At 38.6% G+C, this 144,179-nt stretch overlaps 1 protein-coding gene across 1 annotated transcript; it reads right to left on the bottom strand.

Moving 5' to 3' along the window:
- Positions 1 to 23,341: 23,341 nt before the first annotated feature.
- On the bottom strand, positions 23,342 to 135,816 carry COMMD10 (COMM domain containing 10). The gene is made up of 7 exons (XM_050912980.1): positions 135,785 to 135,816; positions 135,513 to 135,603; positions 133,025 to 133,135; positions 131,076 to 131,231; positions 110,678 to 110,788; positions 24,502 to 24,561; positions 23,342 to 23,862 (listed from the first exon to the last, which is right to left on the bottom strand). The coding sequence occupies exons 1-7, from the start codon at positions 135,814 to 135,816 to the stop codon at positions 23,824 to 23,826; spliced, it is 600 nt and encodes a 199-aa protein (XP_050768937.1). The 3' UTR covers positions 23,342 to 23,823.
- Positions 135,817 to 144,179: the final 8,363 nt, after the last annotated feature.

The following is a 144,179-nucleotide window of genomic DNA, read 5'->3' as shown; positions in this document are numbered from 1 at the left end:
GCACTGTCCAGGTGGGACCTGTCAGCGCAGCCGCACCATTTAGACCAAGGGAATGAGTCCAGCTTTGTTTCAACTTGTGATTCAGGCCGATCACAGCTGCTCTTCCCCAAAACAGACCCCTTCCACTCTTCTGGGCTGCCCCAAATTCATAAGGACAGTCCTGGATTTTCCCTCTTTGAACAACTGAGAAGATTTGCCATGCAAGCAAATTCATATTTGAGACAAAGCATGCAAGGAAGATGCAGGGTGTTCTTCCCGATCAGGGACATGCAGAGATGGGTCATGATGGGGAAGACGTTTGCAGTGTTCTGGTGACATCTGACTTACAGCCTTCAGAGAATGCTTATACTAGAGACAATGTCTGCCCAGTGCAGACTGCCCGGCCATGCCTAGGGACTGAGTTCCAGTTTGGGAGGGTTAGCATGCGGTAAATGGTCTTTACCTAAAAACCACCAGAGACTAGCAGTCAGGTCTTTGGCAGTTATCTCCCCTGCGTCTGGACCGCTGTTACTCCTGGGGGAGAAAATGCATGCCTTTCCTCCAAACAGTCATCTGTTCCTGGGGGTGAGAAATTACAGTGAAGTTCTGCATTGAAAATTGACTGCAAACGCAGCACCTTCTCACGTAGCCACCCTGCTTGCTCTGTGAATTGTCACATCTGCTGACTTCAGGTGACTGAAATAGATTCTTACTACCTTCTGCTTGTCAGTTGCATAAAACCAACACCATTGAGAGAGAGAAAAAGGTGGACTGTTTTCCCTATTTCATCAGCTTTCACAACATTTTCTTTACCAGGCACAGTGCAGGACAATGAGAAGCCACAGCTTCACATACAGATCCCAAGTAATTATGAAACACAATAAATACAGACTTTTACAATACAATTTTTCCAAGGTTATTTTTCAGAGCAGAGCCATACTGTAATGTTTTATGAAATTACTTTCCGAAGACTGCATTTTTGCAGCAGCACAGCTATTTTTAGCATCTAAAGCAGACTCTGGAACCACCAACCTAAAAAAATGCCACGAGACACACGGATACCAGCTCACCTGATATCCCAAACCTTGACTGTGCACTTACGCTACCAAGGGGTCTTTTAATTCTTCTGATCTGTCACGGAATATCCCAAAAAAAGCATTTCTAGTAGCATGGTTCCTCCAACACCATTCAGAAGTCTTGGATCAGAGCTAACATAGAAGGGAGAGAACTATTTAATGAATAACAGACACCACAGCAGCCAGATTTTACTTAGGGGCTTTCACACAAGAGAAGAAGAAATGAAGTCCAGGGGAAGGGAGGTCTGATGACGTCTTTCCCATCACATAGCCATGTCAAGTCACCGACTTGGTCCGTGTAGATGCTCCAGGCTCTGTGTATGTGCCCTGGCTGCAGAAACAGTACCGCTCTGTTTGCTGCTTTTCAGTGCAGGGTATTTGTATGGTATAGACAGTTCTTCAGGCATAACAAGGGAAAGAGCAAGCAGATGACAGATGATAATTTTGTGCTGTGCAAAGAAACATCGTGAACAAAGCCCAGTGAGCATATAAATCCCCGCCTGGTCAATTATGACGTTACATCTTTATCTACCATTGTTACCCAGAGGAGGGAAACATCCAGATCTCTGGCAGTTTTGCTCCAGCACCAGCTGCAAGACATGTCAATAGCTTTAATTGCCGAAAACCTTGTCACAGTGATGAAATTCACGCTTTCTCTTCACCCTCAGGGACAGCCAGGGATACTGATTTGAAGCCAGAGCCTTTTTTCTCATGGAGACATATGCCACTGCAGTAAACCAACTTGCTTAATCAGCCCTCTGATTTACGAGGTCTCAGATCAGGTCCTCTCCAGCTCTTCACGCACCTGACACTCAAAGTGCAGATGCCTGTCATTTAAAGGCCTAAAAACCATCACAAAAACCATTACAGCTTTTTTGCCAGACTCCTCACCTGGGGGAAATTATTTCCAAATCCCCAAACTAGGAACAGCATAGCTGCTGCTGGCACCAGTGCTGAACCAGTACAGCAGGTCAAGCCAAACTGGCGCTTGCTCCCAACCCTGTGTTGAGGTCTGCAGCAGCTGTGCCTGACGGGGCTGATCCCAGTCCACCACCAGCCAGCCTCCCCGTGACGCCCCAGCACTCTTGGAGAGGTGGGGAGGGAGAAAGAGAAATAAATAATTTCCCCTCGCTTCTGCTTTGTCCTCTCCTTACAACAGGGTGAGCCCTGCTCGAGGCACCCGGAGGAGCTGCTCTCCCACAGCCTCCACGGGGTGCTCCTCTGCTCAGGGGCTTCAGGGAGGACTTTGAGAGCTTCGTGGGGAGGGAGAGGGATCTTCCCGCCATTTCTGGCTGGGAAGCAATCTACAGCTTCCAAAGCTGATGGTTTTTTGCTCTGGCATTAGGTGGAACAGATCGCACCTCCGCAGTACAGCCTGGCCTTGCCACCAGCAAGGCGATGTGTCCTCCTGCCCACATCCCAGGCCAAAGCAACCAAGAAGTGACCCATTACCTCTGAAGGACACTTCCCAAACATGACCAGTAACCTGAGCTCCTGCAGAGCGAAGCTCTGGTTTGGCTGTTGTAGGATGAACTGCAAAGCCATGACCAGTCATGTTGACACCTAGTTTTCGGGATTTGGAAAGAATTGTTTCCATATTGTTTCTTCTGCTCAACACCTTGTGGGTTACTCAAGGGCATTTAAAACAAAACCAGACAGAATTTTCACCGGAAAGATTGACTCTTTTACGAAGAGTCAAATTCTCCATGATGTTTGTGAATTAATTTCTTTTTTTTTTTTTTAGGATAATGAAGGTCATATCCCCAGGAGAGCGCTTACTCTGCCCTCCTTTCATCCCCATGCAGAGACAGGAGGGGGAGGTAAGGTGCAGAACTGAAAGAAAAGGGCAAAAGGTGGTGCCGAAGCAATGCTGGAGAAATAACATGCAGTGAATGGTGTGAGGAGCTAGTTTGTCAATTTGTGCAAGTCAGTATCAGTGAAACAAAGTGAGCTGCATCCGCTGGGGAGCTGGCCCCTTCACTGCAGAGATTTCCCAATTCTCGGCTGCCAAAAGGATGAAACAGCAGGCTGGTTATATATCCTTCTGGGTGACTGTTTCCAAATATTTCCAAGCAAATTTAATGTTCCTTTCTTGCTTGTCAGGGTTACATATCCTTGGATAGGGTTTCTATAACAGGTTTCTAACATCCTTTCACATATCCTTAAAATGGCCTGTAATGTTAGAGCTCTAATTTTGCATAGTTTAAACCAGTCATAACTACGGAGCTGTTATATCCTGTGCATCTTGCCTCAAGGCACAACGTAAATGAAAGGGGAGCTAAGAATAGGGCCTCGTGTCTTAGCTGAGGGGAGAAGCATGTGCCTGCCTACATAAAGAGAAGTAGGTTACGTTTGGAATAGCAAGAGACTTTTTCTTTTTTCTTTTTTTTTTTCCCTCAAGAAGAAAAAAATAAAGTGTCAAAAGTATCAACTAGGCAGAGCTGATCTATTCTCCTTGCCTCATTCCTAAGCAGGTAAACTACATATACAAGAAAAACAGACAGATAGAAAATTCCCAAAGGAGAATCCTGTCTTGTTTAAGACATAATGAATTCAGTCTTCAGAGACCATGAAGTCTGAGTGTTTTTAAGCCCTGTAATGTCAGTTGAATAATTATCTCACAAAATGTGTTTGTGTAGGTGAGGTCCCTCTGGTTTCGTTCCTGTCCTGCTATGAAATAGAAAGCTGCTAACCCCTTGAAAAAAAATACAGGGAAATCAGAGAACATCAAGTTTGTATAAACACTGCTTTCCACTTGTATTCTTCATTTAAGCGTTGGTGATAAAACACCTTAGAAATAATGCTTCTGTGTGACACAGACTTCTCTCCCAGTTGTACGTGCAGACAACCAGAGTGAAAGAGTAAAATAAGGAAAATTAAACATATTGCCAAACAGTTGAGTGTTAAACATGTCATTAACTGAAAATCGCACAGTGAAGTGAAATACAGAAATTTCAGAACAACACCCTAATCAAACACATTGTTTTTGTTAATTAAAAAGAGAGTATTAATTCAGTTGCAGAGTGACTATGTCATTAACTTGATTAGATATTTTCAGATGTAGAATATTTTACATTTAGGAGATAAAATCTGGCAGTGTGGCCCAGTGGATATGGAACTGGATTAAGAATTAATCCGTTAATTGGCTGGGCAATTGGGTAAAGCACATAATTCCTCTGCATGCCTCATATTTCTTCATCTTTAATACAGAGTTTTTATGCTCTCCAACTTTCACAAAGTGCTTTGATATACACAGATAAAAGGCTTATATTAATTATTATAGATGAATACTGAAATGCCATAAAAGCATTGCTTAATGAAATATTGATTTAAAAAATATCAAGTGGGACTAACTCCTTGCCTTAGATATTGAGGAAACGCCTGTGAACTAGGGGTCTTACATTGGTCTCCTAGGAGATGGTTTGCAGCTCTGAACGGAGGAGCAGGCAGAAAACAGAGGTATTGTGTTGTTCAGTGGAAAAGCCAAGCTCTGGGTCTCCTAAATGACCAACCGGGAGTGCCATTAACAGCCCAGCCACATGCACCTAAAACTCCACCACCGCTCACGGGAAGATCCCTGGTGACTTCAGTGCCTTTGGGCTGGTTTTTTTTAAGTGGAAATGAAACCTAGGGGAGTTGAAGATATAATCTCACCTCTTGCAAAAAGCTTCCAATTTCATGCTCTGTCTCTTTCAGCGGAAAGTGGTCTGGACCTAGGTGGGGTGGTAGTATTTAAAGGTTAGTAGCTAATGAGGCTGCGTGGAATCGGAGAGACCAGGGATGGAAGGAGGAGGAGGCAGGGGTTTCTGCTAACTAAATTAGGGAATCTAATGTAAACTGTTCAAGCTTACATTTGCAGAGACATTTACAGGATCCCACAAACACCTACAGTTTAATGCACTGTGAGTATTGTAGGTGACAGTGGTATGCTGAAGCATTTCAATAACACAGTAAGAAAGTTTCATAACTGTAAGGGCAATCTGACAACAGGCTTGTAATTGATGCTTTATCATTAGAAGTGCTTGAAAATAGGTTGGAAAGCTATCTGGAGCACCTGGGAGGTGGAAAATCATGTCAGTAGGATGCAATGGGTTAAACTAAATAATGTGATCTTTCTACCATCACAGTTATGAAACATGACACCTTTTTATGTTCGTATTAATGTCCTTCTCTGAATTCTGCCCTTTTTTGTGTTACATTTTTCTCTTACCATTCCACACTTTTTCCTAACGCATTTTTTCCCCCTCTTTCTTTATACCATTTTGCGTACCAGATGGCACCGAGCTAAAACTGACCACAACCACGTTTCCTGAAGCTACAGTGAACACTGCCAAAAAGTTTACCAATCTCACTTGGCTTTGCTTCCCTGCCAGAAAATCACCGGGAAGAGTGGCAGGGGACGAGCAGGGCTGACTCAGATCTCAAGCCCCGAGGCTGCGTCTGCCAGGGCATCACAGGTCACAGACCCAGTGAGCCTGGCGGTGCTGCTCATCCACCAGAAAAAGAGGAGAGACACGTGCAAAGCCGTGCCCTCACCTTTGTTTCCCAACCTAGATCTGCGGTTTCTGAAAGGAAATCTGGCTGCCGGAGAGGCTGGTGGCACAGCACAGCCCTTAGCATTTGCACCACGCTTGGGCTGCAGACGAGCCCCTGGAAACCACAATGGGTTTTGGGCTGCGTAAAGCCAGGCAAAGCTCTGACAATCCCCTGACTAGACTCCAGTGCAGCCAGGTATTTTATCACAAGTGTAATTTTAAGTGCATCCGTAATCCCACTGAAATCTGCGGGGCTATTCACATGTCTCCATTTAGGCATTTTCTGTTAAGTACTTTGCTGAATCTGTCCCTGGGAGGTTATTGGGGTTTTTTTTAACCATGTTTAGACTGCTTACCCCACACAACAGTTTGCCAAATAATTAACAACCCCACCACCACTTACGTGACCCAGAAGCACAGTTTAAAGCACAGATGGAAGTGAAGACAGATCAAGTGAAGAAAGATAAAAGCTTCCACAGGATAAAATTCAGATAACCTTGTATCAAATGCCTACACCACGAGTAGCCCAGCTGGCTACCACAAGACCTTTGCAGGGGTAAGGTGATATTCAGTGGGAATTGGGGTATTGGAGTTTGGCACTTAATAGCACAGAAAGCGCACCAGTCTGCAGAGCCCACCTGTGATACGTTTGAAGGGAGCCCGCAGAAAAGCAGAATGACTGAGCTTGTAACCTCCTGCACTGGGGGACACGTGCCCTGTGCTCAGCCTTCTGCAGCTTCTGTGCATGGTACATTAAGAAGAGCAATTCAATACAGCAGAAATAATAGAAGCCAACAAAAAAACCCACTACATTTTCTGGTTTATGGCATGGGGGCTGGGGAAATCTTTCATCCATCTAATCTGCAGCAATGCATTTCTGGCTTTTCATTGGTGTCAGGGAGAGAACTGCAGGTGCAGAGGCTCAAGGCACACTAATTCATGTCCCTCTATCCTTTCAGGACACTGCGTCGAGTACAAGAGCCACCGTTAAAAAGAAATCAAGCCCAGCAGAGAGGAGTTTAGGGTTCAGTTTTGCCTTTTCTCCTGGGAGCAGGAGTACAGTCCTCTGTTTCCATGACTGCCCTGTGCCAGTCGTTTTCTTGGGTTAGCCTGGTCTGTGATCCTGCAATAGCAGACAATATAGCAGCATAAATCAAAAATATCTCCCCAGAAATAATTTAAAGGGATGATCTAGAAATAGACTGAGTTCTCACCCAGGGCTTCGGTTTTGCCAGTGATGGTGGCTTTGATGTGCCTTCTTCAGACGCCATGCTAAATTCATACATCCATCTCATTTTAAAAAGTGGGAAAATTAATCCTTATTTTAGCTCTGTCACTTCAGATAATGTACATCAAGAAGGAATCAGCCCATTAAAATAGATTTGAACTCAAGTCAGAGAGGTGAAAGTCTAATGCTTTATGAGTATCCATTAAGTATCTAGTAAAAGTGCAGAATATTCCAGATTTTATCCCTCTGATTTTATAGTTATCCGAATAACGGAGACAAATCTGAAAGCTGGATCTAGTAAACTCTTCATATAAAAACAAAAGCTGGGAATCAGCAAAAAACTGGAAAGTGTGAAAAGTTTCACTTCAGTTGCTTTTTTTTTTTCCCCCACTGTAACTTCTCTCCCACTATCACTTCAGTGATTCAAATTCTACTCCACCATCTGTTCTGAAAAGAAACAAATGGAGTGCATCTAATCTCTGGAAATTCTGAAATAACCTGGGTAATCTGGTTCCAACAAAGAATCTGAGTACGAGTCAGTTTTCCAATCTTTATATTAGACAAGAAAACGCAGCTGAGACTGGGTCAAAAGAATGCTTATAGAACAGAATGCAAACATAGCAACAGAGTAAATATAGACCCCAAAATATATTTACTCCTGCACTGCATTGCTCTGCCTAATGTGCCCGTTACCTCAAGTGACAGGGTAGTGTCTCAGTTAAGCTGCCAGACTGCGTAACAAGTCCGAAGGACATCCACAGCAAAGTTACTCAAGAAAGTTCCCCTAAAGCTCTGGATTGAAAGCTAAAAGTGACTATCAGATCTGTAATTTAACTTGGCAGATTTGAAACCATGTTTTTAACCTTGTCAGCTGCCCATGAGTTACACAGCATGAAAAGCATCCCTTCCCTGTGATGGCCAAGGCAACTGTACATCATCATTTCACTGTGATGTGTGAGGGAGATGACAGATGAGCCTCCTTCACGTTCCTGTTCAATGCTGAGAGATGCAATATTAATGATAATGCACATCAGCCCCTCTCCAGGAAAAAAAGTTTAAAAAAAAATAAATTGAGGGAAAAAAATGCCTTTTAGAAGAACTCCTGCACTTTTTCATCTGCATTCCTAACTTTGCTCCTTTCCACATAATAGCCTGTAGGTTTACACACAGCTAACAGTCAGATAAGAGTGAGAAGAAATAAAGCTGTTATACCTCCCATTAAAGATAAGCATAAATAGTTGCACGAGCACCCTATAAAGATTGCTGGTTAAATGTACAGTGACTAACTAGACATCACAGCGTGGAGTCTTCGCTTCCAAACACCACATCTGCTGAACATCGCAGACTTACCTTATAATGGTTTATAAAACAGTCAGACTATTAAAACAGGTAACTGCCTTTCAGATTCCCTCTGCAGAAGAGCTTGTTCTGTCAGCCCAGGAGGCTGGAAATGAACTTCTGGTGGGGGCTTTGATCACTTCTGCTGGAGATTTCTCTTTGGTCTTATAGGCTTCAGAGAGGTGTTTTTTAAGTCACGATCTAGTGTGGGCAATATCTAGCATGCAGATACATAAACACAGCCAGTGGAAGTCTGAAATCTCTGAAGTCTGAAAGCTTTCTTCTCTAAGTACATCTGCAGATGTACTTAAGAGTCCTCCGATGGCCAACACATACCTTAGTTTTTCTTTGCTGTATGTGTAGGATCCAGACAGAAGTGATGACAGTGCTAGTTCTGGAGATTAATGGGTATAGGATTCACCTTAAGAGCGAGCTCTGTGGCAGTTCTTAGCACGACATTATCCTGATGAATGGCACCCAGCTGAGGGTTAGCAGTCAGAGCCCTTGCTTCTGCCACTTTCCTCTGGGAAGCTTGACAAATAAGAAAGCAGTCTCAGTGCAAAACAGAATTATTTCAGCATTGTTCACAAATAGTAGTACCCACAGGCCCCTTTCAGAATCAGGACTGCATGGCTCTGTCATTGTACAAGCAATCCTATCCCAAAAGTTAAAAAACAGTAAGTCCCATAAAAAGATTATGAGTCAGATAAAATCAAGTGCAAATAAAAACTGCTCCACACAGCACCCTGAATCCTGTATGAGTGACAAGCTTTACAAGAAAAGAAAATGGAAATTATTTTAAAATTATTTTAAAAGTACTAGAGGGGGTTTATATATCCCTTAGAAGATGAAGCCAGCAGTGAGAGGGAGAAGAATATAAATAATTTTTGCTAAGTTCTAAATGATGAACCATTTGTGACCACTGGTCACCAAAAAATGGTGATCTTAAACCATTCTTTTAGATAAAACAATATTTTTGTTTCAACAACATCTTCCAGTCTGCCAAGACTAAATGAACTCTACATCATCACAGCACAGGAAACAATTTCACAAAAGGGTTTTATTAAGTTGCAATTAATGGACCACATCTTCATGGCCCACTGCAGGGCTATGCAGACCTACCTTCACCTGCCTCTGTAGTGTTTCCATATTGCTCAGTCTGTCTAAATAACTCTGCTGAGAAGCAAAATATATTAGTCTGGGTAGTGGGCTGCTCTTTTGTGGCTACTTCAGCACCTCAGCTAGCCGAAGTATCTCTACATACCACTGCTTGGAACTGCCTGTGTTCCCATTTTTCACTTTTATTTGCCGTGGAACACACATTGGGTATCCTTTCCTCACAAAATCCTATGTGGCAGCACCCCAGGTTCCCTAATTAAGATAACACTAGATGCAAACAACATAACGAACACTGGAAAAATAGATCCTTCTGCATTAATGAACTCTACATAACAAATCTGGACCTCAACTGAATTTAAGTGTCATGGTCACAGGATTCATATTGTAACAATGTAAATTCTTAAGTATGATTTTTTTTTTTTTTTTTTTTTAAATACGATTAGCTACATTTATAGCATTCAAGAAGAGGCATGATTTTAAAACAGAAGGCTTGGGAAGTTAAAGCTATTCCTTTCAGACATCAAGTCCACTATCCAGAGGCCAACCTGCTTGCTGCATTAAAAAATGTACCAAAGCAAACAAACACTTTGTTTCCCTTTCAGTTTAGGCTCCATTCTATCTAATGAGGCAGACACTGAAGCTGTACTTTGCATATCTGGCTTTTATGGATCAAAGAATAAATATTGCCTTGCATGTGGATTTTACTACTGTCAGGGAATAGTTCCTCTTGTTCTTTTTTGCTTATATTACTAGACACCACTGTCACATACTGACTTTTAATGTTTTTACAATGTGTTAAGATAGGTCCACAGATGAAGCTTGATGGAATTCAAAGTAGAAAATAATTTTTCATCTGCTTCCTTCCTCTGCTGACCATTTGACTTTCTTGATCCAACAGGGGATGTGAGTACTACCTCTTTTTAAGCTCATGTAATGCCTTTAAAGTGGATCTTAACAAGATCCTGTAATAGTTTATTTCTCTGTCCAATTTATTAGCTTTCTGTCACCATTTTAGAGATTGCCAGACTCCTGTAAAACTACAATTCTTTTCTCTGCACTTCATATCTGTGACACTTGGTAAATAATTTGATAGCACCTCATGGTGAACTCCCCTCACATAAAAATTCTCTATCTTCCCACCTCTGACCCCACCCCCAACTCCAAATCAGCAACAGACCCTAAGGACTACACTTATGAATACATATTAATTTGAAAAGAAATAAAAAACAATTTAAGTGAGCACAACAAGAAAGTATCTGCCCTTGAACAACAGACAGAAACTGAGATCTGCTCCAAAGCAATTTCAAACACTCTTTATGTGTAAAAGTTATCCCACTTGGACATCCCACCAGATGGATGCTTCTTGGGTATCTTCAAACTTCATCAACAAGGGCATTTTCTGTAGATCTGTCTGCAAGCTGTGAGTAACTGTGTGGCTATAAATTCAAGATTCAGCTTCATCCTTTGATTTTGTTTCAGGTTTTTGCAAGGAGAGGCGAAAATCTTTGGGACTGAAATTTGATGTGGCTTAGCTTTAGTTCAAGCAGCCTTTGGCCTCTCTTTTATGAGAAACTCCCTATCATTTTATATCCTTGCAAAAGTTTTCACAGCCTGAAGATGTCTCTCAGGAAAAAGGTGAATTAAGAGATATCTTTATCTTTAGTAGGCAGCACATTTAAAGCAATCCTTCTTTTATGGACCTCCAATATAACAGAGAGGTACTAGAGGAATAACTACAGTCTAACACCTGATACCTGGGATCCTGCAAATATAGAACCACCTTCCTAGCAATCAGATTAAAAGTTAAGAGTAAAGGTTGTATAAATACTAACACTGAAAGCTGGTTAAAAAAAAAAAAAAATACAAAAAATCCCCCCCCAAAAAACCAAACACCACAACAAAGAGAAATGAAGATAGGAAAAAACTCCAGTTATGCTGTCTGGACACTAAAAACAACAGATACAAGAAATAGCTGGGTGAATAAAGGAGGACATGCTTCCCCCCCCGACTCTCCCCTCCCAACAAGGCAAGAAATCCTTGCCCAAGAACTGAGATTAACATGGACCTCAGAAAAATCACTGTATCCCGATTAGCAAGTTGGTGCTTATTTACAACACAGAACTGGATAACTGGGAAAACTTGGAGGACTACCTAGAATTTTTATCCCCAGAAATCTGTCACACTGTGCTTTCCTGAAAAATAATTCTGATAAAAAATAAGAACTATCTATGTAAATGAGTAATGTGAGAACAAGACAAGGTGGAGACACAATAAACTCAGGTCTGGTGTACAGAATATATTAAATTATATGCCTCGACTGAGAGAAATGAAGTGTCAGCAGCTCTCCATGGGGATGAAGACCTAGCAGGTGTCAGAGAGCAACCTGAGAAATGGTGACTTGGAAAAGGAAATTACCTATCAGGTAAACAAAGGCTTTTAGCCAGGGGTTTAAGCAGGAGCCACAGTACTGCAGTCCATTCACATGACAGAACGATGCTGGAAGGAGCCGAGTCCCCACCCGCTTGCTCGGCTCCCTCCTTTCCAGGGCAGCCAAACCCCAAATCCCGCTCCTGAAGCACCAGCAACAGCTCATCTGCCACACAGAATGGGGCAGCATCGACCCTTTGAAGCTCAAGTAACCCTTCCTCGGTTACAGGTACCTATATGGTGAATATGGAAACAGGTAGCTATGGGGTGAAGTCTGGACAAAAAGATGGAAGGGAAGATGAACTGTGAAAAGTGGAGCGGGTGAGGATGGAAAGAATGATAAAGTCAGAGCTGACCAGGTGGGGAGCAAGCTCCTGAAGTGCTCTTAAAAATTTGTCATTAAATGAGTCATCCATTTCCAAATGCCAAGATGACTGTGTCCAAAAAGCAGTTCATTAAGTGTCAGGTAAACACTGAGATCACTGAGCTTTTCTAATATTCCCCTAGGAACAAACTGACCATAAATGTGCTAAATTCTTCTGCCAGTGGTTAATTCAATACCGATGGATCCCACTGGAGAAGGACAAAGTACAAGGACGCACCTGTGTGTGTGGATGTCAATAGCCCCGAGTTCACCTGCCTCTGATACTGGTGAAATGCAGGAAGATAAGGAGTGAACAGACTCTGCCTGAGTGACATTCAGTCTCCCAAGGAAAACATCCGCTTTAAGCTTTGAGTGGTAGGACAGTAAAACGTTACCTCATTTTGTGACTTTAGAGGAATGTAACTGCACTCAATACATCAAGAATGAGTTTCATATGACCAATTCTCTGCCTTCCTGAGCAGGGAAATGGGATGTGAGTAAGCTGAGATTTGACATCCTGATGGCAGGTAAAAGAAGACAAGGTTTGAGGTAGCTCCTGCAGAACACTTCCCTCCGCTATACCCACAGAACAAGGCTCTGTAACACTGGGAGGGACCTCTGGGCTCAGCTGCCATCCTAACAAGAGGCTGCTCCAACCAATGACTTCCTGAAGCTGAGGAAGGCAATAAAAGAGCTGGGCTAACCTAGCACACACAAAACTGGAATCAAAGTCTGAACGGAGGAGTTTTAGGACTGAAGTGCTGGGAGTGGTGGCAAAGCAGCCCTTTGTGGAAGCTACGACATGCTTCCCATTAGAAACTGGAGATGAACTGGATGAAATACAGTCTTGAGCTCTTGGATTAGCACCTTAAGTGATATGCATCAAGGGAAACTAGTGAAGGACTAAATGTAACTTTGTCCCTCCACAGTCACACTAGTAGGTAGGTAAATATCCACAGAGCCAGATCAGGGTTCAATATTGCTTGCCAGCATGGTGATAAAGTGGCAATCCAGGTGTGCAGATTTGGGCTTTAGACAGTTTTATTTGGCAGCTTTTCAAAGAACCTCTGTATTTTTTAACTCGTCCTTGTTGTAGCCCGTGTTACTGAGATTGTCTTGATCCTGAAAAAGAACAGTGTAAAGCCCTCTGCCTCTTGCGTGCTATATACTCCCTACTGCACAATAGGGCACAGAGCACTTTACATCAATACTTGAAGAAACACTCGTACCGCAAGCAGTAGGACAGACCTTTCAGCCACACACAGCAAAACTGCAGACACAGTATGTTAGAGGAGAACCTGAGATCCACCAGTCTGTGGATACAAAAAGGGTGCTCATCTGGAGATGCTTACGGCAAATTCTTCAGCAGGGCATCAGTCTCCATTGCTTCCTGAGCCAAACAAACACGGTACAGCATGGAAACTCCCAAATAAAAAGGTTATCTTATTCTGTAAACAGATTATCTTACCCTGTAAAAAGGCCCCAGTGTAGGAAATGGGCAGTCAAAAGGAGTATCCCAGTGCACTGTTCAGCTGAGGTAACTGGCTGTGATACCTGAAGCACTAAAATTTGCTGGTTTCTCAGTTCAGATGTTCTGTATCCTGACGGTTACTAGGTTAATTTCCGTTCAATAAAAAGCATCAGAACAACAGCAAGCTGAGACTAAGACTTAAAACAGTACCTACATGAAAATGAGATACGTGTGCGCCTGAACTAGCTTCATTCTGCACGATACTAGACATCAAAGGACTCAAAGCCCAGCAATCAGAGTGCGTCACAAATTCACTCTTGAAAATTAAGCCATTCAAACTTCTGAGCGTCACTCTTTGTCTCATTTAAAGCAGCAAATATTTTCAGTTTTTAAGCTGGGAGTATACACAGACCCTCTGCAGTATGGGCAGAGGGTAACTGGTAGTCTGCTGTGCTGCGATCAGATCTTTTGTAGCATAGTCCACGAAAACATTTCAACTCAGTCCTGCATATTTTTGGTAATACAGAATTATTTGTATCATAAAACTGAAGATGTTCTATGTTCTTATCATTTGCTGATAAGAAATGCATCAGTCTTGCAAGCTCAGCAGCTAGTATTTATGTATATCTTGGTTTTGATCATGAACCATATCTTTTAGCAGGAAATTAAAATCTCTTGTGGAATAGTATCAAATCCATGCTTACAAAACACATCAGCAAAAAGCGTTGCTGATGTCTCTTCAGAAGATTTAACTTGACCGTGTCACATTAATCACCTCTGAAGTAAAGGAATGACTCATAATTGTTTTCCATTACCTTGTGTTTGCTTTTTTCAGCATTGCAAAAATGCCTGGGCCAGGACTGTGGATCATAAATCTCATCAGACTTGTGGACAAGTCTTTGAGTGTTTTTTGCCATGCTATGTTTCACGTTAGTCTTTTTCTTCTGATTATAAAAATCTGTTTCAAATATAGGTACTTCTGAAGCATCATGTTTTCAACTTTCTGTTCCTTTGAACACAATGCTCCTGTCAGTCCTTACAGATGGCAAAATTAATTTATAGGGCAGTTCCATATCCTCTAGGATAAGGTCAGACCTATTTGCTTTTCAACGAAGTGACTGAAAACTACTGTGTACTAATACCCAAATAAACAGACTGTATTTGCAGCTAACAGAACGATCTTTTTGCTAATGCAGCAAAACCTCTGTAAAGAAAAAGTATATGTGATCACTTAAGGAAGCAATGGAAACATTTGTTTCTTAGCAGGACTGATCTTCTAATAAAGGTGGATTAGAAATGTGCTTCATGTGTCCAGAGATGTTTCTTTTTTCTTTTTTTTTTTTTTTTAAACAGACTTTTCTGTATCTTACTGTTTCCTGATCTTCTCTGTTGTTTGGTTGGTTTATTTAGTCACTTCCCCGTACCAGCAATACTGACCTTGGGTGTCATCATGATGAACAGTGCAATTTTACACAATACAATACATTTGAGAATGGTGTTTTACTGGCTTTAAGATCTGTACTGAGTCCTTCAAAAGTGCACACCAACAGAGGACTCTTGACAGAAAAATGGCATCTCCTGATCCTTCTTTTGAAACGTGGCCAGGATACATATGTGACAAATAGGGAAAGAATATAGCAAAACGTTAATTAGAACTTAAGAGTGTAGGCAAATTGTGGGCAAAAACAGTCAGCTCAAGATGCACAGTAAGCCAGGGTAAAAAAAGTAAAAGACAGAATCTGTCAGCAAAGAGGTCAAAGAAGAAACTAGCAAGTTTGGAGGAAGGTTTTCACAAAATCCAACGGAGCACCAGAACTCCAGTTCATGGTTTAGCAGGATGCATCATTCTTACCAGGGCTTTAGCACTGTCCTCAGAGATCATGTTCATAAAATCTGATTGCTTATAGACTAGACTAGGGAAAGGTACCTGTGCTTTTCAGATTATGTGCTGTCAGTAAGATCCACAACAGCAGGATTTCAGCCAACTTGCACCCGGGGAGAGGCATGGGCAGTCATTCCATTTCAAATCAGTTAATCTAAATCTTTGGAAATCAATTTCTAATTGTTTTTTCTCCAAGCAGACTCTTCCTTGAAGACAAAGTATTGTTACAGGTTGGCACAGTGGCATTTTCCTGTTCTTCTTCATGCTATTGAACGGTTACGAGTGGATTACCGCAGCACCGTGTTCCCAGACTGGGAAAAGGATCAGCTTTCAAATATGGGAGAAATATAAGGAGAAAAGGGAGAAATAAGGAGAAAAGATTATGCAAAGAAATCTGTAGCATCTTTGCCTGGTCACCAAGTCATCAGAAAGATTCTGTCAAACCAAAGAAAATCATCAAATGCTTTTAACCAAAGCCAGTATAAAGTACTCATTCAATATATATCTTGACAGTCAAGAGGTAGAGCAGATCTTCATACAAGTGATATGAAGATCTCTTGTATCTCTTTATACAAGAGATATGGCTACTTTATCTGGAGGCTGACAGAGCTCTCGAGGGCTAGATTTTCAAGGGAGGAACTATTACTTTTGATGCAGAAGTGGGCTAACACAGCAGCTGAAGGCACTAGCTGATTTGAAACCACTGAAATCACTTGACTGAAGATAGCTATGATGAAGGGGCTACTCTGGCAAATAAAAAGTACAGTCATGTCTGCAGCCTGGGTTTGATTTAGGCAGAGCTATGAAATGCAGAATGAGGTTCCAAGTTCATGCTTTGTGACCTTGCATGCTGGAATAAGGCTGATTAATGGGAAATTTCCTTTCTTCCAACATGCTGAAATCATTATACCACAGGGATATGACCTTTTGCTCAGATACTCTTACACATTCATATCCAAGCCCTCCTGGAAGGAACTCAAGGGTAGATTTTATTCATCTAACATAGTAGTTAAACCATGAACTTTGCTCCAGGCACCAGAGTAAGCTCCACCTTTGGCTTTTCTTTCATATTGACCATTTCAACTAAATATTCATTTACAACCTCTCTGTTCCCAGAGAGAAGACTGATCTCAAAACTTACCGACTTCAATGCTGAGAAATAGACATTCACCAATCCAAAACTTGGTCTGTCAACCCTAACAAACATAGCTTGTTTGGCCAGAAAGACAATAAAATTACCTGAGGTGCTTTGCCTTCCCAGTTGGGCGCTGTTTGCAGAGGCAGGTAAAAGCAGCACTGCCCAGCTGTGCAGGAGGTCATTCAGGGCCTTGTATCCTCTGTCCTGACATACAGGAGGGCTTCAGGGCACTCCTTCTCCTGACTACAGACACAAAGGAATCAATCAGTACGCCAGCAAATAGACTTTCGATGGACAGATGTAGGGGTGACATCTGACAGGGCATGGGAAGCTGCAGTTCAGTTGTAGAAGGACATCAAAAGGACTCCAAGTCACTTACCGGGTGTTGCAATGAGGAGTGCACACAGTCTGTGTTGCCCAAATGAGAAAACTCCATTTCACTGCAAGTGTCCTCGGTGATATACTGTGCTCTCTTGCTTAAAGGAGACTCTGCTCTACTTATTTTTTAATTTTTGGCTCTTATAACTTTCCTTTTTTTTAAGATTATGTTTTAGTATCAGATTTTCTAAGAAACTGGGACCACTGCCATTCATCCTGTGAGAGATAGTGAGTGAACACAGCTCCGAAGGGATCAGCTCACGTTTTTGGGCTTGTTTTTTCTACATTTATCTGATGTACTTCACTCCTGTTGCCCTAAATCAAATTCTGAGGATGATTTCGCTTGCTGCAATCCATAAGGATGATGTGGGGAAACCGGGATGATTTTATTCATGTAGGGAGTTTGGCTGCAAAGGAGAAACTGGATCACTCATAGGTTGGACTGAGAGTTTGCTCCAGAAATGGCCAAACGGTTAATAATTCCCTTGTCCTGAAAAGTTGGTCTTGTTTTACCTCCCTTCTCACATAGATCTTTTCGGGCTCTCTCTCAAAGCGAGTTTCAAACTTGGGATGCTAGGACAACCTCCACGAAAGCTTTATCCTATCTGGAGCTGTGCTGAGTGCTGGCCTGATATAGGAGAAGGGGTCCCCTTGGGAGCAGAGATGAAGCAAGGGAGGAGAAAGGTCCTTTTTTGTTTTCGAGGTCTGTGGTGCCTATCTCCAGGCTGTGTATTAGCTGGAAGTGGCAGGAATGTGTTAGGAATTAGAAGAGAAGATGGCAGATACCCACCATCACAAGGCATAGCTCCTGACTGAAACATCAGGGATTCATCTGGGATGCAAAGCGCTACTCTGAGCCCATTCCTCACATGGAGGAGATCTGGGCAAAAGTGCTGCTTGTCATGAAGAAAATATTCTCATCCCTTCCAGAGTGAAGAGCTAAGCTAACAACATTCAATCCAGGCTACGTTTTGCCCAGTGCAGTCAGCTTCTCTAATCTTTTCCTGACTCACTGTTGTCCAGGAAAGAGGCAGAGCTCACCTAACTGGCAGTCTGACGTGCAAACCAAGGCTCATAGCCTAAGGTGCACCCCAATGCTCAACAGAGAGCAGTGGGTGGAACAGGAGACATGGTCCTTTCCTCACTCCCCTGGGCTTTGCTCAGATTCATTCTCTGCTGCCTATAAGGATACTGGCTATGGCAAACACTTCAGAAGTAGAAACAAATTCAAGAAAGCACACCTTCTTCAAAATGCTTACTGCATACATCAATTGCATAATTTCTTAAATCAAACTGCTTTTTTTTGCCCTTTTATTTTTTTTTAAATGAAGCTGCATTTCTTAACACTCTGGAGGCAGAAAAACAAACAAGTGGGTGATGGAAAAAGTGCAGCATTCTCATGCTGCTCATGAAATGCAATTTAATTAAGTTGCCTTACTATTGAACCTGCGGATTGGAATGAGAAGAAACAAAGTCAGCTCACCTGTACGCAGAGCTCTTCATATTAACCCTCATGGGATGAACCTTCCAACACGGTGCAGATGCAAGGAGTCTTGTTAGCACTGACCAGGGAGTGCTGCTTCTCCTCCCTTCACTTGTCCTGAATGACCAGAGGGTGAATTCCAAAAAAGACGACCTGGTGCTCCAGCATGTCCAATCCCATAACTAGTACTCTACAGAAGAGGCCAGCTGCCTGTGCATGTGAATCTGTACAGCCATCTCAGAGACAGATAGTACATTCGTCCAGATTTCCTTGAATGTATGCTGTATATTACCATAGAAAGACAGTTAAGGTAACAGTGATGACAAGAAGTTAAAAGTGTCCCACTGGAAGAGGAATTTGCTCTAACAAGGTGATCATCTTATTTGAACAGCCAGTCAAGACAGTTATGCTTCCAACATGTGTAGAGCTCCACACTGCCTTCCTATGATTTCAGTAAATAGAGAAAACCTTGGAAAATCCTGGAAGATATTTTGGCTGCAGTAGAGAAGGAACTATTCTTGTCAGTGAGAGAGACAAGTGCTTCCTGGATACATAGCTCAACACAGCTGGACAGCATCTGATTTGTAACAGACCAATATTTTCTACTATCTCTTGATAAACAAAATAATGAAGGAATGAAGGGATCATCTAAACACTTTATTTCAGTTAAAATTACAGCATATAATTTGGTCTGATCAACACAATTACAAAGGCCAAGGGAAAATCCAATAAAATTGATTCATTACTATGGAAATTAGAAATCACTTCATGCAAGAGTTGCAGATAAAAGCATCTTATTAGTTTATCTTTATGAGACACCATCAACAGCGTATCAGACAGCAGCACCGTAGTTCATCCACCTAGATGAAATCACTGTTATTCAGAAGGCCAGTCTGGCTGATCCACAGAAAAGGAACTTTCTCACACTGGGTCATAAAGTTGTTCATTTTCATTAGTCAAATAAGCTATACAAGGGACACAAAATGATATGATACTTATTCACTGGGCAATAGGATTTATTAAGCTCTGTCATTTCCTTAGTGTGATGTGAGTGAATTCATGATCTTTGAAGATATCATATGCCAATATGGCCAAACAATGAAATGTTACTGATGCTGTTGGAAATCAGAGAATATGAGATGGAACAAGTGTGAAGCGGCGCTTATACCATTTTATCACAATAAACACTTTTCTTCCTTTGACCAACGTAAGACTTAGGATTTCAGTAAATTCTTTATGCTTTGAAAGAACAAGACCTCAGAGTCTTTAAAATCAGACTGTAGGAGATGAAGTTGCAAGTCATAATTCAAAACTGATTTGTCAATAAACCCAGGAATTAAAGGGGAATTTGAAAGCCTTCTCTGGAGAGCCAAAGCAGGTTTGGCAATTAGTCAAAAATTGAGACAGTAAAGTTATATTTGTCTATCTACCTACATATTTTATTTCAACAAAAATAGAATGCAGAAACTTACAGACATTTCATATTTTGTTGAGAAACAAGAAGTATATGCCTAAGGCTGAACTAGTCAAAGACAATCTAACGCATTTGTACTCAACAAGCATTAATGTGCTATTAGTGTTGGTTTTGTTAAGTGATGTACAAATGGTTGCTCTTTACCAGTAAGTTTGTATTTGCAAGGTAGTTCTCATGCTGGTTTTCATTTTAGGCCCAGAACTCCAAGTCTTCATGTCAAAACAATACCGATGCTTGTTTATACCCAAACCGAAAGACTTCCTTCTTTTGCCAATAGTCCATTTGAGGCAGATTTTGACATTATAACTTCGAGAGAAGTACAGTCACGGAAAATACTGTCTTTAATGTCTGGGCAAAGATGAATCAAATGTTTTTAAAATGCACTGAAATATCTGAAAGTAGATTCAGTAATTCTTACTCATTCAAATTTCCAGCTTTAGAGCTCAATAAATCTCTGCAAATATCTTCCTTCAACACTATCAGAAGCCTTGGTAATTTCAGTTCTGGATCATGCCCAAGAGATACTGCAGACCAATGCTCTGCTAGGACCCTGAACTGAAGAGAGCCTGGGACATATCTCTTTCCTTTCCTGCAGTAAAAACTCCAAAACACCCACAAGACTCACTCTTCAAAACTATGTTTTACCAGAATGCAAAACAAAAGCTTGAAGACCTTCAGCATGCACATCCCTGCCTATGCTCCCACACCAACCTGGTGTATTCAGTTCTGAATAGGCTACATGCCTTCTTCCTCCCAGGAAGTGCTTTTCTTTCTGCTGCCTCTGAGGTATGGCATTGGGTCTAGTCCCTGCTGCAGGCAGATCTCCCATTCTCCCCAGGCATCCCCCAGCCTGTGCCGGTGCCTGTTTTTCTCTCGTTCCCTGACACTGCTGGGACACGAGGACTTTATCCAAACTAAGCAGGGGCAGCTGCTCTCACGGGAAGACTAATCTTCCCCTCTCCAGGTCCACTCAGGCCCAGACAGCAGCAACCAGAATAAAAGCTGCTTTTTTCTGCAAGACCTAACAAAAAAACCCGAAATAGTTCTGCTCTTTCACAGTTAGTCAATTTTCTCTCCTTATTCAGGAGCACTTACATAAGTGACAATGTGCTTCTCTAAGATGGTACTGGTTATGCCATCTCTACCAAATAGTGTACAACCCCAAAGCTTCCCGTTACATACAGAAAAGTCTTTCTAAACTAAGTGGTTATTTCTGAGTGCTCCTTGACAAAAGATAACAACTGTACTTCTTACCATGAGGTATACTATGGCTTTTATTATGGCTTCTGACAGTAAGACACCCGGTACATATAGCAAAAAAGGCAAACACTGCTAAAGAAATCATAAATCTCTTCATCCATCTGCAAACAAGGATAAACAGTAAATAAATTTTACAGAATCCTTGCAATCTTAGGCTTTGTTTTTTCTAATTTTCCTTTTAACATTATTTTATCACTTTTAAAACATTTCCTATTAAAGCTAGATTTAAAATGCTCTTTTTTGTTATCCCACACTTTTCTTTGATTTTGGCCAAATTTGCACCAAGGCTGACACTTACGGGTTAGTTCAAAATACTAGATACAGTTACACAACTGGCCATAGTTTTCATAGTTAACCCTGGTTTACTTTGTTTCCCCAATTTTCTTCCCATTCCCCTACTACATAAGGGTTTTCTCCCCCTTTGCCAAATATTTTCTTTGTATTTATACTTCCGCCATCTTTTCCAGTGTTCCTCCTCTCTTCCTTATAGTTTTCCAACTACCAAATTCCACCCTTGAGAATATCCATTACTCTATCCTCTCCTTCCTTTTTCCCACGCCCAGTTTCTTCCTACTCTGTCTTTGACTTCTTTTTTTTCAGATGTGCCTGCCAATTTGTCCAATCCTTCTTGCACTCCAAACTGGTCCTGTCTTCAGCCCCTCCTCCAGGATTCATCCATCACTGGCTATATTCACAAAGATAACCCCTCTCTCACACTCGGACAACTGCCTTACTATGTCCTGCATCCACACAGGGGAGTCTTCAACTCACTTCAGACCTGACTTCCAGAACTTAAGCTCTGGGAACTCAGGGAAAACACCCAAGAGCAGTGTCCTAGCACATGACATACTGTCCCACAGGACCAGTAGAGAAGCCAGGACCTAAGTGTCAAGAAGAAGGGGATTTTCCTAGCTGCGCTAACTACAAAGCACTGCTAATGCTGGCAGGCAGAGGGAATGGTGGGGATGTGCTCACCTGCAGACACACACCAACCTATGCAGCCTGAGATGAGCGAGCCGGCAAGCTGCTGCTGAATAGCCAGACTGAGGACGTGATGTCTGTGGGTGGGACTGTTACATCCCCAGAAGATAAGGCACCTTTGCCAGTGGCTTGAGACAAGACTTCATTTTGGCAGCCAGCCTCACAAAGTGTAGAGGGTAAGGTTCTGCCGTGCAATGGTGACTCATTTCTTCTTTTCAACAGGGTAATAGTGTTACCTTACCAGAGTGGTACAGTATCGTCCGGCATTTCAGTTAAGAGTTATGATAAATGTGTTTTTTCTCTTCAGTGCCCTTTACTCACACGTAGGCTGTTAATGGCTTTATCTTCTAAATCTATTATCTCACAGCTCAGACAACTGGTGCAAACCCCTTCAGTATTCTAGAGGTGACAGCACAATCCCTAATAAAGCAACACAAAAAGCCCAAAACAACCCTCCAAAAGCAACAAAGCAAGAAATCTGGCACAAGAGGACCTAAACACCAGCTATTCAAAACATACATTTTGGCTATACTTATACCTACTGTCACGAGCAAACAAACCTCAAAAGAAAACTGGCTGGCTGGGTATTAACCATCCCTGGTTTAGGCATCTGGAAGAAAAAAGCCTTGTTCAGGGAATCCCTTAAGGAGGAAGAAAGACAAGCTAATGCCAAAGATTTTTATTTCCTCTCACCTTCTATTAGCCTGGAGTGGAGAGTTGTATACTGTGCCCATTATCAAGCTGCAGCAATGAAGTTGCCTGTCAATGAATGGCAACAAACAGGAACTAAGATGACTTTTACCTTCTCATACTGCTCATGAACCTCCATTCATCTGGAACTAATGTGTGAAAATAAGACTAATTTGGCCTTTAAGTCACTGTACTTTATTTCTTCCTGTTCGAAGAACATGGAAAAATGGTGGTGGACAACATCAGGAAGGATCAACAAATAGCTTTCAGAAATGTGACTGTCAGATTATTTCAGTGTTCTTTGTTATATACTCTGAGATTTCTGCCCCCAGTTATACACCATACTACTTAGATTCATTGGTATGCATGCAGTGCTAAGAAGCTGTATGTATACTCAGTGCCAAAAGTAAACACTGAAATCAGAGACACTGTTGATTATTTAGAAGAAAAAAACCCACCAAAATAGAAAAGAACAAAGATAATGAAATTAAGTTAAAATAGCCCAAACTAAACCAATCCATTTTTAAATTCTGAATTTATTTTGACAAATTTGCAATAAGCATTATCAATCATATGAATAACAATTCAAAAGGATATTTTATTAGCCGTGTATTTTCTTACTCCTTTTATATTTCTTTTATGTCTAAAAAATAAAATTTATTCCTAGTCCCTCACCAGTATGCAAATTTCTACCAGAATCAAGTAACACATATAACAGGACCAAAAAAAGAAAAAAACATTTCTGAAGCAGAGCAGCATTCTTTCTGCAAGTAAAGCCATTCTTCACAATTGCTCAGAAAACAAAAGAAAGTCCATTAGAATCTTCAGACTCTTAACAAAGACTCTTGGCTAATGTTACTGGTCTAAAAAGGAGATAAGCCATATAATTTTACAGGAAGCAACCCACTGAATCCTTCAGCAAACACAGCTCGGCAATCTATCTTCAATTCAAAATAATGAGGTGGCAGGAGTGTGATGGAGAAATAAGTCTTCAAAAACATCACGTAAGGGAATCCAGCTGTGCCTGTATAGTTTCCAGCTATTTAAAGGAACAAAAAAGAGAGAAAAAACTCCACTCATATAAAATGTTGTTTAGAAACATGCAAACAGAAAAAAACCACACTCTAGTATCTTCAACTACGCATACTAAATCTATTCACATAGCAATAAAAAAATCCTGTACTCATGAATATTTGTTTTTACATGAAGCTATTAGAATTCATTGCTGCAGTTTAAATATTCAAATTTTAAAGAAACAGTTGTCTAAATACTGCCTTTTTTACATGCACAGATGTTGTGCTGTGAATTTCCAATGCATAATAACAAGGAAAAAAAACAATAGAGTTCATTTTGACTGGATTACGAGCCTGGCATTTCGACTGAAGATGTAACACAAAGATGCTCTTTCCAGAGAGCTCCTCATTGTTAATCATCAGCTACTCCTCTCAATCTAACCACCAGGTATGCTTACAATGACCCACACCCTGCCTATTCCAAATTTGAATGCACAGACTCTTCTTGAAAATGCTTTATGTGATCAAACAAATCCAACAGACTTAATTAAAGTTGGATCCATTTTCCTTCTAGTTTCATTAGACTTAATTCATATAGGCAACCCTTCCTGCTGAGCAGCATAAGGTGTTTACAAAGAAACTATAGTATTCTGAAATCGACAGACCTTGTTATAGAACTCAAACAGCTCCTGATGACTAAATTCTACAAACACTTTCTTCAGGTTCTGTGAAGGAAAAAGAAAAAAAGGAAGGAATAAGCATACTTTTTTCCTTTTGTTTTGGTATTAATTCCAGTAATTCAGAATACGAGATTAAGCTACCTGAAAGATAATGGTTGCAACAGTTAGTTTTCCTTCCATTCACTACAATGTCCCTCATATATGCATATTCCACATCAGTGAAGAATTGAAGTCTACAGGTACATCTATTCTCCTGCTGCGAAGAATAGTAATAAAATATCCTATGAAAATGATTTTGTTACCCTATTTTTAAGTCAGCTAAAAATGAAAGATTACATTCATCTTTCTCAGCAGTCCGTCTAAGATCTGGTAAATACCATTACACGGTGACAAAGTCAGTAGTGTATTTGACTGAACTTGCACAGCTATTAGTGTACTGCACCGGCACAGAGCTAATACTTCCATTCATTAATCTAACAGTTATGATCTTAGCATGCTGACACTGCTACAGGCATCTATGCACAGATTCAGCCTAAGTTAACAATTAACACAACAGCTTCAAAGCAGTGCTTAAACACTAAAAAGGCAAAATAACACAACTGATGGAAACTACCGTGGATAAAACAGATGGTGGTAATAATCCTCTGCACGCATGTGCTGATGTCTGTGGAGACGGTGGTTAAATTAAAATTTCTGTCCTGCTTAACTCACGGGCAAGAAACAGGTAGTTTAATATGTGCTACTTTGAATCACAGTGTAGATCTATCCAGACTGTTTCTAGCCTTATTCCTTCTACTTCGCTTTGTCACTTTACTTCTTTTAAAATAAATTCCTAACTATTACTGCACGTTCTCTGTGTTGTTGCTAGACTTTCCAAGGCTTGGAGGCATTCCTGAGGATAACAGCTGCACGTCCATAAACACTAACAAGGCTCTGTGAAAACTGAATCTGTGGACACCTCTACTCACAAAATATTATCAGCTGAAATTACATACACACACTAATTTTGTTTAACTGGTACCAACTTCATGTACCACTTAAGTCAGTAGAAAAACACTTATTTATCAATTCAGCTTAAATGAGCAAGGACACTTTTGCATACAGACAAGGCCGTGGGCCAGATTCTGTGTACTCTCATACCGATGCAAGTCTCGATTTAAGTCAAATAATGCTGCTGAATTTGGCGCACCAAATACACAAGAGCAGCAGAAGCCCTGGGAACTCAGAATAGGTATTGCCTGGTGCCTGCTCCTCAAAAGGAGCTGTAAGACACAGGAAAGGGATAAAATGACTGGGGCCAGCCTGTCTGGTGCAATTCCTCCTCCCCACTCTGCAGAAAGAAGGATCCTTTCCAACAATTTCAGGAAGGCTACAAAAGCCTGGAAAAGGACCAGTGATTTGCATGAGAGACCAATCTTCCCCCTCTGGGAAGGAACAATGCAATTCTGGAAATCGTATGGTGAATACAAAATAAAACTACCAGGACAGCAGTTCTCTTTGCCATGACTCCAGCTGATTCTCCCTCCAAAGAGCATAATGCTATGACAGGGAAGTAAAAGCGTTTTTAAAAGCTTTCTAACAGCTAGGAAACAAAAAGAAAGCAAACAAGTGGTCTCTTCAGAAAAGAAAGGGGGTAGAGGAAAGAAGAAAGATACACTAATAGCAAATGGATCTACCATTTCAGCCTGGACGTTCGTTTGTCATTTGCCATTCCAGAAGGATTTTGGTGTTTAAACGGAAGGAAGCGAAACTGAAAAGAGGGGGTTCAGAATAAAAGGAAGATAGCATATATCTTAAAGTTTATCAGTCACAATGAATAATCAAGGTCATCTCTTGCATGGTTTCTGGCAGAAGAGTCCGCTGGATTTCAATACAACAGTTTTGCAATGCCTCCAGAGGGGGCAGTGGGTGTGTGACATCTCCAACCACCAGATCTCATTTCTCCGAGCCCCGTGTCTCATTTGAGATGGGCATCTTCTGGTACTACTTCAGATCAGCAAGCAAGATCAACTTCTCACACACACACACAAAAAAAGGAAAGAAATTGAAAAGCTTGTCTTTCATATTTTCCTCTAACTACATTAATTACTGTAAGTTATAAGATAGGGTATGCAAATGAAAAAAAGTGTGGTCCTTTCAATTCAGGTTCTTTTTATACTAAAAAAAAATCACTATGCTTTATGAACAGGCTGAGATCTCTCTTCCTATTATTATTTAATAATCACAGTCTGATAAGTAAGACAAAATTTATTTTGCATTGTGGCAGGCAAATGTCTGTGGAGATCTAAAAGAAAGCACGCCGTGCCAGGCTCTGTTTCTGATCTGGGGGTGGGGGTGGGAGTGTCAATGGGAGAGAGGATATAACAATCTTTTATGAAATATGTTGTTTATCTGCATTTAATCCTCTGCTAAAACAGAATTGTTTCTGTGTGTAAAAAACTGGTACATCTACTACATCACTTCAGCAGAGAGCAGTGTCACAAAAAACGTGCAGAAGTGTGGCACCAGTTAAAAATGTTATTTTTACAATATTAAATTTCTCACTAGTATGAGTCCCTTGAGGAAGGTGCCAAATGATCACTGTTATGTGATTAGGAGTTCCTATACAGACCACAAAAACATCATATCGTAACTAGGTCCCTACAAGAAAAAGCTGCATCTGAGCACGCTGATGACCCCCCATTTTTAGATGAGATATCCATTATTCACTTATTTGCTTTATTCTGTGTGAACACAAACAACTGTAATTAAAACAATGTGTCACAGGACGAAGTTACAATCCAGTTCTTTAATTAGTCAGTAAAATAGTATTAAAAATGACTGTATAGGTAGAATATTGCTAAAGCCCCCAGAATAGGCAAATTCTTAATCTACTTTACGGAATTTTGCTCAGATAAGGATACAAAATTATGAACTGCAATATAACTAAAACATAGGATAAAAAAAATCACTTTCAGCTTACTGACTTAATTAAATGTCACTGTGTGCAGATAGAGTCTCAGTCTATTTATGAAAAGTGCAGCTAAGCTGCCTTCTTTTATCTGCACATATAGGTTTTCAGATGTTGTCTCTGACCTAGTATGTGTTTCCCAGAAGGTAAATAAGAAAACAGTAATTTGCTGGATGTCTAACTTCTTTCTTCTTTCTGTCAAGTATTTCATTCTCTTTTTCTCTTTCCTGATAAATTTCCTCTCATTCCTCACCTTCACTCTACTCTTCCCCTCATTTCTGGCATCTCATTTTCTCTTTGCTGTTATCATCTTCACGTGAAAGAAAACTAAACAGAGTAATCAGAAAACTAAACTGAATTTATTCCCATTGTCACACTCAGTCACTCATAGTCACAATACTTTTTCTAATTACATCCCAAACTTTATCACTGTGGCAGCAAAAGTCCTAGCTCCTGCTTTTAAGAGTTTTAGCCTTGAGGGTGACAGCTTCACAGTGTCAGAGAAAGACAGCTGAAGATGTTATTCTTACGAAGACAAAGAAATCTCTAAAATACCAAACATTCATTCTTTGGGCAGCTTTGAAAACGTGGAGACAAGCTTTTTGTCTGATTCAATACCCATGAAGAGTGGCAGGGACAGAACTGGAGTGATCCGCTCAACAAGCATAGCTAAAGAGGTGATGTGCAGCATCTTCAGCTAAATAAAGTTGCTGTTAAGTTCCTCATCTGCTGTTAAACAAGACAGAGCATTGCATTTACTACTGGAAAAGTCTGCGTGAATTGCAGGTGTCGCCCAAGACAAATCTTTACATCACTCTGAATCCATTGCAAGGAATATGGTAATAAGTTTTCTGAAACATATGGTTTAACATATTTGGCCACATACCACTACTGAATGTATTTTTAAGTGTTAAAATTAAATTTTAGTGCCGTTTTGCCTTTACAGATCTAGATGGAATCTGATTTCATTCTACCTATTCTCTCACCCCAGGGTTGTATCAATTTACAATGTACAGCCTCCTGAGAACTGTGAAATTCTAGTAAGTTTAACTGATTAGGGTTGTTTTCTTCCCTGACCTATCTTCTCATTTATTGTCTGGTATCATTTTAAAAAACATAACATCTTCACCCTACTCTAAAACAGCTGTTCAAAACCAAGTTTGCGGGGGGGGGGGGGGGGGGGAGGGAAAAGGGGACAGAAGGGAAAGGAAAATGAAGAGAAAAACTTCCTGCTCCCAGTCAATATTAATATGCTATCCTATCCAAAAGAGGCATTCTGAATGTATGGCTAATTCTACAAAATAGCTACAATTATTTAACACTTAGCTTACAACCACCAGCAAACAATTAGGCAAATTTTTAGCTGAACATGGTCATCAGCGTAAAATGATGAAGATTCAACTACACAAGATGTAAAAGAGTCTCCAATTTCCCATTGCTTCAGCTAACAATTTATTTTAAACATGAATACCTTCTTGCTGCAAAATGTTTCTGTGGAAACCATGCAAAAAATGTCTCCTTAAAATACTTCAGAAAGCAGAGGCAAATTCCTGGTTATAATCAAAGGATTTGTTTGGGGGTTTTTTATTGTGGTTTTTTTTTAATCCAGTGCTCTAGATACTTCTATTTTAATGTACTACTGCAAAAGGCTTTATTACTAATGACAGAGTTTTGCAACCTTATTTATTGCCCAGCTGTATTCCACACATTTAACTCCCCCACCCCATGCATAAGCATAGAGCAAGGCACTAGGAGTTATAAATAAAAGGCAAACTTCTGGTTTTAAAGCTAACTTGAATATGAAAAATTGATATTGCTGTGATAGTTCTCAACTGCAAAGCTGTAACTACTTTTACGACGTTGCAAAATAAATGCCAAGTATTCTGAAGCAAACAGATGGAGGGACAGGCTGGTTTGTATATCTAAATGTCTACTGATAATGATAATGTTCTATGACTGAGCACACGTAAAAAATTACAGTATATTCAGCGAAGTTTGTTAACAGTAACTAGCTGAAGCAACACATATCCCAATCTCCATATTCTAATATAATCTTTAATACTACCTTGAGCCACATCTCAATTAGGTTTAAGAATATTTCACATTTGCTTTCCATTCTCCAATTTATTCCTATTAGACATCCTTAAAATCACAGATATAATGGAAGGATATGGACAATTAAACTAATCAGTTTATGGCCAAATTCAGATACATTCCTAAACAGATCCCAGTTGATTCTTAGTAGCCTACATTTCCCTCTGGATCTATCAGCTTCTGTGCTACATCAATTCAGACTTCCTTTAAATTTCCTTGGACCCTGGAGAACTATGCATTCGCTTAGGCACTTACAGATGGGAAGAGGGTCTTAAGTTGTATCTCACAGAATTTATCAGCAAGTTTAAGCTGCTTGGTCAGAAAGATGAATTGTAGTGTGGTAAGGAAAGCAGATGCGTTAAAACAGACCACCATCACTTAAAAGCGTACCTGTTCCTTAACTCTCTGCACATAAGCAACAGCAATTAAGATTTCTGTATATTCTTACAGCAGTAGATGGATGTGATTCAGCTCAGGGATTCAGCAGAACAGAGGGAGTTAAATACCGACTTATATATTCCTAATTACACTTCTTTCACATCATCAGAAAATGTGACCTTCAAACTTCGTTCTTCTTCCAAGCTTATTTCCATTTGCAATACCAAATAATTATTTTTGTAGAGAAAAAAAATCCGTGCCTTATGACTGAAATACATGCATTTTCAAGTCTCAACTGTTATAAACCAGAACATCTTTCATACTAGCGCTCTCTTTTCCTGATCGATATGGTAACATTTAGTTTGTACATATACTGCATTCTACCTTTCAAAGTTGCATTTCTTTTTCATATAAGCTTAAGAATTTCAAATTCCCTGTGGTATTTAGGGAGATCAAAATCAGCACCATACTAAGGATGCCTTTCCCTCCCCTTGCAATGTATTCGTAAGCTCCCTACCCAAAGCTCTGTGTTGATTCCTGAGATCTAATCAATGCGTTACTGGAAATTGATGGTTTGGAGATACATACAGATAATCTTACTCCAGCAGATACAGGATCATCTAAGGATGTTTTAATGGAAAGTGCCTAGAATAAATTCATTGCCCAGTCCAGTAGTGAGCCAACAGACTCTGCAGGCATTCGGAGACCTGCAGAAGACCCACCATACTTCCAACAGCAACAAGAACTGTCAGTCATTTCCATTTTCACTCCTCCTGTTCCCTTCCACCCTCATGAAAATATCCATTACTGGCTGAATGAACTGGTGCAAAGCTACAGACAAGAAATGGGACACAATACTAAAAAGACGACATAGGCTGGGAAGATCACAGAACATTACAGGCAGACAGGCCCCTTTCTTCACAGTAGGGGAGAAAAATGCTTTTAAAGCTGAGACAATTATCTGGAAACAAAGAACTACAGTTTTCACCTCAATACACCTAGTCAGAGTAAATACTATCTTGCTAAAGAAAAGGGAGATAGCATTTTTTTTCCAACAGCTGTATCCAGTCAGAGGGTTCCTTTGCCTTGAATGTACTAGGAATTTACATTCCTATAAATAACACCTTTAGGTTCGTTGGTCTTTTAATGACACTTTTGCATGGAAAACCTCTCAAAAACGGAAATCTAGAGTTGTAGTGTTGTCGCTTCTGTGCGAAGACTATGTTAAATACACTTTTACAAAAACATCACAGTGAACAAACATGCTTTTTGGGGAAATAGGTGGTAAACATGTATCAGTGCGTGCCTACCAGAAGAAATACTTAGAAGCAGGTCTTTTATACTGATACCTCCCTGTATATTCTACGTATGGAAAATGGGTCATAGAAGATCTATTGAAAGGCTGAATTCCTTCTATGCCTGTTCTGTATTTTGTATATACCTTCACATGCCCTTCCCTTCTTTGAAGACAACTATACACAATACAAGTTCATTATTGATTCCTCACTGGTCTCCACACGGGATCAGTCACTAACAGCATTAAGCACCTATCCGCACAAAAGTGTCATTGTAATTTCAGGATTCAATAGGCAAATGTGTAGGTCTAATTCCCAAATATAGTATCCAGGAAAAGATGTGTTTGAAAATTCTCAGTTTCACTCACTAATAGGCCGCCACACAATTACTAAGAATACCACTGATTAATCTAAGGAACACAGGTCCTAATAATGACAACTTTCCTATTTCATCTCTCACCTAATTTTGCAAATTATACTGTACTCCTAATACTGTAGAAAGCTCTCTGAAGAAGCAACCTCACTAAAAGTTTAAAACGAATATACCTTTTCTTCCTATTAAATTTCACTGTATCAAGTATGGAAAAAAGAGTCTCTGGGAAAGCACGCACACCCTAACTGTTGCATATTGCTTATACAGTGTACAGTCTGTAACTATCAGAATACAACTCTCTTCTTTAGTCAGAACTCTATTTTGATGACTAAATAATTTTATTCCTGACAAGTAATTAAATTCTTTGATCGTTCATATTTTGGTACAGCTTATTTGGCACAGAAATGATGATATAATAAAAATTAAGTTCATGAACACTGCAAGGAAAAACAGGGAGTTACAACTCTGTGTTTCATTTATTTCAGGGCTATCATGTAAGTCTTCAAACACCATGAAGACCAGTGAGTTCACACTTCTATTTGAAAGATATCACACATCAAGACTGACACAATTGTCTTACATTCACCTTAAATGGTAAGGAATTCACTTTTCTTCTTACGCTTGTACTCGTAGAGAACTACTGCTGAAGAAACAGAGCCCAGCAGTAAGCATGCTGGCTCCAGAAATGCTTTCAAGCTTTTCTGACCTCATATGTTCACTAAATTTGATCACAGCCAAATTAATTTTTTACAAACTACACATGAAAAAGATGTCACATAGGCATGGTTATGAAATATTTCCATTATTGTAGTCAGAAAATAATCCAATTCTAGGAAGCTGAGTGTAAATATTACGTGTAACATTAGCCTAGCATTGGCATCTGAAAACTTACGACTATGGAGTCAAATGGCAAACATTGCAATTTGGATAGTATCTTAGGACAGTGAAGCTCAGCCCTACAGCATCGAAGGCACACTGAGATAGATTTGTATGTAGATATACAATGGTCAAAACATCCTACAGCAAGGAGAGCAGCTCAACAACATGCACAGAGTGTTTTAGAGAGCTTCTCGCACAGCTTGCTTGCTTGTAGCTGACGTGATTAACATGGAGTTGCAAATCCTTTATGTTCAAATCAGATACACATCTAATGTTGGGTCTGAAGAAAGCTGGACTTAGAGAAAGCTAAAATTGTGATCCAAACCGCTCAGAAAGCCACCCCTTTGGTCTCAACTAAAAACCAGACAAAACCTCCTGTGTCCAGGGGAAGAAACTTGGGTTATTGTCGTCTGCATCCACATCTAGAGCAACTGCTCCGACAGGAATTTTATATAGTGTAGTCATGCAGATGAGTAACACTTTAAGAAGGCTTTAGACGAATGGAGGAAGCTGGCATCTTTTTGCAGTGTTAGCTTCTGAGCCTACCTGGTTCAATAAGATACTGCAACACTGCCTTGTTTTACCACGAAAGGCCTTTCTTCACCATCAGAAAACCTGAAAGTATCTATTGTTTCTACTGAGGCACAAGAAAAGAGGCTGGATAAAAGATGCCAGCAGCAAGAGAAAAGATCTAAGGAAGCTCAGATCCACATGAAATCAATGTAACTGATGTGAAAATACCCTTTCCAAAAAGTCGGCTTAAATACTTACAAAGTGTCAAGATTAGATAATTTGTAAATTAGTTCTTTTGTTTCGGATGGGTCACTCAGAATATCACCAATTTGGATTTTGTTAGGCAGACAAGCAAAGATAAAATGTTTGGGTTTTCTTCTGTGCTAAAAGGGTGCTAGTGGCTGTCAGCAAGCATACCTCTGATCTCCAGCAGGCAAATCATTCCAGCAGCTAGCAACTGGGTGCTTGCACGCAAGTCTCAGCTGCTGAAAGAGACTGGAAAGCCATGCAGGAGTGACAGATGTTAACTAGCAGTCTAGTCCGCAGCAGGATCAAAGACAGCTCTTAGGGAATAAGATTGTTTGTAAAGTAATGTATATTTTCTTTTTTTTTTTTTTTTTTTAAATTAAGAAGTCACCTGCTATTTTTACCGTACTCTAAGAAATAGAACAGACATACAGCTTTTGCTACAATACTCACAATTTACAAATAAATGCCAGACTCCTAGCCAGTATCTCTTCCTCGCCAGAAGCAACCCAGCAAGACCTTGAACCTGGGCTACCTGTTTGGATCAAGGACATACCGATGTCGGAGTGTGATGAAAAAGATATCGTCACCTTGAGACAAGCAAACACCAACATTCCTCAGGCAACACAGCACAGTGCAAAACTGGAAGAGGTCTTTAAAAGCAAAGTTTCTTATATCAGACAAAAAAGCTTTTCCTTTCTACAAGGATTAAAAACAAAGGACTGCGTGGTCTTTTCTGATTATGACTGCAAAATTAAGAGGAATGTGGAAACAACCACTTATTATGAAGCAAGCCACCAACAACTTTTCTTTCTCAGTTTGTCACTGAAGGTTACACGTGTTCTAAGGATGCAAAAATTAGCTATTTTGGATTTTAGACAATGTAATTTCAGTGATCTTCTTGCTTTGTTACTTTTGCTGAAAAGTTATTTAAAGCTCGATGCAGTGGTGTGGTTTGAATTCTCACCGCTTACAAAGAAAACTGGACAGAGTGCTAAGGACAGAAAGTACCACAAGTGCTGTGTAAGTGTTTTTCATATACAGTGAAGATGAAATCAAACCACTCACCCACAGTTTCCTTCAAAGCCAGAATATGAATATAAGTATATAGGCAATACACTCTCAGGCAAGAAAAAAACCCAACTTTTGGCTAACATAAGCAATTTGAAAGAGAGTATCAAATCCCTTTTTATTTTCTTCAAGTCTGTGTGCGATTGAGTTACTGTTCATACAGGTTGCTTTAAAAGAGAGTGAGCAATGTGAAGGAATACAGTACTAGACTTAGATTATTCTACAGACAGCTGGAGTACAATGCAGTACTCAGGCTGGCTGCAATGGTTTCAGTGAATATCAAAACCAAGATATTTTTTCTGTTTTTCTCTCAAAACGAATCGATTTAGCTCCAAATTAATTACAGTTTTCTCTTTCAAGCCACACTGCATGACGCAAAACTAAAATAGTAAAGCAAGGAATAAAAAGTGATATTATATGGTGTAATCTTTTCATAAAGACAGACATGAAATTAATATTTAAACTATGCTTAGTATCTTTCAGATTTTTACCTTTTTAATATACATGTTCTTCAAAGGGAAAAATCGAAAAATAAGGTGTTACAGGTCAGTTTGCAAACACTATTTTGTCTGTATGAATGATTTTATAAACTGACGTTTAAACCTAGATTTAAGATACTAAGTCACTTCTTCCAAGAAAATACTGAAAGCTTATGATTTGTTTAATGTCTTATCTACACTGATTATAACACAAGTTAAAAGTGTAATATATGGGTTAGTCATTGGTATTTAGATTTGTAATCTAAGAAGTTATGAAACTTCTAAAATAATCTAACATGTTTCCAGATTTTTCTTACATCTCCTCTTATATATGGAGAGAATGCTAAGAATGTATTTGCTGACTACCAAAGGTTTTACATTTAAAAGAAAAATAAATAAAGGAAATGGTTTAAAATAGTTTCTCTTGAAATAGTATTTCTATGCTACTGTGGAAAGGAATTTAACACAACTTTTCTCCTCCTCTTTGTCATGAGAAGGTTTTCAATGTGCATACTGGTCCCCACAACATTCTTACCTCTACATTGGAGAGAGATGGATTTGATGGATGGACTGGTACATGGGTAAGGAATTGGCTGGATGGCAGCATCCAAAGAGCTACAACCAATTGCTAAATGTCCAAGTGGAAACCAGTAACGAGTGGTGTCCCTCTAGGGTCGGTACTAGGACTAGTACTACTTAATATCTTCATTATTGTCTTCATTAATGACACAAATAGTGGGATTGAGTGTACCCTCAGCAAGTTTGTGGGTGACACCAAATTGAGTGGTGTAGCTGGTATGCTTGAGGGAAGGGATGCCATCCAGAGGGACCTGGACAGGTTCAAGAAGTGGGCCCATGCGAACCTCATGAGGCTCAACAAGGCCAAGTGCAAGGTCCTGCTCCTGGCTCAGGGCAATCCCCTGAGCATCAACACAGGCTGGGGGATGAAGGGATTGAGAGCAGCCCTGCAGAGAAGGCCTTGGGGATATCGGTGGATGAAAAACTGGACATGAGCTGGCAATGCGCACTCGCAGCCCAGAAAGCCAATCGTATCCTGGATTCTATACAAAGAAGAGTGGTCAGCAGGTCAAGGGAGGTGATTCTCCCCCTCTGCTCCGCTCTGGTCAGACCCCACCTGGAGTACTGCGTCCAGCTCTGGGGTCCCCAGCATAAGAAAGACATCGACCTGTTAGAGCAGGTCCAGAGGAGGGCCATGAAAATGATGCAAGGGCTGGAACACCTCTCCTATGAAGAAAGGCTGAGAGAGTCGGGGTTGTTCAGCCTGGAGGAGACAAGGCTGTGGGGAGACCTTAGTGCGGCCTTTCAGTACTTAAAGGGGGCTTATAAGAAAGATGGAGAGAGACTTTTTACCAGGGCCTGTAGTGGCAGGAGAAGGGGCAACGGTTTTAAACTGAAGGAGGTTTTCCTTATATCCAACTTAGGTTGGATATAAGGAAGAAATTTTTTACAGTGAGGGTGGTGAGACACTGGAACAGGTTGCCCAGAGAAGTTGTAGATGCCCCATCCTTGGAAGTGTTCAAAGTCAGGTTGGACGGGGCTTTGAGCAATGCAATGTAGTGACAGATGTCCCTGCCCACAGCAGGGGGGTTGGAGTAGGTGACCTTTAAAGGTTCCTTCCAACCCAAAACATTCCATGATTCAAAGATACATGTCTTCTTAACATGGGACATTATTTTACAGACAAAAATACATTTTAATACTTGTACTACAGTATTCAGACAAATTAGAAAGATGCCAGTTAATACTGAAATAGCTTGGTTTTAATACTGACTTTCAATATATTCAAGTCCAAACCAGCTAGATTTTCTCTTCTTAAGACATAAGTAACGAGGTGATGGTAAAGGGAATAACAAAGAAGAATGATATGCAGGTATGGTAGGTTAAAAAAAATTTTATTTCTAACCTGACATAATGACACATACAATGTTACACATATAAATGCAGTTTTTACATACACTGGGGAGTTTAGCTTAAACAGAGAAAGAAGAATATGATGGTGAACAGTACTACCAGGGAACTGTTAATAGCTGCTTCCCCACTGGCTAAATGCGGACTGTTAAGCCTGACTTTCCTTTATACAACAGAAATATTTTCCAGCAATCTCAGGGAAAACTCACCTATCTTGAACTCACTGCATGTTCTCCCATAGTCTGGGTTGTTATACGCCTTTAGGGTATGACTATCCATGTACAGTAGATTACTTTGTCTTTAATCTTCATGATTCACATATTCTTCTATCTAAAGCAAGCTTCTGTGGTTTTTGCACTTTTTTCCTACGAAAAATGAGGAAGGAACGGGGACTGAACTATCTCAAGTTCAAATTAAGCATACATCAGAGACAAAATGGAGACTCTAGACTATTTCCTCCTATTTAGTACCAAGGCAGTGTTCTAGTTGCATTCAACGTGTAAAACCGTGCACTGACCGGCAGAAAAATGAACTGGGAAACCCAATGGTTGACAGATGAACTGATGAACCAGAAAGGTACCTTGATTAACCTGGTCAGGTACTTGGCTGAGGCCTCAGGGTGACAGCAGTCTTATGAAAAAGCATATTAACAGTATCTGCACTCTCTTACTGGTGAGTGACAGAATTAACAGTTGAACACACACTAAAGGGAGATGCCATTAGATTCCAGGCATGAGAAAAGTTTTGTGACTACTGAAAAGAGTAATTCCACAGCCCTACGCAGAGGAATGAATTACCAAAATTGCAAACCAGTTCCTTTAATGAGAACAAATAGTCCAATATGCTTGGGACCATTATTTTAAAAGGATTAAAGCACTATTGTGTAAGAGAATCAATTCTATTTGGAGTGTTTTGTTTATCTGGGAGATAAACAGATTAGCTTGTCTGCAACCGTAAACTAGCCAGAACTCTAGTGGTCAGGCAAAGGCAGTGTGGGATCAGAGGGTGTCTAAGGAACACGTAGATCCAAAAGTTAATTTGACAGTTGGCAATCCAGCTCTCAAACTGATAACTGCAGTACTTGGGTTTTTGTTGCATTGGTTTTGCTGAAGCTGAAGCCTACAGAGATATGAAAATCTGAAATGTTAGAACACGGCCTGAGATTGCAAGAGGAAGGACCAACTGAATAAACTGCATCTCCGTATCAGCAAGAACTTTGGTAAATACACAAAGTCATTTTTTGTATTTGAACTGAAATGTTTCTCCAGGTATCGTTCATGTTTTCTGTCTGTTGAAAGTATTGAAATGTGAAAGTAAACACATGAGAGGTCAAAAGCTACAAGCCATTCAACAATAACTACGTTTGGTACAGCAATGAATGAAAGCTTTAGGATACTAAAGATCCAGAAAGACTTTCCATTCCTTTTTTCTTTGGGAACTAAAACTTTTCCTTCTGAACTTCTGAAATACATCCTTCAATAGTTTTACATGCAAGACAAGAGACTTCTTGTCTTAAAACATATCCCATTGTATGAGGAAGAGAAGAGAGCATTTATCTCCATTAGCAAGAATACAGCCATCAGGCAGAGTGAAGTGATTCTCCTCTGCTCGGCAGTCGTGAGGCTTCATCTGAGGCACTGCGTGCAGTCCTGCACACCCCCAGTACACGATAGATGTTAAGAAACTGGAGGGAGTTCAGCATCATCTGGATGGTTATCATGTGGATGCACCACATGTGAAGAGATACTAGGAGAAGTTGGTTTGCTTAGTTTGCAAGAGGGTTAAGAACGGGGAATCTAATTGCAGTCCTATCTGTAACAGTTTTAGTATTAAATTGTACCTCTATGACAGGTGATTTTACTGTATCTTGTTAAAGATTACAGACCTTATCTGTTTAGAGAGCGCACCTCATAACAAAGAATGATATTTGGTAATAAATAATAACCATCCATTAGCTGAAGAGTTGATAAGGAATACAACCAATCCATTCATGAGGATTCAATTTCTCTGAATTTTTTTCACAGGGAGTTGACCCAAATGAAATCCCTAGAAGCTGGCAATCACACCTTTTAGATGGCCACTTCTTTACTCTTAGAAGATGTGAAACTGGATGCACAAGTAATCTCAATAGATATTGGCTGATCAGCAGTGGCAGTAGCCAGAAAGATGGTCTAGATAACTTGGTAGTAGGCCAGTAAAACTCACAAGTGACAAGGCTGTTGAATGGTCAATCTTGGGGTCCAAAGACTTTGCTGCCCTCTTGCTTGTTTATCACCACCAGTTTAAAAGCGCTGCAACTGGAGCCTGCTTAATGATTTTTAAACAATGCAGAAGTATTCTAGCATAATCTCCAATAGCTCTGAAACTTTAAAGAGTATAAAACATCCATAAAGAGCAAGATAGGACTGAATACCCAAAGGGTCCGGAGCTCTTGGATAAAAAATTGCCGCTATTAGTCAGTTATGCCTCTAGACACTACCATTCAGAGCATCACCTAGCCATAGGGCTCTTGGTGTAGAATCAAAATGCTACGGTCACATAATACAAGGTGCTAGATTCACTTCAACTGTTAAAATGTGTTTAATAGAAAGTCAATAGGTTAATTTTGCATTAGTGGTTGCACAGCCCATTCTCTCAGAATAAAGACAGCATAAAAACGCAAGGCTGGCATAAACTCTGTATTAGTTGCACATATTCTAGATAATGTGACAGAATGGCAATCATGTACCCAACATTACAATTCTTCTGTGAGCAATTCAGTAGTGCAGAGATACAGTATTAATGATTGTGAAATCATGCCTAGACTCCATGGCATAAACTTGATTGTGAAACCATGGCATTAGACTTAATTTCTTCTCCAGGTACTGACTGGCTGTGAATTGAACTGAAAAGGCTGTTTACAGGCCAGTATGTGGCAATATTTCCAAGCAAACAAGAGACTGAAGAGGTGAAGACAAATACTGAAATGGGGCTGTAAATTTCCTTGCTGAAAGCTATTACCCAGAAGCTCCCTGGAATATTTCACAACTCTGAAGCCATACCAAAAGCAATCTCATAGGGCATTATTCAGATGATAATAACAATGGTTACTAGAAAATGCTGCATTTTCTACACTTCTGTTTAATGCAGTATGGCATCATCTCCTTAGTAGTTGCCTTTTCCTGAATAATGCATTTTGCTAACACTGTGTTTACAGAAACCAAGACACATTAAACACTGACAGGGATCCACATTCAAAACCTACACAAATTAATGAAATTTTAAGACAATTTACACTGGTTACTTCATGAAATCCCAGCATCCCACTGCTTCTAGTTGCTGACTACAGAAAGCTCCTAAATTCTCTCCAGTTGAATGACTACAATTGAAAGTGCAAAATAACGCAAGAATTTTAAAACAAAATACAGCTGTCACAAATCCTGTTTTCCACCCTGACCACAGTGGTTTAAATATGCAATGGTTTTATAGCCTAGAAAATGTGTGAGATCAACTGTGACTGAGGATTACAAAGAAAGTAATTAGTTCACACAGATCAATCCAGAAATTAACATAGACCTTGGAAAAGATCAACCTCAGGATCAAGAGCCTGCAACAGCAGCTGCTGTCCAGCCCTGCCATCACTCTGTGTTCTAGGAGCCATAAGGAAAAGACAGTCCTTCTTTCACCATCCCTGTAATTCCCAATTAGGTGATACCTGGGTTTCAATAATAGCCTGTCCCTGTATTTCTAAACTACTACATTGGCAGCTGTGTGAAATGAGGTAGGGGGTCTCAGTCATAACCCACAGCATGCAGAAAAAAAGCAATTGAAGTTCGCATGTTTTGTTGGTCTGAACACTTAATCAGTGAGAAATCAACTACTCACTCATCCAAAGAGGTAGCCACGATAGAGTCTTAGTACAGGAAACAAACACTGTTCTTCCATATGTGTGTTTGAACAGCAGGGCATGAAGAGAAGGGTAGTCTTGTTATGTATTAGGAACAACAGAACTACAAAATAACAATGTATAATACAGGAAAGGCAGAACAGAGACCTTTCTTATAGCAAGAAAAGCTTATTGCTTTCCTTACTGCAAGGGACTGACAATAGCAGATACCACCAGCACACTTTTTTCTACTGCTAAAAGGAATTTTGATGGACTATGGTCAGAGACCAACATAAAGTCCTTATATTAAAAAAAATATAACCACAATCAGCTTATTCCTACTGAATAAGGATTTGACCAGAGTGGTTCACTAGTACCGTAGAGAAATTTAAAAAAAAAAAAGAGATTTGCAAAAAAGTTAAATACAGATGTTATGTTTTGCAGTGATTTACTTAATGCCTTCAACTAAGTAAACAAATTTTAAGAATCTATAGATCTTCATTCACTTTATGTTAAAGTCTCAAAGCATGCCCAATATTTTTGCCAGTATTCAGTGAACTGCAGTGAACGCTTTCTTATTTCGGCTTTTTTGTAGCTGCTTGTCAGTGAATTGCCATAAACATATTATTATTTGGGCTTTTTAATTTCTTTCTTTTTTGGTCCCCTATCAGGGAGCCTATTCATGCTATATCAGAAATGGTACCTTCCACACTACCGTAATGTAGAAAATCTAATATCAAAGGAAAAAACTTGTCCTAAAGCCTACGGGTAAATATTAGGTGCATATATGCAGCATTCATTATTTAAAATCTTGTATTTTGTCCTTTCAAACAGTTTTTTCAACTCAAGCTCTTTTGAATAACAGGGAGGAAAAAGGCACCTGAAGCAAGTAAACTGATTTTAGACATTTTTCTTTTTAACAAAAATGAAATGTGCTTGTGGGCATACACACTTTATGTAAATGCTTAGCAGAAAAGAATTTTATTATGGTTAAGATATATTTCAGTGGACGAAAGGGAAGAATGGAACAGGGGAAAAGTAAGAGCTTTTAATGTATGCATTTACTTAATCCTACATCAGTGTAGATTAAAAGAGCTACAGTGGTAAATGAAAGTCTATAAAAATACATATATTTGAGCTTTCCAGCATCCCTGAGAATTTACCAAATACATACTACCTTTGTTTGCAGGTTTGTGCATCATCTACAGCACAGCGTGCGATTAGATTGGCTACACAACCTAATGCTTTCTTGATACGTTTACCTAGCCACAGCTCTGATGTTCAGTTCTCCCTTTCGCTGAAAGATGAAATGGCTTGCAAATGCTTCTGCTGACTTCGTTTTCCTCTTGATCTTCAACACTAAAAGCTGAAGTTTTAAAAGTGGCACTTCTGAAAAAGCTTAGGAGACTGTAAGAGTGGTAACTTGCCTCATACATAATTTCGTAGTGACAATTTATATTTTTTATTAGGAGTAAAGTGCAGATTTGTATAAATGAGTGGTAAATTCAGTTCCCTCATGTCACAGTGAAGAGCAGTAACAGCTTGACTCTTGAGATATTTTTATTTATTTTCAATCCAAGCTTGGACATGTTTTGCATGAGAGATGACTTGAATTTCTACACTACCTAGGTTCTACTTTCACACTCCAATAGAAAATGTATAAATCACACAAAGTAATGTCTTCTTGTGGCCCTCTATATCTACTTCTAAAAAAAAAAAAAAAAAAAAAGACATGCCTACAATATAAAAATGTTTCTATCAAAGGATTAAAAGTCTGAAATTTCATTTGAAAATTTTTCAAAAAATACAATTAATTAACAAGCAGGTTTTAGGCAAATCCATCTGTCCATTCCAAAAGACAATTAATATCTTTGCCCAGAATATTAAATCTTACATGGCCACAGAACTACTGACACTTAATTCAATACCATACCATCTTGCTAGAGGGAAAATGTTGAGTAGCTCTTTTGTAAACCCTATTAAAAATGTATGAGATATTTTTTGTTTTGGAAAATTTAATTTTCTAATCCATAACTCTTAAATGCCACGCACATTAAAAATCAACATGCATTCTAAACAAAGCAGGTCAGAACCAGGCAGCATATATTAATAACAATGGGGCTATTAGCATGGAATCAGAATGCCAGTCTGAACATGAGTAGGTCACATGTCTGTACAGCAAGCTGACTGACAATATGAATTTTCTCAATATGCAAACCTTTTGTCCCAAACTACTTTTGTGACTATTGTGACACACGTACTTTATGCAGCCATGAGAAATCAAGTAAGTGGCATTATTTTTAAAACACATAACTGTATTTGGTTTTGCCCAAGAAGAAGAACAACTGGCAGAGGACAGAAAAATAAATTAAATGGGGAAAAAATTATGATTAATCTATGATACAAAATGCAATTTTTTCCTGTGTTACAAATGACTTCACAAGAGACTTTAAAGCATTGCATAGGAATATCTAGTATTGACATGGAAGTCAGAGATACAACCTTGGAGAAGGAAGCTATTTTCTATTGCAATACCACAAAATCAAAGGACTTGGAAAACACAGGCATATTAAAGCTAGACTCCACTCCTAATCCAAGGAGATCCCAAAGCCACAGTCATATGCCCTTTAAAAACTTACTTCTCAAACTTGAAAGCACCTCAACATTACAGAAAAAAGCACCTTTTGTCACTCTCTGCTATCCATAACTTCAACTCCATTTATATTGCATCAATGTCAATCAGTAACCTCTCTTCAGACTTTCTCTTCTCCCTTCATCTGTTTGCAGGTAAATATTTCAAACACTTTGGGATTGGTCCCTGAAACCGCCTCTTGAAACAGGGTGTCTGGCCTTCAGAAGTCATCAACCATTAATTCATTTTTAACAAATCTAACTACAGTACGGAAAGAACCCTTGCATGCGTGTCTGTTTAACTGACAAAATAAACTTGGAAATACACTCTTTGTCATTACAATTTTTGTTTAGCGTTAAAGTAATAGACTCAACTGGCCCTTCAGTTTAATTCTGCCACAAAACACAAAACCTGACGAATTCTCAAGCAAGTCACACAATGGATGAAACACCAGTAACTATGGAACAAAGATCTGGAATGAGAAAGGCAGCAGAAATGAGTAGGCAAAGCGTCCCTTAAAAGATAATTAGCTTTCTAGCTAAAAAAAAAAAATCTCACTTTCAGATTTCTTCTGTTTCACTGTGAACACTCTGAAACTGATGACTTCAGAAGTAGCAGTGTATGTGCATCCCCACCAGACACCCTCCCAGATTCCAACTGCATTTCCTGAGCCTCATGTGGGTTTACCTGTCTAATAACCATCAAGACACCTCTATTCACAAGCTTGTCCCACCTTCCCTTAAACCCACATAAAATGTTTGCACTCACATTTTTGGGCCAGGCTTTCCAAAGGACTATTACTTCTTATGTGAACATATCAACACTTCAGCCTCAACTAAAAAACCACATCCTGACATATCAGCTCCCTTTGTAAAGTTAGTATGAGTCAATGACAGTTGTATTGCTAATCTCAGTAAATGCCTTCCCTCCATCTGTTAATTGTCATGCTATTGTCAAATTGAGGGGAATATATTCAGAAGCTACTTAAAGGTTATATACTACATTTTATCCACTCAGCTTTGGAAAGATGTATTTTATAATGCAATAATAAGGGATTTGCTCTAAGTTCCAAAGCGCCTTATCCATTAGTTCAGTTTTTCTCCACCTTTAGTCCAGCTTCTCTTTACTGAATAACCCAGTTTTCTCCCTACACGTAGAACTCGTGATTTGGGAGTCTTTTACTTCCTTTCAGAAAATGGAAGATACTTAACCCCAGGAATAGGCAAAATATGACTTCAGAATGGAAGTGAACTTTAGAAAAGTACGATTTCCTGCTTTTTAGTTGTAATCAATATACAATTATTAAAAGTAAGAATCACATGTTGATTCTGAAAAAAATTTTTTTTAATTATTATTATTATTATGAAATTACATTGGTAATGAAACAGAATTACTGCTCACCATCAACCACCCTGCAAACATCCATTCTTTTCTTAATTATTTTTTAACACCTGGGTAATTCCTTCAATTTTGCATTCCCATTCCTAAAGCTGAAACCCTCCTTTTTTACAAAAAGGTTGTTGTTCCTTATAGTTAGGAATTTCAGAACATTACATTATTTTTATGTAAACACAATTACAAAGTACAATATCTGATTCAATTACAGTTTCTTCAGAGTAAGTACATACTATTTCTTTTACACTCACACTTTGCAAATATAAGAACCCAATGATTCCTTTTTCTATCAAATAATGGGTAATAATGTGTTAACTATTAATAAACTTATTACTTATCATTAAATTTATAGTAAAAATAATAAATTTAAGTAGCAGCAGGACTAACTACTAAAAATCATAAGCGGACTGCAAAGAGGATGTAATTGATATTTTAAAATATTCTTCCTTCCTTGTGCAAAACCTCTATGCAAGGTTATCACTTTGATGCATCTCCTTAGTCTCCTATTTCATAAAAACGTAGCCTGTTGCTCCACTGTAGAAACCTCCCAGCAACCTGCTACAAAAAAACCAGACTCTGCCTAAACATGTCTAAATATGCTTCAAAAGTTCGTATGTCTTTAGGTGAGAGCATATTAGGTTAATGTAAAAAAGATTTCCATCTAGCCAAACCTGGTAATGACTTGCAATAGTTGCCAACCGTTTATCAGCTTATATTAAAAGAACAGCTGATTTCTGTGTATATACAACTGGTTAGAGCTGCACAATTCAGAACAGTTCAGCTGACATTTTTATCCATAAAGAGTAAACTGGGTAATGTGAGTAAACTTCTCAAATCCATGTAGAATGCAGACTTTTTGGTAGAATGTAGATGTTACATTCTCATAATAGCTTAATCTCTTCTAATCATTACAAAGTTGATACACTACCACACGGTAGAAAGGACTGTCACCTAGCCACCCCAAAACAGAACGTACCGCAGATTGTTTTTCTTTCCTCTACCAAAACTTCAGAGACAAATTTTTCAATAATAAAGCAACAACTTTTTTGAATTTAGCAAGTAAATTCATATTTATTGAAAGCAAAATAAAAGTATTTAATCCAAAATATTGTTTATAGCAGACAGAGCATTAGTACCTACTAAATTGCCTTATGTTTTTAACACAATTGAGGACATTTTGTTAGTGGGGTGGGGTGGGGTGGGTGTTTTTTGTGGGTTTTTTGTGTGTTTGTTTCAGGACCTGAGCACCTAAAATTTTATCTAAAGGACAAATGAGTAGGCTGTTTAAATTTCTTAATCTTAGTTGGAGTTTATAGTAAGCTAAACAAGAATAATATTTAATCATTCATATATGTTAACTTTAAAATCCAGATTTATTTACTTTCTAAGGTTGTATCTTTTTCCCCATCACAAGCAATGTGATGTGTATCATTAAGGCTATGTAAAAATTCTAATTAAGAACAACGAAATATTTTCATTGCCTTTAACAGAATTCTGTGATTTTAGTCTGCAATTGTATTAACATCACTCCAACGAACGCTAAACTAGTTTAATAAGGCATATACTTGACTTATGTCCACTGCTTTTTTATAGAAGCAAAGTTAAGAAATAGGCAAGATTGTTATTCTGATATGAAAAAAAACAAAGACAAGAACACTATAAAACCATAATTTGCTCTAATGACTTGATGAATCTTGAGTCATAAAATAACAATCAATGTTTAAGTTTAATGTTCTGCATTGTGTGTGGCAGGAGAGAAAAGACACATAAAAAAGGAAAAAAGTCTACAAGATACATATTCTACATATAGGGAAATATTTAAAGATGCTGAAAGTTATTTTCTCTCCCTAAGTATCTGTCACAGCATTTTCAGAAACAGTATCTATACTTATGCTTGTTAATGTTAGCATAACAGTGCTCTTAATTTATTCTGGCTCATGCCTGTTACGCTTATAAAATTCAACACAACAGCAGCACAGTTCTAGTTGAAGATCTTGCTATGTCTCCTCAGCTGCCTGTGCAACAATCTCAAACACAGGCTGCAGAGACAATCTTTGCTCTTCGTTTAGCAAACTTTTCTTCGTTGACAGCTTTGTTTTTTTCTTTTTGTCTTTGCAGTGATGCTGAATGCACATATTGCCTTAGTCCTTATGTACACAAGTAGTTTAGTATTTGGTAACTCTGCAAATGTACTGACATTTGTGTAACACAAAACAGCTCAACATTTGGATGGCTTATGATTTCATAGTGCATCAGCAGAGTTCGTGCATAATACATATTTTCCTGAGATTCATCCAAATAAAAGGAACTGAACAAACAGCAATCCGTGATGATGACATGGATGTCATCTTAGTTGCAAAATTTAATGCTCCCTCAAAAGTAAAATAAGTAGTTTTACCACTGCATTGAATATCACTTCAGAATTATATTGCAATAGCTAGTTTGAATATTTAGAAAGTCCACCCCTCACGGATGGTCTTTGCAAATCTAGTGCCCGTATATGCAGAGAAATACTGTACTTAGTCTTCTATATCGTCAAGCATGAAGCTGTGCAGGGCATCTAGAAAGAGAAAAAGAATATAGATCCTAAGGAGTACTGAACACTTTTTATTTAACACTACATCACTGGTATAATCCTATACCACTAAAACTTGCATTCTGTATACACCAAATGTAGAGAAGAGTGACAGGTGTAAAGGCAGGGAGAAATCAAAAGTAATTAATTATTGAGATGCTTGAAGATGGTTTACATCAGCCCTCCAATTTCTTTCACACTGCAGGATTCCTGAAGTTCCTTACAGAGCATAAATACAACAGGACTTTAAATACTGTTGAGAGAGAAAGCTGTCAGGGTAAAAGAATATTGGAATGAAAACAAATGGACACGAATTAGCCAAATATTCAGCTCAAATTCAAACGAAGGTTCCTAAACACTGTGACAGAGAAGCCTGGAAGAATCTTCCCACCAAAGTAATGGGGCCAAAAATCGGAACTAATTTTATAATTAAGATCACAGAATTTATGAAGGACCTATATGACATAGCAATCTAACGAAAGCAAGGAAACAGTAGGACAAGGTATGACTTCTGGTTCCAGATTCTTAAATTCTCATCCAAAGAGTGATGCACCCAAAATCAGAAGTCAATTCTGAGCACTGTATCACTGGCTATATTGGAACAAAGCAACTTTCAGAAGTATTAGAGAGTATTAGTTTCTCAAAGCACGCTAAATATTAACCCACATTAAAAATAACCCATTGTATATTGACAGCTAAGGTCAGCTAGTGCCACAAACCTCCCTTGAATCTTAAAATCATGAAGCTCAAGACTTAACAAGCAAGCAGCCTCCCACGTACTTTGCTCTCTGCCCACTGTTTGCAGCGTTGTTGATAATATGCCCCAACACAACATAAAGCTTTCAGTTCCTACATCCAACACATCATAAATAGCAACATGTACCTTAACTTTATCAAACCTACAAAATCTCAGAAGCAGCTTTGTACTACTGTAAAGCGACAGAATAGTAAATCAGATTGTCACACAGTCCATTTGTTTATTTTGCTTTAGTATTTGTGACAGCTGGTAAAATAAAAATCCACTCTGCCCAGACTCTCAGTTTAGTGTGGTATCCCCCTAGATTACTGGGTACTCTAACCAGCATCTATCCTACACCTAATTTTCCATCAAACATCCTAAACCACGTTAGACTCAGTGATGTTAGAAACAGCTTCAGGGAGTATTGTATATTGTCACTGTGAAACAGGCACAGCAGGTTACTTCAGAGAATAATCTCTTTCATTAAATTTTTAAGAAGTGAAATATCATTAGATGATTCATTCCCTGCAATCTGTATTGTTTTGTAAAATAATTGAAAAAAGAATTCATTGATCCATGTTTTACTTTTTTTCCTTTAATTCTCTTGGGCGCAGAGAAAAGACAAAGTCTTCAAAACTCTGAGAAGTAGTTTCAGTTTTATTCCTGCATTTGAGCTGAGTCCCAATAGGGCCAATCTGTAGCTAAATGAACACAGGCAGAATATTTAATTTTGCTACCATCATGGGACTGATTTCCACACAAGAGAAAGAAAACATTCTCAGTCAACTCTTGTCCAAACTGAAAATCTCCAGTCTTTGTATCTGTTTCCATAACATCTCATCTCTTACAGCCTACTGCTTCTGTACCAAAAAACCCCGAAGCTTTCTTTATTCAAATTTTTCTTTAAATGCAGTCTTCTGATGCTTGTTTCAGATACACAACAGAAACTAATTTTAATTTTCTTCTTGTGCCTTCATTCTGCTAACAGATACATAAAGAACATTTAAACTGTACTGCTGAATTTAGGAGATTTTGTAGACGAAGGATCCTTTCACACTTCAGTAATTGTATATAACTAAACAATCTGTACTTGACTAAAAACAAGTTTCATTGTTTTTAATGAAAGTTTTCTCAAATAGTAAGAAAAGTTTCCCATTCCTCAAAAATCGCTTTGCAAACTGAGGACCTGAGTGAGGCACATTCTGATTTCTAAAAAGCAAACTTTTAAAAAACTGATGTGTAGTAGTATCTTTGGCATCTTTAGTTTTTTGGCTTAGAAGAAAGAGAAGCTATAAACAAAATAATGACAAAGCTTGCTGCAAATTTCTTGTCAGGTGCATGTTTGTACGAACAAACATGGAGTAAGCAGTAAATTCACATATCAGGGGGGATGAGCACTAAGAAAAATGAAATAAAAGACACTATGCAAATTCAAGCTAAGCAGTTCATGGAAGCCACAACTTAGGATCAAGCCTGAATAACTTATTTTAAAGGATGAAAAATAAAAGGGACATTGTGCTTTCAACATTATTTGGAAGGGAGCAGTGTTCCTCAGCACAGGGCAAGAGCTAACACTATATGGAACCACTAAAAGAAATGCCCAGCTTTACACGCTACTTATAAGGAGCTCTCTATTGAAATGCAAAAGAAGCAACACGTGTAAAATACACATTATAGATTTGATACAGAAGAAAGGAACAGTACCAGCATGTGAGAACAATTCAGAGTTTCAAAAATTTGAACACATCTTGAAATGGTCAGGATGTTTAATTCTGTATTGTATACCATTTGCAGTTGCTAGTGAAAGATTTACAAGATTTTTTAAATTATTATTTTTACTTTTATATAGTTGATATTTCAGTATTGTCCTTCACTCTAAATCAAAATTTACTGTATTCTTAATCCCTAGATGTGGATGTTCACATAATCACCTCAACTCATAGGACAATGAATTATGTAGTATTAGATTCCAACATGTTCTTAGTACTAAAAAGTTACTGGACTTGCATAGAGATGCACAAAAAGGATGAAGCAGAACAGGAAAGGGGGCTTCTGCTCTCTGGCCACTTGCCTTTTCCTCCTCCTCCTCGGCTATCTTTCCTTCTTTGAATGATAAATCTGCTTTACCACATTACAGCATTCACTTTTCAAACATCCACTTCGGGATCTGGCATTTCCAAACAGAAATATCAATTCTAGGCAGACAGGGGAGGAGAAAGAAAGGGAGGTAATCTAATGAGAGTAGCAATCCACTTGGGTTTTCATTTGTTCACTGTTGATGTGCTTTGGGATATATCATTTAATTCATATTACACAAAGGTAACAGTTGTGCTCAGGGTAACCCTTGTAAAAATTCAGTCAGGAACATGCATAGTGATCGTGCTTCGATTGCAAGTACGTCTCATCAAACTTTACAATGTATATGGAAACAGTACAAATTATTCTCCCCTTCTCTGGTATGCTAGTAATTAAAACACAAATAATTAATTGAGATCAAGTTTTTATTATTAAACTCTGTAATTTTTTAAAAATTTTAAACCAAGCGCTTAGAAGTTGAACAAATATTCAGGACTAAAAATGTAAGCATGAAAAATGTTTCAGATTTCAGCTACTAAATATGGGCAAAACATCTTGGGTGGCACACCACCTTGCAAACTGCTGTTGTGATCTGCCATAGGGTAAATCAGGATTAAAACATGAAGAGGCTAAGAAATGCACAACATTGCATCTTTCTTTCCCCTCAAATTTTCAAAAAATTCCTAAATGAACTGCAAAACCTTTTATACTGTTTCAAGCTCCTTCTTAGGAACCACACACCCAAATCCTTAATTTCTTCTGGATATTCTGGTTGTGTCAGTTTCCTGACTTATTCTAGACTTCACCAGAACAGTATCATAACTGCACAGATGCAATGGAGATATCACCAATTTCGAACTTCCTCATTTTTTTTTCTTCTTCAGGCTGAAAGACTTTAAGCTTTTAATAAGGCTGGTTAAGATTGCTCCAGTATAGCAACTTTCTGCTAGAAAATGCTGAATATGACATGTTCCTGCAGAAAATTTTAATCCTAACAAAAACTTAGCTAGAAACCTGTCTGGTTTTCTGGCAGCTCCTCTGCCTGCCTCCCTGGGCCCAAAGACTGTCAAGGACACAAGGCCAATGAGGCTCTCACATTTTCCACCAATCTGTCCAGAGGGCTGCTGCAGAGCGAAAGTACCAGGACACCAACAGTTTGGGATTTCCAAACCAGTGCCATCCCTAGCTTATGAACTATGAAGACTTTGGGGTTTCTGAGCTCCGAGCCTAACAGCAGCACCATCAGGGGCTGCTGGAAGCCTTGGCTTCCAAGATCTTGCCAACAGGCTGTCTGGTGGCCAGCCAGACCCTCAAGGCTACCAGTGCTTCTGGGTGGCAGCTGGCCAAACATCTGCTACCCTGTCATACAGGGTAGGATACAAAGTCATCCAGGTTATCTCAGAGTCTGTTGTGTTCCTTGGCAAGAAACCAACATCCCTATCTGTATGTGATTTTCCCACACCTACTGTTAGACCTGAACAAAGCTTTGTAGTTACCATGGTCCTCAGCCTGCTTGATAAAGACAACTGTCTTTCGTTGCAAAGGACAAAGCATGGTAAGTATCTGTTTTTCATTTGTGTTGCTGGTGGGTTTTAAGTATATAAAAATAATATAAAAGAAGATGTAATAAAGTAATCTTCTCCCCCCACCCCACCCCCCTTGGGACCTGATTTCCTACTCTGCAATGCTGCGGATTGAACCACAACTGTGGTATCACCCAAGGGAACCAGTCTGCCACTTAAAGTTTGGTTTTGGACACAAAATCCAGGCTGTTTGTACTTACACTGCAGTTAAAACATTTAAATAGCAAAAGGCATTGTATATACTATGACATGTTGTATCCAGAAATCCTGAGCCATTCTGTATGAAATACCCAGCAACCAAATCTGAAGGGTACAATCTAAGAATCAATGAATAAACAACTATTCATTAAATAATAGATTACTTCAGGCATTATCATATAAAATGGACCAGATAAGCAGGAAGAAAGCCTTATAGTCAAACATTGTATCTGTTGCAATGTGAGCAACATATAAATGCTTTTAAAAGAGTAGTAAAATCATCATTTTCTGAGCACAGCCAGTAAACCAGGGAAAATAAAGTGGTTTCTTAAGTAAAATAAGCTTTGAAATGAAGTAGAAGTACACTGTGCTGAAATGGATGAGAAGCTGGTGAGGTGTCCAGTAATGATGCATTTAAATACGCAATTTGGCTAGAATTTGCAGTCATCTGTGAATAATTTATCAAATTGAGTAAAGCAGCTCAAAAGCGCACACTGGCTAAAAACTGCTGAATATTTTTGCTGTGTTAAAATCCAAAGTCTCCCTCAGTTTCGGTTCCTTTTGTTCTAAATCCATAAAATGGATGAGAACATTCCCATATGCTGCCTAGGTGACAGCTGATCAGAGAGTATATTTTTCCTAAAAATATTCCTGAATAAAGACTGTAAAAACGGACTTCTTCCAGAAAGAAAGTCTTTCTTCTTTCTCTGAGAAAATGGAAAAATACAACTACTAAAGCATTGTGCACGTTCACACTGACACAGCATGCTCTCCATCAGTAGAATTCCACACACTCTACAAAGTACAATCAGTGCCTGAGACTCAGGTACATTTGCTTATCCCACAAGCCATACACTCTCCCGCTTTCAGCAGCCTATGCACAGCCTGTATCGTAACACAGTCTTCATATACTAACCACCCAGAATTTAAAAAAAAAAAAAAAAAAAAGAACAGGAGCAGTCGTCTCTTCACTGCTTGCCCCATCCTATATTCTTCAGACACTGAAAAGGAATATTCAGACTTCCTTTGAAGGAATTCAGATACTGGATTCAGACTGATTTCTTTTTGGGTTTGACATTTGAATATTTTCAATCCGAGCCTCACCAGAGAGAAGAAATGTTGCAGAAGAACAATAAATTCTAGCTAGTTGTAAAAGAACGCACTCTTTAAGACAGGTGTGAAAAACTTCTGCACCATATCACTGTCTTGTGATCAGGAATAGCATATTTATTGCTATGAACTGTAAAGTCCAGGGCCATCACAAAGAACCCTCTGCCTCTCTAATTACAACACACTTTTATTTATACCACAGGGATTCTTGTCCTTAGCAAGCATACTTACCTCAAATGTATCTCAAACATTTCAATATTGAGTCTCTTCTATCATAGTTTAGCCTTCATGAATATGTTTTTGCCCATATAAAAAAACCTCCACTTTCTAGCACGCTGCCTCTAATATGGTGTAACTTTTTGCTATCCCTCAGTAATGCTGCTCACCAAAAAAATCTTATTCCCACAGTTCCAACAAAAGCAGACTTGGCTCCAACTTGTAAAGCTCCCATCTTCTCCCTAAATTTCTCAAACGCAGCTTCTAGAAAAGGAATCCCTTCATCCTTTTACTGTTTAGCCAGCTCTTGTAATAATTCATCAAAAAAAAAAAATCAAAATTCAACCCTTAAAATTCAAGCATTCCACTTGCTTGAACCAAAAGCTTGATGCCCTGCCCAACATGGAAAATCCCCCCAAAACTGTCTCTACTTTGTGAAGCTCATGGCTGCCTCTCCACAAAATACTGAACATCAAGGAGAACCAAGTGCATACTAACATGTTCAAAGTATTTAGCTTGACAAAGCCAAATGACTCCAACTAACGAATTTCTAGAATATTTCATTTATCAACAAAACAAAATGTCATTGCACAGTATCTCACAGGAGAAATGTGTTGTAAGATTAATAAAAAATTAATTTTCCTAATTAAAAAAAAACCAGCAAAACCCTTCCACTTTACAACTCTGAGGACAGAATACTGAAAAGGTCCTAAAGCCTAGTAATTAAAATGCTTTGGTTCATTTTGTTGAAGAAAGCATTCAGATTAGTGAATCCATGTAGAACTGATCATTGTAATAATATTGAGGTTAGTGAGACAGAACTCATGTTTGCACTAGGAAAAACAGTGTTTCCTGTGCATTTTTGGTTTTTTTATATAATGACAGAAAAAAATCTGTCTGCTCAAGAAGAAAAGGTAGCATGTATTTCTTCGCGGATCCCAGAACAAGTCTGAAAAAACTTCTGCTGACTTGACCTGGCTTGATAGTATAGATCATTGCAATGATTTAAAAGAATGTATAAATATTGTATGTTCTGAAACACATATATGCTACTAAAAATAATATATTCAGATGCTATTTCAAATAAAGTAAGTTCTACTAATGCAATCTATATTGCAGCATTCAGGGGATAACAGAATGGGAGCATGACGTAGCACCCCTCAGCAGCTGCTCTTAAAATGTTGTATTTGAAATGCAGCAAATGGAATAAAGAAGTGGAAATTAATACAATCTTAACGCATGGGTACATAGATCATGAGTTAATTCTATTAAAATGTGAATAGAATTGTGTCAAAATGAAGTATAATACTGAACAAACTTCCTTCGTCATTCTGATTAAGTGAATTAAACTTTTCTTGATATATTCTCACTTGAGGCTCAAGAATCCATTACAAATGTCTAAACCAAGACTGGATAACATATGTCTTGTGGCGTTTTCATATTATCATTTTAATTTTCAAAATATCTCCAGAGGTGAAAAAGCACTAAAGATGAAAATACTTCTATCAAACGAAAAAAAGAAAGAAAACCCACACAATTTAATTAGCTGAGAAACCAGAGCTTTGTTAGAAGTTGTAAATATAATAAAGAAGATTATCACTCAGCCACAGAAAAAAAATCTCCCAGCATGCCTTTGAAGAAGGATATTTGAATTCACCAAAAGATCAATTACTGTTTGTAAGGATAACTATGAAAGTTAATAGAGAGCGTTGGCAAGCGTTGTTCTCATAATAAGCCAGCAAAGTACCATGGATAAAGTAATACAAAATATTAAAGTTTTAGAGACTATGGCTCTCCCAAAACATAGCTCAATCACATACAGAAAATGAACAGAGGAAAAGCGTATCTGAGACTCTGGAAAAATGCAGTCCAGAAGTTAATATTCAAACCCTTGTTATGTTTTGGCACTACTGAGTACTCAAAACTCAAGTTCAACAAAAGTATTCTTCCTCAATTGGCTGCTCTTAAGATTTCCCCTTAAGGCACCTCATGTGCTAACTCCTTCTTCCTAGATGCTTCTCCATCTGAATTACAGCCTGTAAGGACTTGCTGAGCCATGTACACAGGAATGAAGCAAGAGAACTTCAGCAATTTTACACCTGGACCTAAAAGCTTTATTCGAAGAATCCTACTGCCCTCTTCCAGGTTTTCCTATGAAAAGTGAAGATGGAGAAAAATATGGAAAAAAACCACTCTTTCACTCTGTATGTTTTGAATGTTCCAATGCTTAGTTAGTGCAGTTCAAGTGTGCCAGTGGTGTCTCAGATGCTTTTAGACTGTGCCTTAGGCAATGAAAAATAATGTACTTACCATCCCTGCAACGTGACCTTGGTTATGAAGTCAGGGAACTGCCGACAGTCCCTGGGAACAGTTCAGTGACAAGGGTTCACAGATAGGAAAACCTCTGCAATTAGCAGAGGTTGTCCATCTTTTGATTTCTTTGGAGCTCGAAGACGAACTCCTGAAGAAAGCTACCGTCTGAGAAACCCATACAGGAAGGACAGACAAGAGGCCGGACTAGATGATGGTTCTCAGGGGCCTGAAAATTGCTACAAGATACATGAATAGATATGTGAATGAACTAGAACAATGTGTTATTGTTTATGCTGTATTCACACATTTACATTCCGGCACATATTTGCAAACACTCCAGCTGCATTCACTATGTTAACGCTCAGTGTGGCAACCAGTGGAGTTGTTAGCGAGAGCAGCCTGGAAGAGCTGCATCTTGTGATTTGAAAAGAGTATATATTTATCCCAAGGAATCAAGAATGCCTTCTTTCAGGGCTGAACTGAATTGATTGTGTGGGAATGATTCAGCTACAAAGGTTCCCTAGAGATGAACAAAAATGCCTTCGTGTCATGGAATTACTAATAGCCTACTGGCATATACGACAATGAATCCTGAAAGTATAGCAAGGGGTAAGTGAAAGGAGCATCTCAGAATGAAACCCCAGGCAAGTCTGGTGTAATTTGTGAAGAGTAAGCTCAGTGCTGGGAAAAGCCCGTACTTGCCATACCTATTTAAAAATCCAAATTTTGCCAGGGAAAGAAGGATGTGTTAGGGCTTTGCCCTACAGAGCCTAGGTGTTCTGTGCCCAGAGCTGCCGGGGCACCTGTGGAGGCTCTGCACAAGCATATGCAGATACAGCGAGGCATCATCCAGAAAAGCAGAATTAAAATCCCGCAGTGGAAGCTGAACACACTAAATCATGCACTTTCTAGTTTCTAGAGGCTTTGTGTTAGCTATTCTCTACATCCTCAAAAACTACAGAGCACCAGTGAATAATCTTAACCCCATGTTAGTGAAGCTTTTATTCATTTATTTCCTTGGTCTTCAAAGGAACAAATTTCCTGGCAGTCCCTTAATTCACAGGCCTAATCCTTCTATCCACTTATGTGGATTCTTTGAGGAGATACTTCTGAATACAGAATGCTCTAATTACTCCTTTCATTGCTCTTACATCATCCTCCCATTTCTCTGTTGTTCAGCACAGCCTGGTTCACACTCCTGAGGTATCTTCCCAGAAAGGCAGACCTTAGTAAAGGTATGGGGAACTGAAGAGCAGAGGATGCAAGAACAGCAAAGGACCAGTTTGGAACAAGGTTGTATTTAAAAGGTTATGAAAGAGCAGGAACCAGCAGTACGTGAGGAATATGAACAGAGGCAGGACTTATGCCTTGGGAAATTCTGAATTTATATTCTGCTGTTACAACTTTATTATGCAGTTTTGGGCAAATTGCTTAACACTTACCCATGCTTGAAGTTATACTGAGATTTGCCTGTATATAAGCTGCTACCGTTAAAGTTCACAAGGAACTACAGAAATAACCCAGTTACCTTATCAAGGCTTGGATAAGGTCCAAACCATCCTGCACCATCCAGATTAATAAAGCTTTTATATTCACAAATACAACCTTCTCGCTGATATCTTCCTTCTTTAAACCAAGAATTTCACCAGTAGTAATAAAGGATATGTCTGTGCGACCTAAACTGCTAACGGCCAGCGCCTTCAGGTGCACATCTTCACATCCGAAAAGCCTGTCTAACCACGCATAACTCAGTGTACAAGCTGTACATGAACATCAGAGGCTGAGTGCACATTTGTAAAATGCTGTTAGCCAAAACACAGAGCACCACATGTGAGCCCAGCTCTCCCTCCCAGTGTGGGGATTATGCAATGAGCAGAAGGCAGGCTTTCTGCACTACGGGAAGGAGGTGCTCACTGACGGTGCTGGCTTCAACCTCTGACATTTGTCCTTGTCCTTCAGAGAAAGACACAGGCGTGTACGAGGGGAAGAAAAGAATAAAGTCTCTTAAGAGCACAGAAATAAATCCTACTGGATGATTTCCACCAGACTAGTTAATGTCTGTGCAGGAAATCTGGCAGACTGTTGATCACTCTTAGGAAGTGACCAGCTACATGGAACCATCAAGTCTCAGAACTTAAAACCTCCAGAGGGGAACCAAACAGGTACTCTGGGGTTTTTTGCAACAGAAAAAGGGAAGTATTGTTGTACCCGTATACATTAGAAGTAGAAAATACTGTTGCCACATTTCTCAACTTACTTTACAAGTAAAAATATTGCAGGCATCCTCACTCTAAAAAAACCGTAAATGTGAACTGCCAGCACTATTTCACAACCACAAGTCTATCCAAGTTTCGTATTTTAGAACATTCAGGGTAACTGAAACAAAAAGTAGCTTAATTATAGCAAGTTGGTGTTCCAGAATATTAATTATTGTAATGAAATACAGATAAATAGATCAGACAATTATAACACAGGCACAAGGAAAATTATTCTTTCTTCAACAATTTGTTATTGTCAGACTTTTTCTCTTCTGACCTGCACAAATTGTATGTTCCTACCTTTTGAGAGGACATTAAAGAAAGTTTCTCCCTTACTTTTCTTCCACAGTGGATAAAGTTTACACTTGAACAATAACAAGAAACAATTGGAATCAGTTCAAACAGTAGCTTGGGTTGCAAACAGAGAAAATGCAGCTTCTTATTACATTGAGCTATTCCTGTTCAATTTTAATAAATACTTTAATTAGGGAAAAAAAATCTCAGCTACTGTATAAGGCTATTACATTCTTCCTGTTTTGTACAGTTTTATAGTATTTGGAAATCAATATGACTCAAGCAGCGCACAAAGTACTGAAAATAGAAACACCCAATGGCTCAGCAGGATGCAGCATCCTTGAACTTTCAAATAAGATTTATAAGAAAGAATAATTCCTGTAAAATATGGCACTTTCATCCAAACTATAACTTCTGTAGAGGTTCCAGAAAACTTTCATAATTACCATTATAAAATGGCATTAGCAAAAGCAATATTCTGTTTGGTCAGCATAAGGGGCACAATTCTAGAAAAAAATTACACATAATGGTGTCTACTGAACCTCATCTCTCACAAAGATTACTGCCCTTTTTAAGTCACGCAAGCCACACCGATAAAAATGCAAAATATCTCATCAAAATGTAATTCATTAAGGAAATGCTGATTATTTTTCCTCACTCCCTTGTTCTTTCATCCAATTTGGGGAAATTTTTCTGCTCCCAGAGAACTTCTCTTTTACTTGCATGATACCATCCTCCTAAGATATAAGTAAAGTTGTCTATTTACGGCCATCCCTACTGTCCTGTCTACATTTCTGTATTGCTCAGTCTCCTGTGATCCTCAGGAGATTCGGTCACTCCATTCCTGCATGATAGTCATAGTCTAAAATTCACCTTTATAAAAAAGCTTCCATGCAAAAGGATTTAATTCATCGTTTATTACTCCATTATAGCAACGCACAGCACCATGTGGCTTGGAGAAAGATGCAAATCCCAGTGTGTGAGTTTACTCAGTGGAGACTTGGGAGTTGCTAAGTTGGCAAGGAAGAGAAAGGAATTTTACAGAAGGGGATATTCAGGCTTGCTGAGGCAGGAACAGAATTGTATTTATGAAATACTGCCCCTCTTGTTTTATCCCATGAACTCGGGACATTTTCCTAAGCAGCAGGATTGCAGCCAAAGGCTGCTGCCATCAGCCACGCACCTCTCCAGCTGCTCGGGAGAATTGCAAAGGGGATTCCAGAGGAATTCAGGCTGAACAGAAAAACGTATTTCCCCACTTGGGCAGGGGACGCTTTTAGTAGGAGTTCTTGGCTGGCCTCCATTTTCAGTTTGTCTATCACAGTATTTACGGCCTTTCTCATAAAACGTCCTTAGAAAGGCAGTCAGTGTCCAGGGAGAAGTTAAATGATAACAGACACCAATCATTCACACCGTGCCTTCCACACAGGTGAACTTCTTTGGATTTGCAACCTGTTGTATCTTTCTCTTCAGAACCAAAGAGGTATCTTTTTCAGGAACAAGTAGCAATAGTACTTTATCTACTCAGTCTGCTTCAGCTTCTTATAACATTACACAATAAAGTTAAACTATAGTTCTGCCTTCTAGCCTCAGTTCAGATTTAAATAAAGCAAAATATCTCATGAGAATCATGGGGCCTACAACATGCTGAAGAGCAGAGTGAAAGCCAATTTAAGTGTTAGAAATTAGGAAAAAAGTGATCTTGATTTGTATGGATATTAAAGAAAGGCTTTATTTCTGAACATAAGAGCTTCTAAAGGTAAGGTAAATTTATGTTTCTCAACAATCCAGATTTTAATATCTTTTAATAGTGTTTAAATATACAAAATGCTAAGACTAAAGAATAGAATGGAATGCTAAGAACAAAAAATAAAAGCATTCACAGGACATCATATATATTTTTAAATCTAAAATAATTCAGGAACTGGGCTACACTTGTAGTCTACTTTCCCCTCAGTAAGACAGTAAGACACAGATCTTGTGATACAATTATCACCATGACAAATCTAAACCACTGATTTTACATTTATGCTTAAACATTCCCTAAGCATTACAACATCCATGAAAGACATATGTGCTAACATGTCTTAATGCTTATCTTGTAAGAAGAATTCTTGTAATACTATTGTTCACAAACTTCACTTCTGTAAAATTGCCAGCCTCATGCACTGCTTGTTTTCCTAAGACCAAAAATAACTTCTTTTGTCTATTCTTCAAGGAAACAGCTTCAACCACATTTCAGTAAATAGCTTGACTTCTTTAATTAGACTGCTTTTCCAATATATTTAAAGTGGACTTTACATACTGATCTATCCATTAGAATAAAAGATGCAAAAAAAAACCAAACAAAAAAGTCACCTGTATTGTTTATTCATTCAGAAATTTCAGGGGGAAGAACTGAGTCTCTGTAGGGCTGGTGAGTCTCACACACAACTGGAAATTTGTCAAGAGAGATGTAACTCGGAGACAATTTCTTTGGAAATACAGCAAATGCTTACTGTACTTTCAGAAGGTCATCTTGAAAAGTGCCAGAATGTGCAAGGATTCAACAGATGCAGTTTCTGTTGCAGTAACACTATTGTATGTTAACTACAGGTTTTAACACCCCATCACTTCTAACAGAACAGCTAGTAAACTACTTTTATCAAATTATGTTTCTGTTTAATATTGTCATTTGTTTAGACTAACAATTTGGCTGACCCTAAACTGCTTTGAAGCATATGCATTTAGCATCCAATAATCTCTTGCTTTCAGGTATAGAAGTAATATTACCATCCTAAGCACCAACAAGAGTACCAAAAAAAACCTAAAAAGAAAAGAAACAAACAAACAAACAGAAAAAAACAGAAAGCAGATGTCATTATTCTCATTACTCCACTGAGGTGATCAATAGGTTAACTTTTCTCTGTTGTAAAATAATGTAAAATGTGAACATAAATCCCCATGCAATTTTGAGGCAGATGTAATACCTTTTATCTTCTGATCCTGGTTGCTCCAATCCAACAGCGCATATAAATTCAATCACTTTTAAATACCCAAGTAGTCCCATGGAAGACAACAGAAGTATCACAGAAGCAAAGTTAAGCACATGTGAATGGTCTGTTGGACTAGAGCTCCCACACAGTAACATGTAAGATAAAAACAATGAAACCTTACTGAAGAGTTCAAGACTTCAATGGCAAGACCTTGGCATTTCTTTAACACAGGTCAGAAAAACAACCAAAATATTTGAGAACTTGTATGGCAATCAAAGGAGGAAAACAGATCTTTCATACTGTTGAGTAAGTGATTTTCTTGAAGAAGTAGAGAAAGTAAAACTTGAAAAAATAATGAACTGATAATAATTAAGTATGGTTCTTAATGGATTGTGCGCCTGTGTGCACACACCTGTGTGGTCCAGGTAAGACTGAGGCATTTATGACTTCTCTTCCTTATATAGACTCATTCTGTCAGATACTATGTGAGCTCATTCTGCAGCTTTTCATTTAGTTAAGGATTTACAGGGAGCAGTACGTCCAGCACTCAAAATAAGCAGGAAAGAAATTATCTTTGATACCTCTGCTCTTTTTTCCAAACTTGGAATAAAACAAATAATAGGTTCAAATTGGTAGGGGATGAGAAGACAAACACTGACTACACAGATGATGCAAGTTTTACTACTTTAGAGAAAAGGACTCATCAGGACAAGAGCAGGAACCCAGCTTTTAAATTGCTGGAACACTTTGCAAGCCACAGGACTGGGTACCGGTAAGACCTCATCAGAACTGCTACATGCAAATCTGGTGATCCGTTTGCAAGAAACATGATTCAAGTTGGCACAAGAACAGGAAAAGGATGCTAGGAATTTCAGGGAATGGAAAGCTTATTTATATTAGCAACAAAACCAGTGTGGCTTACATAAGGATTGCAATACAATGACAATTAGGGAATAAGATTACTCTTTAAATGTCAGAGGAAGTGTCATAAAAAACTCTTAGGATGAAAGATAACTCTTACACAAAAAAAAAGGGGGGGGGGGGAGGGGACAGACTTTGAAAAGAGACCAAATATTATAAGGTTCATTGTCCTCAGAGTATAGATTCTGGTCAAACATCTAGTAGCAACAGCAAAGGTAAACCACCTAACTAGAGTAAAGACACATATAACTGTATCACACAGCTACGAGATGTCTTTCAGTTTCATTCTACACCTATTCCTTTTTCCCTTAGGTGACACTTTGTTTTCAATATGCCAAAGTGTATCACATAATTAGCATAAACATTCAAATATGTAGCCATAAAAGTTGCAGCAGTAAATACACTGAAGTATCATGGCCTTCATTTCTACAGTTTATTATTCTGCTATGAAAACAATTAAATGCTATGCCACTAGCCCTCAAGATGAAAAGAAAAGAATTTATTTCAATATATGATTTAGCAACTCTTGAATCTGATTATTAAACCAGAATAACAGTAACAAAAGTAACAGGTATTGAATAACGTGGGGCAGGGGAGAGAAATATGACTTTGGTAATTAATTTTAAAAAGTGTGTGGCTTGTTTTTTAAACACAGAAAATGGGAAAAGATTAGAGGACTCTACAAAGCAATCCCCAAAATACTTATCAAAGTTTCCAGATGGTTCCCTTTCAGACTAGGTTCTGGAACGTACATCCATTAGCAATGAGAAGTGTTACTCCAACATCTGAACTATTTTAGATCTAATGAATCAGCAGGAGTAATACATACGGTGTTGATATACTGGCCAACTCTTCTCCTCTGGGAATGGCACAGTTCATATAAAAAGCTGAACAACTCCTTAAACATCCACTGTTGAGTAGAACTTTGAGAACCAAAAAATAAGGTATTGTTCAAAATGGCAAGGCTTCACAAAATGAAACCACAAGTGTAGCAGCTGTCATAATAGAAACCCATATGAAATCTCTTTGTTGTCGGTTTCTGTGAAGAAATACAAACTTTCAAGGCCAAGATCTGGATAATAACCTTGTGGACCCTCTTAGGCATTCCCATCCCTCCAATTCCTGTATATATTTCCCTGCTCTGTAACAAGGGTATTACTCTTTTTCTCACACTTATGTGCACAGTAGCTGGTAATGCAAATAATTTCCATAAACCAGGAGTTCCAAGTTGTCACCTGAATCATTCCATTACTGGGACCATCATACATGTTCTGAATTTGTAATATTCAGCAACTCCTAAAAAAGAGCTTATTTCAACTTGCTTTGGAAAGTGAAAAATCTTTGCAACGTAATTACTAGTAAACGACTGAAATGCATGCAGCTTTTCTACTTTGCGTGTTTTTATTATTGGTAGAGTATTTAACCTACGTGCTGCCACTGGAAGTGATGCAAGGGACTGCGACAGCAACTACTGTAGATGAGAGCAAATATTCCTGCTTGCCAGCAGATGCCAACTCACTGGGCAGCGGCAGCATTCAGCTGGCTGGCCTCGGCAAGGTACACAGTAAGGTCATGGTAACTTCACCGCCCGCAGCAACCAACTGTCCCAGGCAGCGGCACCGGGTGAGACAGCCCCTCCTGAGGCACGAGGCTGTGCATTACCGATTCAGTACAAGAACACTATGTTTTCAGAAATAGTAATAGCAGCTCTTGTGACAGTGGAATAGCAGGGTGAGATCTGACAATGAACTCAAGTTGAAAGAGAGGAATTAAGGACAACGCTGTTCTTCAGACAAATTATTTTGATGACAAATAGGTAGAATCAAAAGAATCATGGAAAACAGAAAAATGGAGAAAAGTATTGCTTACCCCAAAAGTGAAAATTCCAGTCTGCTTCAGAATTGCTGAACAAGATGGATCCATAAATATTCTCAATTAAATATACTTAAGCAAAGAAAGACAGTATTTCTCTTCCATTTTGTGGGGAAAGCATTTAACTCCATCCTGATGGGATGTCCAACAGCAATGTGTCAGCAAAGAGAGCAAAGGATTAAAAAGACAAAGATCTGATTTTTAGAATAGATATTGCTTTCAGAGAGAGAGACTAGGGAGACTCCATTTTGCAAATTAAAAATGCAGAATAGTAGCAAGAGGAAGAGTCTGTTCACCATTGTTTTAAATACATTCCATATGGTCTTTCAGGGCTAGAGTGTTTTCATAGACTTTAATGAAAGAGCATTAAGATTGAAGAGAAAAACACCTCTTATTAACCTTCAAAAAAACTAAAATGCATCTTTCAGGGCATATGAAAATTCAGATCCTGGCAGCTGTTACTAATGATAAATTATGAGTTATAAACCAGCATAGCTAGAGATTTTCTGGAAAAGAAGCTGCATTCAATCTGGAATTTCAGAACTCATCTGAAACTAAAAGTGTGCCAGAGGCGTATGTCAGTTTGTTTGTTTGCTTTATATTTTAATTAATTAATTTACTTAATTTAAATCTGTTTTGCATGTGGGCAAAAATTGGGGGGGAGGGGAATTTCCTGTAACTGAGTTTATTTTTGCAATAACTACCATGTTGATTCTTAACACCATTTTAGTCTCATAACAATGCCATTGTTTCCTTATCCTCCCCTAAACACTAGTCTCTAAAGTGATTATAGGTAGATAACAAGCCTTGAAGGATAGGAAATTCAAAGAGTTTGTAAGAGGGAAACAAAAATAAGGCTACCTGGGTGTTCAGTAAAAGGCCTGCATTCAGAGACCTTTTCCGTGTAAAAAATGAGCAATATTACATCCTCACACAATCCTATGCTCATGGCCACAAAGAAGGCAACAAGCTAAATATTAGGAGGTATACCATCTTATTGTGAGTTTAATGAAAACTCCAAACACAATTACATTTCATTTTTATCCAGACTAAGTTAACCACTAGTTATCGTTGTGCCTTATTCATCCAGACTGGGTTATTAAGTGATCTTTTTCATCAGAAGCTTCTGACGAGGACCCAGGCAGAATAATACATACACTGACATGTCTCAGCCGCTTCGCTGGTACAAATGTGAGTGGCTAAAAATGACATCTGCTTATAGCCACTGTTTCATGAATATCAGCCCTCCATGGAAAAGCATCTTGGAAAGTTACTACAATGATGCACACAAGTAAAGGCAATTGCATATGGCTTTTACTGGGGCTCACTGCTTTTACTTTAGAGTTATATTACATATGAAGTGCAATCCAGACAAGATACTTACACTAGCAATTTCCTCCCTTCCCGCTTTTTCCCTCTCTCATGCAGTATCCATATAACACACTTTATCACTTTTAGTTTTCCAAGGTTCCTGCCATAGAGGATCATTTACTCACAGTAGATGAAATCTGCACAAGATGCAGAAAACACTAGATGCTCTGGAAACTGCTGAATTGGCTCTGCTTATTTTTTTAATTACAATTTCTTATAAGTATAGTAGATTTGCATGTAGATGTATTCACTCCTTTTCACATGTTTCTTTGGGAACTATGATCTGAAACAGAATCCAAGGAGTAGATTCAAATGCTCCTAGGGAAAAAAAAAAGCAAGCTGTGTTCTCCTCCATAAGCTCTGACCCCAAGACTAAAGAGCCATCCTTGCTCCCATAAAATGAACGAAGAATTCTCTGATCTTCCTAAGCCAGGTTTTGTTCTTTTCAGAGACTTTCCAGTGGAAAGATCTGCATCATGGCACTCTTTCCTGAAACTCTTTTTTATTTTCTCCTTGGAACAAAAACAAGTCTTAGAATTTTTTTCTCTATAGAAGAGTGACCTCTGCAGTCAGTCTCTGCAGAGCTTTTTATGCTGTTCTTTAATCTCCTCTTTTTCAGTGTCACAGATTTGGTGAGGTGGTGGTGAGGGGGGATGGAGAAGAGAGGAAACAGGAAGAAAACCAAAGAAAACGGTCAACCTCTCAGAACTCTGATATCGAGCATTTCAAATGTAGATAGTATCCCTCTCCCTTTCCTTTGCTACAGGATGAAAAATGGTTCCAGATTTTGAGGAAACAAAAAACAAAACCATCACCAACAAAGGAACCATGCCACCATGCCTTCTTCTGCAGTACCGAAAGAAATTTAATCCTGAAATGTTCACTCGAGAGATGACACCTCTGAATCTGTAGAAAAGGATTCTGAACCTACTGCAAATTGAATCAACAGTGGGATGATGCTGCCCTCTCTAGTGCATTAACAGGAGTGTTGTATACAAGACGCATGGAGATTTTGGGGGAGCGGGTTGTAGTACTTAAACATCAGCTGTGTCCAACTTCAGTTACTTCAAATGTAGACAAACTGAAAAGAGTTCAGGCAAAAGCAGCAGCATGAAGAAACATTCAGAGAACGTGATTTACTAAAAAATTGAAAAAATTCATTTGTTTAGAGTAAAAGAAATTATCAAGGGAACAGACTTCACATCTTGATATATTCAGAAGGCTGTTGTAAAAGAGATGTGTACTCCATGGCCACTTCACATAGTAAAAGCTAGTAAATAGATCAATTTGCAGTAAGAGAGATTTACTGTCAATATCTATATAGCTGGAAAGATCTCCTTTCCAGCTATATGGATAACTCGCCCCAGTAGAAAGTATATAAGAAACTTAAAGAATCTCTGCCACTGTAAAGAACCGGGAAATTGTAAAGAAAAGTTAAGAAATATCTCCTGGGGAAGGCTTAAGCACAATGCATCTTTGCATCAATTTCCTTTTGCTTTCCAGCCTGTCACTTACACTGTAAGTTCAAAAGGACAAACACAGCCACTGAGACCAGAGACTCCTTCCTACTTGCCACCTTCTCTATTTGCATCAAGAGCAGGGTGATAATGTAGGGTACCACAGCCAGCTTCCAGCACGACTGGGACAGTTAGCATAGGTATTTTTACATTCAGCCCACAGTCTCTACCTTGCTGCCTGTAGGATCTTTGCAGCACTTCAGGCCAGCCCACTACATGTTGCTCGCAAAATCCCTGCAGCCACCTATACCTGTATCTAGAGAAATAATAATCAGAAAACTTTCTGCAGTAATGCAGAATAAATGCAAATCCAGCAATACTGAGCAGGATCACGTTTTTCATGTCCTTACGCTTTTTCATCTAAGCAGGCAATACAGCAAGCCTTCACAGAGTCACAGAGTGGGTGAAGATGGAAGGGACCTCTGGAGATCGTACAGTCTAACCTCCCTGCTCTAAGCTTCTCCCTTCCACCTGTCGAAAATGGATTGATCTGAGTGTTCAACAAGTTTGGTCACTCCCAGCCTGTTTCAAATGAAGGTCTGGATCTGCCATCAAGGAGCAGCAAACAACAGTTTGCTGAATAAATGAAGGATTTTGTTAATAAATTAGAAATTATTTATTAACATGCCCTATGAAGAATTAAGAGTCTTTATGAGAAATTTCTTCCCTGTCCCCAAATTAATATATATTTTCATATATACCATAATTTCAGGCTACATTTGATTAAATGAATGACCAGTAGCTAAAAGAAAAAAAATAAACATACTGTCACGACTATGTCATAAAAGAAAAAAACTAAACAACACGTTCCTTTTATATTCCAACAAAATGCAGTAAAAAGCAGCACTAGAAACAGTCCTCTTCCCAAACTCTTTTTCAACATCAAGATCAATTCAAAACCCTAATAACCATCTAAGCTCATGCAGCCCAGTTTGCAAATACAGAAAGGTGCAATGCATGAGACGATAGTAAAGTAAGTGTTAACTAGGTATTTGTTCAAGATCACGTTTACCACACAAGGTACACAATCCACAAAAGTTAGCGTAGAATAAAGCAAAAAAATCCTAAAGGCTTCTCTACTTGTAACTGAGTGAAAGTAGAAAAGCTGCCTTACACTTTCAATATTTCTTGTCCAGAAAGTGTTGTATCTTTCTGATATACAACATCTTGTCCCAAACAAAGGAGTCTCTGCTCCTGAAGAGAAAAATCTTAATTTTGAAAGAACAGGTTACAAAGGAATAATGAAGAAAGTCTAAACAATTTTTTGTAAATCTACTCAGGACAAAGGTATTGCAACCACAATGATCTGCATCAATTAGAACTTAGAGACCAAAAACGTAGCTTGGATTTCTATAAAATCACCATACAAACCATATTGTGGCCGAGATGCCTCTTCATTTACTCAGCTCCTATTTTTCGCTCTCCTGTAAAACTCTGCTACCTAGGGATGTCCCCGTGTATTTTCCTCTCTCTCCTATAATGTATCCTTCTATGTCCCATTATCTAGCTGTTATTAGGAGATTTTTAGTCTAAATTACCATCCAATTTACCCATTCTTTTGTACGTCATTTAAATACCCAAATAGTACCTCTAGACATGTAAAAGCTGTATGGTCACACCAGTAAGACCGCAGTCAGGCATCACTACAAGTTTCATTAGATATACATGAAAGCCTACTTTTTTGTCTGACAGTATAAACATGTATTGAATTTGGTTAGCCAGCCTATATTCTGGGTATCTGTATAACTGAAATATAATTGCAAAATTATGATAAGTAATGTCATACAATTTAAGTCTAAGCACTCATCTCAAATCCAAAATAAAAAAGGCAGGGCAGCTGAAAATGCCAATGTACAGATTATAAAAGTATCACTAATTTTGTTCTATTCAATACATTATCTATAATTTCTTTGGGTTTTCAATTCTGTAGGGAGAGACTTTCACTACTTTTAAAATTTAGTCTTTTTCTAAAACAATGTAACAAATGGTGTAGTCAAAACAAATATCATGAAAAAGAAGAGTGAAGAGGACAAGAACGAAGATTAAATTATCTTAAATGTGCAGAGAGAGAGTTTTAGAGGAAGATCTCGCTTCAGCGATAAACTTTTTGTTATTTATTGTTCCATAAAAGTCATAAAAATGAATGATGCAATAGTTACAAAATAAACAAATGAAAAGCAACTATATTTATAGGCGTGTATCTATTAAGTGTTTTAATAATCAGGCAATATTTTATCACTATGAACTTCAAATCTATTCTAGACTTGTATTTAAAATGCATACTCCACAACTACCACATTAAAATCCCACATCTCACAAATCACAATGCAAACTAAAACCTCTTTTCTACTAAGTCAATTTACAAAACCTGAGACTATTTAGTGCTTACCACTATTTCTGTGTGAGCAAAAAAACCCAAAACGAAGTAAAAGATGTCCCAGTTAGATTTTTTTTTAAATCCTGCCTTTCTAAAGAAAAATAAAACATGATTGCAACTTAAAACTAGGAGCCTTGTGCTTTTTTTTTTTTAAAACCCATGTGTGAAGTGGTAAAACAGGATGTATATATTTCTGAAACCTTTTGTGAAGCTGTTTAGAAGTGCCTTAGACTTAGACACTGGCTACAAAGCATTAAAACTCAGCAGAACATGATGCATTGTCCCCAGCAAGTAACAGCCTCTCTCTCTAAACCACATATTTGGTCAAATTACAGTAAACCTTAGAAAAGTATCCAATAAGTTCTTCCAGAAAGCTTTTTTCTTGTGATGTATGCAAGGTTCACATGAGTAACAGTTAAGGGGCAGGATGCTTGCTGGGGTTTGCACTGAGAACAGAGAATGTTGATGTCATTTTTCATATTTCCCTTCCTTTCGCCTCAGGGTTTGGTGGTTCTAGAAATGTATTTATTTTCTAGAAACAACGTTCATTGTTAGCTTGCAGATTTTATTTTACGGGTGAATTTTGAGAAAGGTATAAACAAAAAAGAATGTATTAAAAATGATAGTTTCCAAAAAGACAGGGCTGTACTTAAAATTCTGAATTTATATTTTCAGAAGGAGAGAGAGAGAAGGTAGTTTGATTTTCAAAAGTTCTGAGTAACCAATTAGTGCCATCTATACAAATAAAATTCTTACAGTAGATGTATTCAGATATTAACTAACACATAAATGGTCAGAGTGACATATACATAGACAACACTGTAAACTCAAAAGGAAGGGACCAGGGTATAACGCAGTTTCTTTCTAACTAAGATTTAAGGTCTTACATACAACTTAAAATAAACTTCCAAGTATTAGTAATTTGTTAAAAATTACTTTAGATCTCTGACCTTTGAAATAAATAAATCAACTTCCTGTAAGACTATATACCATACATTCAAGCTACCTATACCTCATGTCTCCATATACTCTGCATCATTTCATCCAATCCCAGTTTTCGTAAGAATATACATATAATTTTATTTTTATTTATTTTTTTTTAAGGAGGGTTTTGGCAACACTGCCAAAAAGAACAATACTTGGGCTAAAATTTTCGATGCAGGTGTCTGCCTCAGACTTTGCTTTTAAATTTATTTGATTAATTTTTGGCAAAAATGATTTAGCTTTTTCCAAGAATTCTCAAGGAACATCCCAATTTCTTTGTCATGAGAGTGTTATTCCTCTTCCTGCTACCTTTCGCCTCACTGACTATATAGCTTCTACAACAAAAGAGAGAAATGCTATGAAATACTGTCCTGTAGTCAAAGCATGTAGGATGATGACAGTTACAGGCAGACACATCCTCTAACTCCTGTGCTTGCATCTGTAGCCTTAAGCTCAATAATGCTATACGAGTAATTAATTCTGGATCATTTATTAAACATGCATCGATTCTGTAGACTGCTCCCCCACAGTCAGATATTCTTTGAAACGACAGCTGAATCTTCTTTCTTACAACAGCAGCACTTCAAGCGAGTGCACTGACTCTCAAGGTTGAGCATCTATGGTGAAAAAACTGCAGTCATTTTTACCTATAGCAGTTTCTCATATATGCGCATCTTGCATGTGGCATTTTACTTTCTCCTTTGTCTTGCTGACATTTATAAAAGATCAAATTAGCATGGTGAAAAAGTACCTTGAGTTTCATAAGTGGTTTTGCCCCAGCATAATGTCTAGTTCCTATTGGTCTGCAAATAATGATGAATCTGGATTATAAAGACTAAGTTTTACTTCTTCTGTATTTTTGTTGCGGGTGCGGGGAAGGTAGTAAAGAAATCCAATACTGCAAAACGAAAAGTCTGTTTTTCTGAACTGAAAAACTGATAGTAGCAGGGAAGTCTACACTTCACCAATCAGGTTATTGAAACATTTGCTAACATGCTACAATAAATATACATAATGCTGTAACAAATGTCACAGATGAGACCACAAAATACAGGACAAATTAGCTTACATTCACTCATCTAAAACGATAAGTTTCTTCCACCTTTAAGCCAGTCACATCTTTTGTTGATAACCAGTCTATTATCCTTGAACCTAGACTCTGTTTTGACTGTAAAGCTGCATATCTAGAGATGCAATTAAGAACAAAAAGCTGCTGGTGCTCTCCAAGAGATAATTTATCAGTATTTTTGTGCTCAGAAGTAAAAAAAAAGGAAGCAAAAATAAATGATAGCCATAAAAAAATTGTTTCTCTTCTTCCAACGTCACATACAGGCAATGCATAAAGATATTTGTCTTATTCATGAATAACACAGAGACAACTTTTAAAATTTGGAAGTAGTTTTTAAAGTCTTGAAGGTTTAAAGCAAATCTTTCAGGTTGATTTTTTTAAAGGAATACTTCAATAAAACACAACAGCAAGGAAACAGTAAGGCTGGAACAGTACTTCTAGCTTCTGCAGATCACGGGTAAGACAACATGAGCTTCTAATTGCTGCATGAAAAAACATACTACATCAGTGTAATTTGACTCAAGATAACTCAGTCCTCAAGTAACTAACACACGAACTTTCAAATTAGTGAATTAAAATAAAACCTTAAAAAGTAGGTACCTCCCTGCAATCAAACTAGGAGCTCTTTTCAGCTATACCAAGCAATGAACTCAATTAAAATAAGTAGCTGCATCTGATTCCGTGACAGAAAGATGAAATTACATCACTGCTAGCAGCAGCAACCAAATGGCAGACAGTAATCATGACACGAACTTTACAGTACATTGCAGAATCAGCAAGTAACACATAACTAGATTAATTTCAATAATTTAGTGAGCAACTTGGAAGCTAGTCTTTTTTTTCCATCTACATTTACAAGGAGGATGTTTATATAGGAATGTTTAACAGTGTCTGCAAGTACCAAGTGTTTAAATATCTAAACTACTAATGAATACTTGAGCCATATGGTCAGCCCAGAATGCATACACAAAGTATACCTATAATACTTACGTAAAAATGAATACATTGCTGCTAGACTGATTCTTAATAACTCTTTTGTATAAGTGGGGACTTCTTTCATCTGCATATTAGATTTACAGTAAATTAAACTTAGATCAATCCAAAACCATACAAAACTACAACTATAACCTGTTTGTTGTATCGGTTATATTGAACTTATTGTTCAGCAATTTCAGTGAAATGTATTTCTCTTTACCAAATATTTATGCAAAGAATATACTAACTATCAGCTACAAAGATGACTGGAAAACAAGACCAAGGACAGTACTGATCCCGGGACCCACCAAATGAGGAATAAAAATGTAAGTGCATGCTGTACTGCTTTTTTTTGGTGGATTTTATGAATACAGTTATGATGGTCAGTATTTTAAATGCTATGTTCTGCTATCTGTCTAGGATTAGACAGAAACGTAATTCAATCTTCCCTACTACATGAAGAGTGATAGCACTTAGGTTTTCTAACCAGTCCTTCATCTCACAGAAAAACACAATTGGCCTCCTCTTCTGAATTACAACAGTATAAGTTTCTCACAACAGTAACTCTAGGAACTTAGTTGTGTTCTATAATCTCAAGCTTTCAGGGGAATTAAAATACCTCTCACATTTCTTAGATATCCAAATTAACCCCCCGAATTTTGCAAGATATCCATTGAGTTAGGTTCTTCCAAAGCATATGGGGTTTGAGTAGAAGTAAATCTTGCCGTTCTGCCACACCCATTTCCCTCCTACTCATGAGATAGCCTTATCCTCTATGCACCCACCTTTTTTACTCCTGAGCTCTCTTAATTTAATTTTCTTTTTCTTCATTACCCACAATTCTCCTGAGTTTCATTTTATGATCTAGGTGTAACTTACCAGGATTCATGATGCTACTGTATTAAAAAGGGATATACAGTCACTTCTGTTTTTCACTGCAGTGGTAACTACCAAATGGGATGAACTAAGCTCTTGTTGGTCAAGCATATCTGAATAATAATAAGAAAAAATAATCCCCTTCAAGCACATCACAACAAAAAAGAAAACAACATCTTAAAAATAATGTAAGATCTTTGGGTGATTAGGCCTACTGTAATTACTGGCTTCTCAGGTGAAAAAAAAAAAAAAAAAGAGACAGAAACAGAGACAGACAACAAGTTTCACAGCTTAAAAAAAACCCCAAACCCAAAATAAACAAACAAACAAAACCAAAAAAGAACCCCATATTTACATATTTGTGCATCAACTTCCTGTGCTTCTGAAATACTAAAAAAAAAAGGTTCTCTATGCCTGTAAAAGACAGAGACAACTCACTGATAATATGGCTTCGAGAAACTCCCTTATCTCATGTTTCTGACAACACAGGGGCATTTCTGTAGGGCAGGACCACCCTATTACTTAAATGCCTATGACAGTCTGAAACCTAGATATACAAGGCTTAGATACACCACTTCAAGAGGGTTATTAAGGTGCAGCATCTGCAGAAGTTTATAAAAATAAATATTTTCAGCCTAAGTCATATTATAGTTCTGCATTTTTTCTATTAAATGAAATTTCAGGTTGAGTAGACTTCCAAATTAATCTATTAACATTCAATTCCAGTGGCTAAAACAAACTTGTCTGAAGATATGGTTGGCCAGGCTCACTCCCTGCTACACTTGGGAGTATTTTCACAAAAGCAGGGTTACTCGTGGAGGTTAAATTGAGCTTGAATGCCCCAGAAGTTTGTTTGGCATCACTGTAATGCCTTCTCCATTGTGCTCTGGGTCCTATCTCTCATGAGAAAATGTGCAAGTTCTCTTCTTTTATCTTCTCCTTGTTTGGACTGCATTTCATAATCGCTAATGCAGCACTGAAGCATCACAACCTGCCCTGAGTAGAAGAATTCTCAATACAGAGGTGCAGGGATACATAGCTACTTAAAGACCCTCTGATGCCACAAGAAAACAGCGTATTTGCTTGAGGGAGGGGAGGAACATATATAGAATGTATTTATATACATAGCTTGGAGTGATACATAGGCTTTTTTTTAGTGTTTCTCTCTCAGAACTGTCTTGGTTTTAAACACCTCCCTCCATGCCCTCCAAGCTCCACAAAGACCTTAGGCTCACCACACTGCATTTGCACCCCTCTGATGGTATCAAGGGGAAAATACATCTTTTTAAATAGCTTTAGTTACTAAAAAATACAAAACCCTGCATTACTTTTTTACAATATAGAGAATTCAAAATATTTATGAGGTTTACGTGTAAGTTTATCAACAGTTCATCTGTTTCTTCTCTTTGATCATAAGCTGCTACTAATATTATCATGTTAAATCACAGCACTCTTCCCCCACAAAAAAATTACGGAATCATAAAAAACAGTTATATCAAGTGAAGAAATTACAATAAGGTTGACCAGAGCCAGACAGAAAGTAATTAGAAGTGTTATTTCCAGTGTTAAAAAATAAGAGTGAGGAATCATGAGAAAGGACAAAGCACACACTTTGTTTTCTTTGGATAGGATCAATACAGTATGTGGAAGGAAGAGGTATTTTCATGCCCCTAAGAAGTCCTACTCCTTTTCCCCTTAAATAATATTCAGTCATTACAAAATCTGAGTCTTCTTACGTAGCACAACTCCTATCCCACCAATTTCTGTTGAATAATCACTGAAATGGCTGCTTCATAGATGCATCTACGTTCTCCAAAGCAAAGAAAGTGTTCTTCACTGCTGCTTAGCATCACACGTTGTCGATGGTGTCAGTGCCACTAAACACTAAGACAGAAACAGGAGAAAATCACTCACAGCCATGTATAACCAGCAACCTTTCACTCCATCCTTACCCGTGATAGAGCAAAAACATACTATATCGCATATGCCTGACCTCTACCTTTAATTATTTAAATCATTGTGGCAAAAAACAAACGTGAGCACATTAACAAAAATCCAGTTCACATATAACTGAGCCTAGAAAGCCTAAATGACAGGAAGGTCACCACTCGTTGCTCTGGTGTAGGTTTTGTTGTGTTCTGAGCACAACCCTAAGCATCTCCCAGTACCCAGCATTTCCTACGGCACTGGCACTGGCTGCTGGAGCGGTCATTTCCCTCCCCGCTGCTCTGTCACCACAACAGCTACGCTCCTCTGCACCAGTGAAATTGCCAAACAACAAAAAGCACTGAAATGAAGACTTTCACGTGACTTTGACAAAAGACAGCAGCGATCGCTCCTGGAAGAAGAACAATGGATCTTAACCACATTCAGAACAGGAGCCTCAACCCTTCAATTTAGCTTTTCCCTCAGGTGTCTCACACTTTCAACTATGAACTAATCAAGCTAAAAAGGCAGAGGGAGAGAGATTGTCATTTCTATTTTTAAATACAAAGGAGACAGTCAGACTATCAAGATGAAGGCTAGCAAGATTGACACAGGTAGGATTTGCGTCTAACAACCATGTTGGTTAAGGAAGGCACACACCACTACAGACCTTTTCCAGCAGATTTGTAGAGTATGTTTCTGTGCAAGAAAAACAGGCTTGAATACTGTATTTCATTAAAATGTTCTGTAATCCCATGGCTGGCCTGTTAGAGGAATATTACTGGAATTTTTTGTAATACCTTTGAAATCCTTTTTCATCATAAAGAGGAAAACAGTTTCTCACCAAGACTTTTATAAAATCCTCTGCCTCTTTCTCACAGCATGAAGCAAGCATCAAGCAGAACTCAATGTAGTTCTGAGTCTATACATTAAGTTTTAGAATCCAAAGATGAAGTATCACCAGGGTTCCCAATTACTTGCCTAATACATTTTTGAAAAGTAGGCCTAGACAGTCTTATAAATAAGCATATTTTACATTCAGAAAAGTTCATAAGAAATTCAGAGAGACTGCTAAGAGTCACTAATGGTTCTTTTGACACTGAAGAGCCTCGTTTTCTTCATTTGGCATTTTCATCAAGTCATGTTGTGTTTTAATGGACAGATTCTCACTCAAACAAAAAAGGCTGGATTTAGATACAGTCACATCCAGAAGCAGATAGTCTAGGCTAACCTCCTATATTGTGGCGGTAACTAAAATTCTAGATCACTGAAATGAATCTCTTAAAAACAGGTACTTCAGCAAGTCCTACAATACCAAATTGTGAGGACACTAGTAAATAAGACAGAAAAAGACAAATTGAATGCAAAACAGCAAGGGCTTTACTAAGAAAAAGTAAGGTTACAATGTGGCAGGAAACTATTGGACTAGAACGAGATTAAGAGTGGAGTTCTTTACAACCCATTCTGAAAACTGATCTTACAGCAAGAACAGAACAAAAAAATTGGATCACAAAAATCACAGTTGATAACGGTAAAAAAAAAAAAAATAGGAACTACTATCAATACAGAGGAAGATCAGAACATTACATTGCAAGAACTGAACAGCCTTCGAGGACCAAAGTGATAGTAGTGACAAAATGCAATAGCACAAAGTCAAGGTCATGCACTCTGGGAACAGAAAGAATTTCTACTGTAAGCTAGAGAATCATCAACTGGAAATAACAGAGGAGGAGAATGACTTGGATGCATTAATCAATCAGGATGAATACAAACTGTCAGAGAGATACAGCTGCAAAACAGGCAATTGCAATCTGGCTGTACCAAGGGAGGAATTTTCAGTAGAGATGGGGATGTATTAAAGCCATTTTACAAGAAACTGGTAAGAACTCAACTGGAACTCTGTGAACATTTCTGGTCACCTGTCTTAAAAAAACAACATGATTTAAGCCGAAGCATGTGCAGAGAAAAGCTATGAGAATAACCAGGGAAGCAAGGAGAGGATAGCACAAAGAGCATACTAACAGAGCCTGGTTTAATTAGCCTAGTAAAATGAAGGCTGAGGGGCAATGAGAGTGCTCTCTATAAACAAATCAGGGATGTAAGAAAAGGGAAGGAGAAAAACTCTAAAGCTATAGACAACACTGGCACACAAGAAGTGGATATTAAGCAGAACTGGGAACTGGAAGCTCTTGTCATCAGGTAAACAATATTCTGAACAATTTTTACCAGCAGTAATGGGGCAAGAGGCATTTTTGTATGGTTATACACAATACTACTATTGTTGAAGACCAGAAGATCCTGGCAGTCCTCTTTTCTACAGGCCTGTGCGTTACCCATATTCCAAGCTCAGACGCCACTTTTTTGACTGTCATTCCTTCCACATTTTCTCTTTTCCTACGTATAGTGCAGACACACAAGACTATTTGCACGCACTTCCCTATAAAACTTCCTCACTCTGAGGTACTCCTCAGCTCAGGGACTCCAGCCCAAAGGCTAAAACACTAACATTTTCTGACATAACCACTAGTGTATCTAAAGGTGTAGAAGCAGCTTTGTCAGGCTCTCCCTTAAACAAAAACCCAGAGTATTTTTAACGTCTGCAATACATCCCAATACAGCAGCACCAGACAGCAACTTTATAGATCATGCTGTTCTGCATAATTAACCCGTCTGCCAATTCTAGCTTTTTCTCCCCATCCTTAAATTGTAATCCCACAGAAAGCTGGTAATAAACTAACATCTGTTCCATGCTGCATTGTAGAACAAACTAAATCAACTAGTCAACCACTCTAACCACACTATTTAATGTAAGCAAGCTCCCAGCATCCTGGACAATTTACGCAAAGATTTCAATCTTTAAAGAAACACATAACTTTGTCATGTAACGTCATTAAATACAAACACAAAAAACGTATCATACTAACAATAAATTTTAGTATTTAAATGCTAAAAAGCTAATGCATTTTAAAAATAAAGTTCCAATTTGAAGATAAATAAATAAGGGTGCTTAAAAGTAGTAACACCTGAACAGAGTGAGTTCTCTTGAATTTGCTTAGTAACTTTTCACCACTAATTAGAACCAGCTAATATCATGCACCTGAACAAGTAGAGACCAGACAATAGCTTGATACGTGCTGTTGCAATCCATCTCATACCTAAATCTTTCCAATCTACCCTATACACTATACCTGTAATACTTAAATGATCCTACAGTTAGCAGTCTAGCAGGGCAGCTCTTATTTTCAAACATGGGGGCAGTGGACTGTCAAAACACTGCTCGCCCTACCCAAAAACTGCACATTATCCTAAGGAAGAGCATTATGCCATGAAAAGCCGTAAGTTATGAACGATCCATAGCCAGAAATTCAGAGTAGACTAGCAATGGCCTTCCTCGGCCATGATCCTGAGTACCCAGCACACTAGTTACTTACATTAGTCTGGCTAGATTATAAACGTGCATCCAGCAAAGCAGACGTCTAGGCACATTCCAAATCCCTCGTGTTCAGACCCTTCACAATTCTTACCCAGTCAGCTGTAGGAAAACACACACATATCCTAAAACTGTGGAGACCCTGGTGGAAGATTACACTACTTAAACCTGGCTGCAGATTCAGAGGTCAAGCTAGCGTGCATTTTTTTATTTTAGAAATGGACAGTAATAGAATTTGGACATATCTAAACACAGAAGTGCATGCTTAGTTAAAAATGTGAATTATATGTACCACTGATACAACCACAAGCCTCTTCTTCAGGTACTGTCCATGGCAGGTAGGAAAGGTGATGAGCTCTTTACCTAGGGATGGGGAGGCATTTTCATTCAATATGAAAATAGGATAGATATATTTAATGTCTAATCCTATACTAGTCCCAAACTTCACTTAAATTGCGTAATTTTTTTCCCCAATTTCAACCACTGTTGTATTGATCATATGAACAGTTAGGAAGTACTTTTCCTTCCAGTTCACTAGAGCTTGCACTTGCAGATACTGTGCTAACACACTGATCCTAATTACCGCTGCTATTGAAAACTCAGTGCCAGTTTTCGTAGGCACTTGAAGCGAAATTTGGCTTGGGCAATTATGGCTTCTCTATGTTATTCCCTTGCTAGCTAGGTTTACTCTCTTGCAGCTAAATTCAGTCTCTGCATCACCGTACTCTTACTTTTAATGAAAAGATCCTAAGCAGGGCATATGTCATTCATTTTTAATAAAATGTACTGTCTCCATCTAATATGTGGTCCAGCCTGATGCATGCATACAGTAAAAATAAAAACATATTAAGGAGGGTAGCATGGTGATCAGGGAGAAAAAATCGACTGTTAATACCGAGTTGGTATGAGAGAGAAGGTAAACTTGGAAGGGAAGTTGCACCTTGCTGCTTCGAGAGCTACATTCCTGGAGAGAAATAGTGAGCTGCTACTCGTTCAGGATCAGGTATACTTAGAAGTCTCTCTGCACGGACGATACTGATTTGGAGGCATTCCTTATGTAATGGCCATCTGTAACGTTATAATTAGACTGAGCAGCATACGTGCTGGATTCCTTTTCAACTCTGCGGGCACGCAGCCCTTCACCTATAACCAGCATATTAGGTGTCTTCGGCAATGACCTTTCACTGTGTGATTTGTCCTTACAGGCTAAATAGCGTTCTCTGCTTAAACATATTTAGTCTTCTTTGGAAGTATACAACAATCTCAGCAGGCACCAATATTTTCACTGGTTCTCTAAAAATCACTCATTTAACAAGAATTATATGATTATTGAATTTACTTGATTCACTAATTAACATTATGAAGGATTCTGTGACAAGAAATGAAGAAGATATAATGATAATTTAAATGAACATGTTTTTTCTAAAAAACGCCACTTTAAAATTATCTTTAAAAAACAGTAACACCACTGATTTTCTGTTTCACTGTAATTTTTCCTCCTGCTGCTGACCTGGGGAAGACATTCTTGTTGGTGTAAGAGCTACAAAAAGACAGTATGTTATTTTCCCAGTGTAGGGTTTGCTCATTAGTTTTGAAACAGATCAAGAAAAGAGTTTTTATTTCAATGGCACAGTCTTTGAAAAAAGAAGAATATTGAGGAAAATGGCTAAAATAATATAGCTAAATGAAATGTGACTTTGAAAATCTAATAATTCTTTGTGTAGCTCTTTCCTTAAATTCCAAGAGAATAACAGGTATTTGTGGCATTTGTGGATAGAAAATAAAAAGACACTAATACAAGACAATGTATTTTTTTAAATTAGTATTTACACAAGAAGGAGAACCACAAGGTTAAAAACACAGGCTATCTGGGTGCTCTGCCCTGTGGAAATCCAACTAGGCATTTACAATGATTTAAATCACAGTATGGATCTGCAGAGTATCGGGAGTGAGCTCCATCATCTGGTGGTTTCTTCCATGTGCCTCATTTTCTCAGTGACATGAGGACTGTGCAACACAACCACAGGACAGCTTTATCCAATCGCAGTATCTGTTAACAATGTCCAAATTGTTAATATCCACCAACTACTGGTGGCTATGTAAAGCACAATCTCAGACTAGTTCCCTAAAAATATGTATCTGCATCCCAAGATAAGAGCCTTCCAACAGATTGACTTTTTTGTTCTCTATTCTAGATGTAATTTGTTCTGTCCAAAACCCAGATTTGAAGCACACCAGCAAGAAGTTGTGAGAAACTGTTTATGGCATACATCTCCACTGTAATGTTCAAGTTTCAATGCCTTCCTCTAGGTCCCTGATCAGATACCACCTCACTTCAATACTCAGCTTAAGTAAAATACATTATTTACTTTCAGATGAACCTATGGCACAGATAAAATGAGTTTGTTACAAGCAGTAGAAATGCACAGCTAAGTGCCATGCTCTCCTGCTATTCTACCCAAAGGAATCTTTCAATAACTTCAGCACACCACATGACCAGAAAAAAATTCATAATGTCCTTTTTCTGCAAGACCAACGTGACTACCTGTGGTAAAGCTCAAGTCTCAATTATGACGAAGATCATAATTCAGTATTTAGCCTGAAGTAAAACATACATTAATGCTGTTCTTCCTTTGTAACACTCCTTCTTCTCAAGATGGAATAGAAAAGGAAGAAAACTCATTCCAGAAGCAGAAAAGCTGCAGCAAACAGCACTGGCTCAAAGCACAGAAAACAACTAGCCAGAGGAAGCCTCCACGGCATCACCTGAACCACAGAAAGCACCAGTAAAGCAACCTCACTGGGATGAGGCAGTTGACTGGACAGCATGATGCATCCTACAACGTCTGACTAGGACTATCCCTCTGACGGAAAGACTTGTGGGACACTTCTGAGGGAGTAGAGAATGGAGATCAACAGGGTGTTGCAAACAGCATCCAGACCAGTAATCCTAAACCATAACCTTTGATTGAGATGACAGCTGTTTGATAACAAATACCTCAGCACAAAGGTATATTGCACAATACAAACAACAATATAAAACAAATACATTCAATACCCCCTGCTTTCTGGATGCTATTAGAAAGGCTTCCCCCTTTTGAAAACATAAACACCATAATGATCTTTCCTCCCTACACTTAATATGAAATTTAACTTGGAAGCCATGAAATTTGACTAGGAGCACCAAGCTGTTCCTTGGATGGAAAAAAACCCCAACCAACCAACCAACCACCCACCCCTAAAACCAAAAGTATGTTTAAGCTGCTGATATATTTCCCAGAAAAAATATGGTATGGAATTAAATTCCAACAAATACATCATTAATAGGAAGCTAAGCTGGAATAAGATGCACAATAAGAACACCATAAAACTAAAATTAAAATCAGTGTTGTATTGAACACTGCATGTTCTGGCTGTATTTCAGAAAATATTTTATTATTTACTGTTAATAAGAGTATTGTGGAAGTCAAAGGTACAGTCCTAAAAAGCACACATAAAAGTGAAACAACCAGCCAAAACACCCTTTCTCCTGTCATTATTCAGCTTATAAAATATTTTTAATATTTTATTTTTGTTGCAAAACTTCATAAAGCGCTTCCTTTCCCACTCTTTAAATACTGTGAAAACTTCAAAGCAATGTGAAAGCTTCAATGGACATGAAATATAGCTGTGATCTTTTAAACAGAGTTCTGAAACTAAGTAAGCTGAAATAGTGTAGAAGATGCTACAACAGGAAAAAACTGATGAACCTATAACTGCATTTCAACTGGGCACACTGTGGGAGAATATTTTCATTTTATATAGCAGCCAATGCTTACAGGCATCTAGGAAATTGTTATTGAAAGAAGTAAGTAGGCCACAACTGTACACATTTGTGAAAGGCGGACACCGAGGTAAGAAGCTTAGGTGTGTTGATAAACCTGCCTGAAAGTGCCTTTGCTTCATATATTGCTTTTCTTCTGGAGTCAGTTTTATTTTCTGTGTGCCGAAACCTCACACTTTGATTAGAAACCACCTTTTAATTGTGCTGAACATACTCTAAACAGGAGCACTTTAAATGCACCATTTTCTCCTTCCTATATTTAGTGGCTCTAGATGATAAAGTTCATTTTCTATCGCTTTACCACCTGTAGGGTAGTGACAGAAATGGCTCAAACAAGGAGAACAAATGCCTGGCTGAAACAAGCATTAATGAAACAGCAGACAGTTCTCTGCTGCACAAATGTGCAAGTGTGAATACCAGTTCTCCAGACTAAAACTGCCTCCTGTATCTGCAAATAATTAGCTGCACTGAAGCAAATGGGTTGTACACACAGTTTTCTTTATGTATTGTTCAGTATTTCCCATGTGCAGTTCAAACTTAAGAGTACCTACGCAGTCCCTTAGACCTAAGCATAGTTTTACATTTCACAAGATTAAACCTAATTAAATGCAAAATACAAGAAAGTAGAAGAAACTCTAATACGTAGAAGAAACCAGAGCATGGATGCTTGTCAGATTATGAAGGTTACATGCGCCATGTATCCTTACTTTGACATGAACATTTGCATTTTTTAAGCTTTTGTTTGTTTTCACTTTTTAAAAAATCCTACTACTGAGTGATTTATTATTTATTTTTCAATGAAGGGGGTTGGGTGCTGTTTTTTCAATGCTGTCTTGACAGATTACAATAACTGTATTTCTTTTAAAAATATTACGTTATCCCAGTGGAACAGATTTTCATATGTAAATTATTTGCACTTTAAAATATGATCACTTACAATTGTAAATGAAAATAGACCGTTATATCAACCTGTGTGTCGGGTTTGTGTAGCGGGGGAGGCGCTACAGGGTGGCTCCTGTGAGAAGCTGCTAGAAGCTTCCCCAGCTCCAAGACGGACCCACCGCTGGCCAAGGCTGAGCCCATCAGTGACGGCAGTAGCCTCTGTGATAGCATATTTAAGAAGGGGAAAAGGCTGCTGAGAAGAAGAGCTACAGTGAATAGAGGAGTGGGATAGGAGAGAAACAACCATGCAGACACTGAGGTCAGTGAAGAAGGAGAGGGAGAAGATGCGGGGGAGCAGAGATTCCCCTGCAGTCCCTGGAGGACCCCACGCCGGAGCAGGTGGCTGGGTCCGGAGAAGGCTGTGACTGTGGTAAAGCCCACGCTGGAGCAGTTTGTGGAGGACTGCAGTGTGTGGAAAGGATGCATGTTGGAGAAACTCATGGAGGGCTGACCCCCATGGCAGGGACCCCACGCTGGAGCAGGGGAAGAGTGTGAGGAGTCCTCCCCCTGAGGAGGAAGGAGCGGCAGAAACAACGTGTGATGAACTGACCGCAACCCCCATTCCCCGTCCCCTGCACCGCTGTGGGGGAGGAGGTAGAGGTACCGGGAGCAAAGCTGAGCCCAGGAAGAAGGGAGGGAGGGGTGGGGGGAAGGTGTGTTTTTAAGATATGGTTCTATTCTCATTATCCTACTCTGATTTGACTGGTAACAAATTAAATTGATTTATTTTTCCCCAAAATCGAGTCTGTTTTGCCTGTGATCATAATTGGCAAGTGATCCTCCCTGTCCTTGTCTCGACTCAGGAGCCTTTCGTTGTATTTTCTCCTCCCCATCCCACTGCAGGAGAGGAGTGAGCGAGCAGCTGCGTGGTGCTTTGTTGCCGGCTGAGCCTAAACCACGACACCATGCTAGATCTGCACAAAAGAACATTTGAGTAGCTGTGCAGCTACGTTTCAGTAAGTATTTTATCCAACTTCCAGACATCACAATGCTCAAATCATCAAACATTCATTAATATACTTTATAAACACATTCTAATAACCTCCTTCTTTCTTGAAGCAAATCAGAGATAACATGCAGACAGAATCTCTGATATGAAAGCTTCAGTTTTTTTAAAAGCTGGAATAAATCCTGACCTAATTTTACCATTTTTTTATCCACCATTCTCTTCATACAAGAAAAGATTCACTATTTTCCAACAAAGAATTACTCCTTATGAGTAATCCAGTAACAGCAATGTGGATGTCAGCATTCAAAAGAAACACTGCAGACAAGTACGCAAGTTCTTATGTTTCTATCCAGTAACCATGGTGAAGGCTGTCCTTTTGGACAACAAGGAGAGGTACTAAGGTCTCAGTTCAGAAAGAGCTCACTCATCTTTAGACGAAATGAAACCTAAGATTCTCACATGAAACCTGGGAGAAAAAGGCAAATTGAAAAATTCATGTTAAAAACACCGAAGCCTGCAGCACTATGAGCACTTAATCCAAGTGTTGCATTGGTCTCCGAAAGCACATCCGCTCACATTGAGTTGCACATTGCAAGCGTGCCAAGGTAAACTTGCTCCACGCACAAATCTCAGATTAGGGCAAAATGTTTCAGGATTCTCTGATACGATGATGTTCTTTGAAAATGTCTCCAAACCCAAATGGAAGTAAAAGGCCGTAGATGCAAATGTTACCTTAGTCCTCAATGTTCAACTATTCTTCAGGGGTTTGTTTTTTTAAAAAAAAGTACTGCCATGCTCCAATATTCGAGCAAATTGTGAAAGAAAACTTACTTATATCTTGTAAAAACATGGATTACTTCGAGCTCAGCATAACAAATTCATAAGAGAGACTAAGTCAATCATAGCTGAACATGAAGACAAACTTTTTGCCTTCTTTTTAAGCTTTGCTTCATGATTATTTTATTCTGCCAGTTTATAAGAAAGAAAGTTTTAGTACTCACAGTAGAATTTGGCAACTGTGAGGAACCACTTGGATGGTTCCTCTTACCTTACAATTCCTTCCTCCTACAGGCTGAGTTAATTAAAGCCAAGACACTTCTAAAACATGCACAATAGATACATTTGAAGTTTATGATGAAGGAAAGTCGTAGAGTGTTTATAATGTCTTATGACCTAAAAAGTTGGTGTTCAATAATGAATGGGGTTCTACAACTTGGCTTTGGTACTACCAGATCTGCAGACTACCACTGCAATGCTAATAAGGTATCAGCTTATACTTTTTTTTTAAACCTCTAGTGGTAATTAAAACAACCCCTGATTTAGAGTTTAATTAAGAAACAAGATAATGGGATAATAAAAGTCCTATTTAAAAAGCTTAACATTTTCAGTGTGGTATCTCAAGTCAATTAGCAGACTGTACTGCGCGTCTTTTAAAGGAACACTGCCAACCCTTATTATTGGCTGCCTATTTGTTTAAATAGGTTCCTTTCGTGGTGCCGAAGTGGGAGTAACTGATTTTTTTTAACCTCCTGAAGCAAGGAAATAAAAATTATCCAGAAGTTTGGTGGTGCGTTTCGTTCTGGGTTGTTTTTTGGGGTTTTTTTAATTTTCTTAAGAAACATGACTGAATATTTGGCAGCTCTAAAAAACTAAGTTATTGGACTAAGTCACACGGTATGCAAATGTCATCCAGTATTTTAACATAAGAACCCTCATGGGTCATCTTCTATTCAAAAATCTTGCTCCTTTTTGCTCTGCACTATCATTGTCCACTTCCATTGTATCCACTGCAGCCCTGGAGTGTGTGCTGCATGAGTACTCCATCAGTATGTAAATTAAGAAGTAACACAGGTCTTCGTTTGCTTGCAATGAGTGAAGGACCAATGAAAAATTATAAGCACAAGGCTCCAGAGCTTATTCTCCTTATAAGGCAAGAGAAAAAAAGTCATTACATATTTATCCTCTGCTTTTACAAACTATCTATCCTCAATATAATGTAAAAATACTATAAACAGTGGCAGGTTATCTTTTTTTCCCCCGTAGGCACCATCCAGTTTGTGGGGTCACGCTTGCATGCCTATTGAAGTGCCAAATTTTTTCTGCAAACGCATCACCTCAATGATTGCTGAATTTGCAGTGAAATCTGAACTCACAAGCGAAATAGTAAGTTCTCAGTAAGATACAAGCTCAGTTGAACCACCGACACCACAGTCTTTAGCCATAAACTGTGGTCTACGCCCACCCACAACAGAAAAACCACACTTTTCAAACCCGTATATGCACTACAGATTCGCAGCCACACACTGTGGAAACCAAGTTTTATTCCTACTGACTTGTAGGCTTCTTCCAAGGCCACAGAATTGTTTTCCATGGATACAATGCTTTACACACAGAGCACATTTTCTCTTTCCCTGTCCACCCTTCACCTCCTTTTCTTGAACTTTTTGTCCGATCTGCTGCTTGCAGAAAAAAACCCTGAAGCTAGGGTAATACAAACATTGAGTCCATTTGCCTTTTAACTAATAAGACACCATGTGCCAAACCACTATTATAGATGAATGGGGTTTTTTTTCAAACTTTTTTGTTGTTGTTGGAGAGAAAGCAGGGAGAAAGGAGGAAATGTGTTTGCTTTTTTGTATTTACAACTCTTGAAAACCACAAAACACAGGGGAAATCACAAACTCCATAACCACAACAAAACAATTTATATTGCAAGTCATTTTGGTTTGTGAGGAGGAGTATCAGACTACTGCTCTCTTACCCTTAAAGCATCAAAGATGTAGGTCGGTCAGCCAGTTATTAAAGGACTTTTGAGACAGTGATGTTCTCCGCAAAATAGCACACAGATTATTTTATATGTCACTACAGTTTAACTGTTGCCACTAGAGAAAGCAGAAACGCTTCATTCCAGTTTGTTCCTCTAATGTGGTTTTGCTGAAAAGAACACCTAAATTTTATTTCTAATACAACCTACTATGATAAGCATAGCTTAACCTTTTCTCCCCCGTCTCCAACTCATGCTTCACTCATCTGAAAAAGCTCAATTTTCTTGACTGGGGTCTTTCTGCATTTTTTCCTCTCTTTAGACCCATTTGGAGCTGTGAATATGTCCCTTCCCCCATTTAAGCCTTCTATTTTATGGTACTTACGTATTTTTAAGACTTAAATGTTTCAGTCAATATGAGACATTAGGGTAGAAAATAACTGTTGTGATCTGTTCCTCTGTGTTGCTTAATGAAGTAAAAAGGAAAGTTGTATAGCAGTTTGGCAGTCTTACTGGCTGTGAAGTGTCATTAAGTAAGAGATGGCAAGTTTTATCACGCACCTCTGACTACTAAATTCACAAAACAAACAGAAGGTTTACCATGGGAGGTAGAGAGAGATCAGGCAATATCCTCAAGTCACTCTTCCAGTAAAACAGCGTGTGGTTACTAAAATTGCTATGGGAACATGGGAGTTTGTCAGAAACGTACAGTTCTAGGTGAAAACGTTCCTTAACCTTTTACTTTACCACTACTACAAAAAACCCAAGGTGTAGAAAGTCAGGTGCTTGTATACCAGAAAAAACTAAAACATTAAATTTGAAACAGTGTCATGCTAAAATCTTTTACGCAGTCTTTGTTGTTAAGCTGTAGTATTAGATTAAGGAAAGAAAGTCTCCGCATGTGTCCTCCAGTAATGCACTTCACTTGATTTTAACACATTCTTTAATTGCAGCTGAAAAGAAGAGGCCACAGTGAAGCGGTAAACAAGGCACAACTGTTTTCTTTTAAGCCAGTGCTGCATGCAATTATTCTGCTCAATGGACTACTCATATGATTTTGGAGGGAAGTAAAGTTATATTTGGGTATCTCCATTGTGCACACAAACTCTATTCTGACTTCCCTCCATGTTTTATGGTTCCTTGATAATGAAAGTGTATGAAGAAAAACCAGTCCTTCGGCCAAAAAAACTGCTAAATTCACCGGAATTTAACTAACTGTCTGCCACATTATTCATAGCTCGTCTTAACCACATATCCTGTTTCCAAGTATTCAAAGTTTGTGAAACAAGGACTTACTCCCTCTAAACACCAATTTAAAAGTATCTTTCAGGACGAAGTAAAACCGTATTCCTCAACAGATAGCTATTACACCACGTTCACAAATATATTCGAATTTTGTACCGTGCTCATAACAATTGTTGCACTGAGGAAGCCTTAGTTCTCTGATTTCTGCAAAAGGGCCAAAATGTGGTCTAGAAATGAATATAAATGTCAATTACTAAAACTAATGTTCCAAACGCAGAATTCAGGCTACCCAGGTTATTTGAATTACACAACCTGGCTTCTCAAAATACAAATGAAGTCTTCTAAACTAAATATAACACCAAGAAAAAAAATAAAAAAATTATCCGTGTAGCATATTTCTTTCTGCTTCCTGTCATTGACCCCACTAGGACAGTCCTTTAAAGTGACATGGGAGAACAGCAGAGGGCATTTGAAATTGTTATGACTTTTCCAAGGTCATGGGTGTCATGGATGTGATTTAATAAACCAGAGCAGTTGGGCTGATGGAGCACAAGGAATGTATTAGTCCCTTTCTCATAAAAAAAATTAATCAAGAAAAAATAAACAACATAAACAAGCTTTTTGCTTTCAACAAGCAAGCTATCAGATGATTAGGTTAAAAAATTACTAGGAGAAATACAGAAAACTCACCACACTGGTAACTGAACGTATCCGGAATATGGTAAGTATCAAATCTGGCCACAGGGCCTCGGCAAACATGAAAATGACCAAACCAAGAATGTAAGACTAATAATAATGCAAAAAGATTCCCATTGCATAGGAAATCTTTCTCCATAAGAAATATTTTCTATAGCGTTGATATTCTGATGAGAGCATATATAATAAATTATTCAAATAATAATGAATATGTCTGAGATCCAAAGACCTGAAAGACAGGATTATGTATTTGGTTAAATCTACTCTAAAAATTATGCCCAGCTGTTAATTTCTGTCAGAAGGCACTAGAACTCCTACGCCACAAGAAGCTCTAAAACATTTCCTGCATGTTTGCCACATTGATGTACGCACAAATGGCTAGTGTGGCAGTAGCTCTTAGAAGAAAGCAAGGCAACACATCCCAGAGATTTTAGGACTAGCCCAGCTCCATCCTCTATCCACCTCTTTCCTCACTTCTCCAGATTCTCTGCTTCTATAAAAGCTTATTTTACAAAATACAGCCATATTGAGATGCAAATCTGAAGTTTCACTTACACTGTTTTTAACTATGCCATAAACACCATAATTGTCAAAACCCACTCATCCACTCACCCACCAGTCTGCTGTGTGTGCCATATTTGTATTGCCAAAAGTAAAACACAAAAGAGTAAACTGCAATAATGCAGTCCAGACCTGCACAACGGTTACAGCACAAAATTAAAGACAATAAAAGAATGTGTGGATTTCTCACTTTGAGGTATTGACTGTGTCTCAGACATACTTATTTATTACTTCAGAGTATCTGACAGTGTAAGAACAGTTCAGATTGCGTCAACTGTTACAACACACATTACAAATATCCTTGCTCCCCTCTGTTCACAAGAACCAGAATTAAGACATCCTGCTTCCCAGTAGACTGTGCTTGGGTTCTATTCCTGAAATTACCGTCAATGCATGGCGTGACCTTTTGCTAATATTTTACCTCTGTGTGCATTAGTCTGTTTCAGATTAAAGAACTGAAATATTTCTTTTTTGTGGTAAAGCTTTTAACAATTTGCAAATAGAAATCATATTGAAAACAGTATGTCAGAATTCCAACAGACTTTATTCAAAAATACATTCTTTTAAAAATGTAATGCCTCTGCTAATTCACAATTGCCTGCTACTGTTTAAGTTGTTACACCTAAAAGGTCCGTCTTATCTTTGAGAGCATTGACAGAGAAGAGGGAAAAAAAAAATACCCAGATCCCTACTTCACTGCAAAGACTGTGTTTCATAATGATAAAGAAAGGGTTAATTTTGCATTTCCAAAACTTTTCAGAAGTCTAATTTAAGAATTGAATCAATAAAACAGACGAGACCCCAGGGGAGGGGGGCACATATTAGAAGCAAATGGTAGAACGTTTCAGTGCATGATTTTTTTCCTTTAAACAAAGCATAATTTTTAGATTAAGTAAGTGAGAAAGGCAACAGCGTTATTATTCCTGCTATGTTCTGTAACAAGCACAACATACTTCTATCACCAGTGAACACTGCAGGTTACGATGCAGTTTCATGTGAAATTTGACCAGTACCTTCCACTGGCAGAATACCACTATTAAAAAAAAGTGTCCCAGCAAAACCCTGCTTCCAGGCTTAGCCTGACAATCATTAATGTTATATTCTATAATATGCTTTCTATAAACTTTTTCAATTTATTAAATATAGCAATATAACATTTTACAACCATCTTTCTGTTCCTTATACCTTATGAAAACTAAATGTGAATTCAGTCTAATGATTGGCTTGTTCATTTTGGTTTTACAAACTTTCATCTTCTAATAGGTTTAAAAGACAACCATATGTACACAAGACAGCAATGTCATAGAAATGGAGCCACCCACTATTCCGCTTTCCCTAGCAAGCTGTCCAGCTTCTCCATCCTTATTCACCATTCTCATGCTAGTGTTTGCAGTGGACTGAAAGAAGGTAAGTGCTTTGACTGCACCTCGAAGGGAAATCACATGAACACCACCCCTTACACCTGACTCGCTTGCAGAGGCATTGCGAACATGCAGGCGCAGTCTCAGGTGCCACAGGATGGCACATCTCAAAGTACTGGGGACTGTGCGTCCTAACGATGGCTTAGCACACCAACCTGCTGCCTGCAGACCTGTTTGCAAAGCAGTGTTGAGCCAGCAATGGACCACAGGTTTATGGTCATTCCTGTGTCACACATCAACGTGGGTGTAGGTGTAACTAGGTACACAGCTTGTCACACTGAAGTAGAGGCAACATGCAATTTTAGCAGACAGTGTAAAATAAAGAATATTGCTGTTTGTTACTTGTGAACAGGAGGGGCAAAGCTACACAGAATCCAAATCTTCCGCAGCACTTCCACAGCTTTTTCTACAGAGCGTTAGCGCTGCATTAAAATTAGTATCTAAAGAAAGCACTGCAGAATTACAAGGTGTATCAGTTAACAGGTTAAAACACTGATGTGAGGAAATATGAAAGTGCTAGACTAAAATCAAGAACTGCAGTTAGCAACAGTCTGAAGGAACAGCTTCCAATTGTGGCAAAAATGTGCTATTTCTAAATACAGTAAAAATGGATCCTAGCTGCAGGGAATTTAAAAATGCATACCTTATTCAGACACAAAGCAACAAGTTTAAAAAAAACACTACTAATTTCAGACCTTCTTAGGGAAAGTAATCATAAAAGTTACCTATCACAATAATGTACTTTCTCAATGCAGAACACTGCAGATTTTAGAAAGAAACCTGCAGCAAATTGTCAGCGTTTAAAATGTTGAAGCTTTTCAGAGATGCACTATTAATTAATTTTAACATATCATCTTCATGTCCCATTCACCAAATCCTACACTGTAAAATGTGGAATCAGATTACAGATTCATAGAAGAAATAGGAAAAAAAGTTTCCTTGAAATGCTACTCTGCTTATTGGTCCTAAACAAGATAAAATCACTAGTATTACTCTTAAAATAAACTAAGTCAATAATCATAAAGAGTGACAAGAGATCAGAATCCAGGTCCCAAACCGTTCTCCTGCACTACAAGTTCTGCCCAGAGTAACTGCAACCACAAATATATGCCCAAATGGTATTTTAATGTAATATTAAACATGGAATACCACAAAATTTGCAGTCCAGGCACAGAGCTACTACTGCCTCTGGTCCTTTATCCTGTATATTGTTTTTACCTCATTTCAGTGCTTTCATTCTCGTCAAACAGCTCCTTATTGTGCATGTTTCACCTAATTAATATAATGCCAGGTTATGCTAACTATAGTAATACTGGTTAATGCTTGACAAAGGTCCCAAGTCTGCCAGATTATGAGCAACTTGTTATTTTCCATTATCCAGTAGAGACTGAGTGATTTTAATGAGAATCAATATCATTGAAGAACTCATCTGCAATGCTATAGCACTTTTGTACATCTCCCGTTAAGTAGCATGTCTAGTGAAAATTCACTTGGACATATTAACATAATACCCAGAACGGAAAATGTGACAAACCGACTAGAATCCTGTGGTTTTTAGAAAGGGTCAAAACAAATTAGGAACCTTTCACAAAAGCTAGGTGCAATTCTGTCTAGGAAAGAGACCCTTTGATTTGTGGATTTAATGTCTCTCTTCCTTTCCTCCTCTAAAAGGGTGGTCCCACCTTTGACCCTTCCTGGAACCTGGGCGCTCTTGCTTACTTTTCTTGCTTAAACAAAACAGAGCAGATGAAATACCAAATTAGTCATGACTCTATTCAGCTTCTTTTTCAGGACTCTGCAGACAAGTCTAGTTACACCTTCATAACTGAAATCTCTCCATAACTGCACAATAATTTAGATTGAAATGGGCCTCAGAAGGTCATCTGGCCCAACCGTCCCCATCCTCCCTGCTCAAGGCAGGGGTAACTCTGAAAGTTCAAGTATTTTGCTTTATAGAGAATTTTCAACATACAGCTTCCCCAGAAATGTCCACTTCTGACATCTTACTCAAAGAAAGCACTTTCACAGCATGAAAACTTAAATCTCTTTTACACTTTCCAGCTACAGAACCACATAAAGTGTTCCGTCCAAATTTTGTTCTCCATTTTCTCCCCTCCAACTTGGAAATCTTATTTAAAATACTAATTGAATACATTGAAATCCTTTTGATAATAATCATTATCATCTTAGACAAGAATCTCCGAGTTTCAATTGTTGTTGCCTTTATGACTGTATTCCTTTTTATCTTTTCTCTATAACTTTATCATTTTTTACTTTTTGTATCACTGCACGTTACAAGCAACATCCTTTATTTCTATGATTTCCTTAGCTAGCTACACGTCAATTATTAGTTGAGAAAACAAAGTGGTAGGCTAATTCCTGCAGCTCAAAGAGGGTTTTGCTCCTCAGCCATTCATTTCCTGCCTTGGTCAATTCCATACATTCCATGTCACTCTTGATCCTTTAACTGAAACTATTTTGGAAATTTTATCTTATCTGTTACTAATGTGCAGAGTATCCACTCTAAATGTGTTCCATATTGACATCTCCATAATTTCCATTCTTCTCTCCCTCCTATTTTCTCTTTCATAATACATGTTGATTACAATCAGGTAACTTTCTTATCATTGCTATTCCATACCTGTATCTTTTAGTTATATGTACTTTACTTACAAATCAAATTCTTCTTATTGTATTCTTTGGTTTATGTTTGGACACAAGAGAAAATTATTTTAAAACAGCTACAGTAGCACGAGATAAGCTCACCATCTGTAAAACTTTATATGCAAACTTTATACATAAAGCTCTTTGAGACTGTGAATTTCTTGGGATAAAAGTTATTTTAAGGTTGAGCATATGAATGACACTACTAATAACAGAAAAAGAATCTAATCAAATAGCACTTCAGACAAATATGTACAAACACAATTACACAAAAAACCCAAAATGCTTAGCAATTTCCTGCTTTTTAAATTTGTAGGAATTCTTTAAACATTTAATTGTCTCTCCATCTCACTGATTTCATTAACAAGAAATGCTAATGCATCAACCTTAGTAAATTCCATGCAAGTCATTTCTCTTTCCTGCCTCTGAAAACAGTTTTACGAGCTTACCAAAAATCTTCCTGATCTTTGTATTAGTAGCATTGTTAAAGGCACAAACATACATATAGCAGAGTCTCACTTTTACCTACATCTGTAAAGCAAAATGCTAGTCTTAAGATGTCTGCTAAAATCTGGAAGATGACCACCATTTTGGAAAGCATGAGTCCAGCAACAGTGAAAAAGAACTGTAACAGTTAAGAACAGGGCATAGTTTAAAGTTGCATTTTCTTCGTTACATCACACCCTTCCTCATGCTAACAACTCACAACCACCTGCAAACCACAGTCTATTTCCTTCTGTGCCAGTGCAATTTTTTTGTTGGGCCCACTGGAAACTTAAGCACTTACGATCTCTAGAAAACTCCAGGACATTGGTTTTGTTTCATTTTCTAATTAATTTCAGGGATCCATTTTGGAGTGTAGCTTTACAAACATATTGGCACAATTGAGAGAGTGCTGAACTTCATTCACCAGCCTTTCTTCCACCTACTACAGAAGAAAACACAGACTTGGGGTTTCGATGGATTTAGAGGCAGAATGAATACACTTCTCAACAGCCAGCAGGAGGAAGGGGTTATGTTTTGCTTTTATTTCCAAGGTTCATCTCTGCAGTCACAGTTTGTTCTATTGCTTTTGTGTTTGCCTTGAAGGACACTTGACAACTTTTGACATAGGTATCTATTTACATGCAAAAAAAATCCCACTTAAGTTAAGCAACATTAAGGTTTAGAGTCTGTATCAGTAACTTCAGGATAAAAATATCTCCAACATTCTAACAGGAACAGCCAAGGAAATTCAATCCCATGCTGTGCTATTCCCCATGATGCCTGTTCCAAAGGTAACCTTCTCCTCCTTCTTCGTCAAGGATTTCCTGCTCCTTTCCAAACTGGTTTCCAGGCTCCGTGCAGCCCACAGGCAGAGTAACAGAACTGTAAGCAAAACAGATTTTACTGTCACTCGCACATCTGCAGTCCCTCACTACATATATTTATATATTTTATATTTACAAGTTTAAATAGGGATTTTTATTACAATCAAAAAAATTATTGGAAAAATCTTTTTGGTCACCTCACTCATCTTTCTGCTAGTACCTGAGTGTATTCTATCTTATACTCTCTGGAAATGTTTTTTTCCATTTTCTGTAGAGCATTCATCTACCCGGGGGGAGATCAGTCACCTTCTTCTACATTATTTTATACACCACCTTCAGAAAGTGGAGAGTACACAGCTGATTCCCTGTACTAGATTCAAGACTAGAAGGAAGCCCAGCCAAGCACTCTCCTTCTCCCAGGTGCATGATTTCAGCACCTGGACTGTGCACTCTCCACAGTGCCCAAGACTGTTATCTGCTTGGTGTTTAATGACAGCAAAGCCAGATCTTAAATCAGAATGTTCAATTAGTGTTTGGGCAAAAATCCAGGACTTCTATGAGAAACAATCAGCAAAAATGAAATGGTAATTTTTACACAGTTTAAGTCAATTAAACTTGAAAGGGATTTTGTGGGACAAACTGAAAGATACTTTTCTAGCCCAAAGGCCTTCTTCTTGATATATTCCAAATGCTTTTACACTCAGTAAAGATGTTAGTATTCTTTAACCCCAAAAAATCCCCTAAAAACTACAAAGAGTATTTTAGTGGAAGTGTAAGAATTAGATGCAAATGATAAGGGAACAGTGACTCCATGTAACTAGATTTTATTTTTTTTTAAACTTTATTTCCACAAAGCCAAAGAATAATTTAATTTTTCAAGTTCTGAGGCAATATGAAGATATTAACATATGTTGTACATGTACAATGGCAGAAGATTAATTTTGCACCTGTTCCAGACCTGTTGGTAGAACAGCACATTACTGGATATTGTTTCCAGTGGCAATAATAACCTGCAGTTTTCCTAACATTCACATTCTCCCTACCCCTGCAACTTTTTGTTGAAGAATTAAAACACATACCAATTCCACATAACTCTGAAAATGGGAAGTGCTTATTTTTATATAAAGACATAAACTAAAGTAATAGTATTTTGGTTTCGAGCTGCAAAGCTCTTTTTGCAGTTTTATAGGCTGACTCATGTTTGGTCCACAATTCTTATTTCCTTCTTTAGTTAAAAAAAAAAAAAGCTAATGCTGAAAGGACATTACTGAAGTGCTTCAGAAAACAGTGGGAAAAACAGAATGCTGATTTTTTTCCCATTGTCTGAAGCCACATCACTATAAAAAGCCAGTAGCTCTCAAGTTTGCAAGTTTTGAGCATCTTAAAAATAGTCACATTAACGAAAACACTCAAGTGACTTCAACAAATTCAAAGCTGGGTTATGTTGGATTGGAATGTTTTGAAAACAAACTGTTTTATTGCAAAGAAGGGAAGAAAGGGTTTAGAACAAGTATCCACAACCTAACATCTCACTGCGGTGCTTAAGTTACAGCACTGCACCTCTCATGCTCAGTGCTGACAAATACGTTTCATCTGTCTATCCATAAAGAACAGATATACTAGATGCCTTATTTGGGTTTGGGTTTTTTGTTGTTGTTATATCCTTCCTCTGTCTTACTACTTCCATACATCTTTGAAAGATCTGCTGTTGGTCTGTGGCTCACCCTTGGATCGCATTCCCTCAGTTAAAGATGTGTCAAGGTCTTCTCTTCAAAAAGCAGTAAACACAACAAGTGTACTCTATTCCAGACAGGCATCGCAGGCCTCAATCTTAAAGTCAAGGATGGCTCCAAGTTCTTTGTGACTCCCTCAAGGCCACAGGAGCGTACAACTGCGGTTTGAAATGGTAATGTGAATTTTAAAGCAACTCCACTAAAAAAATAAATTCAAATTATGTCAAATTATGCTACACTTGAATTTTCAAGAGCTTTTCAGAATGACTTTTCCCATACCAGGTTAAGAACAAAGCACTGCGTCATGTGGCATAACGCTGCTCACAGTGCATCGCTTCTCTGCGTGTTAATCATCCTCAGCCTTACCCAAAAAAATCTCTACAGGTTCAACTCAACTTCAGTTAGCTCTCAATGAACAACACTTCCTTGCTCCTCTGTTGCTGTTAATTGCCATTACTGCCTCCACCTCCCTGTATTTGTTTCGTGTGCTTCTGCTCTGTGTTATACTGTTCTCAAACATCACTGTGCCAGCTTACCTGAGTCTGCCTGGCTACAGTACCCTTCGCAAATCAACGCACTCCAACAGAGAAGCTCCCTGCTGCTGCAGCAAAGCAGTTCTCCTGAAAAGGTTTAGCATTAAACATTTCCTCCTGTATATTGTTTCAAATACATCTGCATTTGGAAAGAAATCAAATAGTACCAATTTCAATACTAAAAACTGGCTATTCTTGATCTCATCCATATTATCTACAAACCATTTTGGTCCTCATCAGAAAGACTTTCATTTTCACTCAACGTGATACAAATTTAGAAAGAGGAAACTAAAATGGTTACTCAAGAACTTGTTAAATGTTAGCCTCCAAAAGTACAGATAGGAATACACTGCCATCCAGGAACTCTGAAACTGTCTAAACACTGCCTAAACATCTTTCTTGCATTTGTATCATTCCATGCTATCCCTTTAGGAGCAGGAGATACGCTACCGCACAAGAAGGGCTTTAAGGCCTGAAGAACTAAGGAAACCAATCTAATAAAGAATTATAATGATATATTATTTAATCAACTATTGTTCAAAAAGAAATGAAACAGAAGCAACAATGAAAAGAAAAGGTACTAGTTATATGACGGCAGCACTTGAAAGCGTGTATTAGAACTTCTTAGACATAGCACCAACCCCAGGAATTCTGTCCCACTTCAATGGCAACTCTGCAGTTTGAGGAATTTCAAAGATATTTTGGAATCTGTAGCACTTCTTTGATAGGAGCACAATGCGCTTGTTCCTATGAAGATGGGATGAGGGAAAGCAAGAAGGAATAGGAATGTGAAGAGGCAAAGTGATCTAGAAATTACAACAAGAAAAAACAGCTCAGGAATGCTGTTTCTCTGCTGTCACAAGGACTTTCCTGAGTCTACAGATACCTTTCTTCCTGTCTCTAAATTGCATCTTCAAAAGAACATTCTCCTCCTGAGTACTCTTGAGATCTTCTACTAAAACGCACTTCCTTTCCAGTAATGGCTTCAGGTATTTGCAGGCAGTATTTGCAATGTTTATGCACTTGTTCTTGAAGAAAGATATGTCTTCGTTTTCCAGGATGTACGGTTAGATTTTGAAATTCCTTTATTTAGGATTCAGAATAGGAGAAGAGGAAAGACAACATGAATTTGAACTCCTCTGTGCAGTTAATGCATCTTATACTCAGTTCCAGGCTGAAAAACCCTGCAGTGCTACCAGGTATGATGGCACTCCTAAGCCACCAGCGGGCAGCCCCCTGAGGTATAGTGTCAGTGCTTCTCCAGAAAGCTTAAGCCTGCGACTCTCCTATGCCAACACAGTGGATAATACATTTCTCCATCTCATGAAGGAGACAAGCGCACCCTTTAGTGTTGAAGTACCTAATCAAAGAAATATACTCTAACCAGAGCTGCCTACAAATCTGGCCCCTGGCAACTTGTTTTGCTGACAAACTCCCAATCTCGTAATAAGACTTATTCCCAAGCATAAGCATCTCCCAGCTCCTTGTTTCTGTTGATGTTGGAAAAGAGGACAGAGAAATAATCTAGCATTTTCAGCCTTCTTTAAAACTCTGCTGCCTGCCTCTATGCACCAGAAGCAAACCAAAAAGCCTTGAAACAGGCGTTACTGAAAAACTCAGTGCCTAATCCTGATGTTGAGGAAGGAAAGCATTTACAATCACCACTTACAAAGCAATTCTCATAATATTTTGATTACATGCACAGCAGAAATTGTCATCCTCTTACACTGAGACAGCTATAAACTCACCAAGAAAGCATCACAGTGCAATTTTCTGTTCCATTTGACCCACTGGTGTGGTTCCATCTCATGGGCTGGCTGGACAACTTAGTTACTCTGACTACATATATGCAAGTACAAAAATGTTGCTCAAGGGGTCAGGAAAAGCAGCCGCTTTTCCTTCTGTATAAATTTCAAGCTAGACAAACGTTTTCATTAGCTTTGGCTCTATTTTTGTTTTTGTATTGCCCTTTCATTACTACAGGGCTTCAAAATGTATTCTTAGTAACAGGATCTGTCTCGATATGGGAAAAAAAAAGTATTTTCTTATTCCCTTGAAATCTCTTTCTATTCCTGCCTTGCCAGTGAGTGTGCATTCCTAGAAATATGTATTTGTTATTTCATTAGTAGTGATTTTATACAATCATACTGAACAAGATTTGCTCAGGGGCTATAGGCCACGCTGTGGGTTGTGGTTTTCCTGTGAAAGAGGTCATATTTCATGTATTTTAACCAGTGAAAAAGGTCACTTGTCATAGCAGCTTTTAAAGTTTGCTAAATGTTCATACAAAGCCAAGTGGCACAAATTTAGATGCCACACAGTTCCAGATACCAGACTCCTGTCATTTGTAAACAACAGGAAACAAGATGAGTGAAAATTGCCGCCCTTGCATATAACTGAGGTGATGACCTACCCTCTTCCACCTGAAGCATGACTCAAAAGGGTGTCTCAGTATTGTTAGACACCTGTTCAATGTCAAATGCACAGCATTGATACTGTTTGACAGCGTGTACTGTATATTTATTGCCTCAAGCAGGACAGATGTTAGCAACGCAGGAGATGCTCACTTTGTACTCTTTCAAGAATATACATACTACTTCTCCAGGAAGCCAGATTTGGCAATTTCATAAGTTTGCACACTGACAAAAAAAATCAGCAAAACTAACAGGAAAGTAAGCCCAGCAATTCTGCAAAGCAAGACAGAAAATACAGAACAATCCAATTGCTTTTAAATTCAAAAACATGCTATTAACCTGCAAAGCAGCTTTGTTGGAAACTCCTAATCACCGAGAGGATTACTTTTCCTTGACAGTACCATTTTGTACCAAAACTCACGAAACAATGCATTTAGAGAACTGACAAAGGAAAAGCAGAGCACAGGGGAGAATCACAACGATGATGAACACAAATGTAAACTGAACGCAAATGAAGAAGCAGGCTCCTTCTGTACTACTCTGAGCAGACCTGGTGAGATGCTTGTCACATAAAATACCTAGTCTAAGTAATACAGAGCCGCTGGCAAAGTATGAACCAACAGGGTAACTGGATATGGTTCTCCTCACTATAATGTTTTCTAAAGGTACATGGGACAAAAGCAAGGTGCAAACTGCACAGTATGTGAATTGGTATGGCAGCTGCTCCTTGCCACCCTTTCACCCCCAAACCATCTCTTCTGATGTAAGTGTTGACATGGTTAGGAAGAAAAGGTATGCAAGTATGTTGTTCAACAAGACATGTGACAGGTTGCGTAAAGAGACAACGGAGAGGGGGGAAACATGACCGGGTGCAGGACGCACAGCCCCAAAGTGGTCCCACAGTAAGCTGTGGGACCTGACTTTGGCAAGATGCAAATGCTCCAACACAGATCAGCTTCTCTTCTTTGGGGTACACAGTAGAAATACCATAATAGAATCTGTAATTTCCTAACCCAAATTAAACAGTTTCACATGTGATGTCCTCACTTTTTAGTATTATAAAAGAGACATTGTATTCAAATGCTTCAAACAGTTCATTTTTTGTTTCTGTGGCTAGCCCTACTCTTGAAAGGATTACAGAGAAAGTCTGAAAGGAAAATGCTGCCAAGCACTCACATTTTGAAGCAGAATCTCACAATTGTTCAACTTCATACTGACAAAAGGTACTCATGGCACCATACAGTTAAAGCCCCTGTAAATTCACCAAAACCATCCCTCTACCCTCAGACACTCAGCAGTGCTTCTTCTGGAGGACAGGTAAACTGCCCCATTATATAAATTTAAGGCATACGACCAAGTCTCGCAAGTCCTGTGCAGATACTTTGAGTGGAAACCTCTACCCTCACTCAATCAGTATCTCTCTCCCTTCCAGTGCAGAAGATGGAGTTACGACCACTGCAGTCAAGACACCGAAGGGAAAGTAGGCAACTGTTCCCAGAGCAGCTCCCTGGCTCTCTCCCTCCCAGGACCAGGACGTCGCTGTTACCTCTCTAACGGGTCAGCGTACACTTCAGTAGCAGGGGATGGCTCACCTGAAGCTCCCCACTTCCAGCAGTGTGCTGCTGACTCTCAAGCTGATGCTGATCTTCCTCCATGCAAACACACTAGCTACTCAAATGCAGCTCTGCATACCTGTTCCAGCGTACACCCTCTGGTAAGGGAGTTGAAAAGTTTGTTGGAGAGGACAAAACAAATTAGAAATTCATTTTTTAAAAAAGTCCGAGATTTGACACGCGAGAAAGTTAAGGAACAATGAAAGTTAACTTTTCTAAATATTCCCAGATTTTAGAAGTTATTTAAATATTGTGAATTATCTAGGAGATTTTTAATCCATTTGGCCCAACTTCCTTTTTGCACTTCTGAAACTTACAAGGCAAAATCATACTTGTTAAATGTGATTTATTTTCAGCTATTCTATTAAGACAGACATCTCCCAGCATCTAAAGGCAGTCAAACAGATTTTAAAAACATGAAATTATACTCAGGCTTGCAATGAAATGATTACAAATATGCAGTGGAGTTCTATAATTTTAAATATCAATTCCAGCCTGTACAAGGCAGATATTATACACAACTTTAGTGTCAGGACTGCCTTAGAAATGTCGATGTCTTAACTGGATTTGATGTTGAAGCTGGCCTTATTTTGTCAGGACACACAGCATAACTATATTTTCAAGGAAAAACAATTAATATTCAGCCTAAATAGGCAAAAGAAAAAACTTCACAAATACAAGAACTGAAATAACTAGGTCTACTGCAACTGAAGATCGAGCAAGTGATTTGATACTGTAGGGAGAGAAAACAAAACTAGAGACTGATTAAAATGACCTGTTTGACGTACAAAAAGATGTAACACAGCAAAAGTTATTTAGGCAACATGACACTCAGCAAGAAAACAAATACCCCAAATATTATGGTACTTTTAAAAATGTTCATTTACATAATGTTCTTATTAAATTTGCCTATAAAAACCTGCCCTACAGCAATAATTAAGCAAAATGGATTAAAATACCACATTTTACAAATCAGAAATTAGCTATAGTGGACTTCCAGTCTACGAGATTTTTTTATGAAAATAACAAAGAAATCACAGGAGACAAGTGAGATCAGAGTGTCTGATTTGGGTTTAAATATGTCAGCCTGCAGCTAGGCTTTTCAGGAGCTGCACAGAGAATCAACAAGAATAAGACACTCACAGGCTGAGTGACTACTCCATGCCTGTTACACCTTCCCGCTCATCTCCCTTCCTCTTAGAATATCTTTCATATAATTTAAACAGCAACATAATATCACAATTTCCAAGTTGATCCATCCACTTAACTTTCAAAGGCGAAAAATGCACAACTTGGGACAAAATAATCAAGTACATCTTAAAAAAGAAGTTTAAGAAGTTTGTGCAGGTATGCTTTTTTGTGTACTAATAAAAGAAAAGGCAGATGAGATATTGGGGAAAACAAGGAAATAAAACTCCTGCCAGTGTTCCTCAGCAGCTCAAGTTCAACAAAGTCAGTATCATTATTTACTCTATGAAAAAAATGGAATACAAAGTTATACAAATCACTGAAGAACTGCTTAGGGTGGACAGTAAGAACCCATTTCATTGGCATTTGTATTAGATTGTTTTTCTGTTTCTTCAAAGAATTTTGTTTCTTGTGGTTACAACACAAGAGTTCCATTTCTATCCATGCCCATCACAGAGCCTGCTGAGCAGTGTTTCAGTAAACAGCACTGTTTAACACAGGAATGGAAGGCAGAAAGTTTCCTCTATTTTCTGCCCATCCTGCCACAGCTGCAGAAGTAAAATGCAGTGGTGAGAAAAGAAATATTAACCAACTACAGTAAGCCTGAAAAAAACCAGGAAATTATGTAAAGAGGTGGAGCGCTGCCATCAGTCTAGGCAGGTGTGGACATCATACTCTCTCACTTCTACAACCCTGCTATTTGATCACCTTTTCTGTTTTTTTACAAATAGGCTGTATAAGACTTAAAGCTTTCTTTGAACTCTCCATACTGTTCTTTCTGGACACCCCAAGTAAAGTCATTAACCCACCTCTTTTTGGAGTGTCTCCAAAAAATGCATTTCTATGCATATATAGAGGCATTTATAGGCAAGTTCACAACTTCCATTAAAACATTCCATACATATTTAGATCTTACTTTTTTGTAACTCCCTCTTTTTTGTATTTTGCTTCTCTCTGACTAAAGATCTCCTCATATTCAGAGAGTGCCTCCAATACAGTACACACTACCAGAAGACAAGACATTAAGAAAAGTGCACCTCTTCCATTCCCACCCAAGAAGTGAACAGCAAAGCACAGACTGTTCCCAAGCTACCGCCACAGTGATGAGGAGCAAGGCAACTGCTTCTGAAGTGTCAGTATAAATGAAAAAAAACAGGCAGTAATGATGACTGTAGAAGACAATCCTACCTCTTCCAACAAGCCCTGAAGGTATCCCTTACATGGGAACCAGCTACAAGAGAATAAAACACTGTTGGCTCTTAAAGATGCAAAGTATTTTGAAGCATAAGTCTACTGAGGAAAACACACACGGAAATTCCTTTTTTAAAATTCCACATCTCTCGTAACTTTTCTTGTTTAGAACCCCTTAAAGGAAAAATAAGGGATTGATAGATAACAAAACTTTCTGCAAGCAAGTCTCTCCAAGTTGCAACTGCTGAGCAGTAACAAGTTCACCACTTTACAGATGGAAGAACTGAAAAGCTGAAGATGGACAAGTGAGAAGCATTTCCAGTGGTACTCAGAAAATGTATAGACACATGTTTATAAGTGGTTTTGCACAGCTTCCCCAACACCAAGGCTTTCATATATAAAAAGTTAATCTCCTACTTTTATAAAGAACATATTCCACCTCTTCTGTGCTTGCTACTAATTGTCAAATAATGCAAGTGACAACAACTCCTACCTGATTTAAATGCCATAAAATGCTACTCACTTGATACACTTATATCTAAAGGCTTTATGACCCTCTGAATTTTATACCTTTCAACATTCAGGAGAAATTTTGATTTTTATGTATCTATACATAGAAGAATTATCTGTTTTTAAATATCCACATTAGAAAGCTGCTGACTTGGAGATTACAAGTTGTCTTCCTCTGCCCTCGCCTCCAATGCTCAAAGGCAGCAGTCAACTTCGTTTTAATGCAGGACACATGCAGAACAGCTATGTTGGTAACACTGAGCCTTGCTGTTAGAGAAAGTTCAACTTTTACGTTCACCTCTCCCTAATCTCATCCATTTCTTACACTACCTTATCTTTCTACCTTAGAGTCAGGAAGAAACAGACACGGCAGAGATGCCAATTTTTAACACACTTGTGAAGGGACCAGAGAACTTATTGCCTAAATAAATGCAGGGAGATCAGTACCACCAGGCATAGCAAAAGTACTGAAAAAACAGGGTTACCTTCCATTGCTACACACAAACGAAGACAACAGCTCATTTGCTAAAACACTGCATAGTTTCTGAGAATAGCAGGCAAGAAAGTATATAGATGCCTGGGAATTTGCAATGAATCCCTTGAATGTTTTTCCTTAATCTGAAAAGACCGAAGGACCAAGCCTACAAAACCAGCTTGAGGCAAACAGGAAACAAATTTTGTAAGAAAGAAGGTGGCATGCACAATTGTATTAAATGAGAAAAACTCACCAGATCTTTGTGTTTTTCAAACGCCCTCAGGGCCTTAAAGTTTAACTCTTCTTGGCAATGTCACCAAGTTTAAACTTAAAAGTTAAGTATTTCAGCTACTTTTCTGCTGCTTATTTGTACTGACAATAGTAAAGTTACACATTACGGACAATTCAATTTACTCCTGTACAAAACAAAAGTTTCAGTACTAACTATAGGCTGAGGTTGCCCAAGGCTGGAACCAACTGTACACAGTCAACTGGGACTGTCTTCCTCTTTAATTCCATGACACAAAGACACATGGACAAAGTTGTAAGAGTGTTTTAGTGGGAACAGAGCATGTGCAGAGGCTGTAGCCAGTTAACAGGGTTTGTAAATTCATGTGTTATAGATTGTATTCATAAATTGTGTACATAGCCAGGTGAAACATAAGAATACTGTAAAGAGATCCCTGTAAAGAGATCCTTTCTGTAAGCTGAGTAATTAAATCATGTAAGATAACAAATGGAGCCAGATAATTAACCACACCCTGCAGTATAATTGCCAGAGGTGAGTATATACTCCTGGAGTCACACCATCTGGTAAATCATTTCTAACTAAAATGTAAAACTACTCACAACTTATAGGACATGGGTTACTCTGCTGTCCATTTCTACACTGGTAAGAAAACAAAAGTCCTCTCAGCATCTTGAAAATTTTGGACTGCAGCTTCATTTTTTCCTCTAATTAAATGGATTTAATCAGAGATAGTAGATATGATAGATTAAAAACAGTCTAATCCAAGAATTGCTGTGCACTGCAAGTCTGGAATTTCTAGCTTTCATGGTTGAGCAATGAAATTTCTGACAGCTTTCCGTAGCAATGTGACAGCCTGGAAGCAAATTATAAATTTCAGGCTCATTTTTCTGAGCTGTTCCACATACTCAAGATTATACAGTCATTCTTACTACAGCTCCTACAAATATCAGGATTTTTCTCAATATTCTGAAACCTCCTAGGGAAGTTTCTGCTTTGTTATCAGCAGCAGTATTTATTAGATTTTAGTTCTCAGGACAAAATTGGTTTCATGATGTACCTTGCCAAAAGCAGCAACCTTGCTTGGATACAGAAGTTCAGAAAGACCTTGAACCAGGGCTGTGCTATCTGAGGCTATCCAGGCCTCCAATTACCTCCTCTAAATAGGAATGAAAAAAACTTTTCTCTCAATCTCATCCTTAAACATTTTTGCATTCATCCAAGGCCTGTCCTACCTAGTTTTTGCAATTGCTAGAGACAAATCTCCTCGATGAGAAGACTAAACTCAGTTCAAGGCTGTACATGCAAGCTTGTTTGTGATCCAAGAAGGAAAAGGGTGACGTCCATATCAGAACAGAAAGTGGTTGAGAGGCAGCTGATGAATGTGAGAAGCAATTTACAGTTGTTTAGTCTTTGCACCTCATCACAGTTCCTCCAGCATCATGTTTTTTAATTGTCCTCTTCTTTCGAGGCCCTACAGATAAAAATTACTCCTCTATTTAAAAAAAAAAGGCACCTAAATGCATCACCCCAAAAGCTGAGGACTGAGAAGGCAAATGAAGCGTATCAGCATCATGGTACAGATGCTCAACTCCACCACCTCCTACCTCTCTGGAGTGGGAACATATCACTAGCATCCACCAGCTCTCACTGTTACGCCAATCCATAAACGTGACTTCTTTTCAGAGGGAAACAAAGGGCTAAACTGAGGGGGAAGGGGAAGCACCACCATATTTCCTTAATTATCCATCCAAGTGCAGGTCCTGCCTGCATGCCATACAGGCTGCACAGAATCTACAGCCTGAATTGAGTGATTGATCTAGAGCCGCTAGAAGAAAAGCTTTTGTTTCTCATCTACTCTGCTTTGCTGTTAAAGACTGGGGAAAGTATTCACAATGGCAAGCTTAGAAAGCAGAATGGCATACTTATTGAAGTAAACAGACCAAAACATCTAAGGTCTAGATTTGTTCACAGTCCACAAACATATAGAAATTCTGTGAAAACTAGGAGGGAAAAAAAGGAAACCATGGCCTGTTATTTTAACAAGTAAAAAATAATCATTTAAGATTTCCAGACTTCTATTTACTCTGTAGAATGATGAATATGTATTACGATCTCAGTTTCAAATGCAGTCAGACCCCATTTTGATTTTGAACAAACGGCTGCAGAAAAAAAATAGTTTAAACTATTTCCATTGGTTAGGGGAAATTAATTTAAAAGAAATAAAACTAAATCAGTATAGTATCATTTTAATATTATCTATCTTTTGACAAAAGTATTACATTAGCAGGTTTAACAAACCAGCACTTTTATCAGTGATTTTTTGTCTTGCATTGGCAGACAAAATCCTGTAACAAAATTCTTCAAATACATGTATAAAGAAGGAACAAAATAAACAAAGTATTGAATCCTCACAAGGAATCTATACATAGCATTTACACTGAAAAAAAGAGCTCTCCCAAAACGTCCTTAATGGTTAAGAATAAAATCGTAGATGAAATAAAGAGAAGGAAAACCAAGAAAAGAGCAAAGCCTTCCATAGGACAAATTGTAATTAGATAACTGAATCTAATGAAATCTGTGGAATGGATTTACAGAAAAAAATTCGATAACTATCAAGAGACAACACTGGGCAAGAATAGTTTATTTATCCTAACAATTTTCAAGCATAAATGTTAACAACACATCATGTGTAAAAATACACATTAATAAATACCTTATATAGTAATGTGCCTTACTGGATATTCCTAGTGAAGAGACATAGCAGAAACTCTTTAAGAACACACTCTTACTTCTCACATTCCTCTGCAGAGATATTCAGCACCAATGATGTGACATTTCTGAAGCCCTCAGACCTTTTCTACAGCCTTTACTATATATATATTTTTTTAAATACAGTTCCTATGGTTATAGAAAATGATCACAGTTGTTTAGAAAGGTCTGGACTAGACAGCCTAAGGAATTACTGCTATTAACAATGGGAAAGAATGTGCGAGTACGCGCCTATGTGGATAAATACTAAATAAATTACTGAAGGAAACAGATAATAAAACACACACAGCACTTTTTGGGATCAATCTTTGTCTGCAAATCAAAATCATAATTAGCAGCACAGATTATCAGGACTGTTAATTTGTGCTCCCTCTACTGGTTAATTCACTCTATAGCCATAAAAATAATAATAGTCTGTAAAAAATCCCCAGATTGTTGTGTTGCAACCCAACAACCCAAAAAATCTGAAACCAAATTACATCATTAAAGAAAATCCTTACACACAGTCAATATCTTACACATCAGTTCTAAGCATCACCTTAGCTCGTTAAAATGTCAGAATGGAAGCAAAAGGACCTTGCAGTTCAAAAAGATGTTTCTATCATACCAACTTGTTTTGTGTGCCTAGTTCACAGAAATTCCACTTCCCTCAGATTTAGAAATGCAATTAAACATTCCAAATTCTGAATCATTGTACGAAGCTGCTGTTAATTGGATTTTTAATTGAAAGCTCCTTTTTTCTCCTCCTCATACAAAACACTATCAGCAACCAAGCTGCAGAGCAGCCTAGATCACAGGACAACTCGGGTTGGAAGGCAGGGTTTGGCAGCCCACCTGATCCACCCCCCCGCTCACAGCGGGGCTAACTCCACCCTTCAGGCAGGATGCTCAGGGACTTGTTCTGTTGACTCCTGAGTATCTCCAAGGCTGGCAACTCTGCAACCTCTCCAGGTAGCTCATTCCAATACTTAATCACCCCCTTGGTGAAAAACTTTTCATGGCATATGCAAAACGTTTGTTAGATCCAAATCAAGCATAATTCAAAGTCTGAGTATAAGCAAACAGCAAATTTGTAACAAAATCCAGGAAAAAACAGTTTACCAAAAATCATGTGATCTGATCACAATTACTACTAGTCACAAGCAGCATATTTCCTGGGCAATGCAAATGTCACTAGCAGCTTGAATCACCTGAAACAACCAAAGACCACCTTACTTTTGAATTTCGATGGTATAATACCTATGGGACTCTGCATTTCATCTGACACTGACAAAATATACTCTATAAATATTTATACAGTATATAGCAGATCCTCTGACTCTATTTCATGAAGCACAAATAACATTCATATATCCACAGGTTTTCTGATTACCTCTCCTGGAGAGATAATTCAAATATTAATTTTCAATGTCAGCTTCTGGCAAAGAACTATTTAAATGATCTTTAAGTGGAGTGAGTTGTAGTAAACATTAATGTATTAGTACAATTACTTTTACTTAGCAAAAGTGGAAGTAATGGCCAATTTCATTTACCTTCCTCAGTATGTTTTTTTTTAACAGGCTTTAGTTTTGTAGATGAGCAAGACAAACTTCTATTGTTATATACAGATTAGAAATGTAAACACTTAACACTCCCCACAATGACTGACTTCCCAATTGATTCTGAGTATTATCTCAAAAAAGCAAAAAGCCAGCATGACAAAGAGCACTACTGCCCCCTAATGAGCCAGGCCACAAAAGCTCCTCTGTAACAGCGTTTTGTCTTTCCTGAAAAAATTCGTTATTATATCCATGAATTATTAAAAAAAAAGAAAGAAAAAGTTTCATGAGAAATGAAGACAATCACTAAGAACATATACACTAAATTCATGCCAGATTTCTGCACAAGAGGCATACCCATAAGTTTGGGGAGAAAAGAAAGTAGTATCTAGTATCTAGGATTTTCAGATAACGTAATACCTAGTGCACAAAGAGATCATGAAGATGCAAAATACAGCACAAAAATTATGTTCCAACACTTCTGTCAGCATATAAGCAGATATTAGCCAATCTTAAACCTATTCTATACTAGGATGTAATCATTCAGCAAAAAACCCTGTAGTTATCTTCACACCAACCCAGATTTTTAAATTTTAGTGTCTGTAGTGTAAGAGCATCAGCATGTTTTTCTTGTTGCACTGTTTTATCTAAATGCCAGTTACAAGTCTATTCTAGGCTTGTAATAATTGCAAAATAATTCTGATCTTGGTATCTAATTATACCCACAAAAAGAAAGAGAGGAAACAATCAAAAAAATCCACTTGCTGAATTTGGTTTGTAAAGGAAACAGACAAACTTTCTGTGTCATGTGAAAGTGATATTTTTTTCCTCATTTTTTTAAAAAAATTGTTTGCCACAGAATTGAATTTGTATGCAGTGCTGCCCAGTGCAGCTTGGACATAAAATATTGTCTGGTTCCTGTATTTGTATCTCAAAAATACAGATTGCAGTGAAATGCTGGAAAAAATACAACTGCTGCAAGTCCTGGAGAGAAGCACAAACATAAGCTGTGTATTCTCTTTTATTCTACCTTAAATTAGAAATTCCACTCACATTAGTAAAATTACTGTGATTTAAATACAATGCTAAAGCCAAACTGAGTTCTGATTTTTCCCCTTAAATCTTTTATACTGACTTTTTCATAGATAAACATTCGGACAGTCACCTCAGAGGACTCCAATTTCCATTAGCAAGATAAGGTTAAAAGCAATTCATGTGTTTAATTTAAAATATGCTAGCTAACAAAAGATACAGAGTTTATGAATAAAAAATTATGTCCATTAGTGGGTTTTGGTACTGAAACACCACCAGTCACTAAAATCCTTGAACTTAAGACTTTACCTTAAAACCTCGAAATATTGGCTGTCTGTGGGCTCGCATACTATGTCATCATTCATATAAATACATCATTAGCACAGAAAGGTTGCAAGTGATGAGTAATATCTTACATAACTACACACATGGTAGAAGGCTGCAAGCTACTAGGCATTAAAAGTATAAGTACCAATCACATGCTATGTGATAAAAATAAATTATCTACAAAGATATTTTAGAGACCTAAAATAACCATATTCCATGATATTTCTCTATTACTTTACAGCCCAAAGAACTGGTAATACAGCTCTCAGTCTACCCAATATGTATGCTATTACCCCAGTAGTTCACAATTCCAAGTGCTTGCTATAATTTTATGAAATATAAAAACGAAAACACTGGCGAGACTAACAACGATCAAGAGTTCCAACTGATGCCTCAGAACTTTGAACATAAGGCCATCATCACAACTCATTCCAACTCTGCCAGGCATGTATTTCTTACCTTTGAATCTTCATTGCTCACTCCCAGCTCTAGCACAGCTCGAGGGGACTTCAGCTTCGCTTGCATGGACTCTGCCATTTGAAGATTAAGCTGCCATCCAATTGTTTCAAGCTATAAAACACAAATTTAAATTGCAGTCAGATGGTACAGAAGCACTCAGGTCAACTTTCAGTATTGTGAATGGTCTGTGTCAGTGAACACAATGTCAGGCTCTACAGATGTTAAGCATTTTTATACAATGCACATTCTGTAAATTCTCCTGCACTCCAAGACAGATTTGCTTCTCTCTCTCGCCAAATTTATCAGTTCAAACTGCCTGTGACCACCTGAAATAAAGCGACTTCATATGCCTCAGATCTGCTGGAACCAATCCATAAAACACAACTAAGGATCCAAAATAAGGTAGTTTCCCCCTCCTTGTGGAAGTTTATCAGCAGAGTTGCGGATTCAATTTTATTTCATATTTATTTTTCTTTTAGGAAAAAGAAAAAAATTACCAATGGTAAACCAGCTAGAAATGGTAATTTCTTAACCAACAGATCTATTCATGTGCGTTCTACCATATACAGATGTTAATGACAAAAATAATTCTGTGCTGTTTTTTAAATTGTTACTACTGAAAAGCCAAAAACCAGTTAAGCATGTGAACAACAGAAATTTTAACAGAAAGCTACATGAAAATACATTTCAAATTGCTTTTTAATCATTAATCTAAAACGATATTCAAACATTATCAAGCTACACCTCATGCATAAATGAAGCACACAAGAACAGAACTACAAGTCTTTGACAACATAACCTATCTGACCATCTTGAATAAAGAAAAGTAGAAATATGAAGTCTTACCATCTGGCAAGTTAATTTGCATACAAGTTCTTTTTAATCTAGTGTCTCCCCTCTGATAGTAAATATTGTGGCTGACTTGGAAAAGTGAAAGCATGCCACATCTCAGTTAATCTCTTACAGTCCAACAATTCAGCTAAAATCATCAACAGCACAAAGCCATACCAGAGGCACTGTACTGTGAACAGCAGAGAAGCCAATACCTGCCCTGCCTCCTACAGTGACCATAATCTCTAGATTAAAGATAGGAGAGAAAGTGAATGGCAGAAACATCTTCCATGGGTACTGCTCAAAGACAGAACTTCCAAAATTTATTGCAGCTATACCATTTACATGTTAATGTATGTTATATTGCATTTCTTTGTATATTGCATCAATATTATTCCAATTATGTAACAAACACTGAAAGCCATATGACTAAGCATACCGAAAGGAAAATTATGTATCATGACCTATTAACCACCACTGCCAGTCCAAGATGGTTAGGGAGTTTAGCCAAGGCCAAACAAAGGTAACGGAAAGACACAGTCTCAGACTGCCTTTGTGTACAGCTATAGGAACAAGAAAATAGGAAGAACTTCAGCAGGTCAGCCTGCAGACTGTCAGCTGCTCTGCAATAAATGCCCCTATTCAGGCTTCATTCTGTGGTAAAAATAAGGAAGTTTACACATAAATCAAATCGATGAAAGCATGCATACAACACAAACGGACACAGCTAAAATGCTGTAAATCTGGTCTAGCCCATTTTGTGGTAGGCGTAGCTTTAGTAACAGTATGCCCACAGCTTATGAACTAAAGATGCTTTAAAAGACAAGTTTTATGAATTCTAAAATCAGATTAATTTTTAATCATAATTCTCTGTTTTGATTTTCTCTAACCTGATTACATCTTCGTTGATAAAAATAATAGGGCATTGCCCATCCCACCCAAAAGTACAACACAATCCAAAATGGATTCTGTGGATGTGCTGAAGTCAATTACACTAATGGCCAAGTCTGCTAAGGCCCTGTGCTGGCCAGTTATCTGGAATCTTCCAGCAAATTATACTAGAATGACACAGCTGGAAAACATTTTCCTCTCCACAAACTTCAATAAAATTAAGTAAAGAAATTACCTCTGGTTCTCTCAGGAGCATAAAGGTCTTAGCATCTTGCCTTACTCCAGGTATTAGATCAAGAAGTTCAGTCCAGTTAAAGAACCCTATCAAAATTGGTAACGGTCAATAGAGAAGGACGCAAATGCTTGACTTAGGGGCTAGTGGTGGGAGCAGCCCAAAGCAGGCAACAGGAAACAGTACCACCTATTTTGATAAAACACCTAACCACTAAGGTAAAACACAGAGACAGCGAGCAAGCTCTAGAATGCGATGGCTCTTCATACTGCAGTCACTAAGGTTCAAGCCCTGCACTCCTCAATTTAGAAAGGACTTTCTATCAGTTACTTAAACAGTTTATTATAGTAGTATGGAAACCAAGACTTAGACAGGCTAACAGCTTATCCAGGATTATAAAACAATGTCACTAGAGACAAGAACAATATCCTAGGAAGCCTGACTTTTAAGACTTTTCTAAAGCTGTTAAACAGTGTACTGTATGTAGCATGAAAAACAAACCATCAAAAGGAAAGAAATTCAAATTTATGTCGTCTATTTCACTTTTAATACACATCTATCCAGGAATATTGTAGAGGGCTCAGAACAAATACAACATATATGGCAGCACAGTGGCCTGAGTTTATAGCTGAACAGCAGCCATAATTCTTTTTTTATATTGCTCTACCTTAAAATCACTTTGTTTTCCTGTACAATTAATGTGTCTTTTCTGTTTTAAATACAGTTGTATGAGAACAAGTTTTCATTAACAAATAGCATGCTGCCTAAGGCTTCAAAATGGTCTGACTGTTTACTTTCTTGAAAGAAAAACGTAACATGTATTTGGCTATGGTTGTGTTTACTTAGAAGACATTCAACATCCTGAAATATCAATTAACCTCTCGAGAGTGGTGACATGCTTCTGCATGGCATTTGTGTCAAGGCACAGTATTTGGTAGCCATGAAGTGGCACATATTTTAGGGCCAATTTTTTCAAAAATCAAAGGACTACAAAATTCTTTTCACTTCTGATAGAAAACTTGTTATAGAAAACAAAACATTGGGAGAGACTATATGGTGCCAGAACCTGCGATATATTACCTGAAAAGCATTTACTGGGGCGGGGGAAGTATTTCTCCATAACTAGCATGAAAATAAAGCCATGTTTTTACATACAGTAGACCTTTAGCTTCTTTTTACAGTATCTTATCCGCAGTTTAGAAATGTGCACGCTACCTTGTCACTGCAACAATAAACACAATTGAAAAAGTACTATTTAGCACAGTAAGTTCTCACTGGTATCTCTGGCACTTATTTAACCTCAGGGTTACGTTTAGAAAACAAAAAACAGGTGCAAGCTGGGAAACAAGGGAAGGAAAAAACATAGATACTAAATAAAACCAATAGTAAGCACTTATGAAAATGCTTCAGATCTGCTCCATGAACCCTATGGCAAATGATTCAGGGCAACAAAGATAGGAGGAAGCTTTCAACAGCCTCTGTTAACCCTCAGTTCCCATGTCCATTTTGTTCTACTCAGGCTTCTGAAGAGGATACCATGACAGCCAGGACTAACAGGCATGGAAGAACCTATGAACTTCTCCCTTCCAGCGCTCACTCAGTACTAGGTGTAGAAAAGATAAGGTGTACCCCCTACAAACGTAGGGCTTCTCAGCGGCCATCCATGCCTGTCCCAGGGGCAGATCCACGCTAGCTGCCAGTTCCCTAATACAAGGATCTGACCCTTCATCTGTAGATCACTAACACCTTTACAGGTACATAAATACATCATCTCTGGTCTGTCTATGATGAAGTCTATGATCTCCACAATCATTTCCCTCCAGTGTAAAACGTGGGAGCTTCCAACTCATGCCCACTGTCCTGTCCACCAGACTCCTTGTCATGCTAAAGCGTAGAGCGTAGTATTTTACATATTAGGACAAGATCATCAGCAATCTAACATAACTATGGTAAAACGTTTGGGTGAAAGTCACCCTCTGCAAAAAGCCCATGTGCACTAAATGTCAAGTCAGCCTTCACAGCTTATCTCATATAAACTTTGAACAAGATCTCCAACCAAATAAAGGATTTCACATAGCCAAAATTAACATCCACAGAATCCACCATTTCCCTCATCACTTACAGCCCATTATGTTTTTACATACTATTGTTTCTTTCTCGCATATTTTCACCACAGTCCCTTACTTTCACTTTTGACTGCCCATAAACATTACTACAAATTAAACCAAAACTGAGAAGAAATTCAGGAAATCAGATAAACATGACAAGTTTCTATATTAGTTCTCAAAAAATCAAAATACTTCTCCTTTCTCAACTAAAGATATTAATCTTATACTCTTTAATGAGAAATCAAATAACTGTTCTTTGGCAAAGAAATTCAGGCTAAAAATGTCAAGGAGAAAACAATCATCTTAGCTATACAAGAACCAGTCTATCAGACTCGAAGGACTACGACTTTGAGAGTGAAGGCAGACTGGATGTCCAGAACAGGCATGCTGTAGGGCTCCAACCCGAGGATCAACAACAGAGCCAAAGTGACTGAGAAACTCACACTGAAAAAAATTTTGGCAAGGACCTTAATTTGAGAAAAGAAAGTAAGTGGGAATAGTGTGAAAAAAGGGAAAACTAAAAGTGGAAACAGAATTTCAGAAAATATGTAAGCACCTAAAATGTCTTCCCTAGTACTTCCAACTTCAGCCATTCAAAACTTCTGGAGCAGGGTCCAGTATTTTTAAGCAAGGAGAGTGGAAAAAGGGGTTTAAATGCTCAGCCAGTACCAGAGCAGGGAAAGGGGAAATTTTTTTATTTTGGACTCAAGTGATATACTGAGATCACATCTCCTGTCTGTCTCTACACCTATGAAGACTGGAAGCTTGTTTTAATTTTAAATGGAAAACTGGAATTTTCATATAAATTACTCGCTTCTAGAAGGTGAAGCTTTCAGAAGGTCATCTCATATCATAGCGAATCATTACAGGAACTACAGAAAATCAGTATTACTGCCCTCAGAGCTCACTGATGTGGCACAAACAGCTTACTTCTTATCACAAGGCAAGCAGGATACCATAATACCATGGAAATCACTATTCCTCCTCCATGGGTAATCCATGATTTGGCATCTACTTGTCCCTTAGAAAGTGCTGTAAGCATTGACCTCAGAGAAAGTAGGAGTAACAATGAGTAAACAAAGCATTGAACCTGGAAGAATTACAGTATGGAAATACTGCTTGGACACATAAAATCAACATGACTGAGGTTTTTATAACTGCCAGACGTTTAGACAGTTATGAAACAGCCGATCACTTTACAGCTCAAATTTAATGTATTATGAAGATCTAATTATTTCATTCAGATTCTTGCACTCTATTCTCTTGGCAAGATTTGCTGCTTTCAGAACACCTAGCTTTCCCTAAATAGAATAAAATATTATGTACTTCACTTCTGTGTAATACTAAAACATAAAATCATAGCCTCCAGTTAATGAGAGAATAATTATATTCAGAACACATACATGATTCAGAACATGTCAGAAAATGCAATTAATCTGCATTATAGGTTAAATATGATTTAACAAGCCACTATAGATAAACTGGCTACAGGAAAGATTATGAAGATCTTGGCATATCCATTATTAGCCTCTCAGACAAACAAATGACTGTATGCATTTCTACAGGGAGAGAGAGAAATGCTGATTAGCATTTAGTAAAGAGCAAGAAAAAGAATTCTCAAAATTAGAGTTTCATCTTAAAGTCTAAAAAGTGACAAAAACAGACTTCTGGGCTGAACTTGTAACAAGTCTGATGTGCAGAGAATGCAGAAGCAATTCTAAATTAGTAGCAGTGTTCTGTACTTTTATGCTTATAGGGGGAAAAAGCTTATGAAAGCCCTGGATGGGAAAGGAACACATAGCATAAGCAAACTAGCATATGCAATTTGTGAAGTCTACTGCTACTATTACAACAAATGTTTTCAGTATTGCCAAAAGGTAATTGGTAAAAAAAAGTGGTAACATTACCACTACATTTGGTAATGTTTGAAAATCAACTATAAAATAATACAATTTTTCAATTGTATTATTTCAGTTGGGTATTTCTCCCATTGTTAATGGGTTATGGTTTAGTTTGTCTCTTTGGACTTTTTAAAAGCAACAAAACTCCCCAACAACATGTGCCTTTTTGGAAAGCAAAAGGTTTTCGTTACGCTGAAGTTGCTAAGGGGCTGTTGAAGCCTTCCCACATGAGTGATGAGAATTTTAAAGCAAACTGAGCTTGTGGCGCATAGTCAGAATTAAAAGCCAGTAAGAGTAACCTTTAGAATAACTAGGTCACATGTGAATATTGAGAAGAAGCACATGTACTAAGGAAATTGTGGTATGATACTAAATCTTATTCATCTAGTTCATAATGCACGTATCAGTTCAGTCAAACTGGCCTCTAGTGACATTACTAACTTGAGCACAGCTGAAAATAAATCTTAACATCCCTTCTGAAAATTCAAATCTTGGCACAAAACTGAGTGCTTCTAATAGTACTACCTTTTGCGGTATCAGTGGTGCTGAAGGACTTGATTAATATGGACATCCCTGTTCATGGTTGCCAGCAGCTTCCTATGGCACAGAATGCTGGTTTAGACTTGCATACCTGAGAACTAACATCCAAGTCTCCTGACTGAGTCAATACTCAAAGAGCCACTTCTGGGTAGTTTAAGTGCATCTATAGCTACTTTCCTTCACAGGCAGTCTGATTAATTTGAGAACAGGCTGAAGCAGTATAATTGACTTCATTTTTGTGAGGTTTTTAGAAACTGTGTAATAAAAATAGAATGGCAAAAAGAACTTCTTACTGACTCATTCTTTACAGGTACCACAGGAAATAGTCTTCTGTTAGGCAGAAGTCTAACAAACTATTTCAGATAAAGTAGGACGATTACAGTAATACAGAAATTAGTTTCAGGCTCCACTGGTATATAGGCCCACCCATTTGATTTTCAAATACTTTAATCCTTATTTTGAGAGGCCATTCAGTTCAAAATGATCTGGTGTTTGTGATAACTTAAATGTTACTGCACATGAGATTATGCCTTTCATATCCTGAGAAAAAAATCTACATGCTTGTTCCTATAAAGCTTTTTCTGTAAAAAACCGAAACAATATGCAAGTGTAATGGCACTATTTTTCAGAGTTACACTCTCCTCATCTATTTCTACCAAATGTGGTATATCTGCAAGAGCACTGCACTCAGCTTCACTACATCAATGCTGGAGTGCCCACTTAGTTAAAAGGCTACTTTAATTCACAGTCGAAAGTAAATATTGATAACTTAAGATTCCAAAGTCTAAACTTCTACTATTATAGTGTTAAGAGTAAGTAACTAACATTATAGGAGAGTACTTAACAGGGGGAGGAAAACCCAGCCTTCAGTTCATTCTTGAGGAAGTAGATTTATGACAGCTGGAGAAATAAGGTTCAAGAACTACCTTCGAATAGCACCAGTGTGAGTAAAAACTGCTAGGTACTTTAAAGATGGAGCCTGACAAATTCAGAAAGTGCACGATATGATGTGGCTGTTTGCAGTAATGTGGAAAATGAACAACTCGATGTCTCTGCCCACATGTACCTTAGAAAGGAACCTAACCTGCCCTCAAGGGCAACAATTACAGAAAGAGAAAAATTAAATCCTGGTTTAACAAATGAAATCAGAATTTTGTCTTTTTAACTCCGATACTAACTCATTCATTTCAGCTATTTTTCCCTCTAATTTGAGAGAAATAGTCCAACTTTAAAGATGAAAACATTTCCTGGAACAATCTGAAAGACCTGTTTATGTAATTTAAGACGTCCACAGTATTACTCTCATTGAAGCCGTTATGAACAGTGACGTGAGAGATAGTGGGATATGAAAGACATCTTCAGCAAATCTTTTTCTCATATTATTACAATAGTATATATCACACTGACACAAAACATTTAAGAATATTTTCCAACTAACAAAATACATTGAGGAAATAAATAATCCGTAACATAAGAATTTTTCTGGCACAGATCTTTCACTTACAATACACGTACTTCAGTTGTTCTAACCAAATAATCTAGAGGAAAATGAGTATGGCTATCCTTTCACTCGGTTTAATTCTTGAAAGAGTAACTCCCGTAGTTCCTCCCCTGAAGACCAAGTACTCCTCATTTCACTGTAGAAAAAGAAAGTCAGAATACTCACATTTTAAAAGTTTGGGGGTCCCCTCCCCTCATCTTTCAATAATCAGACAAAATTTACTGTCATAGTTACACAAATGAATACCTTTCATTTAAAGAAATTACTGCAACACTTATATATGGTTTGAATAAATTAACTATCAGTTTTGTATGGACGGGAGAGGACTAAAGGTGTATTACATGTTAAGAAAAGCATTGGCCTACAATGCACTACTCTAACTTCAGACCTGCGTAATCACACCAACATAAAACTACAGCAAACCATTATGTCTGCTCTCTAAAATTTACAGCCTAAGATGCCAATTCCGCTCTTCATCAGCACACTCAGCATTGCAGAATCAAAACTCCAAATTAGATATGAAAATGTCAATTTTACCTGCTGTAATGATGAAAATTATTTAGGTAAGAGGCCAACAGCAGGATGACAAAACATGTCTGACTGAACTCCTTCAAAAACTCTCCCTGTCTGATTAAGAAAAGAATGTTAGTGCAGAGGAGACACCAGCAGGATGAAGCCAAAAGTGTACTCAACATAGCAAACAAATATTAAAACAGAAAAAAGGTGCACTTTTTTAAGAGGAAGGCAATGAGCGACAGGCACAATTTGCCAATCATCACAGGTAGGGTCTTCATCACAGAAATATTCTGTAATCAGGAAGAGAGTGTTTCCTTTAAGATAAGCCCCAGATCAAACATCAGTTTCCTACTGATGGGAAACTCTAGCACTGGGGGCAGGGGAGATGACTACATAAACACACTGATTTCTATTCTCTATTGTTGCTACTGACTTCAGTTGTATTGAGGTGGCATGAATATCTTTGAAGGAAGTTCTGAATGTTGCAGCTTCTTGTCAGCAGGCCTCACTGTAACGACTGCTCCATGGGCAAGGAGGTCTGCAGTGAAACAGCTGGATTTTTACATTGGTTGCATAAAGTTTCTGACTACTGTCCTCTACCACATTTTGAATAGCAATGGAAAAACCTGACGGTATATAATATTTCAGAATCTGTCCCCCTACTGTACAAACATATTCAACTTCAATACAATTCAGTATCCCCATTTTACAAATGGATTACTGAGGCATTTTGTGCTTTCAGTGAAAATTACTCTTCAATGGCAGATTTAAAATCTGTAAGACTCAATTTTTATCCAGAGATATGAGTCACAAATTGAATGACCAGCATCTTCCGCTGATGGTACTAGGCAAATCTTCAAATTAAACCCAAGACTCGGAGCAGGTGCCACAAAAATGGTATGTAACTACCAATAAAACCTTATGTACATCCACTCATCCGTAAAACAAAGTCAGGATAATAGGGTGGTTTTTTTAAAAAGCATGGAAGTCTGTAACTAAAGACAGTCATAACACATATGCACAGCCAAGTTAAGCAGAGGTTGCACAGTCAACTACAGTGCCTCTTACTAAATTTTAAGACCGGACTTTGCAACCTTAATGATAGTTTTGCAATGTATCTTAGTCATGTAGTCATAAGAAAATAAGAATCACTGGATGGATCTTGTCTATCATATCACAATACTAGAATGCAATCTCTAATCAGATTCTGCCTTAATTTCGCAGATACTGCAAGACCATCAGCAAACAGACAAACAAAACAAAAACGAAATCAGCAACTATGTTTTTCACCAGTAGACAAGAATAATCTTCTAGGCTCTGAAGCAGTACCACATGCTATGATAGTCTCTAACTAGAAATAGTGGTAGTTGTAACATAAGGGCAAGGAAAGAGTTGGATTGGGTCAGGCAGACAGACAGTGAATTTACAGAATCCTGTAAAAAGATTGTCCAAATAAAACACAATTCCCAAAGGAAAAAATTCTGAAAGTTTAAAAAACAAAGAGAAACTATTTATGTGGCTTGGTATCTTAGCCTCAAAAGAAGGCACTGTAAGACCAACTGAGTGAAGATAAGTTGGGCCAAAGACCCAGTCAAACGGTTAAACCGAGTGGGCTAGAGAGGCACTGAAGGCCACAGGCCATGCATTATGTTTGCTGTGCAACTCTCGGATCCCTCACCACAACTTTCCCTAATGGTATCAGTAACTTTAGGAGGCAGGAAAACAGAGGAGCACTCAGTGTTTTAACTTTGCAAACTGGGAGTTTCAGCTTGTAATTAACGCTAGAAAAAGCAGGAGGAGCAAGCCAAAAAGCCAGTACCTCAGTTACCTCTCAGAGAGGATTTGAATATTAAGAGCATATTAAAAATAGGAAAAGGGACTGAGACTTAACTCTAAAAGGAAAATCTGCACAAATATTTATCTAAAGTCATCTTATTTGGTTAATATGTAAGATGAACTAGATTCTTCATCCAAGATTGGCTCTCTCCTGGAGGGTTAATTTCCTCTGACTTCCCATTTTTGTCTGCAAGGATAAAGTCCTATTTCTCTTCAGCAAACCTTACTTAGCACATATGCCAGGAAAAGTGATATTTTCAGACTTCTTCATTCAATATTCAAACCAATACCCCTCACATCTTTAATCTTTGAATTTAAAAAAGGAAACGACACATACCAAAAAGTACCAGTGTACTTCAAAAGGGAGGAAACAAAAGAAATAATATGACATGAAATTGGTAGAGCAAGACTAGTGCTAAGAAGCAACAACTTCAAAAGACTCTTTCCTAATTGAAGTTACTGCAGGTTTTCATCTTTACGTGTATTTTAACTGATAAGCAGCTAGCTTGAAAGCAAACAGAAAGGGACTGCATGACAAACATTAGAATCAGCATTCAAGTTTCCAAAACCCTAGTATTTAGGGATTCACTTTGTGCAAAAGGTAAAGGTGGTGTTGTGCTCTGTCTCTCTCTGGGAAATTTGCGGGCACAGAGTTGCAGTAAAAATATGCACCACTCTACGAGCACTTACATGGAAACGTCATAGCTGACTGGCTCTTTTATCTAGCAGAAGAATATATAGCAAGATCCAACGGTGGGAAGATAAAGTTAGACAGATTTTAATTAGAGATAAGGCACACATTTTTATTAACCATAAAAAATACCCGAGAAATTACCTGTCATTTTAAGCCTTGAAATCACAGCCAGCCCCCTGTTTCAAAAGCTCTTTTACATACTGCAGAAAAATTATGGGTTGTATTGCACAGGAAGTTAAACAAAATAAGCACGGTACTCTTTTATAACCTTAAAAGATGCTATTTTGCATGTAGGAACAGAACAAATGTTTCAGATGTTTTTAAACATTCTCAAAATGTACCTTCTTCCAACCTTTATCATTTACACTTTCTTGGTAGAAGACAGAAGAGAGTAAGAAGGATAGGAAGAAACTAATTTAAAAAATCCTCAGAAGTAGTACCTAAAAATTGTAAACAATTAAAATACCTACTAACAATGGTGGGCTAGTGGAAGATTAAACAGACTCAGTTGTGCTGTAGCTGGCTATTAAAATAAATCTCAGTAGGTATAAAACTGTGTCTTTACTACATCTTTCATCATTTGCATTCTCTTTGCCATTGTCTGTGATAGCGTCATATAATGCAAGTTGGTTCACAATTCATTGTGACAACGCCTGTAGGTATGACACGGTCTTTGTGATCTCTGTTTGTCACTGTAAGGATGACTAGCGGATCAGACACTAAAAAGAAACTGAAAGATTCTTTCTTTTTGAGCTGTATTCTTCCTTATTTTGCATTTCTTCCGATATCAGAAAGAATTTTTCCCCCACGATACACACACATAGCACGCCAATTCTCTTCTTGTTTGCCATAACCACCATAGGATGCGTGTGTTTCAGAGTATTTTTGTAGATTTGCCAGTGCTTAGCAGAGGGAATTTAGCATATTCACGTTACATATACACCCCTTAGCAAGAAGGCTAGTTTCTGAGAAAACTACTTTCAGAGTTTTTCCCATATGGCTTCAAAACAGCGAGTCAAGATACAGAATTGACAGCTCTGTCAAGAATTTTAGGTATGTAATTTCACTAGTTGCATTCCCACGCATCATTATATTAAGTAATGCTGTCTGAAGGCTATAAAAAACTTCTCCTGCTTGGCAACATAGGACTCTTATCTTTTTTATTATATATATTTTAATGATACCCTGAACTGCTTTCCAAAACAAGAAATCTATGAGCCATTTAGCTTGACCTGCCTTTAAAACAGATAGATTTATAGAGTACCAAAAAACATACAGAGAACATAATATAGTGGGAGGGGGAAAAAAGCAACAGAATTGACGAAAAATTGCCATGACAATCCAGAGTGAACCCTACTAAAAAGCTAGCTCTTCTCTGCAGAGAGGAAAAAATACATTTTAATCTGATCAATGTGTCCTGATTTCTAGACTGATATATTACCAAGCCAAGACTTAAAAACTGGATCAGACTGATATCAGACTATTATCACTGGCCTATCATTCTAGAGGCCAAATTAGAACACATTCGAAGAAAAAACTGATACATATACCATCATTCTAATTGACTAGGATTGTATTATACAGCAGAAATAATAGAACAAAAGGACTGCCATACAAGTAAAGACTCAAAGAACCAATTAATGCAACAGGAGAATATACATAACTAATAACCCTGTGCAGCTGAAGACTACCTATAGTTCAGTAAAGAAAAATGAAAAGATGACGTGAGAAAATAAACACTATTAAACAGTAGAGCTTTAGTTTAACTCTATAGTTTTTATTCATTTCTCGAGACAATAACATCCTATCAACTAAGCAGTCTCCGCCAAAAAAATTTCAAAGACCTATGTTCAAAAAAGAACGTTTTTTCTCTAACAATTAGAAGTAGTGTTCAATATGCCACAGAAAACTTCACCTAATCAGTATTCTGGGAAACACTTGTTCTGTTGCTCTAACAAACTCAATTTGGCTTGTCACCCTAATGAAGCTATCAGCCAGCGCATTACCACCTACATCTCTTGCATAGAAGTGACTGCCCCAGAACCCAGAATACTAGTTTTTACCAAGTTATAGTTTGCAGGCAAGAAGAGAATCTGGTTTAAGAGAAATAACATGTCAATATGTCCTTGTTTTGGCTGGGATAGAGTTAATTTTCTTCTTAGTAGCTGGTACAGTGCTGTGGTTTGGATTTAGTGTGAGAATGATGTTGATAACACGCTGATGGTTTAGTTGATGCTAAGTAGCGCTTATCTTAAGCCAAGGATTTTTCAGTTTCCCATGCTCTGCCAGCAAGCAGGTGTGCAAGAAGCTGGGAGGGAGCAGAGCCGGGGCAGTTGACCTGAACTAGCCAAAGGGATATTCCATACCACAGAACATCAGGCTCAGAATATAAACTGGGGGGAGCTGGCCAGGAGGGGCAGATTGCTGCTCAGGCATCAGTCAGCGGGTGGTGAGCAATTGCATTGTGCATCACTTGTCTTTCCTTGGGTTTTATTTCTCTCTTTTTTTTGTTATATTCCTTTTCATTACCTTCTTTATTATATTTTTATTATTTTTAGTTAGTAGTATATTTTATTTTACTTTAGTTATTAAACTCTTATCTCAATCCACGAGTTTTACTTTTTTTTTTCCCCCAATCCTCCTGCCCATCCCACTGGGAGCGGGGAGGAGTGAGCGAGCGGCTGCGTGGTGCTGAGTTGCTGGCTGGGGTTAAACCATGACACAATACAAGCAAAATATCTGTACAAAATTACTTCTCATAATAACTAGTGGTCTGGAGTCCAAATCTGAGCACTGCTGCAAGCCAAAAGATGCAGTGGCCTGCTCTCTCAAAAATGGTGATGAACCAAATTAATTAGTAATATTATGAAATAATAATCCTGGAGAGTTGGCTACCCACTAGTTTTGGCCATAAGTTAATCAATCCTCAGTTCTTCCTTCAATTTGCCCAAGGGTTCCAACGTTTGAGCAATGTGCAAATCATACCTCTAAATAAAAAAAAAAGAAACTTGTCAACCATTTTATCTTGTCTTAAAACAGAAATGAAAGATTAGTGCCTGGTCCTTCTTGTGTACGCTACAGAAAACAGACTTAGTGGCAGCATTTCAGTAGTTCCAAAATACACAACTTCTAAGTACCAGATGCCAGGAGAGACTCAGAATTATTTTACCACTTGGATTTTAATAAAACACTTTAAAATGAAGACAAGATTCCAATTAGATCTTTCTTAGTTACACTGCAAACTCTATCTTGTATACAGTTTACCTGAACATCCTCTCATGCTGGAACAGAACTATCAGGATCTCAGTAATACTAATCATGACCCTGATCCTGCACTTGGATCCAGATGAGCAATCCCATGCATACACCCACTAAAGTCGTTATAAAGAAAATTCAGAATTGGTAAGTGTACAGAAAAGCACATGGCAAGCGAAAACACAAAATATTCACATGAATATAAATTAAAGTGAACATTTCACACATGAATTCTAAATTAATATGTAGTCCTGCACATCACCTGAACAGGTCAGTAAAAGCCCCTACCAAATACACAGTGACAATCAAAAAGCCCATATATATTTTTAAAAGAGTAAGAAAAAAATCTGTATTCATAGAATCATATAATGGTTTGGGTTGGAAGGGCCCTTTAAAGATCACCTACTCCAACCCCTCTGCTGTGGGCAGGGACATCTGTCACTACATTGCATTGCTCAAAGCCCCGTCCAACCTGACTTTGAACACTTCCAAGGATGGGGCATCTACAACTTCTCTGGGCAACCTGTTCCAGTGTCTCACCACCCTCACTGTAAAAAATTTCTTCCTTACATCCAACCTAAACCTATCCTCCTTCAGTTTAAAACCGTTGCCCCTTCTCCTGCCACTACAGGCCCTGGTAAAAAGTCTCTCTCCATCTTTCTTATAAGCCCCCTTTAAGTACTGAAAGGCCGCACTAAGGTCTCCCCACAGCCTTGTCTCCTCCAGGCTGAACAACCCCGACTCTCTCAGCCTTTCTTCATAGGAGAGGTGTTCCAGCCCTTGCATCATTTTCATGGCCCTCCTCTGGACCTGCTCTAACAGGTCGATGTCTTTCTTATGCTGGGGACCCCAGAGCTGGACGCAGTACTCCAGGTGGGGTCTGACCAGAGCGGAGCAGAGGGGGAGAATCACCTCCCTTGACCTGCTGACCACTCTTCTTTGTATAGAATCCAGGATACGATTGGCTTTCTGGGCTGTGAGTGCGCATTGCCAGCTCATGTCCAGTTTTTCATCCACCGATATCCCCAAGGCCTTCTCTGCAGGGCTGCTCTCAATCCCTTCATCCCCCAGCCTGTGTTGATGCTCAGGGGATTGCCCTGAGCCAGGAGCAGGACCTTGCACTTGGCCTTGTTGAGCCTCATGAGGTTCGCATGGGCCCACTTCTTGAACCTGTCCAGGTCCCTCTGGATGGCATCCCTTCCCTCAAGCATACCAGCTACACCACTCAATTTGGTGTCACCCACAAACTTGCTGAGGGTGCTCTCACTACCACTACGTCATTGATGAAGACATTAAATAGCGTTGGTCCCAGTCCAGACCCCTGAGGGAGACCTTTATTATAAAGCCACCACATAAAGTATTAATATTCCAGGCAAGCCCCTATCATACTTTACTCACATTAGTTTCTTCCAAAATATAGCAGAAATATGTCAGAGACAGATAACATGAAGGATGACAAACAGGAAACTTCCATGGAATGAGAGTGAGAAATCACAGACTATGTATAGCTTAAAATAAAAACAAGAAAGACCACACTCTTCTTTACTATTTCTCATAATAAAAAAGGGGATATACGTTAAAATCAAAAGATAATGGATATACTGTTTTTAAAAACCATCAGTACATACCACTTTTCCCTCAAGTGGTAGAAAATCAGAAATCAGGCAAGTACACAGACTGACACCTCCAGGTTCATTAAGCAGGATACTTCACAAGTGATAAAACAATCATCTTTGAGGGTATAAGACAGCTTTGAAGTCATGAGGTGAGGCAGAAGTTTTCATCAACAAGGTTAACTAGAGGATTCCACCCCTATGCTTCCATCCAAGGTGCCAAAGACAGGACACACAACGACCAGATTTTCTGATCCAGTACAGTAACTCCTACATTTCTGGAATCTGAATCACTAACAAAACTACAAGGTACACTTGACAAAAAAAAGCATCATTATGAATGCAACTTGAACCATACACAGACAATGAATAAATCAAGAGTCTTAAAAAAAGGCAACCATCCAAACAAACAAACAAAAATCCAAAACCCCCCACCAAACACCATTCCTCAAGATTCCTAAGGAAAGCAAATGTCACTCCTATCTTCAAGAAGGAGGACCCAGGGAACTAAAGGTCAGTCAGCCTCTCCTCAGCCCATGGGAAGGTGATGGAACATCTAGTCCCGGAAACCATTTCCAGGCACGTGAAGAACAAGAAGGCGACTTGAAGGAGTCAGCATGGATTCGCAATGGGGAAGTCATACTTGACTAACTTGATAAACTTCTACAATGAAATGACTGGCTTGGTAGTCAAGGTGAGAGCAGTGGATAGGGTCTACATTGACTTCAGGGAGGCCTTTGACACTGTGTCCCATTAAGATCCTCATAGACAAGCTGTTGATGTATGCTGATGATGCAGACAAAGATGTGGATTGAAAACTGGCTGAATGGCCGGGCCCGGAGGGTGGTGATCAGTGGCACAAACTGATCTAGTTACAGGCCAGTAACTAGCAGTGTACCCCAGGGACAAATATTGGGTCCAGTCCTGTTCAACATCTTCATTAATGATCTGGATGATGGGGCAGGGTGTACCTTCAGCAAGTTTGCAGATGACACAAAACTGGGAGGAATGACTGATACACCAGAGTTGTGCTGCCATCCCGAGGGACCTGGAGAGGCTGGAGAAATGGGCTGACAGGAACCTCATGAAGTTCAACAGGGGGAAGCGCAAAGTCCTACAGCTGGGGAGAAACAACCCCAGGCACCAGTACATGCTGGGCGCCACCCAGCTGGAAAGAAGCTTTGCGAAAAAGGACCTGGGGACACGACGGGCACCAAGTTGAACATGAGCCAGCAATGTGCAGTTAAAGCAAAGAAGGCTAATGGTATCCTGGGCTGAATTACGAGACGTGTTGCCAGCAGGTCGAGGGAGGTTATCCTTCCCTTCTACTCAGCAACAGTGAGGCTACATCTGGCATACTATTACCAGTTCTGGGTTCTCCAGTACAATAGAGACATGGACATGCTGGAGAGAGTCCAGCAAAGGCCACAAAGATGATGAAGGGACTGGAGCATCTCTCCTATGAGGAAATGCTGAGAGAGCTGGGACTGTTCAGCCTGCAGAAGAGAGGGCTCAGGGGGATCTCATCAAGGTATGTAAATACCTGAAGGGAGGGTGCAAGGAGGACAGAGCCAGGCTCTTTTCAGTGGTGCCCAGTGACAGGACCAGAGGCAATGGGCACAAACTGAAACACAGGAGGTTCCCTCTGAACATCAGGAAACACTTTTTCACTTTGAGGGTGACCAAGCACTGGCACGAGGTTGCCCAGGAAAGGTGGTAGAGTCTCCATCCTTTGAGATGTTCAAACGCTGTCTGGACATAGTCCTGGGCTACTGACTCTAGGTGGCCCTGCTTGAGCAAAGAGGCTGGACCAGATGACCTCCGGAGGTCCCTTCCAACCTCAACCATTCTGTGATTCTGTGATAATGTTGCTGACAATTATGACAACAGAATGGTCACATTTTTTTTATGTACTTAATATTGCTTCTGTGAGAGAAGTGAACAGAGCAAATTATTAACTTATACATAGCCATGTAAAGAAGTATTTATACAAAGGGCACATTTATAGTCAATTGTTTTAAATGTTATACCTGTACAAAGAAAGATGTTAATGTAATCTCTAAATCAATCTAAAAACCTGAATTGTAAATCTAATCTAAAAAGCTAGCACTCTAAGTATTTTTCAAGATTCTTTTTTTTAATTTGAGATGTTGATGAAAGTTTACAGCAAGTTGGCTACTGTAACAATGTATCACAAGTAAGAGAGTATTTTGCCCACCATTTCTCAAGGTATAGAAAGATAATACAGCAAATATGTGCCAATATACAATTATTTATAGAATATAGAAGGAAATAATGAGGGGATCGTGCAGTCATCTACTGCACTCATAAGACATTACAAGGACATTCATAAGATTAGAAGGAGATGGCAAGTTCTTCTTCCATTATCCCATGCAATTTTTAAAATATTTTACCTCCATGTGCCTTATTAGCAGAGTAAATATTTTATTTAGCAGCTAGTTCTGTGAATTGAGGCTTTGGGTTAAGGAAAAGTTCTCTTGAACTTTCAGTTTTTCACTCAACTAAAGGCTACAGGATTAAGACATTTTCAAAATAAACTGAGAAAGTAAATTCAAGTTCAACCTCAAATTACAGCTTAGAGTCTATACTCACACTCAAACTGATACTCAACTTGCCATCTAGGCCAGGAAAAGAAAAGAAAAAAAGGGGTGAAACGATGCTTTAAGCATATGTAGAGCCACAAATCTATCTTTAAATCTGCCTTCATGCTAAATAACAAGTAAGTTGCACTATGATAGTTTGGCAGTTGCTTTTCTGCAAGCTTAATTACAAATGACAGTTTAAAACTCCTTTATATGGGATGTAATATACTAGCAAAATGCCATTCCATTATATGAAATCGTGGTGAAGTCACAAAGAATCTCCAAAACTGTAACATACTCTAGAAGCATTGTATGTTGCAGGTCTCACAAAACTGCAGACAAGAAACAGAGCAACGTCATCCCCAAACTAGGTCACAGAAGGACCACAGGCATGTATGGTACAAGCTCCAAATAAAAGAGGATCAAAGGTGTTTTTACTAGTTTCTCATATGCTGAAGACCCAGCAGTACAACATATATTACTGCACAGTCTGAAGAAAATTCTCAGACAGCTGCTTTATAAGGTATCTTCAGAATTGCCTTCCATTCTGCACACATATGTTGTGTTCTGAAAAGTTAGCCTTATAACCTTCCGTGATTTCACTTGGTTTTCAAATTACCTCCTTCAATGGACAATCATACTTGTCTATATACTCACTGTATCACTGACCATTTAAACTTTGCGACTTGTATGCTTGGCATTGGTAAATATTATCTCAAGAAGACAGATGCCCAAGTACCTTGTTCAACTCAAATTTTTTTTGCATACTTACATTATCAGTCATTTACTTGGTTAGGTTCATGAGTTACTGTAATTCTGCACATGAAAATGCTACAAGTTTTGTGCCTAAAATTACCCAGTTGTACAAAGGATCAAGTTTAAATACTTTGGAAAAATCATCTGTGATGCAATTCTGAATATCTTTAGTCTGCTCCACAGACATATCTTGTCTTCTCAAAATGTGCACTTTACACCTAAATAAAATTCTAGGTTTATTTAGGTGTAAATGTGCTGGTATAAATTATGCTGTTCTATTTCTGTCAGTGTATCATGTGCACCTTATATATAAAATTAATTTTCTATGTATATTTTACTAAGCGAATCATAAAGTAACAAACTGAATCTTAGCCCAACAAGATATATAGCAATGATAAAAATAAAGTGAGAATAATTGAGTCAGTGTTCCACAATTCTTTTGAACCATTTGATCCTGGCTGACACTGATGTGTTCTGTATACATCTTCTAATGCAGTTGAAGGCTTATTATGAATCAACAGAAGGATGTTATTATACCTTCTCATAGACATAGACATTTATGCCTAAAGACACAATGAGACTTCCACAGCATGTACCAAAGTTTTAACTGGTAACAGGCACATATGAAGCAAGATTATTATGCCATCATAGAAAAGTATCTCAAAATCATAGTAAGCATCTCATAAAATGCACCATCCAACCACCTGACAAAATTAAAGATGGCAGGAGCTCAGATACACTTTTAGTACAGAGAATCAACAGGCTGATGAGCTAAACCCCTGAGGTAAACCACTACAAGTGTTCACGAGCACATTTTACCCTTGCCGTATTGTAAACCATATTCACAAACACCTCCAAATGGTATGTAGGTTGCATTACTTTACGTTGCTAACAGTGCACATATAGTCAGGTTCCAACAGTTAACAGCAGCTCAGCTAACATGTAACATCTCTTTAAGACAATGGAACTCCACTGCCCCAATCACATTTATCTACTACGTAATAAGTACCCTTTTTATTTTCCAGTACCTTGGCTTGTCACAAACTTTCCATCTTAGTTTAAACTCCTTGCTTCAAAACAAACCTACACAGCTTTATTGTCTGTTAGAAAAAAACCATTACCTTCTGAGGGTTCAAAACCCTCTGCCTGAACTTTTCAATCGTATCTTGACCTGCAGCCGCCCATGCACTGGCAAATGCTTCAGCTTTGTCTTGATCCAGGTGAATGCTTTGCAGCTGCTGTTGCAACGAAGCAGGCTTCAAATTATGATAGACTGCCTGTTAAAAGGAAAAATAACTGCTGTTGTCAAGTACTGCTCTACAACTTGTGCCAGACATATTGTACCACAGATGGCCACCATGTTCACACAAGATTTTTACTAGCAACTCTACTGTGGGACTGCAGGCATCCTGTTCATGTTAACCCTCTGACTGAGAAGACAGAAAAGTGTAACTATCTATCTCAATTGTATCTCAAAATGCAATATTACAAATGACTCTTCACAAGATAGACAAACTATGAAAAAGTGCATATACAAGCCAGATCTGAGTATATATATACTTTTCCACTGTACATAATGCCAAAGCAGCTATCACTGAAAAAACCCTGGGCTTTGAAGTCAATTGTGATCGTGAAGAAAGGACAACTTTTCCAAATTCACACTGTTCAAGCAAGCCTGAACTATGAGGTAATATTCTGAAAAGACAGGAACAGTTTGCCAAAAAAGGTGGGTTAGATATAACCTCACTATTAGCATCAATTTTTGTGGTAAACACTCTATATAGTATGCTGGTCTCCACTTTCAAAACAGGACTCTGTCAGCACCAGGGTGGGGAAAAAAAAGAAAAAAGAAACAACACATGCGGCAAAGACCATGCAGCAGTCTTATTATCTGTAATGTGTCCATAGGCCAAAGGGCTGTTAAAAAAAGTTGTGCTCTGACAGAACAAGCAGCTACTCTAAGAAGCGTAGCTATCAGCGGGAACACAAAAGAGTCCTCATACAACACATTCCATCTGGGACTCTTCTTTGGGCAGATATTAATATCCTTTCCTTTCTTTTTTTTTTAAATGCAAAAAAAGTAAGTCCTAGAGGAGACTGAACTGCTTTTTCTGTTCGTCTTCAATAATTATCACATAAATGAAGCAGTCTGATGAAATTAGGACCAGGCAATAAAACAGGTAAGTTTGTTGTTTCGCTGAGAAGAAAATTCAAAATTCCAGTCTAGATGTGACCTCAGGTTTCGTTTTGATTTTTCAGTGGATAAGAGCCATGGGGAGGACTGTTTTTTTGTTTTCTTTCTAATGTTGTGGAACGTGTTAACTAAGTGAACTAATCATAAACTGACATGTGTAAGAAAGGACAAGATTCAAATCCCACAACAGACCATCAGTACGCATGCCCTCTGCACAGACCGCACTTACTATACTTGCATGAAACGGATGGATAACATCGCGGCTGTGACAATTTCTAAGAAAGTTACCATATTTACCAGATAATACATTGGCTTCCCAACTTGAACAGTGGTAGACTGTAGAACCAGAAAACCTTCTCTGTTTACAAGATATTTAGCTCTACACCATGCAGTCACCTACTCATTCAGATACTAGAGCTACATCAGGTGCGCCTGTTCATCTAAGTACAGACTGCTTCTGTGCATGAAGATTTTCCATAACTGACGCTTCATGTAACTTAAGCAGTGCTCAATAATGCCATCTAATGCCACTTTCCTGACAGGAATTAAAATAGTGCATGTCTGGCTTGCTTAAAATGAGTAAGAGGAATGACTATATATCACAATTATCAACACTTCTCTCAGAGTCATGCAGAGCTCACTTCCACCACCCGTATTTACATTAGGTGGAAACTCACTCCCCAAATGCAATGACTCCAATCCAAACCAGGAAGGCATGCAAACAAAAGCAGTAAAATCATGCCCCCAAAACATACATAATGTACTACAGATACATGTTTTCACTAATTCCTTTTTAACTTGACTTTTATATTTTTGAAATCTACAACCAGATAAAAACAATATATTTATCAATTTATAATGATGATAACAAGGTACCTGTTCCAAAATGAATGATATAGTTTCAAGAACTAGATGAAGATCCTGCTTTTCCAACGAAAAAGCTATTTGAAGTTTTTCTTCCTCCTCTTCACTGAAGCTACTTTCAGCCTGAAGCACAAAAATGGTTAGTCCTGACATGCCATTTAGTCACCAAGAATATACTTGTCAAAACAAAAACTTTCTCCTCATTTTTATAAACACAGTGGCTGTCCACTTGCTACTAAATAGAAATAACAAAGTAAAGCTCTTTTCCAACAGAAAAATACAATGCAATTCCTCTCACTGAAAATCAAAATTAAAAGCTAACAGTATCACGTGAGAAATTATCAGGATTACTTGAAATACACCACAAGAAAATGCTTTCTCTTTGCACCTGAGAGACACTAAAGAAACACTTTTCTTTCAACTACCAGATCATCTCTAACAACCTTTTATAAATAAAAATAAGAAAAGTATGAAGTGCATTACTTGAATCAGACCCCAAAGAAAACAGAAGGCAAAACTGTAGTGAAGTTAGTTACGTATGCTTCTTCCACTCTGGATACTCTCCTGAAAACCACGCATGCTGTTACAAAGGAAATAAAGGCTTAATGTATGCTTCTATTGAAAGTCAGATTTTAATCTATAGCCTACTGTATTACTGAAGATTACTGAGAATGTGCTGTACTTTTAAAATAGAGCAGTTACATTTATTACTGTAATAATAATTTACATGTAGATATTGCCATCTTTTAAAACGTAATTACTAACAAATCTAGGCTACAGACATCAAAACACCATATTTAGACCACTTAGTAATCCAAAACTGCAAAGCTACACAAAAAAGCAATTCAGCTGTCAGAATAAACAAAATGAGGCAATTACGCATAAACTTCAATGATCGCAATGTTTGTAACAAGAGTATCAAAATGGAAACGTTATTTGAATCATTAGCTGTTAGAAGGAAATGCAGAGCTCTGAGTACCTGCTTTGTTAAGGCAAGTAAGTTTGTTTAAAGTTTCCAGCAATTTAACACACCCTAGAGTCAGATACTTTGGAAAGGCCAACTGAACGATTCATGAGATTGACGGAGTGGACTAAATTAAAAAGACCACTCCAGCTCATGTAAACACTGATTAAAACTGTGAACAGCTACTAAACTGCTATTGAGTAGTAAAAAAAACCAACCACAAAACAAACAAAAAAAAAGGTTGGTGACACTCTCCAGTTACCACTGCGTTAATATCCATGCAACAACTGAGAAAACCCTTTGCAATAACAGCAGCATCCAAGCTAGTAATTTTGGTAGGAAAAAAATCAGCAATTGAATCAAATAATCAAAACAATCCTTATAGTCTCAGAATTATGACCTTTAATACACTTGTATTTTCTACCCATGCTGCTCCTAACCTGTAATATTTTAATGTTTCGTTTGTATATATACGTGTACAGAAAACAAATTCTGCATTTCTTATTTTTTCTAAACAAAAAACAAGGAAATAAACAAAATCTGACACTGCAAGATAAAGAAACTCAACAAAATAATTTCTGTTTTAGCATTTATCTTACAGTTTCCTCTTCAATATTTAGTGCCAAGGTTAGATCTAGTCTCCATTTCATTTTCTGGCACTGTGCAAAGAAACTGACTACTGACTTCATTTATTTTTTTATTTATTCTGCCATTAAAAAAAAAAAAACACTTCTCTAAAGATGACAAAAATATTCACTAAAAGTTAGGGACATTATTTTTAACCTCAGTTCCACAGATGGCTTTGGTTGATGGACACACAGAAATGCGGGGAGAAAAAAAATATATATGCATTTGGTGTTTCCCTTGAGGGGGCGAGAGCAGAGTTTGTGCAAAAAGCCAAGGAACTCGTGTCTCTTCTGAGAGCGTTCTCAGAGACACCAGCACCTGGAGCCGATGGAAACAGGTCATAACAAGCGTTACTGGTTCTCACGCCATTCACTTTCTGCCATTCACTACTCGTTCTTATTTCATTCACCTGAAATAGTTCTGAACAATTAGTGATGAAGGAAATTAACATCAAAAATACTTTAAAAAAAAAAATTGCAAGTAATTGTGCCTTAGCAAAACAGAGTGTCGCATCTGTCCCACAAAGACGACTTCGTAGCGCTCGGACTGAGGAGGGGCACAGCTCCTCCCGGCTCGGCTCTGTTCCCTTCCCGTCCCTCAGCAGGAAAGGCGAGGCTGCCCACGCCGCCGCAGGGGCGCGGCACAAGGGCGGGCAGGGAAAAGGGCGGGCGGCAGAGGAGCGGGGCTCGGCAGGTCGCTGTGCTTCGGGCACACCGGCACCGCGTGTCGCTGACCCTGGAGCAGCGCGGCCAAAGCGCCGGCAGGACCCGGCGGGGCCCCGTGTCTGCCCGCGGCGGCCCAACGTCCCCCCCCGCACAGGCGAAGCCCCCGCTTCCGCCAGGCCGCCCACCGCTGCCTGCTGAACACGGCCCCAGCGGGTCCCCCCACCCCGCCGCCCGCCCCGCCAACCTTCAGGTGCAGCTTCTGGAGAAGGCGGGAGAGGAGCCGCGGGAACCGGCCTGGGTCCAGGGCGTTGAGCAGCGACACGGCCCTGCGGATGCTGCGCGGAAGGAGAGGAGGCGGTCAAGGGGGGCCCAGGCCCCGTCAGGCCCTGCCGCGCCCCGGCACCGCGGCGAGGTCCTGCCCCCGACCCGACCCGACCCGACCCGACCCGCCCTGCCCTGCCGCGGCGGGAGTGCGGGCAAGGGCGGGAGCGGCGCTGCCGCCGAAGCAGCCGCTACCTGTCACTCTCCGGAACAACGGGCGCCGCCATGGCTGCCGCTGCGGCCCGCCCCCCGACGGCAGCCCGGCGGCGCCAAGCGCCGCCGCTCCGCCCCGGGGCGGCCAGGGTGGCGGCCGGGGGCGGCTGTCGCCGAGGCCCCGAGCTCCCCCGCAGTCCCGGGTGAAGGCAGAGCAAACGTGTGGCGGCCTTCGAGGCTTTTGGGGAAAGGTGAGAAGCAAACTGGCGGCGCCTCCCACACGGGTTTGCAGCACCCCGCAACCGCTGGAGAGGCTGTTGTTGAAACCTCGGATTTAAAAGTTTTAAAGACGTACTGGTGCCGAGCAGAAGGTACCGAGGGGCGGTGTTCCCCCCCCGCCATGTGCCGTCGGTGCTCATATTTGCATCATGCCGCTGAAGTGTCGGTGGCGTGAAACTCCTCAGCGCGTCCAGACCCCGCTCCCCTGCGGTAGCGCACAGCCAGCTCCACGCCACGGGTCAGCGAACTTCGTGTTAGCAGACCACGAACTTGTAATAAAGTTGTCATGCCTGCAGTGTTACAGCAAGTTGTTCCAGAGGCCGTAGAACTAACAGCGGCTGGCTGCCTTCCCACCTTCCCCAAATAACCTGTTCCCAGGTAACAACCCCAAACTCTCCCCCTGTCCCGCACTGTTTAACTCCCCTGCAGAAGGCATGGAGCACGGTGTGCTGTGTTTCAGGCCAAGTGCACGCCGGTTGGCAAGCCACGTGAACAGAAGCATTAACGTTTGAGCTCACACGGAAGCGGCACTGAATTGGGTATTTCTATCCATGGATATTGCCTTGAATGGATGTAATGTCTGTGAGACCTCTAGTTTCCATCAGATTTGGCTGAAATTGAAAAACAGGCTAAAAGACAATGGGACAAGCAAACAGAGGACCAGGCAGCATGACTGTGTAAACCTTGTTTTCCTAGGAAGCCAACTGAAAAAATTGAAAATCTGCAAAAGACTTCTGAATGTGGCTGTAAAGGTTTATAAGATGTGGCCCAAAGGGTTAGGTGTGTGGTAATAAATTATGGTAGGCTCAAAAGGCAGGTGGGAAAAGTCTGGAAATTTTTGAGGTATTGTAAAGAAATGTTTCATAAATATATATGCTGAAATCTTGCCTCTGTTGAAGTGAGGGGAATTTAGTCATTAACTTCAATAGGGCCAGGATTTCAGCCAGGACATTTGAAAAGATAATGTCTGTTTAAATAGACTCGGCCCTAAGAACCAACGTCAGGAAAAAAGAGTGACAAACCTGGCCATACTCCAATGTGAATTTTAAAGCAGAGAATTCCTGGCTGAGACTTTAACACCGTTAGTACTATACCTCTTACCAGAAGTTGGACCCACAGTCGCTGTTGTGAAAGGCAGCTACATTTTTCAACCTATTGTTCTGGGGTGAAATACAATTACATTCAACTATTTCATCTGTTTTTCTGTACTCTTGTAAAACATGAAAAGACAATATTCTTGCAAGAAACTTACTTGGCTGGAAAAGAAAAATGACTGTTTCACTCCATGCTGAAATAATGTAACTTCTTGTTCTAGGAAATCTCCCCAGAGAGCAGAATTTTATGAAGGTTGTTCAGTCAAAATGAGCAAGGGCGACTGGAAGTCTAGACAATTGCTTACTTATTTTAAGAAGTTCCAGCTGATATAGGTATTGGATGCACCACTGAGGTTTGCTGCCAATTCTCTGGTTTTATAACCATATGGACCTATTTTAAAGTGTTTTCTTTCATGCTTTGCTGCATCAAATGAATATTCAAAATGAATAGTCAAAACAATGAACATCAAGAACTCAACTGGACAGGATCCTGAGTAAGCCTGCTCCAGCTGGACCTGCTTCACACAGGACGTTTGACTTGAGAGCTCTGGAGGCTTCTTCCACCCTGTATGATTCTGTGTTCAAAGCCTCACTGAAGAAAGACAGGAAAGAGAGCACCCGTTTGGAAATAATAATTAGCGAAGCTAACCTGACAAGGTGCTGTCAAGTGCACAATTAAATAATTTTCTTCCTAATACCTTTTCTGTTCCTAAAAAAGAATCCTAAAAAGTTGTGACTTCTCATCCATCCATTCATTTATTATTGTTTTGTACTTGCATCCATGATCCATTTCTCCAACGTGAATAATAGCTTTTTTCACTGAGCTAATGATATTACACCATTTAATGTATTTTATCAGTTGTCTTAACTATCCATCTAGTTAAGACATATTTTGAGTCAAATTGTTACCCATATTTTGACTCAAAATATTCCACTTACTTAGACATGCAAATAGATGTTGTATGGGCTTTTGGAGTAATCTGCTCACATCCTATACAAAATCTTAGGCATCAGTGACTGAGACTTTAGAGCATTTAGCTGCTAATGAAAGTTAGGAAGCTTACTGCCCTATAACAGTCTTGAAAAGCTCAGTCTCCCCTACTTTGCATTTCCAGAAATTGAACTATATATTCTGTTCTTTCGCAAAGACTAAACAAGCCTTCATGTTATTTGATTATGGTTTGTTTTACAGACTTTTCTCATCACCCAGCCCTTCAGTTAGAATTCATTTAGGCTCTGCTTTTTAAAATACTTCTGTGGTTATCAGGTGAAACTGATTATATAGAGCATGAAACGGATGTAAAGTTAGGAATTACGGAATAGTTTCTACACAAGGTTAAGCACTGTAATAAATTGCATGAGAAAGTTGAAGAATCTCTTTCATTAGCGATTTTAAAGCATGAAAAGACAAATATCTGCCATGAAAAATGGGTAGTAAATGTGTAGAAAGTGAGTAAAGCTGATCCAGCATTGAGGACTACAAGCTCTCAAGATCCTACCAGGACCTGTTTTCTTTGAGTGTATTATTTTCTCTTTTTTCTTGGCTCCTTTTGATCCACTTTTTATTCCATAGCGTCTTACTTGCAATGCCATTCTGTCTACACTCAAGCCTTTCCTTTTCCTGTCATCTTCATCTCTCTTATTTTTCCTTATTTCTGAAGGTACACACAAAAGAACATGTTGTACTCCTTCAAGACCTGATTTGTACAATATCCCGACACTATTTATTGACTAAATAATTGTCCTACAACTCAATGAAAATAAACAAATAAAGTTTCACATAAATTTTCTCTTGCAACTTGCAAGTGGCTTAAGCAATTGAAGTTAGCAAACTGTAAATTTGTGTGGCAGGGATTGAATTGGTAGCCTTTCACCTAGTGTTAAATAGCCCTACTTTTGAAATCTTGTTGAAAAAATAATCCTTTTTTGTAAAGTGTGTTCTAAGTGTTTCAGTTAAATTATGTCTATCACAAATAAATACTCCTCTGTTGCTGTCTGTGACTGTTATCATTATGAAACTATCTGCCATTCTTTCTGTGTCATTATTTGCATTCCACTGAATGAGTAATCATCTCATTAAAATCACCAGGACTACTGGGATTCTGCTTGGAAAGAGTAAGGGCAGGAGACTATAAGTAAGGGCAGGGGACTCTTAGTTTATTGGTTCTGTATGCTAGTTTATTGTTTGCTTATTTTGTGCTTATATGTGAAGATTCACTATTACGTCTAGTCATGTGAAGGGAGTCAGATTACTTGGGTGACACAGTGCTTCACAATGGAAATCAGGGCTGCATAAGCTACTCCTTTAATCAAAGGCACCTGTGAGCATACAGGAGATTCAGCTGTGGACAACACATTTCCACCTGAGTGGAGGTGGAAGCAGGTCAGTACTTTGCAGGGCCAGGCCAAAGGAGAAAAGATGTGTTGCCCTCTGCAAATGTAGGACAGGAACTCTTTCTATGGTTCATGCCAAGATTACAAATTAGGGTTAATGAAATGCAGGTATCATATTCTAACTAATGTTCAGAGTTGCAGTTAGCTCAGACTTGATAGATCTGTTTTCCAAATAGAATGGGATCAAACAAAATAGTCCATTGAAACATGCGTAATTTGTTTTAAACTGTTTTAAGATCATGAACAATGTGTCAAAGGAGAAGCTGCAATCAATATTACTATCGCTAGCTAAGAAACTCAATAGAGCTGCAGCAACTGTAATGCTTTTGGTGCAAATATTTATCTAAGGCATATTTAAATATTTATCCAGAAGGTATCAGTCTATACTTCTTTAGTCAAGCTCTTCTGGTTTTCCCACTGAAGTGAATCAAATCTGTATTCTGCTCTGGTGTGGATGTATATAGAGAAAGCTCAGTTGTGCTCTTATAGGAGGTGTTGAAAGGATCATGAAAATTGTCTAGAAAAGAGTTCAAAGTGTATTATTTTTCTTTTTTTAAATGCTTTTCTGTGTTTGTATGAATCACAGAGGGTGGCAAATATTAACTGTGGCGTTCTTGCCTCAACAAATGCTGGCACATGCTAGTGTAAGTTCATTAACAGTATGGACTTTTTCTTAAATGGTGCAGTGGGATTCAATGGCACCTCACCATATGCAGAAGTTCATTTTAAGCCAGGAGGAACAGTTTAGTGGTCTCAGGTTGTGACTGAAATATGTAGACTTTCTGGAACCGCAGATCTGACTTCTCCCAGGGCTGACTGTCCATCATTTTTAAAGCACGGTAGGTAAACTGAATATGGTGCAGTCTACCACGGTTAGATAACGTTAAGTCTCCATGTGGACAGGAATCCTGTAACACTTTTCATACAAAATTTGGGAGCTTACTTTGGGGAAAAAGGTCTCCATTTTCTGCCTGTTGTTTTACAGTGCTATAATCTATTGTATTCCTAGTCTGTGTTTCAGAGGTGCTATGTTATATATGTAACTGTAGATTAGTAACCACGGAGGCTTTACATAAAAGGATTTATATAAATAATTCTAAGTTTTCATTGTGGAACTTTGCATGAAGGATTTGCAAACACTGAGCAAGAGGACAGTCAGCATAATTTTGCCCATTTATTTGCATGGAAACAGAGGCAGACACAGAAGTGGTGGCCTTGCTACAGCTGACTAGCTACTCAGCCTCATGCCCCAACACAGCTTTGGTCTGCCTTCTTATTCAAGACTCCCATCTTTTAACTCATCTGATAAAGCCTCGGATGTTCTTTGTCTTTAGCAAACCTTTGCCTCTTAAAAGTCACAGTATTTAATGGCCTTCACTTTCATTGTGGCCTCTTCTGAGCCACTTGATAATAATTTTATTAATATTTCCTTTAAATTGGCTGTTGTTTTAGGAGCAGCTGTAAGTATACGATGCAATATGCAAGGACAGCTGTTGTAGTTTTTTCCTCAGAGCTGTGACAACTTCTGATATCGAGAAGTATAGACAAATTTTTAGATAACAAGTATCTTCAGTGGCTAACTTTCTGGCTTAAAGTCTAACAGAGTGCAATGAAGGCAAACAACAAGATGCTGTGCATAGCTTTTATTTTGTTTTCTGAGTTTTCAAGTTTGTAAATGGCAGGAGATGCACAGTGGAGTCTTTGGAATCAAGAGGATCTCAATAAGACAATGTCCAAGCACACAGAAGGTTAATAGAGAAAAAGATCTTCACCTACACAAAAATCATACGGGAGCACGTTATTCATTTCCATGAGATTGACTTCTTTGTAGTAATAACATCTAAGAAAGCAAGGGATTAATATCTCCTTCCAGAGAGATATAGATTGTAAGCAAGGGAAATACAGTGAAAGGCACAACGAATTAAAATTAAACAAACTGAATCAATTTTTAGGCAAGAGACTGAGAGATGGTATCTTAGCTAGGCTATAGTTTAATATGCACCTGTGCTTTCGTCTTTCCTTAAGCCACAGTGGGATCACTGGTAGCCATGAGCAAAGCAGCCGCATGGACAAGGAAAAGAGAGGCAAAGTAAATTCACAGTGTCACAAACTGTTTAACCTGCATTGTCCAGGGCGGGGAGGCGGAGAGGGCAGAGAGAGAAGAAGGACCGACAGACCTTATGGAACAGTTCGTTGATCTGCTACCCCTTATTTTAAACATGAGCTTTCTAAAGCAAACTTATTCCATAGGGAAAAACATATTCTGTTCAGACTGACATCTTATAAGGTAAAAAGATGATCTAGTGTCATCTAGAGAGTGGCCAATTTCAAGAGAGACTAAGAAATGTTCTCTACCTTTTCTGGTAAGGGATTTTATTTAAAACCACAGTGTCATGCAGTGTGGCATTATGTAATTGCCTAACAAAACTATCAGATATGGGCACTCTGTTGTTATTTTTATATACATGTATCTATCACTAAGTTTCACAATCAGTATAAACATATGTATGACAGTGGTCTTTTTCTTCACACACACACACACACACCCCCCCGCCCCCATGTGTCGTGGTTTAACCCCAGCCAGCAGCTGAGCACCACGCAGCCGCTCACCCCTCCCAGTGGGGTGGGCAGGAGGGTCAGAAAAAAAAAGTAAACCTCGTGGGTTGAGATAAGAGCAGTTTAATAACGAAAGTAAAATAAAATAAAATAATAATAAATATATATAATAATAATAGTAATGAAAAGGAATATAACAAAAAAAAAAAAAGGTGGGGGGAAAAACCCAAGGAAAAAAAACAGTGATGCACAATGCAATTGCTCACCACCTGCTGACCGATGCCTGAGCAGCGATCTGCCCCTCCTGGCCAGCTCCCCCCAGTTTATATACTGGGCATGATGTTCTATGGTATGGAATATCCCTTTGGCTAGTTTGGGTCAGCTGCCCCTGCTCTGCTCCCTCCCAGCTTCTTGCACACCTGCTTGCTGGCAGAGCATGGGAAACTGAAAAATCCTTGGCTTAAGGTAAGCGCTACTTAGCATCAACTAAAACATCAGCGTGTTATCAACATCATTCTCACACTAAATCCAAAACCCAGCACTGTACCAGCTACTAAGAAGAAAATTAACTCTATCCCAGCCGAAACCAGGACACCATGTACAACTGCCCTAGTAGGGATCATACTTGTGCACTGTCAGCTGCTGGGGAAAAGTTAGCAGGATCATTGCAATGATAAAGAGGCATTCTCAAACCACAGCAGAACTGCCTCTGCAACATCCTCTTATTTCATTATCCTTATCTTGGCTCTTACATCTGTTTTTTCAGGTTTTGTGCTATATTTTCAAGGTTGCACTAAGTGTGTTTCTGATGGAGTTCTCTTATACTTTGCATTTAGCTATGATTGTGACAGAGGCACAGTCCATGTTAGAAACCACAAAGTGACACCAAGGAATTCAGTAATGGGATTCCAAAGATTTACACCAATCTGGGTTTAATCACATTACTCAAAAAATTTAACATGTAGCCTTACCACAGGAATTCACTTCAGAAACTATTTGGGGTTTTGCCTTTATGTGGAAAGAAAGTGAAGCTAATTCAAACCTGTCCATTTCAGACCTTGAGGTTATTTCAAAGGAAGGCTGTCATCTTCCTGTCCAAGTAAATCAACATTGTCTTCTTCAAGAGCTGCTTACTCAGTCAAGTCTAGCATGAGTTTGTGGCACATCTGGAACAAGAAACCAATCTCTGACTACATTGGCAGGATTTCCACCTACCTGAAGAAATATAGCTCAGAGATAATGTGGTATTTGGACTCCCGGCACAAGTCGAAGGATACTTTGGGATCAGTGAGGTATATGAGAGCACAGCACCAGATCTGACTGCCAAGCAGAGAGTGTTTTAACCACCATAGCAAATATTCCTATGAAGTTTTTTGGTACTGGGTGTTCTTATGCTACAAGCTTAAGTACTGAGGTGTCATTAGTCGAGAGGAGCAACAAATCTTTCCAGGGTGTCAAGTCAGAAGGAGATTGTGGTGTTAAGGCATTCTTGGCATCTGTTCCAGGAAGTTCCTTCTACTGGGAGATATCTCTGCCTTGGAGCAGGAGGTCTTTGTCCACAGAGAATGGCCTCTTGTAGGGGAGAAAAGTGGTGCCACATTCAAAGTTGGGAGAGTCTCCTCAAAACCAACAAGTACTGGGCCCAGGAAATTATTTCCCCACTAGCAGCACGCTCCTGGAGATCGCCCGTGGCAATCTGCAGCCTTTCCCTCTTCAAGAGCCAGAGGGACACTAACTCCTCAATAAGGGTGTGAGTGCCCATCATGAATGAGAATACCTACCTCATAAGAAGATGTGCTGGTTTTGGCTGGGATTCAGTTAATTTTCTTCATAGTAGCTAGTATGGGGCTATGTCTTGGATTTGTGCTGAAAACAGTGTTGGTAATACAGGGATGTTTTCGTTATTGCTGAGCAGTGCTTACACAGAGTCAAGGCCTTTTCTGCTTCTCACCCCACCCCACCAGCGAGGAGGCTGGGGGTGCACAAGAAGCTGGGAGGGGACACAGCTGGGACAGCTGACCCCAACTGACCAAAGGGGTATTCCAGACCATAGGAAGTCATGCTCAGCATATACAGCTGGGGGAAGAAGAAGGAAGGGGGAACGTTTGGAGTTA

Source organism: Gymnogyps californianus, chromosome Z (assembly GCF_018139145.2).
Source record: "Gymnogyps californianus isolate 813 chromosome Z, ASM1813914v2, whole genome shotgun sequence".
NCBI lineage: Eukaryota > Metazoa > Chordata > Aves > Accipitriformes > Cathartidae > Gymnogyps > Gymnogyps californianus.
Note: the sequence above shows the minus strand (reverse complement) of the source record. Positions and strands in the feature narration are given on the sequence as shown.

Bases quoted from the DNA above. Each gene is read 5' to 3' on its own strand.
- COMMD10 (XM_050912980.1), bottom strand. From the start codon at position 135,816: ATGGCGGCGCCCGTTGTTCCGGAGAGTGACAG. The intron at 135,604-135,784 runs GTAGCGGCTGCT...CCTTCCGCGCAG, and splicing joins GTTGTTCCGGAGAGTGACAG to CATCCGCAGGGCCGTGTCGC. The intron at 23,863-24,501 runs GTCTGTCGATTT...TCCTTTAAATAG, and splicing joins TGTTTGAGTTCTATAACAAG to CTGGAAACTATACAGGCACA.